This window comes from Haemaphysalis longicornis, unplaced genomic scaffold, assembly GCF_048455015.1.
Source record: "Haemaphysalis longicornis isolate Haplotype H1 unplaced genomic scaffold, Haemaphysalis longicornis Haplotype H1 scaffold_5, whole genome shotgun sequence".
NCBI lineage: Eukaryota > Metazoa > Arthropoda > Arachnida > Ixodida > Ixodidae > Haemaphysalis > Haemaphysalis longicornis.
Genome location: NW_027526385.1, coordinates 65,528,794 through 65,672,972, shown reverse-complemented (window position 1 = coordinate 65,672,972; position 144,179 = coordinate 65,528,794). Strand labels below are relative to the sequence as shown.

Here is a 144,179-nt window from a genome sequence, read left to right as displayed (position 1 = left end):
CGAAATGAGCGAGCACGGGCGGGTTTCGCAGGCGTTGTTTCAGCTCGCAGAATGCTTTTTCTTGTGCGTTTTCGCAGGGAAAAGGGGTGCTATCTTTTGTCAGGAGCGTGAGTGGCTCTGCGATGCGTGCGAAGCTTGCGACGAAGCGCCGGTAGTATGCGCACAGTCCGAGAAATCTTCGCACGCTCTTTTTGTCTTTCGGGGTTCGGAATTTCGCTATGGCTGATGTTTTCACCGGGTCAGGCAGGACTCCCACGGCGTTGACGACGTGTCCCAAAAACTTGAGTTCCTCGTAAGCGAAGCGGCACTTTTCGGGCTTCAGCGTTAACCCCGACGTACGGATGGCCTCGAGTACAGATTCCAACCTTGCAAGGTGTTCGTCAAAAGTCCGGGCGAATACCCCAACGTCGTCGAGGTATACGAGGCAGGTGTGCACTTCAGGCCAGCTAGCACAGTGTCCATGACTCTTTGAAACGTTGCTGGCGCCGTGCACAGCCCAAACGGCATCACCTTGAACTCGTATAGGTAGTCCGGAGTTATGAATGCGGTCTTCTCTCGGTCTCTCTCGTCCACCTCAATTTGCCAGTAGCCAGTCTTCAGATCCATCGATGAGAAGTACTTCGCATGGCAGAGGTGGTCGAGGGCGTCGTCGATTCGTGGCAGGGGGTATACGTCCTTTTTGGTGACTTTGTTCAGTCGCCGGTAGTCAACACAAAACCTTAATGTGCCGTCCTTTTTCTTCACCAGTACAGCCGGCGCAGCCCAGGGGCTTTTCGATGGCTGTATAATGTCGTCGCTGAGCATGTCGTCGACTTGAGTCCGGATGGCTTCCCGCTCGTGGGAAGAGACGCGGTACGGTGACTGTCGGGTAGGTCGGGCTCCATCTTCGGTTATTATTCGGTGCTTCGCTAGAGGTGTCTGACGTAGTTTTGAGTTCGACGAAAAACACTCCCTGTAGCGACGCAGCAAAGCCAATAATTTCTTTCGTTCTGCTTGCGGTAACGTCGGATTCACGTCGAAGGGATTCGGAAGCTTGAAGGTATCTTCGGGTGCGCGTTCAAATTCGGCAACCGCGATCACGTCACTTGCGTGTTGCGTTTCTTCGAGGAACGCAATTGAAGCGCCCTTGTTTAAATGCTGGTACTCCTCAGTGAAATTGGTGACCAAAACGTGGGATTTGCGCTGCTTAAACCGCGCAATGCCTCTTGCGACAGACACACCGCGGTCGAGAAGCAACCTTTGGTCACTCTCCACGATAGCGTCAACTTCAGGAGCAGCACCTTCACAGTAGACGGTGATCATCGAACTTGCGCGGGGTGGCAGGGTGACATGATCATCGGCGATCCTTACAGCTGCACGGTGTTCGGGGCTCGGTTCCGGCGTCATGGAGTGATCGGAGAAAAAAGTTATTGACTTGGTCTGCAGATCAATTATTGCGCCGTTGTCCGTCAAAAAGTCCATTCCGAGAATTACGTCGCGGGAGCAGCTAGGCAAGATGACGAACGCGGCAGGGTACGTCGTGCCGTCTATGGTGACGCGGGATGTGCACGTTCCACTTGGCGTCACGAGGTGTCCTCCCGCTGTGCGTATGTGCGGACCGTCCCATCTGGTCATACCTTTCTTCAGCTTAGACGCAAATGGTCCGCCCATTACTGAGTAGTCGGCTCCCGTGTCTTCGAGGGCGACTACGTCAAAGCCGTCGATGGACACCTTGACGTCGGATGCCGCCTTCCTCGAGTTCCGGGTTCGTCGGGGCGTCGCATCTCGGCTTGTGTGTGTTGACGGTCGGGCACTGTGCGTCGTCGTTGTCGTCGTCTTCTCAGCGGACGTCTCGGTCAGGTCGTGTACGCGTCACGCCGTGTAGCTGTCGTCGTGTTCGGGAGTCTCGTCAGGGTTAGGTCGGGTCGTCGGGATGTTGGCAAGTCGTGAATCACTGTCTTCCGTGAGTCGTTGCGTCGTTGGAGGGTTTTCATTTTTCCGCGATCGTGCAACTTTACCTCCAGAAGTTGCTGCTTTTAGTTTCCCCCGCGTGGGATGGGGGACCTTCCACGTGCGAAATTGGCACTGCTACGGCGGTTGGGTGACTGGTATGGGTAGGGCGACGGTGATCGGTTGAAGCGGGCTGGGCCTCGGTTAGTGTTGGACAGGTATTCGTCGATCTCAGTAGGGCGCTGGCCGGGTCGGGGGCGTGGGGCGTCGACGGAGAAACCACGCAGTCCGAGTCTCCTGTACGGGCAGCGACGGTAGGTGTGATCGGCCTCTCCGCAGTGGCAGCACAGCGGACGATTATCGGCGGTTCGCCATACGTCCGTTTTCCTCGGCGCCTGGTTTTCGCGTGCAGGGGTTTGGGCGGGCGACAGTGGACGGTGGTACGGCGGGACTTCTTGAAAACGGGTTGGAGCAGGGCGGGGTCGTCCAACAGCCGCGGAGTAGGTCATAGCTTGAGGCTCACGTGGTACTTCGGGAGGCGTAGAAGTCCCGAAATCGAGTTGAATTTCTTCGCGAATCACGTCGCTCATATAGGTGACTTGGGGTTGCGGCGTTGTTGGGAAGAGTTTCCGCAGTTCTTCTCTGACGATAGCGCGGATTGTATCACGTAGTGTGTCAGAGCTAGAGCCCCTGCATCGATCGTGTCCGCAACTAGCGCATTGATGGGACGGTCGTACTGCCTCGTGCGCATTTCCAACGTCTTCTGCATGGCGGCCACCTCGGATGCGAATTCGGCCACCGATTTGGGGGGGTTGCGGACAAGGCAAGCAAAAACTTCTTGCTATACTCCTCGCATCAGAAACCTCAGTTTCTTTTCTTCCGTCATATCCGGGTCCGCGCGACGAAATAGTCGCTTCATTTCCTCAACAAAGATTACGGCTCCTTCGTTCGGGTGTTGCGTTCGAGTTTCCAGTAAAAGCGCAGCTCGTTCTTTTCTCACCACGGTCGTGAAGGTCCCAAGGAACTCGCTTTTTAATTACGTCCAGTCGGTCAAGGCGCTCTCGTGGTACTCGAACCAAGTTCGAGCTGCATCCTCCAAGTAAAAGAAAACATGCCGAAAGGTTTCTTAATCGTCCCACCTGTTGAAGGTCCGCACGCGCTGCAGCTTCTCCAACCATTCCTCGGGGTCTTTAGCGGGGGCTCCCCGGAACGATGGCGGTTCCCGGGGCTGCTGCAGGACGATTGGCGACGTTGTTTCTTGCACCATGGCGTTGTTTGCAGCGTTTCTTCTCTTGGGCCCTTGTGGCATAAGACCGAACTCGGGTAGCAATCCTTGCAGTCGGCGGCTTTCTCTGGTTGGACTGGCAAGGCGGCTTCCAGATGTCGTAGGGAGCCTAAAGGGTGAGTACCCCGCATCTCCATCAGATGTCACGAAGAGAAGGACGACGCAGTTGTCTTGAAGGAGAAACAAGTTTATTGGAGCGAACTTGTGTTCCCCTAACAACTGAAAAGAATACAGAGGCGGCGAAGCAGCGGTCAACAAAGTGACTTGCGTCGGCGAGCGTCGCAGCATCGAATGCCGCGGCGTCTGCTGTGCAGGCTTTTATCTTTCGGCGCGAGAGTTTCTGGAACCGTCGATTCACATCCAGAACATTGTAGATCACAGAAGATTATTCTGGGCTAGCGGCGTTAGGGCGAAACACTCTGCTTATCTGAATGAGATAGCCCGTGCGGCATAAAAATAAAGAATGGAACACGCGCTTCGCATGGGACACAGATAACAGAGCCGGGCGCGGCCGGGCATTAAAAACGAACAATAAATAAACAAACCCGTACATAGTTCGCGGCAATATTTAATGGGATGCGATTGATTTCTTTTCCCGTGCACAAGCTTTGACGCAAGTGATGGCCCGCAGAAGCAGGTAACTGCACGAACACAGGCTTGTCTGGCCCGCATAGTACCAGCATTCATTTTGGAAAGTAAAGTAGCTGTCTTTATCTAATTACGACGTCGCTTCAATTTTCTATTAAGAATAACTTGGGAGGGGTTTTTGCCTTGAGTGTGGTGTGGCGATGTCTGACAATTTTATATATCTCCCTTTTAGTGTTCAGGCACGTATATTCAATTATGCCCTGCCAAAAGTGATTGTGAAGCAAGCTTCGTACTGTGCCATGGAATCAGAACGAAAGGCCAACAGCCGAGCGGAACGTTACGACATTCCCGCCCTGCGTTGGGAATACTCAACTTTTTCATCTATTCAAACAATTGTTCTATTAATGGACTGCAAATTTGTTTCCAACATTAGCTCGCGATCATGTGTGGTTTTGTGTATAGTTAGTTCTGGGGACAAATCGGGTCTAACCCTGGGCCTTAAAACTGCCGTTCGTGTGGATATATTGCCTAATGTATGTAAAGAAGGAAGGACCAGAATTAAAGAACCAGAATGAATTACCATAATTATCGGCTCCCGTGAAAACGTGTGCATCGTTTCGGGGAAAATAGGTCTCGTCGGTAGGAGGATTGGTCAGGGCCCCGAGGCTCCTAACGGCAGTTGCGCAGCTGGCGCCACTGTCTGCTATACTCCACTAGTGTATGCCAGAAGCTTATTTCTCCAAGTTCCTCGTTTTGGTGCCTGAGTGCACTGAAATGTATTTTTGCGTATTTGTTTATTCATATTGCGAGTTTCTGACGCCTTTTGAAGAGACAATCGAACATTTGCTTTGTTGTCCCCCGGTATTCATCGGAAAGACCTGTTCTGCCCGCCGAGCTCAGCCGATTGGACAATCAACCGTTCAAACTAGAGACTATTCTAGGACATCGACCCCAACAACCAACTTCGCAGAAGGCAAGAGAAGCCCTTCTGCGTTTCATGAAGGACACACGCTTGGATGAAAGGCTACAGTGCCCATAAGGGGACTAAAGTGTGTGCGTTGCCCAGCTCCTACCCCTCTTTTTCGCCTGCCCTTTTTTTCATCCTCTGAACACCCCTTTCCAAGTGTCGAGTAGCAATCCGGGCTCAAAGCCTGGACAACCTATTGGTCTTTCCGTTCGTTTTTCTCCTCGTCCTTTAGAAACATTCAAGCTGATCCTCCCGCAACTTACGTTTTTGGCAGACCGCCATGGTAACTCCTCTTTGCTAAATTATTTTCGATTTCTAAAGCTTAATTGTCATCATAATCATCATTATCAAAAGCCCAACACTTCCTGTACGCACCCAGCGCCATCTGTAATTTGCGCTTGTAACTCTGCTTCCATTCTTTTGAGCAGCTGCTAAAATGGATTGTAGGGCGCTATGTCGGGCGAGAGGAAGGAGCCTCAGGCAGGACGACCGTTCGTCGCAAGGCAAAACCAGATTCTATTTTTGTCAGCACCAGTGCGACCCCCGTGTCCTCGTGCGCTCGCGCGGCCACGCAGCCTGTGTCCATGTCCATCGGGCTGCTGCGCGAGGAGCGGCGCTCGATCCAGCGATGTCGCTGGAGCTGCCGCTACAGGGCTCCCCCCCAAGAGAGGAGCGGGAGTGACGAGCGAAAAATTCATGCATGTTTCCAGTGGACACGCCGAGGTCGTCTTGTTAAAGGGGGCAGAGCAGGTTCCAATGAAGTGACTTCGGGCGGCTCGAAGTACGCGGGCTTCAGGCGTTCGATTGCCACGGTGTCTGGAGAGCCGTTGATGTCCAGTACGAAAGTAGTCGAGTGACGTTGAACGACTGGATAGGGGCCGATGTAATGTGGGCGCAGTGGTCCTCGGACGGGTCCGTAGCGCACGAACACATGCGTGGCAGTTTTGAGGTCAGGGTGCGTGTAAGTCGTCGAGTTCTTTGCAAGGCGTGTGGGCTGAGGCCGAAGGTGTCGAAAAACCTCTCGTAGGTTATCAATGTATTCACTTGCAGGGACAGGTTGCGGAGACTCGTCGAACAAATCCGCTGGCAAACGCAGAGGTGTACCGTAGACGAGCTCAGCAGACGTGCACGAGAGGTCCACTGTGTACGCGCTGCGGATTCCGAGAAGCGTCAGTGGTAGCCGTTGGACCCACTCGGTGGGGCAGCCGTGTGCAGTGAGTGAAGCCTTGAGGTGTCGATGAAAGCGCTCCACAAGGCCGTTCGACTGCGGGTGGTACGCAGCTGTTCGCAGACGAGTCGTTCCGAGAAGACGCAGTAGTTCGGTGAACAGGGATGACTCGAACTGCCGGCCGCGATCGGTGACGACGGTGGAAGGGCATCCGTAGCGCGACACCCAGGTAGACACAAAGGTTGAAGCTACTGTGGAGGCCGTGATGTCGGGAAGAGGGCAGGCTTCGGGCCAACGTGTGAACCGGTCAACACAGGTTAGAATGTACCGGTAACCTTGGCAAGGGGGTAGGGGGCCAACGATGTCAATGTGAACGACAGAAAAACGTTCATCGGGCCTGAGGAATGGCTTGGCAGGGGGAACGGAATGGCGTTGGACTTTTGAACGCTGGCACGGCGTGCAGGCTCGTACCCAGTCTCGAATGTCAGCGTTCATACGGGGCCAAACGTAGCGGGACGCAATGAGCTTTTGAGATGCCCGAATGCCGGGGTGGGCCATGTTGTGTATGGCGTCGAACATGCGGCGACGATGTGAGGCAGGTAGGAAGGGTCGAGGAACACCTGTGGACGTGTCGCAGACGATTGTCACACCACGAAACGGTACATCTTCAAGGTTGAGGGCGGTAGGTGCTCCACGTAGACGAGAGAGCTCGTTGTCGTTGGCTTGCGTCGTAGCCAGTTCTTGTACGTCAAGCGGGTCGGTAACTGCTTCCAGCGTTCCTGGTGAAATAGCATTTACATCGTCCATGCGACTCAGTGTGTCTGCAGGGGAATTGGCCACACCACTGACGTGCTGGATGTCGGACGTGAACTCCGAGAGGTATGCTAGTTGACGCACCTCTCGTGGAGTGTAGAGGGTGTCAGGGCGGTTCAAGGCGAACGTGAGCGGCTTGTGATCAGTGAAGATCGTGAACGTGCGTCCTTCGAGGTGATGTTTGAAGTGACGAACAGCGAGGTACATGGCTAGCAGTTCGCGGCCGAAAACGCTATATCGTGTCTGAGCCGGAGTCATGCGCTTGGAGAAAAACGCTAGCGGTTCCCATGCACCTTTAACTTGCTGCTGAAGGACAGCTCCGACGGCAGAACTTGACGCGTCGGTCATGAGTGCCAACGGAAAGTTCGGATTTGGATGAGCCAGCAGTGCAGCGTCGGCGAGAGCGCGTTTGATGGCCGTAAATGCCCTTTCAGCAGCATCGTCCCAATCAAGTGAAGTGGATGACCGTTTGGTGGAAAGCAGCCTGTCGAGAGGTTCGAGCAGCGTGGCACAGTTCCTAATGAAGCGGCGGTAGAAATTTACCAGCCCTAGGAACTGGCGGAGCTTTGTCACTGACGCTGGCTTGGGAAAGTCGATGATTGCGTGAACCTTGGCGGGGAGTGGGCATATGCCAGTGGCGTCCAAACGATGACCAAGGAAATCGAGGGCAGTGGCACCAAACTCGCTCTTCGAGACGTTGATGACGATGCCGTGAACAGCGAGACGCTCGAAGAGAAGGCGAAGATGCTTCAGATGCTCTTCCAGGGATGTGCTGGCCACCAGAATGTCGTCAACGTAGGCGTAGACGAACGGTAGCCCTCGTGTGACGGCATCAATGAAACGCTGGAATGTTTGTGCAGCGTTGCGGAGTCCAAATGGCATGCGCAGAAATTCGAACAGGCCGAATGGGGTTGTGATGGCAGTTTTGGGGATGTCTTCTTCTGCCACGGGAATCTGGTGGTAAGCACGAACCAAGTCTATCTTAGAGAATATCGTGGCCCCATGGAGAGTGGCGGTGAAATCTTGGAGGTTGGGTAACGGATAGCGGTCAGGAACGGTCTTGGTGTTCAAGGACCGGTAATCTCCGCAGGGGCGCCAGTCACCAGTTTTCTTGGGCACCATGTGCAGTGGTGATGCATGGTTACTGGATGATGGACGGATGATGCCCAGTTCCATCATGTGCTCGAATTCCGCTCGGGCGACTTTGAACTTGTCAGGCGCAAGCCGCCGTGGTCGAAAGAAAACGGGAGGGCCAGTGGTGACGATGTGATGACGGACGTCATGACGAACAGGCTGAGTCCAGTCAGGTGGTGCTGTCACGGTTGGGAAGTCCCGCAGCAAGGTGGCGAACGGTTCATCGGCAACTGTAGCACAGGATGGTGCTAGATTAGCGGCTGCCTCCGCTGACACACCTTGCACTGAGAGGAGTGTGGTAGCATCAAGTAGACGCTGCCGCTTTAGGTCGACGAGAAGGCCATGTTTTGCGAGGAAGTCGGCACCGAGGATGGCGGTGCGAACGTCGGCGACGAGAAAAACCCACCGGAAAACTCGGCGGAGCCCCAGGTTTAGAGTGAGTGAGCGTTGCTTGTAGACGGGTATGCGCGTGCCGTTCACTGCTTGTAAATGCGAGGTGGCACGAGAAGCACGATCCGAGCGTGTAGCGGGCAAAACGCTAACCTGGGCACCGGTATCCACGAGAAACCTCTGTCCGGTGGTGCGGTCGGTGACGTGAAAGAGGCGACATTCCTGTGTTGGGCCGAGATCGCTTGTCGCCGTTAGCGGTCGGCCAGGCCGTTTCCCGTCCAGGTGCAGGGCAGACGGCAGTGGCGGGCATCAGCGCCGAAACGCCGGTGGTAGTAGCAAATGCCCGGGTTAGGCGATTCACTGCGTGGGCGCTCTGGGCGTCGTCGCTGCGACGACGAGCGACGGCGTTGACGGGAACGTTGCGGCGAGACATCGCGGCGTGTTGCGGCAACGATGATCTTCTCTAGACGATCGCAAAGGCTGTCGAGTCTAGATGAAGCGGCGGACTCACTGGACGCTGAAGCGGGGTTCCTGGGGCAGGGAGGAGACGGAGGCTTAGCCGATGCAACCGCGGCCACTTGAGAAAAGGGGGTGGCGACCTCCATGACTTTGTCTGCCAGCGCGGCGAGTGCCTGCAGGTCCATGGCTGCGGCAGTGGTGAGGACCATTTGGACGTTGGAAGGTAGGCGCTGAAGGAAGAGCTCACGCAGCAGTGTGTCATCCATGGCGTGAGAATGCGTGCCAAGGAGTTGCTTCATGTGCCGTAGCAGTTGGCTTGGCCTGCGGTCGCCGAGCTCCTCGGAGGAGAGAAGCTGCTGGATGCGCGTGCGTTCCGAAACAGCTGTGCGCTCCAGGAGTGCAGCCTTGAGCTGGTCGTAAGGCGCTGCGGGGCGGGTGTGGTTGAACGAAGTGAGGATGTCGGAGATCTCCTCTGCGGCTGTCGGCGGAAGGGCTCCGACGACGTGGAGAAATTTGGTTTCTTGAGAGGTGATCCGAGCTAGCTGGAATTGCGCCTCTGCTTGCAGAAACCAGGTCGTCGGGTGGCGCTCCCAGAATTGCGGAAGCCGAACGGTCAAGGCTGAGACTGCTTCGCCGGCTTCTCGCGAACGGGTTGAGTCCTGGTTGTCGAGGGACATGGCTCTACATTAACCTCGGTGGCGTGTTCGGTAGGGTCACCAATTGTAGGGCGCTATGTCGGGCGAGAGGAAGGAGCCTCAGGCAGGACGACCGTTCGTCGCAAGGCAAAACCAGATTCTATTTTTGTCAGCACCAGTGCGACCCCCGTGTCCTCGTGCGCTCGCGCGGCCACGCAGCCTGTGTCCATGTCCATCGGGCTGCTGCGCGAGGAGCGGCGCTCGATCCAGCGATGTCGCTGGAGCTGCCGCTACAGGATCATCTGTTTTGCCTAAGGAGATTGGGGTTACAATCACAGGTTTTTTGAGTGAATGGCCTGGATGCCGACTTCATAAATGCTGACTATCTCTAAATCGCATGCTGTTAACATAAAGGTCCTGTAGCTGAATTATGCGCATTTGTTTTTTAAAAAAGATGGTTTGGTGTCATGTAAATTGCCTGAGGAAAGGGGCATGGCGTATGAACACGTTTAATAACCATCGGAAATTGCACCGGCAGTATCTGGCTTCGAACGGAATATCTAGGAACGGAATATAGCAACCCATTACGTGCACAACAAGCCCTATTTGAGCTATAGTGCCTTCCACCTCAGGTGGTTCTATATATACGGTGCTGTACTCTTTTTTTAGAGAGCGCTTATTTTGCCACATGGTATATATGAGGGAGTATGAGGTCATGATGACAAAAGTCGCTTAGTTGAATATAAAAATGTCCACTTCACGGATGAAGTCTAGGAGTGAAGAATAATGGGGGCCATGTATCCATGCGGTGTATGCGGATCATGGAGGAAAAAAAAGCTTAGGAGAGGCCCCCAGCTATCCCGCGCATTGGCAAAAGTGTGGAGGAAGTCACGTGTTTTCGGCGGCCATTGGAAGTCGCGTTAGCAACGGCGTCCTAGCAACAGCCCGCCCGCCGTTCGCCAGTCATGGAGGAAAGGCAGCGCCTGCCTTGTCGTCCGATTGCGAAGATTGCTGCTTCGCTTTGTTGCGCTGTGGTCTTGCGGAACTCGAAAAGGATGCTGCGAGTTGCGACAGCTGCGCCGATGTGAATATGTTATTTAAGTTCTACTTGCAAGTGCACCTTGTACCGCGTCAAGCTATTGCTCCGGTCGCGATCACGACGCGCCTATTGAAGTGCAGATATCGTGAAAGCGCCGTCCCGTCGTACGCGCGGACACCCGTCTGGTAGATTTTCGGGAAGTGATACACGGTGTGCAGTACGTAGGCGACTTGCAACCGAACGATTCGCAACTCAATTTTTTGGTTATCGCCGCTGCAATATATAGTTTGCTAGGCCGGCAATGCGCGGCAGTGCTTTTGCAACTGTTCAAGGTAGATTCCCAGTTGATATAATTCCATCGTCCTATTACCTTAGTAGGTGTCCGTCTGTTGACTGGAAGAGTGCTGGATCTGGAATCTGGATCTTTTTGTGGTCTCGCTCTGGATTTCGCTTTTCAACGCTTCATACTGCGAGGTTAACGTTTTCAACTGATATCACCTTGAATTTATTGACACTGAGACAAGTTGAAACTTGGCGAAAAAAAGTTTATTGACGCCACCCACCCTCTCATTTTTTTTACTCAATAAAACGTTTTGCCTCCTCTTCCTGCTCCTCCTCCTCCTCCTTCGCAAAAAATTCTATCGAAGGCACGCGAACAACGGTAAAAACATTCCACAATTTTTTAGCGTGAAATCTGCATGAAGTACTGCTTACCTATATATATAGAACGGCCGTTTAATCTCTGGGATTGCAAGTGAAACTGCAACGCAAACTTGGGCACTTTCCAGTCCGGTAGCCGCACGGCATTCGCCCACTGTTTGCGGCGTTCTCCATCGCTTGGGAACCTATAAACGGCGGCGATTGCAAACAAAGGATGAATGCACACCAATGTACAGCAATACTTGTCAGCGGAATGATGCACTAACCGGTGGAAAGTGACGCCCAATTCCTTGGGTACCGACCGCGACTTGCAGCCTGGCACCGAGCATTGCGGCATTGTTAGAGCGAGCCGCTTCGCAAACCTGCTGCGGCCACACTGAAGACGTGTAACAGTGTAACCGCGCGTTTAGGTTCACGGTCACGCGCTGCAAAACGGCCTTCTACCTGCCTATCAGCTGATTTCCGCCGTCTCGGCGCTGGCAGATGCAGACGACAAGAGAGGCGATACAGGACGGAGGAGGCGGAGAAGGTGCACCGAGAGAGAGAGGCAAAAAGAGTCCGCCAATGGCATGGAGGGCCAATGGTCCGCCATTCGACTTACAGAAATGGCGTTTCCGGCTGCGCTGGGTGTGACGTCAGGGCCTCTCCTAAGCTTTTCTTTCCTCCATGATGCGGATGCATCGCCCCATGGAGGAAAAAAAAGCTTAGGAGAGGCCCTGACGTCACACCCAGCGCAGCCGGAAACGCCATTTCTGTAAGTCGAATGGCGGACTCTTTTTCCCTCTCTCTCGGTGCACCTTCTCCGCCTCCTCCGTCCTGTATCGCCTCTCTTGTCATCTGCATCTGCCAGCGCCGAGCCGGCGTAAATCAGCTGATAGGCAGGTAAGGCCGTTTTGCAGCGCGTGACCGTGAACCTAAACGCGCGGTTACACCGTAACACGTCTTCAGTGTGTCCACAGCAGTTTTGCGAAGCGGCTCGCTCTAACAATGCCGCAATGCTCGGTGCCAGGCTGCAAGTCGCGATCGGTACCCAAGGAATTGGGCGTCACTTTCCACCGGTTAGTGCATCATTCCGCTGACTAGTATTGCTGTACATTGGTGTGCTGTCATCCTTTGTTTGCAATCGCCGCCGTTTATAGGTTCCGAAGCGATGGAGAACGCCGCAAACAGTGGCCCGGCGAACGCCGTGCGGCTACCGGACTGGAAAGTGCCCAAGTTTGCGTTGTAGTTTCACTGGCAATACCAGAGATGACTAGTCAATTAAACGGCCGTTCTATATATATATATATAGGTAAGCAGCACTTCATGCATATTTCAAGCTAAAAAATTGTGGAATGTTTTTACCGTTGTTCGCGTGCCTTCGATAGAATTTTTTGCGAAGGAGGAGGAGGAGGAGGCAAAACGTTTTATTGAGCAAAAAAAAAGGAGAGGGTGGGTGCATCGTCAATAAACTTTTTTTCGCCAAGTTTCAACTTGTTTCAGTGTCAATAAATTCAAGGTGATATCAGTTGAAAACGTTCATACGCTAACCTCGCAGTATGAAGCGTTGAAAAGCGAAATCCAGAGCGAGACCACAAAAAGATCCAGATCCAGCACTCTTCCAGTCAACAGACGGACACCTACTAAGGTAATAGGATGATGGAATTATATCAACTGGGAATCTACCTTGTAACAGTTGCAAAGGCACTGCCGCGCATTGCCGGCCTAGCAAACTACATGCAGCGGCGATAACCAAAAAATTGAGTTGCGAATCGTTCGGTTGCAAGTCGCCTACGTACTGCACACCGTGTATCACTTCCCGAAAATCTACCTGACGGGTGTCCGCGCGTACGACGGGACGGCGCGTTCACGATATCTGCACTTCAAGAGGCGCGTCGTGATCGCGACCGGAGCAAAAGCTTGACGCGTTACGAGGTGCACTTGCAAGTAGAAATTAAATGACATATTCACATCGGCGCAGCTGTCGCAACTCGCAGCATCCTTTTCGAGTTCCGCGAGACCACAGCGCAGCAAAGCGAAGCAGCCATCTTCGCAATCGGACGACAAGGCTACCAGGCGCTGCCTTTCCTCCATGACTGGCGAACGGCGGGCGGGCTGTTGCTAGGACGCCGTTGCTAACGCAACTTCCAATGGCCGCCGAAAACACGTGACTTCCTCCACACTTTTGCCAATGCGCGGGGATAGCTGGGGGCCTCTCCTAAGCTTTTTTTTCCTCCATGCATCGCCCCAAGATGACGCATTTTCGTCGGAAGCAATGCGGGTCAGGACCACAGCAAGTGGTGGAGATCCTCTTTTGCATCGCTGAGGTGGCAAATTTGGTAGCCGGAGTTTGCAAAAGAATCTCAGAAGTGAGGCCATTGGCGTGTCATGGAGAGAGTTAAGGACACCCCCACCCGAATCCTCCTACGCGCAACATCCCCGGCACGGGTAAAACACGGGGTAAGGTTGGAGCACACGGTTGAATGACAGCACGTGTGTGGAACCGGAGGTGTTCTTTTCTCGTCCGCAGGAGAGTGGCGTTATCAAGCTCATTGGGAAAGTCGGAGATAAAACAGAGGCTGCTAGCCGGGCTGCTAGCCGGGCTGCTACGCCTTCCTCGAAGTGGGCTATCTGTAGATTACGCGGAACCCATTACGGTTGAGGAGCTTTAATCGCCCTGCGAAAGTCCATGGTTGCGTTTCGCCGAGCTGATCTCGAATTGGGAAATGAATGCGTTTGGGTCGAAACAAAGACAAACCGCGGAAAAAACCTGCTCATTGGCGTGTATTATATGCATCCAACTCTAGACTTCCCCGCATTCGCGTCCGTTTTTCAGTACCTCTCAGAAAGTATAGACCCTGGAAAGTACAACATTCTTTTATTCGGTGATTTCAACGTGCCCGGCCGGTGGTGGAATCCCGGGGAAAATGTTGGCAATTCTACCAAAGCCGCTCACTTGTTTAACTTTTTCTCATTCGATGGATTGGCATATGCTGCACTTCCTCCTAACCCCGCAGGAAATGTCCTTGACATCATCTTCTCCAACTTGACCTCCTTAGATCTTAAACACGCTCGAGAAGCCCTTGTTCCGGTCGACCCGTGGCATGAACCATTCACTGTCACGGCTTTACTACCGGTTGCCTATGAGCGGCGCATGGAGACCCCATTCTTTGATTTTCCCCGTGGCGATTACAATGCCCTCTACATAACGCTCCAGGAGACGAATTGGGAGCCAGTCTACACATCGCATAATGCAGACGCAGCGGTGCAGCTGCTCACAAAAATTGTCCAAAAAGCAATGGACGAGCACATACCAAAAAAGTCTAAGCGCCCTCATCAATTCCCTTTCTGGTTCAGCAAAGAACTCCGCAGCGCGCTGCGCAGTAAGCGTCGATTCCACAAACTAAGGAAAGCTAAAAACGACACGTCCGCCGACACTAACTTCAAAGAACAGCGCTCACTTGTGAAAGTGCTGCTCGCTCGCGACAAAAAACATTTTTCGGACTTCACAGAACCTTCGCTTACCCGATCCCCGAGCGACTTCTGGCGGATCTTTAGCACGCGCACAAGAAAGGCCCCTGAGCGGATTACTCTGCAGGATGGCGACACCATCGTTTCCGACCCAGCCAGCATTGTTGAAATATTCACAAAACACTTCTCGTCCGCGTACTCCTCGTCACGCTACAGCGGCTTCCCGCTTCGGCTCGCGCAGATAGGTGATGTCATACACACGCCCAACATAACCGTTGAGGATGTCACGGCTGCTATCCGCAGCCTACCTTCGAAGAAATCCTCAGGCCAGGATAACATATCATGCTTCATTGTAAAAGGCTGCTCTGCCATTTTCGCGCCGTTGCTCTGCCACATTTTTTGCCTCTCTCTTGAAGAGCGGCACTTTCCGACAAATTGGAAACCCGGCGTTGTTTTTCCTCTCCATAAGTCCGGAAATGCGTCGGTGCCTGGGAACTACCGACCAATATCTCTCCTTTGTTCTTTCTCAAACGTTTTCGAAAAAGTAGTACACCGTTATCTCTTGTCCAAAATCCGGCCCCTCATTCATAGTAATCAGCACGGTTTTATACCTGCCCGGTCCGTCGAATCAAACCTTGCCTGCTTTCTGAGTGACGCCAGCAAGTACATACTTTCACGTCAACAAATGGATGCCATCTACTTCGACTGCAGCAAGGCCTTCGACCGCGTAAACCATGATTTGCTCCTTCGCAAACTGTCTTCTTATGGCTTGGCTCCTGCTTTCTGCGAGTGGTTTGCAACCTACCTCAAACAGAGAACAAACTTTGTTCAGTACGCTGGTGCTAAGTCTCGCAGCTTCACTGTACCGTCCGGGGTTCCCCAGGGCTCTATTCTCGGTCCTTTATTGTTTAACTTATTTGTAAATGATGTGCAGTTAATTATAAAGCATTCATCTCTATTGCAGTTTGCAGACGACATGAAACTCTATCGCGCAGTGGGATCACAGGCGGACTGCGCCCAGCTTCAACGCGACGTACAAGCAATCTCCCTCTGGTGCAAAACTAACTACTTAGATTTGAATCCATTGAAGACCGTTACAATTACATACACTCGAAAAACCTCTCCTTTAACCTTCCCATACCACATCGACTCTCTGACGATAAGAAGAGTAAGCGAAACACGTGATTTGGGCGTTCATTCACACCGCATGTAAACTACCTCGCACGCTCATCTCTTCGGACTTTGGGCGCTATCTCTCGTGCAACAAGGGACTTCTCAGGAGGTTCGTGTTTCCTTGCTCTGTACAAAGCCTTTGTACTCCCAAAGCTGGAGTTTGCATCGGCAGTCTGGAACTGCATGAGTGCGTCGTCGTCTTTGCGCTTGGAAAGGGTTCAGAAAAGGTTCACGCGCATCTTCTCTCGCCGCTACACCCTACACGAGAAATACGCTTACAAGGATGTCATCAAGCGGCTGAAGCTCGAAGAACTGCAATCTAGACGCACAAACCGCGATTTAGTGTTTTTGTTCAAGTGTATCCACTCCAGATTCGACAGCCCGAAATTAGTGAGCTCTGTTCGGCTAAGGGCACCAATTCGAGCTCTCCGCCCCCACCTTTGCTTTGATGTGACCACCTCAGAGATGCTGTCTCCAGTGTGCCGTGTGCAACGTGTGTACAATGATGACTTTCGTGCATCTTTGGACGTCTTTTCCGGCAATGTTAACTCTTTTAAACGCGCCCTGAAAAATGCATGCATTTGAAGCCGCTGTTGCCCATTCAGTATGGTATAGAAGTTATCTCGTGTTCGTGTTTTCGTTCCCTTCCCATTTTCTACACTCGCACCGTTTGCCGTACACATACTCCCGTGCCCTATGTATGTGTGTCCGCGGGTGTGTGTGCATGCATGCACGTGCGCATTTGCCTGCACTTGTTCACCTTCACATGCACCCGCGTGGGCATGCGTGTATGTATGTTTTGTTTGCACTCACGAGCGTATGTGCCGTGCATACATATAAATTTTGCTTTATATGTACTTATTTTCAGTATCCATGTTCCCCAGTAAGTTACGACGGTGGATTGTACTGAACTTGCGTGTATGCCAATGTACTTTGTAGTATACCTTGTCACAAGCCCTGTCTCAGCGCGTGCTAATGTACCTGACTGTAATCTCAATTCCTTAAATGTATAAATTGAGTGTGTGTGTGTGTGTGTGTGTGTGTGTGTGTGTGTGTGTGTGTGTGTGTGTGTGTGTGTGTGTGTGTGTGTGTGTGTGTGTGCGTGCGTGCGTGCGCGCATGCGTGCGTGCTTACGTGTGTGTGAGTGCCTGTGCGTGCCTGCGAGCACGCGCGTGTGCGGTGGTACTATGTACTTTGTGATCCCTGCACTTCATAACCAGTCTCCATGTTTTACCGTTTGTTTATCTGTGTGTCGCCCTGTCCTTTTTGTGTGCACCACCCAAGAAGGCCTAGGGCTGTTGGTGGGCACCACCCAATAAACAATAAACAATAAACTCAAAACTCAATGCGAGTTTGGTGAGCAATTCGTGCAGCAAGTTGGTGAATACTCTGGGCCAGCTTAGGCCTACGACTATTTAACCGCAGTAAGCGTACTGCTTAAATGTCATCAGTGCGAATTACGATGCGCGCACCGGGCTGCAAAGTGATTCCGGTTACGGCCAGGAGAGCCACTCCAATGGCTACAAGTTCCGCGAAGAATTATGATGGAGGTTCCGGGACCTTACACCTGGACGTGTTGATGACGGCTGAATGGCTAGTGCGATGGATAGCAGTGACAATCACAGTATCTTGAATACTGGCGCCAGTAAATAATATGGTGGAGCCAGGTTCAAGCTGGCGGGCTATCTATGTCAGTGATTCGTTCGTGTAGGGATTATGCCGAATTGTTGGACTTTGGGTGACGAAGGTAAGTTGGCTTGTTGGTACTCAACTGTACGAACTGCCAAGGGGAAACTAGTGGCTGCGGTGGGGGTGGCAGCGTATACGACAATGCATAAGCTATAATGCTCTGGCAAAATGACACAATGCAGCCTTCAATTTTTGAGCTTCGCGACGTGCATGACTAAGTTCTTCCGACGTGTTCAATTGGGCGTTTTCTGGAGAGCAGCTATGGGGGTGATGTGTGGGAGCGCAGTAATTGTTCTCATAGCCACTCTTTTAAATGCTTCCAGTCGATTTCATTCCCTGCGTTGAAGTCAGATGCTGGAAGTGAGCAAAGTACACCAAGCACGTTTGTAAAACTGCTCTATTCGTCTCACCACGTGTGAGCTGACTCCACTATCTTAGGGGCGATACGGAGTACGAGTGCTAGCGTTTGGACAGCTTGGTGTTTAGCCTGAGCAAACTAAGCTGTCTTCGTTCCTAATTTGTGAATCATTAACCCAGGGACAATGATTATTGGGCCCTCTTGCAGTAGTTGACCTGCCAGTTGAAGGCGGATGGGAAAAGCAGCAAGCTTTCGGCGTCCCCAGCAGTTTGAAACGGGTGTGTATGTTGTCTTACTTGTTGAATGCTGAAGGCCGTTCGAAGAAGCAAAGGCTGCGGCGACACCTTGTGCTGATTTCCGAGAACTTGCTTGAGTTTCCAGGTCATATGGTGAGCGCTCCACACGGTGGTTTCATCGGCGTAAGTCAAAAATTTAACAACCCGTACATCTTGAAGGCGCCATGCCAGTAAAATCAAAACCAAACTGAACAAGGTCGAAGCCAATACCGATCCCTGGGGCAGACCACGTACAGGAACCAGGAATCCAACAGCTTCTCCGTGAAGGCGTATTGTAAATATGTTATCTTGAAGGAATAACTGAACGAACTGCCGCTCCCGCAAGGGAAGGTGGAGCATATCAGTTGATTCGAAAATAGCAACGTGACTGATGTTTTCATACGCTTTATTGATGTTCATTGTTCGGATGGTCCGTCCGCCATGACTGCGCAGTGGCGACTCCGGTTTGGTGATGCTGTTAAACAACTCAGCCGGTCCTCCGTGCCAAGCGATGGGAGAAAGGCGATTTGAGCACGGTAGTAATGCCCATGTTGTTCAAGCCCCCACAACGAGTGAGTGGCTATCATTTTCGCTACAAGCTTGCGAACCATCGCCGTAAGCGATATTGGCTTGAGGTATTTAGTACCATCGCTGCTTGCCAGGTTCTGGTATAGAAACCAAATGTGCTGATTTCCAGCTGTCAGGAACGATGCTACTAAGCCATGCCTCGCTGATTCAATCGAGGAACTGAGCGAGTACTTTATTGCTTAAATTCTTTAAGGCTTCGTAAGGAATATTGTCTGACCGGTCGCAATGTTCCGCTTAGCAGGGTCTATTGCTGCAAACATTTCTGTTATCGTAAAAGTCGTGCAAATACCTTCGACGTCAGAAGGCAATAGAAGCTTGTCTACATCTTGGGCAAGGCAGGAAATTTCGGACACGTGTCACACCAAGCACGTAAAAGAAACGCTCTGGCCGCTTCCTTGGCGAGATCTTCGGGACATAGCCTAGGGGCAAAGCAAGCATGGGCAGTCGGATCCGGGCTTTGCTGTCCACGTTCACTCCCCTGTAATGTTCACTCACTTCACTCACTTGGAAGGTCCCGTTCGTATCAGCGTGCCTTTGCTATTAGGAACTGCAAGCGCACGTGAGGAAGGAGGGGAAGGAGGATCATGAGGGGAAGAGGATCACGAGAGTCTGTCAGGTCTGCTTGCCTGCGAGCAGCGCCCACAGATAAAGAAGGCCGATATCCGGCACAGGCCATTCCACGTCCACCCATGAGGTAGTAGGGCCACAATTGAGCGCACTTCGTGTCCTGTCAACAAGGACTATTACCGCCTCTGCCGACCGACCAGCCAGCCTGGCCCCGAAGCTGTCGCAGCACAAGACACAGCCCTTCCGACGCAACGCAACCGGACGCCTGCGACGGGTGTAGTCCTATAATGATGGGGTGGTGGTTGCTGCCCCCGCAATCGGGTTCCAGATGCCATTGGGGCCAGGTCCTTGACCCCAACCACCTAGTAAGGTGTGGTGCATCAGGCACCCCGCGAGATTACTGCACCGTACGTGTCACTGCACTGGGCTCGTTGAGCATAAAAAAGGACGCGTACGAAAGTGTCCCCCCCCCATACCTACCACGGGGACTTGATACAAGGTAACCTGTATCAGAATGACCCACAATAAAGTCTGCACCAACCGAAATAGGGCACCTTGGTTATTGCTGACAAAAAGAGCCATTTTCTGGCCCCACGTGGCAAGAAACGACAACCACTGTGCCCTTGTAAATTGTACTGCGACTGCTTTTACCTGATACGAGTCGCACCATCCTTATCAGAAGAGTTGAATTTTCTGGTATTACGTCGTCACAAACACGGCCGCCTTTACTGGAGGCGCCGCCGGGTACACACGATGATCCACCACATATGAAGACACATAAGCACTGAAACCCCTAATACTAGTAGGCGGAGCGTTTATTTCTTAAAGAAGCAGAGCCCAGACCCGCAGCTTGTTGCTGAGGATAGGAGTCTTTAGCTCACAAATCTCCGATGACAGGCCCCATCAGTCACACAACGTATGCAGTAGGAGTAACCCGGGTGATTAGGAGTACACGCCCTCTGTGAGTACTGATGTCAGGTGGGATCGCTGGTTTAACATAAAACACAACAGCCATGAGGTCGAGTTGTCAGAAATCGCGAACGACTTCTTTTATCCAAAATACGGCTGTGGCTGGCGCATCATCCCTGAGAGTGTTGCGGACAGGTCTCCGTGTTGAAGTTCTTTCCGGCGTATAAGTAGGTCTCGGTGCCCCCGGAGTTTATGGACTGCTGCTAAGGGGTGAGAAAGTTGTTCATCATTAGCCGCCCTGTCGACATGATCGGGTTCTGACATAGGTGTATGACGCCGAGAAAATCGACAGGTGGCAGGAAGACTGGTAGCGGGCATGTGTCCGTTACCTGTTCTGGCGATGTAAACACGATTCTCTTGGTTAGGAGAAGTAGTTTCGCAGTGTGCGAGAGTTTCTCTAGAGCGATATGTGAAGACACTTTCGTTTCGTCTTTCTACTAGTTATTCAGCTCTACTTCTATTCACAATATTGTTTTGTCACACTTGTATGCGTTTCTCTTCCGGCTAGTGTAAGTTTTTTCTTAAGGTACCTTTCAATGCCCCAAGTGTCTTACCTTTACGTATACATCGGTTGTAAACATTTGTTTTCTTGTTTTCGTTAATTAAGGTGCACAATACGTTTCATTTTTTGAGCGTGCTTGCTGAACGTCCCCCTGCCTATTCGAGTTCTAGGATGTATTCCTTTTTCGTGGTTGGAATGAGTGCGCACAACTTTTCGAAGGCCATTAAATTCATCAAAATCTGAATTAATTGATGAACTGAGCTGAATCTGAGGCTTTATGTGTGTCTCTTCAACATGACATTCGCTTTATTCCTATTAATGTCTAACCCTGTTAGCGAGATTTCTGAGTAAAGCACTTGCATCTTTTTCAGCAGATTCTTGCACTTAGTAGATTCTTGCAGATTCTTGCACTTCACTACTTGCACTTCAGCAGATTCTTGCACTTAGAGTAAATCACTTGCACTTTCAGCAGATTCTCTAAACAAGACAACGTTTTCTGCAAATTTCAAGTGCCTCAAGTATTCTCTATTTATTCATATCGCGAACTTCGCCCATTGAAGTTTCCTGAATACGCTCTCGAGACAGACTGCAAACAATTTTGGACAAGTAGTGTCTGCTTGCGTCACTCCTTTCAGTGTAGGGAGCTCTTGTCTATTCTTGAAAAGGATTCTCCCATGCAGGCGTTCATTGCGTATGTCCTTCAAGATGCTTATGAAAGTCACATCCACGATCTGGTACTTCAATGCTTCCAGTACCCCACTGGTGCCTTCAGTATGGACAGCTTTTTCTTCAGTATGGACAGCTTTTTAAACCCATGAAACAAAATGTTCATGGGTTTAGTATATTCAGAGATTTTTCTATTAACGGATTGACGACATGAATGTCCTGAATAGTTCTCTAACGCCGGTAAACACCTTTAAAACTGCGTAGGCTTCACTTGAAGTGTTTTGGGATGCTGCCAAGGGGGACTCAACAGCCCCGAATGCGTTGTAACAATACAACAAGGAAATGGCACAGCAGTCATGAAGACGGCTAGTTTTTATTTCGTTGTTGTCTTGGATTAGACAAGCGTTATTTGCCTGCCCAACACTTCGTTTTTATATTTTGACCACCATCACTAAAGTCTTAATTGTAGGTCCAAGGTTGCTCGTTAGCATCACGGAAGGTTCATACGAATACTAGCTTCTGGCTACCTCATGTACTTCCTTACAAACCTTACTTTTGTGGGTAAATGTGCGAAATATGCCTTGTTTGTTTCTACATAAATAGCCGGAAATGGTTTGTGCCACGTCATTGTGACTACGTTAACAACATTGCACAGAGTACTTTGAGGCATCTTTTAGAACATGAATTGTTATCGTACCAATCGTACTTATAATTAACCAGCTCCTTTACCCGGAGTGGTTATCCCGTTATTAAGGGCTTGAAGGTCTGGGGCACTCGAGAACAAATTAAAACTAATGAATCATAGCCACGCTGGGAATGCGGTTCCCTGAATTTAAGAAAATAAAGTCTCTTGGTTACAGTTTTCTTATAGCGCATGTCTGAAGCCGTAGCAGATCGACATGAGGTCTCAAGAAAAATAACCGTAAGAATTCTCTCATGTCACTAGAAATGTAGTATTCCGTGGTACTTTTATTACAATTGTAAAATTAAAATTTGTTTTAAATACTTTGTCTACAAAATAAAATATTTATTTATAATACTACAACATTTGTATGACAAGCTGTAAAATATTTTGTTTACACAACTAAAATATTTATTTATAATTATAAAGCATTAGTATAACAAGAAAGATTTAAATTGATAAATATGAATTTTTATGTATCTATATGTTATTTTCGAAGAAGGCCGCTTTTAAATTTAATGATAGCAAAGCCCAACGAGCGGGCATCTATAAAACACACATATCTATATTTAACTCAACTTCCATGTTTGCAACCCTAATGCCGGCCTACGCGCGTGCCATGCAAAGCAAAAGGATACGAAACAATATTTAAGGCATTTCGCAACCCTAACATTTTTTTACACAATTCACGCAGATAACCATGAACAACAGTGATGACGTCTGGAAAAGTCCAAAACCTTCATCAAAATGAAGGCCTAGAATTCGCTTTAGCCTTGCAGTTTCTGGATTTCCAAGTATTAACATCTTGCGTGCTCTCTGTGCTTGAAATATTGATATAAGCAGAAGTGGATGCCAGCTATATTCGTAGCATTAAACATCTCGACATCTTCGCGTTCGGCCCAGGATCCTGAGTAGCAGGCGACGCTTACCTCTGATTACCACAAAATGTGTAATAAACCCCCTCCTGAGGTGCTATTACAGAAGGTCCAAGGTAGCCCGCTCCCCAGCTTCCAGCTGCTCTAGATAACAAAGTAGTGATAGTAGAGCACCCGCTAAAACTCAAGCGACACCGGCGCAATCACGCACAGCACGTTTGACATTACCAGAGTGCACAGTTGAGACCGCTCATGTTGAAAAAGTACGGCCTGTGCAAACATCCGCGTGACCACCTGTCTAGAATCGAGGATCAATATGCACTCCATTGCGTACAGTAGATAACCTTGCAATTTCTAAAAAAACTCCGGGCTGGATTCAGCTTTCTTTCACAGCTCCGCCCTCTAAAAGCGGCGCGAGGCGGCTCCGATTTCCTCGGTGTTCTGTTCTTCCACTGAATTGTGTTTGTTACGTGGTTTGAGGGTAGCTTCAGTGCAGGTGAGCGCAAGCCCAAACCATGTTTGTAAAGGAGTTCACTGTATTGAAAGGAACGCAACCTTCTCCCGACTCTGTCAAACATTGCCGGCTTTGTTTACGTGCGGATGGCGGGCGCGGTATCAGAAATCGCTTCAATTCAGCGTGTCCTGAGCATGTTTGAGCACTAACGTGTGTGTTTTAGACGTCGAAGTAGTGTCATCTGCCGTCAATTGTGTTTTACGGAGTATGAAGACGGCTGCCATGGGAAAATCTTGTCGTCTTGGCCACTCCTAGTGTTCGGACTAGAGCGAACACTTAGTTCGCGCGGAACCCCCCAGGACTGTATCTGACTGACGGTGGCCTCTGGTCTTCGTTCGTTCATTGTTTGCTGCTAAACTTTCTTACTGGAGCGTTAACTGCGAGAGACTTCATGGCTGCGACGCTACCCCACCAGCGGAGTCAACGCCATGATTGGGTGGGGCTTCGGGTGCTACGCCGCGCCCAAGAATAGGCTGGGTGTGTTTGCTTGACAGGAGAACTCTGAAGAAAACTCGGGATTGATATTGAACGGCCGAGTTGAACTCGTGACGTGCGTGGTGGTGGCTGCTGCGGCGTGGTTCATTGTTAACGGTCACCATAGCAGGCATATATGTATCGCGACAGGTCTTTTCCTTTAGCGGAAGAGGAATTTCGAGCGGAATTTCAATGCATAGTACTTTCGTCTCTCGAAAGTACTATGCATTGGCTCTGGAGTCATCTGGCGCCCGACCCCCTTTGCGACGACTTTGACGGGGCTTTCGCTCCATGACTGCCGAGGAGCAAGTGTTGTGTACGCTGCGGTTTTACGCGACCTGTAGCTTCCATGAAAGCGTTGGTAGCGACCGCCACCAGTCAGCAGTCTGCCGGTATGTGCGGAATAAGATTCCTGCAGGCATGTTTTTCGCTTTTTTTAGTTTGTTCGCCGGACATGGCTTCCGCAGGTTCTTCCATGCGTCCGTCTATCCGTCTTCCGCCGGAGCGTACGCTTCAGTTATCGTTTGCTCGCAAAAGTTTCGAATGTCGTGTTGCGTGACCGTGCGTTTCGTGTATCGTCAGCGTGGCAGACGGTTTTGCTGGAGGCGTCACGTGTCACACCATTCTTGCGAAAACGTTACTGGCAAGATAGTATATAATCAACGGAGCGTATCTATTATCGGAGGCAATATTTACGCATTTGAACATGTTTTGCACTGCAGCCGCGCAGAACCCCGATTATAGGGAGGCTGTAGTGTGCGCCAGTCGTCTTGCTGACGTAGTTCTCTAGACAATTAAACAGAATAAACTTGCGCAAACACGCTATAGCAGAAAGGAAGCCGGTGGAAGAAATGCCAAATTTCATGCCATGAAAGTGAGGAAAATGCGTAAGTGGAATGCATCAGTTTTTAATAATTATCGGAGGTACGATGTATCAGTTGTTAATTAGTATCGCCAAGGTTCTGCCTCCATATCACGCAAGCAAACTTAAGTGCGTTCCGAGAAAATTTGCATCAAAAAGCGGACAGAGGGTTCCGATAACACCGAGCAGCAATTACTTTGAATGTGGCGCGTTTATCTCACCGGCTTTCTTTTATTTTTTTTTTTGCCAGTCGGCATCAGTCACGTGATTGCATTGTCTGCCAAGGCAGAAATGCGCAGAAACTCCTTCTTGGACGGCAAATTTCAAACAAGAAGGTCGTATGAAGGCCTAAAATAAAAAATAGTGAACTTTATACTAAAATAGATTAATTATATTAAAGCGCGATAAAGTAAAGTAGTTTGATTTGCTTGCCCTCAGTAGCCACCGGTGCAGCAGTGGAGCGAGATATGCAGTGAAAAATGCGCCTCGCCTTAGTCGTGTCCCCTTGCAGCGCCCTGGCCTGGCCCGGTTACGTCACCCGAATAATCAGCAAGTGGCATGAAACACATTTTTCAAGCCCCTGAACTCCGCCTCGAAATATTATCATCACGTTACGTGGGCGTCGCTAGAGCTCGTGTCTTCCGAGATCCGCTAAATCTCGGGCCTTCTGGAATAACAGGCCTCAGCGTGTTTAGGAATTTGAAGCCTTGTGGTCTGGTAAATATTTGCTTACATGCAAATTACGGTGCGCGTAAGCATCACATCCAACGTTAACCGAGGGCAAAGAACAACAGTAGTCAGAGTGAGCCCGTTTTGAGGACGAGAATCCCACACGAGATTCTCGCGCGAGAATCCCTAAGCCTACACGAAAACGATCTTAGCAGCGCCATTCATGGTTACGCCCCCCACCAAGTAGGAGGCGGGATTTTGTTGCACCCTTTTCGGCACGGATAAAAAGCCGTTTCATTCCTATACTGTGATACTTTTGCTATGAAAGGCATGCTCAACAGGTTTATCGAGCTGCGATCGAGCAACATAGCCCTGGACATGCCCCAATGTTATTATGTTTAAAGGCTGAATGTAGCCTAGAAGGTTAATGCCTAATTTCGCTGGAAGAGATGGGTGTATTAGGCCCCACTCGTCACTTGAGCACTGCAATTGTCATAATGTGCTATCATGCGAGACGCAGACGCAGGAGGATATGCTCGCATGAATTCCATTGGCTTGTGAACTCCTACAATGATTTTAATTACTGGACGACACATTCTTGACTTACATTCTTACCTGACTTACATTCTTCTCTTCAGTATGTTTCACACAGACAACCGCTTGCCGCGCACACGTTCGATGTACACGATATACGTACATATCAGCAGGGAGAATTTTATCACCGACCAGTTTTCCAGAGGAGCATGAATGCGGAATTTCAATTATGGGCGCTTAACGTGTTCTAACTGTTATCCCAATCCGACTATTTAAACTATATCGTCAGCTGCCGGTTTCATCATCGTTCGTTATGTCTGTACTGGCATCAAACCGTATTAATTTGTTTTGCCGTTTAGCCGCCAAAACTCAGATTTCATTATGATGTGCATCATACTTGAGGGGTGCGGATTAATTTAAGCTATTTTTCGAGACATTTACCGTTCGCCGAAATCTGGACGCTCGGACGTTTGCATTTTTCCCCGGCATCAGATCTCTTTTATTTGTCTGGCCAGAGTAGTTTCCAGAAGTTCGTAAACAGTGATAAACTGCTCTACAAATAAACATTTCGTGAGAAAAAGCGTACGGGTGTGCCCGGGAGCAGTGCTGAGAAGAGTGACGAATAGAAGGGACCTAAAATGTGCATTGATTGTCGCAGTAGCAGACGACGAGGGAGCGCAACACAGCGCTCGATTGAAGTCGCCCGCTCGCTTTGCACTTACGCCATCTTGCGGGCAAGCTTTGAGTTTCTCCGTTTTTCGCTTAATCCTGCAGATGGCACCTCCTGGGGCGTCCAGCTGTAATGAAGCGAAGAGCTGTGGTGGTGTATAACGAATATGAAGTAGTGAGAGAAATGTGGAAAGGAGTAATAATTCCGGGTTTCACATTCGCGAATGCCGTACTCTGCTTAAAATCAGACGTTCTATCAGGCCTTGAAGTTTACCAGAGAACAGTACGCCGTTTGGCCTTAGGCGCGCATGGAAAAACAACTAACGAAGCAGTGCAAGGAGATATGGGCTGGGCGATATTTGAAGGCAGAGAAGCAAATATGTTTTGAAAAGAGGTTGAGAGCAATGAATCAACGTAAGCGGACAGCTAAGGTTTTCATGTGCCTATACTTGAAATGCGTGAACACGCAGTGGTTAAGGAAGACTAGAAGGCTAACGATGAAATACGGAAAGAACAGTGGAGAATCCAAGACAGCCAAGGTAACCAAAAAAGCGGCAAGGCAGATGGAAGCGAATACATGGAGAGAGAAAATCGAACCTAGAACGTCGTTAGAGATGTACATGGCTGAGAAACTGGACATCAAAAACTCCTACGATAAATCCCAGGGCAGTGGCTGGCTTTTTGAGGCTGGAGCAGGTTGCTTGTGAACTAAGAGCTTTGTGGGGAAGTACAGTAGACTCTCGATAAACGGAACTTCAAGGGACCGGAAAAATTAGTTCCGTTTAACAGGAGTTCCCTTTACTGAGAGAGATGTTCTAGGGTGCAAATTTCTGTGCGTACACACTTCTAATGGCATTTCATAGAACTCTAACCACTAGAAAGTGGCTGTAGCTGATAGTTTTCAGAAAGCAAGAAAACTACAAGAAGCGTAGGCACAGCATTCACAAAGTTGATTTGGCAACAATGAGTCGCTGCGCACTACAAAATGCGTCAATTATTTTTGTTTGAGTCCTTGCAACTGCATCTTCACGGAGGCTAGAGGCCTCAACTTCGCGAGCGCTTACGAGCAACAGAATTTAGAAGACGGCAACGTGGTAATGAAGGACGAATAGCACAACGATGGCACGAACGAGGCGACAGCAGGTGAGCCCTGTAGCCTCGGCGTCTAGAATCGAGACCGAACGACTGGAACAAGAACTGCGATGTTGCATTCGTTGCGCTAACACTGCTAACCACTTACGAGACGAGGCTTACAAGGCCAACAAAAAAAAAGACAAGAACGAAACAGCCGGAGCCGTAAAAAGCTGATTCTCATGCCAGTGGATTTCACAAGAAGTTCCATTTCTGGTTCCGTTTAAACGGTGATGCGGAAATTTTATTTCCGATTACCGAGAGTTTTTTTACGTTATCTGAATACAAAACCAACCAAATTCCAGGCAACTGTACCGTTTAAGCGGCAATTCCAGTTAAGCGATTTCCGTTTATCGAGATTCTACTGTATTCACAAAAGGATGGGGTATGCGTGGTCTTCGAAAAAAAAAAAACAGAAACAATGCGGCACAAAGTGTTAGAATACGAGGGTATCCATCCAAATTTACATGGGGGAAATATTCTGCTTCTAGAAGCCCTAGGATTTAAGCGCAGCAGAGGGGTAGTTAACTTCAAGGCTGTCGATGCGCCAAAAAGAAGATTATAATGCTGGTGGACGAAAAGCAGAGAGGGGAATCCGTTTCTTTCGTCCACGTCTTATTTCGCGCTGTTGCCCAGAATGACGCCATACCAACTTGCCCAGCTCACTACTCTGTTACAGAGAGGGGAATATTGCCTAAAACAGTTGCGACCTATAACAGGAAAAAAAGTATTTTGTGCCGAATACGTTTTAACGCGATAGCGTTATTAGGCGTATTTTTTTATTTCCCCGTGGTTCCTATCCGTGCGCTATCAGCCGTGCTCATCAGGCATCGACGGAAATGCGTCACCGGTGCAACCCGGAAGCTACGACTGAGGAGGCAAGATTAGACGCCTCCGCTTTACCTGTAATGTCCCGCAGCGGAAACTGAGCTGTGGAAAGGAGGACAATTATACTGCGGCGAAGACGAAAGGAATCACTCGAGATTTCAGCAGGTGCCGCGCCTGCGCAGTGATGTTCGTTTTATGCCCAGTCGGTGGTAATATGCTCAGCAGACACGGTCGCCAGATCTGCCCGCAACTTACGCTATCACACCGAAGCGTGTTTCTACCAGGAGATCAAAAAATACAAATTTTTGGTAATTCGTGCGCCGAAGCAACACGCTGGCTACAAGGCGCGCCGCAGCGGAAATCTACGGAATAATTTATACCGTCTTAGGATCCTCAACATGCGCCGAAATCTCGACAACGGCATTCTCGATTGATTGATTGATTGATTGATTGATTGATTGATTGATTAATTGATTGATTGATTGATTGATTGATTGATTGATTGATTGATTGATTGATTGATTGATTGATTGATTGATTGATTGATTGATTGATTGATTGATTGATTGATTGTAGGGTTTAACGCGCCAACGCAACGCAGGCGATGAGGCGCGCCGTAGTGGAGGACTCCGGATTAATTTTGACCACCCGGGGATCTTTAACGTGCGCCGAAATCTCGTGCACACGCATGTTTTTGCTTTTCGCCTCCATCAGAAAAGCGGCCGCCACGGCCGGGAATCCAACCCGTGACCTCGTGCTCAGCAGCGCAACGCCTGCCACTGAGCCACCGCGGCGGGTGACAAAGGCATTCTCGCTTTCGGCTTCCATCAGGAAAACGGCTACCGCGGCCGGGAATCGAACCCGCGTCCGTCTTCGGGCACAGCAGCGCAGCGCCTTACCAACTGAGCGACCGCGGCGTGTTTTCCACTGAAACTGATGCCGGCACCAACATTGGGTTGCCGAACTGAAACAGAGTGAAAATGATGAACGCCAGTCTCTGAGAAACCAAGGATGGCATAGATTTTAAGCAGGAAAGAGCTAAAATAAAGCCCACAATATAGTGACTAATCGCATAAGTTTTCAAAATATTTTTCCCTATTCACACGATTTTGTCTTTGCTGCATGCTCGGTTCGGCAAACGACACATGGCGCCATGAGGCCAATTTAAAAATCACTGTAAAAATGGGTACGGGTGGTCTGCCACAGAACAGCCATGGAAGAATATTCGGCGTGGCTCCAGAGACACGCGTCACACACAGTCAGTGCGTGATGCATTCACTAAATCATCATCACACTCACGAAAAGAAAAGAAAATCTTTAACCAATTTACCACAATATAAAACGCGCAACCAAGAGAAGAGAACGAAAAAGTCAAAGAAGAAACGATAAGACTCGTGCAGACGCAGGTCATGAGCCGAATATTGGAATCCCTACAGTTCCACAAATTTACCCGAAAGAAACACCTTCATCAGAACAGCATAAAGATCAAAATTTTGCCCTCGAGATCAACTAACAACGGGTGGACCACCACGATAACAGAATGTACATGCTTACACGGGTCTAGAAGAAAAGTGAGGTCATTAGCTCGATGGAGGAAAGAAGTAACAATATTCCGAGCAAAGAATTGGCTCGGGAAGCGCAGGACAGGAGCGGGTGAAGGCCAACGGGAGAGGACTTCCCGTTGCAGTCGTCCTAAATAGAATTTGTGAAAACGACGAAGCATGTGTCTTCAACTGGTGTCTTCCTAACGTATTTCAAGAAATTGGAGAAACCACTCGTCTCGCACAAAGAGACCGGCTGGAAAAACAAAATCGGGAGGGGCCAAAATATGGATACAGCCTTACACGACAAGAGGTGATATGGTAGTATCAAATACATTCGGGGAAAGTTTCAGAATCATGAGATATACGCCGACTCTGGGATGTAGTAAAGCACGAGGCCGCAAACTGTCGTAGTTGACTACTCTCACAATCTTTTTCACTACATGTCCTTCCTACATACGAAAACAAAGAAACAGAATTTGGAGACATGCTCTCGGCAATCCGACTAGCGGAAGCATCGAAAAGAAGCGTAAACATCATTATATACTCTGAAATGTCATTATAGTGTTTTCTGCAGGCAGAGTACCTAAGTGCTTCGATGAGATATTCCCATCAACCATGCAAAAAGTTACCAACGTCACCTGGACACCCGGACACAGTGGTCGCGAAGAGAACGACGCATTGACGAAGAGGCGCATGAACTCGCGTACCGCGCTCCTTGCGACCACGATTATCACATCGCCATCGAAAAACGTTACGAACGAATCTTAATCATATGCATAGGAATCCGATCTTTCCCCTTGCTATAACGAGGTGTCAATGTTGAATAATCAGAAACTCTGAGGACGAAAAACCAACACAAGTATATGTGTCTTGAGGTGTTGAGGGGGAGCATCAGACAATTACTTAACACTCTGCTATAAGCGAGGAAACATAACCCTATTACACGCAACATAGCCACATGCAAGGGTATGGTCATGGGAGATCAACTTGAACATTGCATATTCCACTTCTTCGAAACATGAGAGGCAGCTCTTACCAGCCAGGCACCTCAAGGTCAGCGTGACATGATTGGCAGGACACGGGAAGATGCTGCTGCATCAGGCACCCTAGACTTCATATCCCACCATTGGACTGCCTGCAATCTCTTTATTACGTTTTCACTACACCCAACTATTTCTTCCTGAACAAAGATCTCCATTCTCTCTCTCTCTCTCTCTCTCTCTCTCTCTCTCTCTCTCTCTCTCTCTCTCTCTCTCTCTCTCTCTCTCTCTCTCTCTCTCTCCGCAACACGCACAATAGTTCAGCTCGGCTTAGACATTACAGAATTACCATTTTCAAACGGTGACGCCTCCCCGCTCAAACTGCCCAACACCTCGCCTCCGCAATCTTTCACGCTCACATTTTAAGCCACAGAAGCGCAGACGGCCTTTGTATTTCTTTGACCACGGCGATTTAAAAACCCTGGTTGCTAGTCTTTCTCTTTCCGATCGTGAAGCATAAGTCAGAAATGCAAGAGTGCGTACGTAAACGATCCCTGGAATTTGAAGCATCGCTACCACGCCTTAAATCTCACGATATAAACGTAGATGTCTGCAACTTTTTTTCTACACAGGCTGTCTGCCGCTTCGAGGACCTTTCTATTTGTCAAAGGGGTACACACCAAAATTTTATGTTCCCTTTTTGTTTATTTTATCCATGCATAACGGCCTGTCGAACCCAAAACAGGACTTTGAATTCTTGAGCGCGCGATAATTAATTACATTTAAAGGCCTGAAAACCGTCCGTTTTGGTTTCCCGCGCTTCCAGCCTGTAGGGCGCGTGTGGCAGAGCCGCGGAATGGCCTCACCGTTTTGTGCGGACGTCAAAACACCGCAAAGGCCAGAGGAGCTGTTGTTTCGACCGCACCGCCGCCGGAGCTGAGCGGATGAGCTGCCTGAAGGCGTTAGGCTTAGCATTGCGGCGGATATTTGATGACCGCTTTCAATGAAAGACCTGATGGCGGCTTCTTATGGGCTTTATTATCGGCTCTTTTCCCGCGTGTGGAACTTTACTTTTGGTAAGAGTGACTTTCTGGACAGCGGTTATGCCTGTAGCTCTGGCCAGGGTGCATCACTTCGTGAAAGCGCCAGCGCCCAATCAAAGATCGCCGGGCCGCGCGCGTGAAGTAACGTCACGAGTTTCTGACGAGCAATGGAGGCAGACGGCTGCGTCCCTTTTTTTCCTTCACCGAGTGTGTCACGCTGATGTCCATTTGCTGAGCACCGGTCCGCGTGCTGTTCCGTTGGCGCAATAAATCAAATCATATTGAAGCATTTTACACGCGTCGCAGGCGGCTTATATTTCAGCCAGGGTATTCTGTTGAGTAAAGGAAGCGAACTCTGTAATATTTACACCAGAAAGTGGGGTCAGTACTTCTTTAACCTGCGCAGTAGTAGAAACCAGCAAGCAGCGTCTGCTTGCCACAGCAAACTCCTTCTCAAAAAGCTCTCTTCGGCTCCGTCTGCCTTCCCAAAGCATTGAAAATATTGCCCAGAGCAGCCAGTATGATTGTCCGGCAAAGCCATTGCCAACTGTAGCGATTACCTATGCACTGGAAAAATATTCGCCGCTTAAAATATTTCGGATTCATCAAAGGCTAGGTTTCAGCGCTGCCGGCAGTACCACATATATACAGTGTCCGAAAGATCATGCTTCAAGATATTAAAAAGAAGCAAGGACATTAGTCGGGAAAAACCAAATGCATGATTTTTCCAGTACAGTGGATTAGTCGCCAGTAATTGCGTAGCCTATTAAATTCATTTAGTGATTGTAATTATTTTAATTGATTGTCTAACTAGAGAAGTATTGTCGCATTCAACATAGTTTCAACCATGCACTTGTCAGTACCCACAACGTGTCTCTAACTGCGGTATCTCTAACTGCGGTAAAGAGCCTCAATTCACACCGTGGCAGCGCGCGCAGGTTATCACATCATTCTTCAGTGGCTGGTTGGTCACTCGGGCATACAAGGGAATATTAGGTCCGAGGTAGCCGCCAGCGCAGGCCATTTGTTGAGTAACACGACCCAGCTTCCTTTCTCCCGAGAGGACAGCAACTCCCTTATTCTCGCAATTGGATGGACTGCACAACTGACGGAGTGCCAGGGCCCTCACTGCAAGTATCCACCACTGCAGCCTATTCATCCGCACTGTTACTTCCGCTTTCCATGCGGTTTGAAGCGGTGTGAAATAGTGTTGCACTGACAGCGCCAAAATGTAGCGTTTACTCAGAGTTTTATGTTTAAGATAGGTTCGGACCATTCCCCCCGGTGCCGTACTTGCGCTGTGCGTGAGACTGTAAATCTCTTATTGTGCGTCTGGCCTCGATTCGCTGATGCGCGAAAAACTGCAGCGAGCTCCCTGTCTCGTGTACGCCATTCAGCCAGGCTCGAACTTTGCCATTTCTTGAGTCCTGGGCCAATAGTGCTGACAGAACCTTGGGTACAAAAGTTCTGCTCCGGTTTCTACGAGACTCAGTACTGGACCAATCTCTATAGATCATAGACAGCGCAAGTGTTTCATGAAATGTACTATTTCGCGCTGTGGTGTTCATCTATTTATTTTTCTAGGGTTGGTGTTCTTACTTTTTTTTGCACCGTTTACTTTGCGTTTTGATTCAGAGTTTCGTTGTCGATTTCTTTTCAAGTGTATTTTTTATGTTTCGACTCCGCTAGCAGCATTCCTTGTTTCTCGTTTTTAACGTTTCTTGTTTGTCTTTTTCCCGCTGTACCCGTAATGTCTTACATTGACCACTCATCATTGTATAGTCACTCCCCATTTGGCGTAGCGAGCCTTGTCACAAGCAGGGCTGACCTCACCAGTTCTCTCTCTCTCTCTCTCTACAATCGTATAGCCTTGAGTAGGCTAAAAAAACAGCAAATTCTCAGATACCGTTGTCCAAAATGAATCGCTTGGTTTTTCAAACCTACCGACTGTTTAATACGAGCTTGACCCTATGGTCACGTATATCTCCACGACGCGTTTCAGTTTCTGCAGATTTCCAAACCCGCGCCCACATTACGGCACGACGCTTTCTGATAAGATATAGCACCCGTTACAGACACCAGGTGGCAGCAGTTGTCAATGATTTTTTGGGGAGCTGCTAAAAAGGCGCCAAACAGTGATGCTGTATCTTGGCGCGTCGACATGCATCGCTCTCGCGGGTGAGCGGATATCTTCGTAATATTCTTTGCAATAGCGTGATATGCCTGCCCTTGCAGTGCACTTGAACTATGCAATCTCCGGTGACAATTTGAGAGAAATTAATAAGTGCGTTGTTGGTGAAAAAATTAGCAGTGGCTTGGCTAGGCTATGCCAGGATATACCTAGCGTGAGCTAAGGTTCCGCTGGTTATTCTTAGTTTTCCTTATTGTCTAGGATTATCTGATTATCATGCTTACTGCTTCTAAACAATTTCCAATCCAATCCAATTTACTCCACTTCAATCCAATCCAATCCAGTCGCGGTGGTGGCAGCTCCGGCGCGCCAGCTGTGCACCGTGAGACGTCACTGCTCCTCGCGCATGCGCAGCACGATTCTCCAGGAGCCACGTGAAACTTCTCAACCTCGGCCAGTGTAGCTCACGCTACAAAAGCGTGTCACTTTGTGTGTTGCCATATGATCATGCTGGGCCCTGAGTCTACGTATTTTGTCTGATTTCGTTACTTCAATTTACGCTCCTTGCAGGGTAATTCCGCGGCACTTTTGCGTCAATCTTTTTCTTCCTAGTTTGACTTGAGAAAAAATAGCCAGAATACTCGAAGAGGATGATGAAGATGTGTCAGCTATTTACATTGAGCCACCGGAGGCTAACATCTACTCTCGCGAAGATTCCGCAGATGAGGATTCTGGCGGTTTCATAGACAGCTTCAGAAGTAGGCAGCTTAGAGCAGTTGCTGAAGCAGTTCTTGCCGATGGCCGTCGTATTGGTGGATGCGATTCTGATGAAGATGAAGCAAAGTGTGAAAAGCAAAGCGATGAACCGCCGAATGGCTCCTCATGCGTAGAAGAGAAAAGCGCTCACGCGAATTCGCCTTCAAGTACCAAGGGGAAGAATAGTAACCTTGTGAAAAGTTCCGCAATATTTCCACACGCAAAATTCAGCGTTTATTAGGACCTTTCGCCTGTGGAATTGTTTGAGCTCTTTTTTGACGAAAGTGTCATAGATCTCTTGTTAGAACCAACAAGAAGCTATGCATTACTTCTGAATATTCCTGACCATGAAGTCACAAAGGAGGAGGCGAAGGGTTCTTTTTTGGTGCCCTGGTTCTCTCCGGTTACAACCCCTTGCCAGGACAGAAGTGCTACTAGAGCAGTGGAACGCACATGTGTTACAAAAGGGTATACAGCGCAATGCGAAGAAACCGTTTAGTACAAATTATGAGGTTTCTTCTCTGTACTGACAATACGAGCCTTACTATAGGCGACAAACTGACAAAGTTGCGCCCCTGATGAAACTGCTGTAGGCAAAGTTCTGCAGCACTTTCACCCTGTGCGCCAATTGAGTTATGACAAAAGCGTGGTAGAATATTATGGGTGTCATGGCTGCAACCAATTCATATGCGGCAAACCAACTCGCTTCGGGTACAAGGTGTGATGCTTGAATTCGAAAAATGGCGACCGTGCAAACTTTGAAGTCTACTGGTGAAAACAGAAAGACACTGGAACAAGCATGCAGAATGAAAGGAACTTCGGGAAAGTAGCCGCACCACTCCTTGAAATGGTGGATGAACTTCCGATCGAACTTCGTCATCTGCCATATCACTTTTATTTCGACAATCTCTTCACCAACGTGCACCTACTGAGACACGTACCAGAAAGAAAAGAACCATGAAGCCACGGGCAGAGTGAGGAAAAACCATGTGCCGAAGGAATGCCCCATAGCTCGGCCTGATATCATCAAAAGCAAGATCCGTGGGTATGAAGAGCACGCGCTTTCGGGTGACGGGATAGTCATTGTGGGCTGGATGGACAACTCTACTGTAACAATCGCAAACACCGTGCATGGCGTAGCGCCTATGTCCTTTGCAGAGAGGTATTCGCGTGCACAGAAAAAAAGGGCCAAAATGGCTCGCCCTAATGCCGTTACCCAATATAACTGCTGTATGGGAGGCACTGATCAGATGGATGCAAACGTAGGCCCCTACCGAATTGCAATTCGCGTCAAGAAACGGTGGTGGCGAATATTCACTGTGCTCTGCGACGTAGCCATAAGCAACGGTTGGGCGCTTATCCGCGGCACCGGATCCGAAATCACTCAACTTAAATTCCGGAGGCAAATCGCTCAAAGCTGCCTCACAAGTTGTGATAACAAGCCAAAGGACCAGGTCGTCGAAGAGCGTCGATGCTTGGTGACAGTACGCTTCCTGGCCCACGGTATTACCAAACAGCCCACTTCATTGGAACTGTGCCTAACGGCAAAAGGCGTAGGTGCGCTGGGGACAACTGCATCAGTTCGGTGCGCACACAGTGCAAAATGTGACATCGGCATGTGCATTCCGTGCTTCATACCGTATCACACTGAACAGGTGCGCGACAAATTTCTAATAATGTTGTTTTGCGACGTGTCAAGGCCTGAAATAAAAATTGCCGCTTTATGATTTTTGTTGTAACCTAGGAGACCAGCGTCATGAGCCATATTTTTAAAACAAAGAGGCCGTTCGAAATGATAGTTTCAGAGTGATTAATTTAAACACGTATATGATAAAAATGACCTGATGTTTGACAAATTTCATCAAAAATGAAACAGGTCCCTAATGGGTTAACACAATCGAAAGTTTCAACTTTCGATTGTGTTTCGAAGCAGTATGTGGCTTGTGCACAATTAGTTGTCCATCGTCTGCCGATTGCTTGCGGCAAGGTCTACAGGTCCATTCGACGATGTGAGCACAACAGCTCCTTCATTGGAAGGCTTTACACGCACATTACAGGGAATGGTATGGTGTGGGAAAAAGATGGGTGTTGCCCTCTCTTTGAAAAAAACAACAGCCGTGTACCGACGTATGGAAAAAACACAAAGAGAGATAATTGAAACGTGCCATATCACCCGCGAGAGGTCAATGCGCGTTAGTCAACCATACCAGAGTCTGCACAGTGCTGAACTGGTATCGCTCGAACCACACGTGTAGTGACCATGCTGGAAATTTTGCTTTCGTCGGGTTTGTGTGCGCGGTCATAACGATGAGGGGGCTGTTTTCACACTATAACTGTCTGTTCTTCCTAATAAAATGACAGTTGCTACAAGCTCATCGTTACGTGTGTCTTTTTCACGTGTGTGTGCGTTGTCGTCTTCTTCGTGCTTCTCCCCACGACTTCCGACTGTGTTAGAAGTTATCATTATCAGAAAAGCGAAGAACCTCACTGTCAAATAAGCTGCTATTTCGACTATTTTCGAAAGCACCAAGTGGGCTATACGTAAGATAGATAGATAGATAGATAGATAGATAGATAGATAGATAGATAGATGGATAGATAGATAGATAGATAGATAGATAGATAGATAGATAGATAGATAGATAGATAGATAGATAGATAGATAGATAGATAGATAGATAGATAGATAGATAGATTGATTGATTGATTGATTGATTGATTGATTGTTTGTTTGTTTGATTGATTGATTGATTGTTTGATTGATTGATTGATTGATTGATTGATTGATTGATTGTTTGATTGATTGATTGATTGATTGATTGATTGATTGATTGATTGATTGATTGATTGATCGATTGATCGATTGATTGATCGATTTATCGATTGATTGATCGATTTATCGATTGATTGATTGATTGATTGATTGATTGATTGATTGATTGATTGATTGATTGATTGATTCATTGATTGATTCATTGATTCATTGATTGATTCATTGATTGATTCATTGATTAATTGATTGATTCATTGATTGCAGGGTTTAACGCGCCGACGCAACGCTGGCGATGAGGCACGCCGTAGTGGAGGGCTCCAGACTAATTTTGACCACCTGGGGATCTTTATCGTGCACCGAAATCTCGTACACACGGGCGTTTTTGCTTTTCGCCTCCATCAGAAAAGCGGCCGCCGCGGCCGGGAATCGAACCCGCGTCCTCGTGCTGAGCACCACAACACCTAAGCCACTGAGCCACCGCGGCGCGTCTATGCGTAATACCGTTGAACTGTACTACTATGTAACGTTTAAAAATAGCTGTACCTGCAATGCTGGGCTTGCAAGGATGGCGGATTGGGCTCATTCGTAGAAACGGAGCTTCCGCGCGGTGTTTTGTTTCTGAGGTGGATCAAAGGATTCGAGTGGGCAAGTTCAAATAAACGAATATTCTTGCTTGGGGAGCCAAAAAAGGAAGAAAGAACAAAAATAAAAGACGATTATTTATGAACATAGCAAGAACACGCAGTAGTACCAATATTTTAGTGTCTTTTGATGTATTAACCTCTAGTAGGTCGGTGACGCGTCTTGCTGAGAGCGTTCATTCACCTGAAGCACAAAAGGGTCACGCGAAAAATCACATACGAGGATACAAGAAACATACAGTACCCTTCCCAGCTCATTCGTCCGTGTCTCTGTGCTGACCACCTCATCGTTTTTTTTTTTTTTTGCTGTAATGTGTACTGTCTCATTAGTCCATCTGTCTGATAAAGGCGTTCAGAGGCCTTCTGTAAACATAAAAAAAGTTCTTGGCGCTGTACACGACTAATGGTGCGCGCGATGCACTTGCAATGCCGTCCTGTATACCTGCCTAATAGAATAGCGTAACGACGATAGCAACAACGCCGATGTCGTTTGCAATAGGCGTCTCTCGCGAATATGCATATTGTTTACGCTCACGATCTGGTTTTTATATGCTGTTATTATTTCTAACCCGTGCCGCGTGCCAAGGTCGAGTTTCCCAACGCACTGAGCATTCCTGCGCGCAGCTGTGCGTCGACCGGGCCGTCACCGATTGCACGTTCCGGATGCGCTCCCGCCAAGTTTACCACCGCGGGGCTTTTCCTCCTGGCATAGCAGTCGAGCAGTCGTTCTTGAGACACCCGTCTGCGTCAGAAAGGACTCGCCGCGGCGCAGTGCATTGCAGCAATGCTGGCCTTGGGTCAATGGGCGTGGATAGCGGCTTTAGCTGCCTGCGTCTGCCACATACTGTGGCGGTGGCTTCTCAGGTAAGCCGTCTAACCTTTTAGAACACGCGCGATACAAATACAACTTAGCCGCACACCCCGAGTGAGAATATTTTTAAATTGTTTAAACGCAGAATATCGCTGCGCAAAAAAAAACTTGCGCGCTCCCTTTGCCGCGCGCTGCTGAGCGCAAAGGGAGCGGTGCACTAAAGCCTGCGCTGTGAATGGCGTCGCCACGCTATAATAAAACATCATTACCTCTACCCAACAACTGTGTGTCATAAGTATGTGAGGGAAAGTTCGGGCCATTGACCATGTAATTGAACGTAAGAAAATCCACAACATATCTAAACCTTAGTATAGTGGTAGAACCTTTTGTGGTAGAAACTCGGAAGCAATATGAAGGTACCACACATTGCAGTGTTATTGCGTATCCATCTTTTGGTATTGTGCAGTCAGCGCAAGAAATGCTTCACGGCTTTCGAAGGCACTGGGATTCCAGTGCCGCCACTCCAGAGCCTCATCAGTGGCCACGCCGATGCCTTCTTGAAAAAGGTGCCTACAATTTCCTTCAAATTGTTAGAACCGTTACTCGGGCTTTCTCGCGAAAAACAGCGCTAAGTAAGGCCCAAGTAAAGAATACGCAAACACAGACGCAACTGGGGCGGTTGTGGTCGGCAGGATACGCAAACACAGACGCAACTGGAGCGGTTGTCGTTGGCAGGATATCCACAGTTCTTGATTTTAAGGATAGGTAAGGCAGTACTAAAAAAACCCGTTCAACTCGTGACAGGACAGAAGATATGCGAAAGAAGCCCCCGAGCGTGATTCACTACAGACACAGTGTTTCCCACTAGATCAAAAAGGTGGCTGAAAAGGCAAGTGTGAGGACTGTGCTCTCGGCTACCGCTACCGCTACCGCTACCGGTAGTAACCTTGCCACACATGTTGCTTCATGCGCGAACGAGCCCTCATGCGAACCCTTGTTTGAGCATTGTCACGTCCTTAAGCGCTATGGTGACCAGAGATCACGCGAGATCTTTGAAGCTTTTTCTATGCATGAGCGAGCGGGCGCATGCGTCAGCAAACCGTCTGTCGACTTGTTGCCCAATGAGATAGCATTTCTTCAATCTTAACTGTATCGTGTTTTAGTATTCTTCCTAGATTTTCTTACATTGCCTGCGCGCAATAAAATTCATTCAGTTGTCAGTCAGCGCCCATGTTTGTCTCTTTCTCATCTTCCGTGCCGTTTCTTTGCGCAGATTTTTGCCCCAAAGAAGCTTCGGAGATTGTGTTTTAGCGTTATTAGACCTAGGCACTCAAATGTGCGATGCACTGCACTGCAAGCCAGAAACAAAATGGCCCTCAGGCGCTTCCGGCTGCACGAGGTGGCGGTACTCTTAAGCGTAGCCTATTTAGTGGCACTAGGTAGTCCTCTACAAAAAGAAACTTGCATATATGAACACGTGATTAGCGCGAAAAAGGCTCAGTGGGTGCGCTTGCACTTCGGAGAGTTGTTTGTATTTTTAACATGCCATGTTCCCTGACGCCTTTTGACGTCATTCTATTTTTGTCCTTTATATTTCCTGAGGCAATAAATAGCGTTTCATGTTGTTTTTGTGCATGTTCCCTGACGCCTTTTGACGTCATTCAATTTTTTCTTTATATTTCCTGGGGCAATTAATAGCGTTTCATTGATAGTCAGCGATGGTGTTTGTGTATTCTTTGCTTGGTCCTTGTTTAGCGCTGTTTTTTGGACGATGCAGAACCAACTTGCTCAAGTTAATACTTTATTTGGATCCAATGCCTATGTTAGCTCACGTCCCTAGTTTTGTTGAACAATATTTGTGCCTCTGTAATTAGTGTTCCATTCCCCGAAAGTCATAGGGGCAAATAGTCCCTGAGAACCACTACTCTTATCGGGCTGATCACGTAAAGGGACACTGAAGTGATTTGTAAACATTGCGGGATTACTAGCGCGATTTGTAGACCGGAGTATGCATGCTTCGACCATGCTCGGTGCGTTTACGCGAAATTATTTAGCAGAAAAATCAATTCGAAAATGCTGTCCTCCTCTCTTCATCCTCGCCCATTTTCTGTGGAGTTTTCGTGTGACGCCAGGAAAAAACGACTTGGCCCTGTCTGTACTACCGCACGGCTCGGCGACCTTCCGGCAGAGTCGGTCGGGCCGCCCAGCGTTTAGTCCGTCGGCCACCGACGGGCCGTAGCCTCGGCTACTGATTGCTACGATTCCAAGCCATCCTGTTATCTGGGGCATTTTACAGCCGACAACATGGCAGAAACACAGTATGGCGTATATTAAGATATCGGGAATGCCTATCCAACGATAACGTAGGATGTCAAGCATGTTGTTTCCCCGAACCGAAACCGAAACTTGTTTGAATGCTAATCTTTGACATCGTCCAATCACGTGGCACATTTACCTGACATCACTGCTGTTGGTTCGTGCAGCCGCCGCAAACCGCGCATGGTAGTTTTTCTTCTTTCAGGCTTTATAAAATAAATACCGCCTTTTCGCCCGGATAGACGATGAAACGTGTGTTCATTTGATCCCGTCTGCGCAGTGCAAGCAATAACGGGAGCTTGACAACTTCACTTCAGTGTCCCTTTAAGACCGTTTGAAGTGGTAGGTAAGCGTGATTGAACATCTACAATACGACTCGAATCGCCCATGGTTCCACGTCCTCAAACGGTTGACCACGAGCGAACATTTCGCAGAAACCTTGTTAATACATTGTGTGGCTAGTGTGTTTGGCATACAGGTTTTCCTACTGAATGAACTCCCCCAATGAAAGGAAATACGTTTACTGCGGCAATCGAAGAACGTGTATCGCTCGCGTATTTTTGTGTGAAGTTGCAAGCGCACATGTGTAAGGCATCGGGGACTTCATTTTTTCCAGTCAGAAATTTGCATCATCTCGCAAATGCAAATTAAATGTAATTCTCCTCAGGAGGGTATCCGGTTAATCACGTCTGAACCGTCAGCGAGACACCTATCAGCACGGCCTCCTGCACACGTGTTTCCGATTGGCCGAAATTCCAATTCGCCAAGGTGACTCAGCGTTGAGGACGTTGGTGGAGATATGTTGACACGATTCCTTTTTTGTGCGTACGAAGACGTTCACATGCCATAATGTGGCAGATTTATTTTTTGCTTAGTTGGTGCCTTTGAACAAGTTAGTTTGTTTTCCCAGAACGAGTTATTTTATGTTTAACATTCTCTTCATTAATCCTTCTCATCTTAAAACCGTAATTTACGCAGTGGGAGAACAATTTGTGGGCCAGTATGCCCCGGCTCATTTTTTCACACGATTGGCAGGTATCGGCGTTTCTCCAGGCCCAAAAACTGCTTTGAAGGCCGTAAATTTCCGTTTGAGAAACAATTGGAGTCGCTCTTCGTCTGTTCCGCGTCTGTATACATCAGTCTCAACTTCAGGTTTCCACTCGCCATGTAACGGCTAGACACGGCATATTAACATACATGTGTGGTTGTATTACCCACTGTTGCCGTGCTTGCCGCTGCCGTTTCTGATTGCAAGAATTTAACTAGGAATTTTAAATCCCCAAGCTTCAAACTAAATTTGCGCTCTTACTAGCACTCAAACTAATCCCCAAACTGAAACTAAGCCTAAAACTGATTCTATTTACAGTTATAAACTTTGCCGATGTTAAAAACAAGCAGTAGCAAATAACGGTTCACTAATTAATCTAGCCAGTATAGAAAAGCTCTCTCCGATATATTCTACTCGCAATCCTGAAACCTGGAAAGCAAAAAAAAAAATTACGAACAAATTACGGAGAACAAATGTTGCGACACACATTGCCGTCTTTACTCAATAATTATCAAGACATTTCACCATTTCTTTTAACCATCTACGCAGCATCTTTACACTCAACTAATGATGTTGTTATAAGGATAGATATCTTCCTCTTTCTCGCTATTGTATTCGTAAGCTTACTACTTTTCTAAACCCTGCTTAGTATGTATTTTGAGTGCTGTTTATAGTCACTGCATATAGTGCATGTACGTTGCGTTTTTTGTTTGAGTTGATTTTTGTTAGTACTGGCCAATGCCGCTTGCCGCCTGTCTGCACGGAGGGGCTGTGGCTAGTCAAGCTGTTCTTACAGCTTTTTCCCCGGCTCCCTTTGCGCGAAAGTGATTTGTTTGTTGTTTTTTCGCGCAAGAATAAAATCAATAAATTGAAAGCTTGGGGACGAAAAAGCTTCCTTTGCTCAGCCGTCGGCACGAAATACAGAACTGCAGGTATAGGTCGTGCTTACAGATACTCCTGAGCAGCGGATGGCTAGTCTCGTACCGCGTTCGGACGAGTAACTTGAGAATTGGTATAGGTGGCGGTGAGCATTGTAACGGCCGGGAACATTTCGCCGTTGCGGACTACCGCAGTAGGAACGATAAAGAGACGCCGACCAGTCCAAACAAAACATACGGATGTTTCGGCTTCCAGCACGGAAGCCTTGTTCACAATAAATGCATCCCCAGAAGTGGGTCGTTTAAGTGGGCTTGAATAATCGCTGCAAAGAGCGTGCCTAGATCGGGTTTAGATTTCCGTCGTTACGATTGACTGTGTTAGATGTGGTCTGAATGATTAGTGATTCCAGATGTAGCCGTGATGCTGTCACTTTTTCTGTTGCGACGATTCTTGCATTGTCCCAATCAATCTTGTGGTCATTCGCGACGGCGTGTTCGGCCTAAGCATTGTTGCGGACGCTCTTATTCTTTACGTCACGTGCGTGCTGCTGCAGGCGATTCTTATAATTTCCTGACTCCCGATATACACGCCGCTGCAGTCTGCACAAGGTATCTCGTATACCACACCGGGGAAGCGCTCCTTGGGCAAGCGGTCCTTGACTCTCGCGAGCTCATGGCGCATCTTTTTGGCTGGAGCGTGGGCCACCTGCACGTCATATTCCCGTAGGACACGTGCCAAACATTCTTGTTCCTGGAAGGTAGGGCACAGGAGCTCGCTTCATCGGGGCAGGAGGCACGTCCAGTTGTCCCCGTCGGGTCAGTTGGCGTTCCGTTGCGTTTTTAAAGTGCCTAGGGTAACCGCAGCTAGCCAGGTCGTCCCGTACCTTTGCCGTGTCCACCGCCGCATCCTCGGGCTTCCAGCACAATCTTTTCGCACGCTGCGGTAGCGTGCTAACAACAGCCCTCTTGTGGGAAGCGGGGTTCGCGGAGTTGAAGTTCAGGTAGCTGCCTGTGTGCGTTTCCTTGCGGTACACGCTGAAACGTAGCCTCTGGCCCTGCCGAGACACGAGGACGTCCAGGAAGGGAAGTTTGCCATCGGCCTCCTCTTCTGACGTGAACTGAATGGCACGTTCCATACTGCTGAGGTGGGCCAGCAAGCTGTTCGCCGCGTCTTTCTGAACGACGCAGAAACAATCGTCGACATAACGCAAGAACACTTTTGGTTGAGGGGCAAAGGAGGCTAGCGCGCGTGCTTCCAGCGCTTCCATGGTAAGGTTCGCCGCCGTGACCGAAATAGCGGCACCCATTGGAGTCCCCTGCCTTTGCTTGTGAAAATGGCCCGTAAAGACGAAGTACGTATTGTTCAGGCAAAAATCTAGAAGCCTGCGTAGTTCTGGCACATCCATCGGTGATCTCTCGGGCAACGTCTCATCAGCCTCGAGAGCAGCGGTGCATACGTTGACAGCCAGGTCAATCGGAATGCTCCTGAAAAGGGACTTCACGTCGAAGGACACCATCAAGTCGTCTTTCTCGATCACGGTGTTGCGAGTCTTCTCGACAAAATCGAAAGAATTACGAACGTGAGTGGTTCCTTTACCGACGAGCGGAGCCAAAACTTGGTGCAGGAACTTCGACAGGCTGTGCAGGGGAGAACGAGTATAACAACAATGGGGCGCATTGGGACGTCCAGCTTATGGATTTTTTGGCAGTCCATAAAGTGCAGGTGCAGATTCATTGTGGCTCAGCAGCTTGTAGTAGAGTGCTTTGTGGTTCCGGGAAACGGTTAGGAATACGTCGGCCAGCAGCTTTTGGAGTTCTCTTTCCACCTTTAGCGTCGTATCCTTCTTGAGGCAGATATACGTGTCACTGTCATCAAACAGAAAACGCATCTTCTCGGAGTCGGCCCTATCAAGAAGAACGGTAGCATTGCTTTTGTCGGCTGGCAGGATCGCGATGTCATCGTTTTCACGAAGACTCTTGATTGCATCACGTTCCACGCGTGTCAACGCTGAGCGGGCAGGTCGACGCTGAGCAGCGTTAAGGACGCCAAACACTCGGGTGCGGGTTTCTTCGCGACGAGTGTTTTCGACATGCCTGATAGCGTTCTCCACCGCGCATACTAGTTTCTTCTTCTCCGGTGCAGGTCCTATATTGAAATTCAATCCTAGGCCGAGAACACTTTCCTCGTCGGGGCTTGGCCTGTGAGACGAAAAGTTATGCACAATCGCTTTAGAAGGCGTCTTCGTTTTGAACGACTGCTCGGCGAGAAGGCTGGCCAGCTTATCGTAGTGGACGAGCTCGCATCTCAGACGCTGATGCTCCGTCTTCTGATTAGTGTGCAGTTGGATGCTGGGGAACTCGATGGGGCACTGGTGTTCCAGGCGGCGACGAGCCATGAAGGCATCGTTCTCCTGTGCGCGAACTTTAGATGCAGAGCATCTGATTCACTCGCCTTGTCCCTCCGGCGTCGTCGTTGGAGTTGTCAGCCCCTCTCCCATTCTCCTCGCCGCGCCAGCTGCGCTCTACGCCGCTCACCCCCTCTCCTTTCCGATGGCGAACACACTCTCGCGAGGGGCATTGGATTAGATTCGATTGGCTTGGCTTGGCTTGGCTTGGCTTGGATTGGGTTTGGATTGGATTAAAGTGGATTGTGGTGGATTGTGTTGCGTCATAGCCGCGGCAGACGCGCTGGGGCCGGCGCATGTGCAGTACTCTCTCTTCCGCGGTTTCCTCTCCTTCGGGCGCGCTGCGCATATAACCGGTGTGCCGTTCTCCGGCGAAGCAACATCCACGCTTGGCTCAAACACCTAGAGTCCACGCCGCTTTACAAGTACGCCAACGTCGTCATCGACCGGGACCGGCTTACGCAGTCCCCTCAACGTTATGCGCGCTATAAAACGCGGTCCCTTCGCCGCTCCGCCTATGCGTCGCATCTACACAGGGGTTCCCGCGAGGGGAGGTGGGAGTTTTTTCGTTCTAAAAGGTCGGCGTCTCTTTTCATTCCTAATGTACCCTCCCGGCCAGGCGGGATTCCGTCATGCTCTCGATTTCAGACTACCGCAGGCACCCGCCGCGGTGGCTCAGTGGCTAAGGCGGTGCGCTGCTGAGCACAAGGTCGCGGGTTCGATTCCCGGCCGCGGCGGCCGCTTTTCTGATGGAGGCGAAAAGCAAAAACGCCCGTGTGTACGAGATTTCGGCGCACGATAAAGATCCCCAGGTGGTCAAAATTAATCCGGAGCCCTCCACTACAGCGCGCCTCATCGCCTGCGTTGCGTCGGCGCGTTAAACCCTACTATCAATCAGACTACCGCAGGCACGCTAGCTGCGATTTGCATGATTCCGAAAGAAAATTAATTCTTGTAATTACGCTCAGCATGAGCTCCTTCATATTTATTTGGAAGAAAAATCAAAAACCTTGATCTCCTTCCTGTATCCTCCTTTCCGTTTTTCTGTAAGGTTTCATATGTCGCTTACTCATGCGGATTGCTTGACTGAGTGGCAGATGCGGACCACAGCACCCACAAAATCTGTCGACCGGCCACGGGCGTGTCGTCACAGTGAAAACTGAGCCCCGACAAGATTTGTGCACAAAAGAATTGTGGCCTTATTTTGTTAGTTTGTAGCCTTTATAAATGTTAGTAAAGTCGATTATGTCCGAATAACTCCCTACTACTGCATAGAAATAAGTATATTGCTTACACCGCTTCGCTGACTTCGTCTAACTGATATTGTAAACTGAATATCATCATTGCGACTAGTACTCTTGTACAACATTTAAAACCTGTTAAAACAGCAGAAAACATCAGCTAGGTTAGCCTACATAACAAGCAATCAAATTAAACCACAGCTTTTACCATGAAGCGTAAAACCAGGGTACCAAAAGCATTTTCCGCAGGGAGAGCTACCAGACCAGTCTTCAGCCCCACCACAAATCCGTGATTGCTTTTACTGCTTGAAGGAACTCAGTCATCGGTGATCAGATATTTGTGCAGGATAGGGTAACCCTTACTGGGCAAACGTTCTTCAAGAAATGCTAAACTTATCAGCTGGGAGTGCTGCAATCCAACAAGTAAACAGGAATATCTGATATCGTGCGGTGTATATACTTGTTGTTTGTGAGCGTCGTTGAATTTTCCTGCAGCCTGGTCGGATGGAGCAAGTTAACTTTCAAAGGTGGATCGGTCGGCCGATAGTCGATGATCGAAGAACCGATGAAACGGCGACTCGCAGGCTCGTTGGCCGACGGCACATAGCCAACGATAGCCTACTCCAAGTAAACACACTTTATTTACATTACATATTTACAACGTTCAAGGCTCATGATCGTATAAAAGAGCTCGGGCAACGCCCGCGTCGAGTGGGGCTCGCCACGCCCTCTCTCCTCTTTCCTCCTGTGCTCTCTGCCTCCAAAACATCAAACTCCTCCGTTTTACCACTAAAATCCTGCCCACAAACGGGACATCACCACTTGAGAGTGAGGATGGCTCATTGATTAGCCCAGAATAGGCCACTGATTGGCCACCGTGACAAAGCTGGGTGGGTTCAAAATAGTCACGTGACCCACCTCTCTCGTTCTCATACAGAAACCCAAAGGTATTCCGAAAAACACAAATATAACAGAAATGAAAACCAACCAACTAAAAGCAGACCTAACGACGGGAATCGGCTCTCAGGCGGCACGTCTTTAAGTATTGCCATACCGTGCACGTCTGTGTTTGTGCTCCGAGCCGCCAAAATTCATTTCCTTTGTTAATACGTGGACCACCTAAGAAAGCCTGGCCGTCTACCCAACGACGCATCCCATCCGCCAAGTCGCCAGGCTCAAACGCGTGACGAACTGAAACTTCGCCCAGTAACTTTGAGAAGTGAAGTTGTCACAGACAGAACATCCGGTGACCTCTTCCTATGTTTGACCCAAGATTTGACCCCTTGACCGACCTTCAGCTCCTGTCCCGTTCGGGGATTCTCGTGGCGGTAATCGCGGTCGTTAAAATCTCAACGGTCCCCCTCCTCCAGCTTCCAAAACGAACTGGAGGGAAACATCCTTGAAAGGCTGACAACGCTTTCAACTAATATGTGGTGACCGACCCGTCTGTATGCGTCGTCTCCGGGCCCGCTCGTCGGGTGGACAGAAACGCGCGGCGAATAACAAAGACGTCTCCGCTGTTTTTCCTTACGCCCCTCGCGCCCAGGTTAGCTCCGCCGGCGTGAAAACAAACATCATTCAGGTAAACAAGCAGAAATGTCCTTGATCTAACGCGGAGAAATCTCCGCGGAGAGAAACGCGGAGAAATGTCCTTGATCTAACCCCAGTGAAGGATATCTAGCTGCCGGGCAGTTTTAATTATTAAGTGAGGGACCCACACTTAACACCTCCCCACCAAGATTGTTGTCCGTATACTAGCTGTACGTACAACGTCAACTCTGGCTGTTGGTTACAAAAACCCAACGTAGAACAACCTAGATAATCCCTCGTAGCAATCGCTACATAATGCACAGCATGCAACACTCCCAGACGCAGTGTAGCCTCAACGCTACGCAGGAACAAAACGTAAAATCCTAATTGTCCCAAAAGATACTTGCAACAAAGAAAGGCAAATACAACAACACTACTCATTAACCTCACGAAAGGCGGTGTGCCTTCCGCGAACTCTAACACTAAATGAAAACTGAAACACAGAATGTAAACTTCAAACTGTCCCAAAGGACCATATTACGAAGAAAGGAAACATCAACGAACTCTCCACTAGCCTCCCAAAATGGCGAAATCGTTCTACAACTTGACACACAAGAGCGATCTCGCTTTATGCTCAGCACACGTGAAAAACACTTCCCGTGACACTCAAAAGCTACCAGCCCCACGAATGTAATAAACACTGAAAATCACAACTCAAGTAACATTACAAACCGCAATACCGCTACAAACGCATGCAGGATCGTTCTTTCACCTAACAAGAGCAAAATACACTTAAACACACAAAAAAGTCCGCTGCGCACTCATGATTCCCGCTCGCAACCTCAACAATGAGGTGCACCACGCCTTTGCATTTGACGACCCGTGCGCTACCTTTGCTTCCTCTGAGAAAGTATGGCACTCTAGAGCTTCACTCGAATTCTGCCCCAGCTCATTTAGGAGAAGCTCCTCGTGGTTAGCCGCTTAATCTATGTCGGCGCATTGGGGGGTGCTACTCACAACACTTGCTTGCGCTCCCTCTGCAACAGACAGCTGTACAGCCGGTAAAAGGCTTGTCTACAACACAGCTTTCGTACTGTCAGCCCTATCCTGCCCCGCCGGAGCGGGATTTGAATAAAACTACTGCGGAATTCTGAAGTCTTAGCCCTTAGCTTTTGCCTCAGACATGTTTGGAACGAGTATGTTTCCGCAGCTTTCGAATGTAGCTCGTTGAAGTCGAAATCACTGTTATAGACAGGCGTTTTACCGACTGTACATTACCCGCCTCCACAGGAGGATGTGCAGAATCTAGGGCAGCTGTCCCGTGAGATTTCTTGATCTCATCCGTCTCAGCGGGTACACAAGGGGCTGCTGAATAACTGGACTGTCTTCAACCTCCTCAACCACCTTCTCACGCTCCTTATCTCGAGGCGCTGTAAGCGCCCATGACGGAACGAACACAGTGAAGATTCCGACAGACCCTTCCGATAGAACAGGCATTCTCTCCGAGTGGATTTTCTGTACGAAGCTTAGCTTTCTCATACGCGATCTCGGCTATTCCTAGAGCTTTCCTCAGCCATCCATTCGGACGGGCTACCCGCGCCCCGGCTACCCGCTAGCCTTGCTTTTTAACTAAAGCGTGCTGAGCATTTTTGAGAGCTAACTCTGCTCTCAGCTACTAAATCTCTAGCACAGCGGCACTAACCTTCGGGTCGGTTCCCCGACATATCGCTAGCACAGTGGCCATGGTGAACCCGAAGAAAAATAAGGGCCCACCTGTCGTCCTCTATCCGGGTCCGGCGGTAGCGGTGTTGCCGATGCGGCCGCTCGTGGGCACGCTGCGCCGCTCTCCCCGCTGGATTCGGGTGCTTTCTCAGCGAATGCAGCTCTCTGCCAATCTTGAGGACGTCGCTGGTGTGGAGTGTATGCTCCCTCGGGCCTCCCACCAAGGTGTCGCCCCAGCCTCCGAACTCCGGCTCGGACTCTCGAACGCCGCGCTGACGCCGGGTGCTGCCGTAGAGGTTGCAGCTCTCTCCCTTTGTCGAAGTCATCCTCGACGCTGCAGCCTGGAGCTTCTGCTCCCCCGGGGTCTCTCAGCAAGATGTCACCCCGAACTCTGGCCTCTTGTTGCCGCTGCAACCTGGAGCGTCTGCTCCCTGGGGCCTCTCGCCAAGATGTCGCCCCAGCTTCCGAACTTGAGCTCTAACTCTCGAACGCCTGCCGCCGATGACGCCGGGTGCTGCCGTAGAAGATGCAGCTCTCTCCCGTTGTCGAGGTCGTCCTTACCGCTGCAGCCTGGAGCTTCTGCTCCCCGTGGTCTCTTAGCAAGATGTCACCCCGGTCTCTGGCTTGGTGTCACGGCTGCAGCCTGGAGCATCTGCTCCCTGGGGCCATTCACTAAGATGTCGCCCCAGCCTTGGAGTAGCCTCCCCGCCGTCCGCCGAAAGCCATGTCGAGCGATCCTTGTCACGGAGCCAGTTAACTTTCAAAGGTGGATTGCTCGGCCGATAGTCAATGGTCGAAAATCCGATGAAACGACGACTCGCTTGCTTGTTGGCCGACGGCACATAGCCAACGACGATCTACTACAAGTAAACTCAAAATGTACCATATGTACACTTTATTTACATTACATATTTACAACGTTCAAGGCTCATGATGGTATAAAACATGCCGGGCAAGGTCCGCGTCAAGCGGGGCTCGCCGAGCTCCTCTCTCCTCTGTCCTCCTGTTCTCACTTCCTCCAAAACATCAAACTCATCGGTTTTGCCACTAAAACCCCGCCCAAAAACGGGATGTCACAAGTTGAGAGTGAGAATGGCTCGTTGATTAGCCCACACTAGGCCACTGATTGGCCACCGTGACAAACAAAACTAGGCGGGTTCAAAATAGTCATGTGACCCACCTTTCTCACACTTATACAGAAACCCAAAGGTATTCCGCAAAACACAAATACAACAGAAATGAAAACTAACCAAATAAAGCAGACGTAACGACGGGAATCGGCCCTCAAGCGGCACGTCGTAAATTATTGTCATACCCTGCACGCCTATGTTTGTGCTCCGCGCCGCCAGAATTCCTTTCCTTTGTAGACACGTGGACCGCCTAACAAAGCCTGGCCGTCTACCCAACGACGCATCCCATTCGCCAAGTCACCAGGCTCAGACGCGTGACGAACTGAAACTTCGCCCAGTAACTTTGAGAAGTGAAGTTGTCACAGACAGAACATCCGGTGACCTCTTCCTATGTTCGACCCAAGAATTGACCCCTTGACCGACCTTCAGCTCCTGTCCGGTTCGTGGATTCTCGTGGCGGTAATCGCGCTCGTTAAAATGTCAACGGTCGCCCTCCCAAACGAACTGGAGGAAATCCTCCTTTAAAGGCTGACGTCTCTTTCAAATATTTGGGTGTGATGAACGCGTCTGTAGGTGTCGTATCCGGGCCCGCTCGTCGGGTGGACAGAAAAGAGGGGCGAATAACAAAGAATCATCCGCGCTTTCTCCTTACGCCCCTCACGCCCACAATAGCTCGGCCGGCGTGAAAACAAATACCATACCAGTAAACAAGCTAACCCCAGTGGAAGATATGTAGTTTCCGGGCAGTTTTAATTAATAAGTGAGGGACCCAAACTTAACAGAGCACAACGCCAGTAGCATTGACGGTAAAGGTTTGAATCCCTGGTTGAAGGTTTTCTTTCGTATTGGCAGACTCTGTATGTTTTATCAACGGGCATTTTGCAACCTGGTATGAAATAAAGTTCTATTTAGGCAAAAGGAATGGACTTGGGCTTGCCATGTAGTGATATGAACCGAAAACCGGTGGACCATGAGAGTTACGTAATGGATGTGATGAGACGGGACCAGAAGAATACTAAGGCCATTAACTCGATGGAGAGAAGAAATAAGAAAATTCGCAGGGAGTGAATGGACTCCGGCAGCGATAACAGGAACGGGTGGAGGTCAATGGGAGAGCTCTTCGTCCTACAGGGCAATTATAAATACGCTGTTGTTGTGGCGGTGGTGGTGGTGGCTGTTGTTGTTGTTGTTGAAGATGATGATGATGACGACGATGAGGATGATAGGGACTACGGAGAGGAGTGTCACGTCAATTCATCAAGTGGACGGGACACAAAAAAAAAACGTTTAATTGACGAGGACGATATTTCAGAGCCCACGTGAAGTACCAGTAAACGGCCAAAAAAATGTTCTCACCGTTTGAGTTTGCGTAAAAGTTTAAGTATTGTGTCACATCACGTTACGGGCGATGTCTTCCTATTTGATGTATGGGCCAAGGCGATCGTCGTGTCTCGTACTGCTTGCTCGAAGTGGGCCCAGCCGTCGCCGCCAACAGCCAAGGGAGCGTAGCCAGAGGTACGATGCGTCGCAGCGTAGCCCGAGCGTCAAAGCCCGGTAGCTTAGGTGGTAACCTGGAGCCACCGACGGACATTGCCTCGGGGTCTCCCTCCAGGATCGTCGCCTGGAACTCCAGTCAGTAGGCCTGAGGCGTCTTCAGGCCCCGATCACGCTGGGGGCAGTTCTAGGAGCGTGGCCTGGCCTTCTCACCTTCTTCATTCTCCCAACGCTTGCCTGCTTCCTCATCCTCTTCTCATCTTTCTGCTCATGTCACTGTTGGCTCACCTCGTAGCTTCTTGTTTGGAACATACTCCAGTGGGGGTTAGGGCGCACACACCTTCGGGGGTTTCGGTACACACCCATTTGGGGGTTGCTCATGACAAGGAGACAGGTGAGTTCCGAATATTCGGGTGAAACGGCTCCTACTTGGGCCCCGTCGATGGCGCGAACGGTGCTCAGTACTGCGTCTCCCCTGGGCTTGGCACCGGTCACTAATTGGACCGATACTTTCTCTCTAGAGGCGGAGATTTGCAGTTTATCCGGCCCATTGCTGCAGTCAACCACATGACGATAGAGGGTCATGGTGGTTCCTGAAGCATGGATAATGCGCGATCGCAGATAGCTTCGGGTACCATGGATGTGTTGTGCGGAACCGAAACCGGAACTGGTTTGAACGACTATCCCACAAAAAAACGCAATAACTGCATTCCGACAGATATAGTTGTTGACGGTAGCACTTGTTTTTACTACACAAACATAACATTGGCACAAACGCAAGAGCGTATGCATGCGCTTTAAATTAAAATCTTGGACATCATCCAATCACATCGTGAGACGAGTAGGCGTCATTGTGCAACACTACTGTAGTTGTTGCGGCTGCCGTAGGTGTCGCACGATGTTATTTCTTCTTTCAGGTTTTATTAATTGAATACTGCTTTGACCGAATAAACACTGGAAAGTAGGTTTATGTAAGCTCGTCCATGCAGCGCAAACTCCAACTGAACTTTGGGAAATATACTTCAGTGTCCCTTTAGGAAATCGTCGTTCTAAGAAGTTTCTTGGGAAAGCCGAATGAGACAATAGGTCGCAGCGGAGTGCTCGCATGCATATCAGCTGTTCCTGCTAGTAGGACAGAGATGATGTTCAGGAACGTGCGAGCGCTGGCGGAGGCTTTATCGCGTCTTTCGTACCGATCACCCTGAGAGATGGTTCCTGTATTTACAGCAGAGCTGTTTAGGCCGGCAGAAGTCCGTTAAGCGTAGATAGAAACTCCGAGCGCACGAAAGCGCGTGCCTCGCGGAGACCGCCCGGCGTCGTGCAGGCTTGCGCGTGGGGTTACGCCACACAAGGAGATCCCGCCTTCGTCGTCGTCGTCGTCGTCGTGTGGTGACCGGCTGGCCACGGGTCCGGCCCGCCGAACACGATGGCGATGAATCTGTCAAGCCATCCTTTCACAATCCACACGTGGAGATGGCCATCGGACCAGCGGACGAAGTGGAAATGCGGGGTCGCAGTACAAGAAGTTTTGACCTACGGGGCTGTGCCGTCGGAACACGACGGCGAGTGCGATGCCGGTGATTGCTTCTGAATAAAACACTGATCATACTTTAATTGTCTTGGCTTTACAGTGTCGTCCAAAACGGCTTTGCACTGCTGGGGTCCGACTGCATGCTCCCTCTCGCCTGGGATCTGCTGTCAGTGTGGGGAAAACCTAGTTCTCCAACCTTGCACCATGAGCGGATGCTGCACCGAGTTTTTTCATTAGCGCGAAATGCACGTGCGCCGCTAAATGGGACGTTGTTGGTCAGACATCCTGCATGAATTAAATTCCCGATTTGTTTCCCGGTAACTACGAGTTACGACTACAACGTAATACAAATAAAATTGTCTGTAAGACGGCGCCAGGCCTGAGTGCGTGATCAGGGCAATCAGACGCGTCTTAATGAATTGCTGGAATCGTTTAGCATGCACCGGGGCCTCGGAAAAATGGCCATATGCAAATTTCACTTTGATTTAAAAAAAAGTCGAATCGGAGTACCGACCATCCGGATGTCAAAGTCCAATGACTTTGACATCCGGTGTACTATCTGAGACGGGAGCTAGAGATAAAGAAATACAGTGACTGAAAAAAAAATTACCTCTTTTGGTTTGGACAGGAGGAGTCCCCGTTCCGTTCATGCTCTACATTTCTTGCTGTCGGTGTGCTGTCTCAGTCGTCATTCATTCCGCCACCAAAAATGGTGTTTGTAGGCAGTTTTTTCCAAAGCTTCTAGGGCAAACATAGGATTTTTCTGATTGAAAAGGGGCTTTTTTATTTTTGAGAAGCACTGTCTTCAGTGCTTTTCAACCTCTGCCGCGTAAACAACCGTCTCTGAACACTGCGAAATTATTGAGATAGAACAGCAGTCCCGAAATTCAGTATCCACTGACATTGTTTACAAAGTGGTCTCCACTGTAACAATACGTAATGATATAATGACCTAACGAGTATTTTGTCTTTTTCCAGACACAATTTGAATGGGTAGATCAATGCTTCAAAGCTTATGGAGACGTTTTCGGGTAAGTGATTGGCGCACAGTTATTTATTAGAAAAGGAGTAATGTTAAACGTTAATGTTAATGTTAAAAAAAAAGAATCAAAGATTTTCCAAAATTCGGAATTTATTACTTACGCACGTTTGCTAGGTCAACTGAAGAACGTCTCAGGACTACTTCATGGTATGATGCATTAAAGGTTTTTTAAATAAAAAGGGGTGACGTTGTTATCAAATTTGTGACGAAATTGGCTGCACAGCCACGCTGAAACAATGCAAAATGTTTTACGATATCTGCTAATGCATGTTGATAGAATTTCAGATTATGTACATTCCCATTTGGCGGACGCTCTGAGAAAGCATGTGTGAAAAATACTCATAAACTGGTCGGTCGTCAACAGGGCAAGTGTCTCGTCCCGTTCACGAACGCGCAAGGAAGCCACCAGCGAGTGATGTTCCAAGAAACCGGATGCTGTATGCCCGCGATGTATCTCGGTGGAAAGTGGAATGGGTTGGCTTTCTTGTTTCCATTTCAAAACCGACTCATCCTATTGTCGCGTTAGGGTGACAGACTAACTCGACACTCCATGAATTAATACAAGTACAAAGACACCCTGTCCGGAATAAAACTTTGCGACAAAATATTCCTAGTCTTCTACACTTCCGATTGAGCTGAGAGGGAAAATGCCTCCGAGAACTAACAACTTGACACCGCTGGGATAGCTTATACCGAGTCACGTAACATCATCGTGCGCGAAATCATGCCTCATATCACTTGCACTCATTAAAAATGTAAGATACACCGCATGAAAAGAGCTGGACTTCAACAAAATGACGGTAATAAAACCGACCAAACTGAGGTAGCTAGAGCATTGAACGTGCATCTTTTCTCGGTGCGGATAGGAAACTGTAAAGAAATGCCGTCTCCTCCAACCACAAAAGTTGCAGCCCCTGACAGCAGGGCGAGTCTCGAAGTTTATTCTCGGATTTTTTCAAGTCCAATCAAACAGGAGCTGCTAGCCGCTTCCTGTTGCTAACGCCGCTAGCAACATGACGCGGCTTGTCCGCTGGGTTGAGGGCGTGGCCGCTTTAGTCTAAACGGCACGCTTTTGTTGATGCCTGGTTGACAATTAAAGTACCCCGTAAACCTGGAACGTTTCCCGAAAATAAGCTGCTCAAGCAAACGACTCACTTCATGAAGAATCTCGTTTATTCAAATTCCAGAACTGAAGCTTGCCACCTCCAAAAAATATCTATACCACCTTGGGTCGCGTCTTCAGTCGGTGGAAAGCTGCACTCAGTTGTGCGGCAGCGACTAACATTCCTAAGCGTGTTTTCGCCTTCCTGTCCATTATAAGAATGAAGAAGACGGGCATTTTTTTAGCAAGGGTGCTATGCACTGAGATTTGTACGACAGCTTTATTGATGACATGGCCTGATTTCAGTTTAGCAAGTTTGAGCAGAATTAAGAGTTGGGTGAAAAAATCACGTACCGAATATTATTTTGTGTAAAATGACTGTTCAGGCTGATATAATCAGTAAACAAAAAGCAATGATGACCTTCTTAATTATAGGTTATCTGTATTGGTTCAGTTTGGCCCCGAACAAAAATACGGTTTGTTTCTTGTTCTCTAATTTGAAGCCGGTGGCTGGGTATTTTTCAGCCAGCTTCACAGTCACCCAATGTAGCGTAGTTTCAAAGGGAAACACTGCACGGCATGACGTAATGCTGGAAGTTATCGAGCCAGAAATGCTTCGCCGATGTTTAACACCGTCAAAAACACGTACCGTGTCGATCTATACGGGAAATATTTTATATTCAAAATGAAGCCAACTGCACTGAATTTTGCACAACCTACCTCAGAAGCCTAGAGAACAAAGAAGGCAAAACAAAAGGCAGTGGCGTCTTTCATCCTTTACGGGTATGGTTTCTCGCCATTCACAGGCAATTTTTTAGAAAGCTCCCAGTTTCAGAAAGATTTGAACATGTTGAGCATTCTGCAACACTAACTTTTTCACATTTGTAAGTATGCATACTTTGCTTTATTACTGGCCATTGAATTGGAGTCCTACAAAATGTCTGTATTGCTTGGCATGGTCGAAGTAAGACGATGTTCTGAACCATCAAGTCCATATGGGAGGTATGTGCGGACTAATGTGTGAGAGCTTCAATTTGCCTAGAAATCTCTTAAGTTGGGAGCACCAAACACTAGCCGAATTGGAGGTTGTTTTGCGAAGGTTGGCAGAAAGTTCTGCTTTTCAGTGTTACAAATAGCATTTAGGCCTTCCCCTGGGAAGGTCAGGGAAAAAAGCAGTTGGCATTGTAGGGGATCAGGCGCGATGAACGGGAATGTAGAAAACGAAATAGGGTTCAACACTTTGTTTCCGAAGTGCTTATTAACAAAGTTTCTATGCAGCCGAGCATGTAGCACCTCACGAGATAAACCGCCCAGATGTTGTAGCCGAAAAGAAACAATAATAGCAGAGTCCTTCAATGCTTTTCACTTTGATAATAGTAACTCTTTAGATCCGGCGTTAACAAGGCAGTCAAAGCCCATAGCCAGTCAACCGCAGCCTTTTAGAGCAAATCATTGCGCCGTGACATACGCTCCTGATATTATTGCGAAGCAGTATACCTCTACGAGCCAAGGAAATTTTCGTGTCCGCGTCCGCAGAAAACGCTAGGCTAAATGAAGAAATTAGTGGTGCCACCATGGATCGAACCTGAACCCGCATAGAGAAACGGAGCAAGAGCTCATCGTCCAACCGACAAAGCTACTCCCACACGAGGAGATGCAGAGACAGACGCTGTACTCAACGAGCACAGCGGTGGGTCTACCACCTGCGCTCATTGAAACCCCTCGTGTGAAGTGCAAACCACATAATGTATGATAACGGCGGTCACGTAGTTTGGATTAGCGGCGAACGGAGCAGCATCTGGGTAGCCGTAGCCGTGCATGCCGGCCTCCACGTCCTCACCCCCGCTAAACCCATGTAACGTCTGCCAGAGTCTCTGAGAGAGGGAGAGAGAGAGAGAATAAACTTTAATTAATCCAGAAAATGCTTAAGAGAGGCGCCCTCATTCCAGGATGCCTTGAGCTCGGGCCGCGTCGACAGCCCTTTCGATCAGGCGCAGCTGATCTTCGAGGCCGGAGCTGGCCAAGGCTCTCTCCCAAAGCTCTGTGGAAAGGTGGATGGTAGGGGGGTCTAGGGTGGACTAGTCGCAGCCGCCCACTATGTGTCTGAGAGTCCCAGGCTTCAACCTACGTAGAGCCATGGGTGTGTATTCAAGTGATGTTGCGTAGATAATCATTGTGGGTGTCGTTTACAGCTTCGCAGTCAAACCACCTTCACAGCGTGGATTGAAGCCAATTTTTTTCGTACACTTGCAGATACAGAAGACGCTTTCAATCAAAGTTTAGCCTCTTGCTCATGATCTCGGAAATGTTTTTTTACGAGCACAATGTCGGTGAGATTTTTAGGGCAAATTATGTTAACTATGCGGATTATGGTTTACAGTGTCCAGCATATTACCTCCCAAGGTTTGGAGTAATTCAATCTTTCGGCATTGGCTTGCAAAAATATAATTTCTCCACACCTGAGCATGCTGTTTTACAAGGCCTACAAAATGCGAAAGAAAAGCCACTTGTTCATTTCAGTCACCGTTGAAGTGGCAAATAGTGTGGGAGATTCTCCTGACGTTAGCGCTATTTGAAATCTCTTCTTGCAGGTTCTTCCTAGGGGACGCCCCATTTGTGGTAATCAAAGATGCTGATATGATAAATGAGATTCTCCTTCAAGAGTTCAAAACGTTTACTGCGCGTGGGGTGAGCACACTGCTTATACGTTCTTTATTCCATCCAGTTTCCTTGCGGTTGGTTGCCAGAGGTACCATCTTCAGCGTCTTCATTATCCCTGTGGTTTTCAGCTCGTTAATTTATACTGACGACAGATTCAACGTGGACATTTGGCTTGTTTGGTTCTTGCTAAAACGTCGAGGTTCGCTCACTATAAAATTAGGGTAGGATGGATATTCGCTGTAAGAATATTGAGAGACGATGGAAAGCGTGACCGGTTTATTCGGACACTCGGACGAGAAACCCCATTAAGTGCTGATGATGATTATGTACAGGTGATGATGATGCCGGGGCCATGAGAGCTAGCACTGATGATAATGTACCGATTACGAGGAACTTTCCGTAACGTGTTGAAGAGCACAGAGTCGTGGTCAGAGTGTCTCACAATATTGATAAGTGCCTTATGCTCGACTAAATCTAGGTCAGAGAATTTATTATTCTACTCTTCTTTTGACGAATCGGTCACTTCAACGGTTCAAGTACATTTCTTGCCCTAAGACCTGTGCAGGGTTTTTTAAAGAGATTGAACAACTTTAAGGCAATCAGCACCACAAGCAAGGCTTAGTAAACCCCAGTGCACCCAAGATTATACTAACCCAAACACGAAAAATAGGGAACCTCACAACAAAAAAAGCGCTAACCAGATTTACAAAAATTTCCGAAGGCGGAGCATATATTGGCTCTATGACATAGCTTTTAGTTGCATAGAAAACTTTTAATGTACCTCGTGCTGAAAAAATAAGTGTTCGGGGTGTGCGCAACAGCAGGTAACTTTCGCAGCACTACCAAATTCTACAAACATCTAGAAACGTGCCCAAAGAAAGCAATTTTTGTTTTCAACAGGCGGTTTACGGGACTTTCTGTGCGGTAACGGCAAACGGTATTTCTAATAAAACTTTTGGAATTTACAAACATTTTTAGCGGTAAAGAATAATAGAGTTGCTTTTTAAGACTTCTGTGTAAGATAAGGAGCTGTGACTATGCCACTCGCTGCCATCGGACATTTGGAACAGTTGCCGGGACGAACCCTGCGAGAGTGGCGGTCGAATAGAAAGCCATCTGGAAAAGGCACCAACAAACCCCCTGACAAAAGTTTCGTGTGTCATCATCATAAAAGACGAGCGCTCGCACGTCATGTGTTTTTCTCACCTAAACTTTATTTCTTAAATGTAATGCCTGCGATCCCTTTACGAAAACCATTGCAAACATTTTTAATGTACCTATATTTTGTCCTAATATTCCAGAAGGTTTCCGGCAAAACAGTATATTCGTAAAGTCGGTTATATCAAGTACAAATAAAGACCACCTTTCTGACCGCTTCCGCCGCCTTGTCACAGACCCTGATGTGTGCGTCGAGCTATATAGCATAATTGAAAGTTGGCGAGTTGGTGATACATCTTGGGAAAACGCGCGCCGTCCTGTGTTCTTTTCTACGTGTAGTCGTTTTTCGCGCTTTTTCCCAAGAGCTAGTTAGAAACCTCACTTTTCCGGATGTTAAAAATATGTGAAAATTTCAGTCAATGTTCTTGCGAACCTGTCGGGCTTGTGTAAAATATGCTACTCACATAAAACAGCAAGCGCTATGTGGTGGCGTGCCGTTTGAGTAAACTCCGCATTTGATTCGTATTTTTCTACCAACTGTGTCTCTTTCCAGAACTTATTGCACATATACGAGTTTCACCCGCTGTTCACCGGCAACCTGGTGTTCACAAAAGGTCAAGAATGGAAGGACACAAGAAATGCCATGGCTCAGTTTTTTACTCCCGCCAAGCTGAACTCGGTATGTCTTTCGATTTAGCGAGCACCGAGATTATATATTCGTCTGTGTTTACGCTTGCTGTTAGAAAATATTTTCATATTGAAACCACGTTGGCTTCATAGCATGCGCTTCATAGCACCAGCATGACGTCTCCTCTAGAACGCCCGCCGGCTCAGCCAAAGCCAAGAGGCGCTCCAGGATTAGTACAGTGTGTTTACTCAGTGAGCATGAGGAGGGTTTTACCCAGGTCTCGTAGGGCGACAGAAGAAGCGGCCCGAAGGGACGTTCCTTGTGCACAGCATTTGCTACACTTTGTAGAGCATCGGCAACATTTAAAGGAGGCTTACCTGTAAACAATCCTATGGGACGAACCACTTCATGACCCATGGACTCAAAAACCATGGTGCACCAAAACGAAAAGCTTCGCAAATACATATCAATGTTCACAACGGCCTACTTTGGTTATTTCAGATATAATTTTTTTATTTCAGTGAAATAAAAAAATTATCACTCTTCCTTCCTAGACAGCTAGCTCCATCTAGTGAAAAAACAAAATGGGTGTTGGTGTCCTTTTTATCTCAGTAAGGAAGTGATGTGTGCTTAAAAGAAGCAAACTAAACACTTAGGAACATTTCTATAAATTTGTCAAACTTGCGTATCGGTACACGATGCTTTTTTAGCCGTGGGTCACGAACTATATAGTAAGTCCCCTAGGAATGTGATCAGGTGAGTCGTATGCCCCTGAATCGGGCGACTCTAGTGATTGCGGTAGCGGTGTTGAGGATGAGGATGACGCTGAACGGCCAGCTTGTGATCGCCTTCGTCGTGTGTCAAACCAACGCCACCGCTCGGGCACGTCCGCGTTGTTCCCCACATTTCCCGCACCGTCGACAACTATTAACGGTACAGTTATCCTTTCTCTGGCGCTGCGGAGGTTCGAATGAGGGGTAGGTGAACAGTGCGCGCGGCCTTGTCAGCCTTTGCTTGGTTTTCCGTCTATTGGTAACCAAAAATGTGATGAAAAATGGCTTCCGTCGGTTTTTCCGATGAGTGCAGATGGGGATACGGTGTGGGCCGAGTTTTGAAGGACAGAAACTTAACTGTCAAGTAGGTGTACACATCAAAAGTCATAGTTGTTGTCATGCGTTAATTGCGACAACTTATGATTCTAGCTCCAGAGAGCTACGAAATGTCATGGGCCATTTACCTCCTTTAAATCAAGTATCTCATGATGCCGGAGGCGGTGATGCCTGCGAGATAATCCTCACAAACTAACCTACAATTAAACCCACTGTGCAGCCCAGAGCGCCCCCGTCCCGTAGAGACCTAAACTGATGAAGAAGTAATGGGGATTCCCGGGTTGTTGCACTACTGGACTGTTTCACGTTGGCAACATGGCATTTTTTTTGCGCTATATATACTACTTAAAAACAGAAAACCAAGACCTAGAAACGTTTTTCCTTCTTAATGGTAAAGCGCAACAGCAAGCAGGTTCCCATGGACATTTTTTTTGTCCACCATTTTTCAACAAATCCGTGAGACAGTCATCAATGTTTGAGCATTTATTATTATTCTGCCAGCGGCTTTTCTGGAGACAAAAAATTATTGACTATAAAGGCCATCGCCGCGTCACATACGAAGCAATTAAATACAATATTTTTTAGTTGTGGCCGCCCATGCCTTATTTAGGGACACTAGTGGCAGGTAGTCGCATTCTGCCTTACCCTGGTGTCGCCTAGTCAGGGTGCCAGCTTATTATTTTACACACTTCTGACAGCGCCAAGTCATTTGCATATTATTGAAATTGATATAGTAACCTCAAAGCTAAGTAATTAAGTGCAGAATGAAGGGCAGGAGATAAGGGAAATACCGATAAGTTTGACGTTCCGTCCCAACCAGCCATTTATGCTGAGGGCTTGTGCGTAATGAGGATCAAGTAAAGTCAAACTAAAAACATTGATGGCCTCATGTTTCTTTTTTTGAATGAGCACTTAGTGTATGGATCGTGCAACCACTGCGCTTCTAAAGGGCACTGCGATAAACTAATTCACTTCTGTGGAAGTTGGGTAATGAGGTTATTATTTGAGCAACTGAATATAATTCCACAGTATGTATAGGTAAAAAAAAACATATGGATCCTAATTACATGCATTCGATACTGGTCGAAATCGATTCTGCTTCAAAATGTTTAGAGCCGAGCTGATAAATAAGAAGGTTATCAATCACAGCGAACTGTTTTTGCTTTTCGGGGGAAGAAACTCATAAAGGGCTTACGCCTGCTTCCAGGAACTAGGCCCTGGGAGGGTATTTTAGAGGTATAACTTATTCCACATCCACTATAGTATGGAGCGATTGAGCGCGTACCACCGTCACAGAAAATTATGCAGCTATGACCAAACAGTACCGAGGCAAAGCAGCCTTATGCAGCTCCTCGCGGAACTTTATCTAACCCAACAGGTCCTTGAGTTAGGCCTTATAACGCATTTTTAAAACAGCAAGTGTAAAAAACGACAAAGAGTACTGGTTTGAGGGAATTAGATCTGGGGCTTCATACAGCGCTGCTGTTTTCGCTAATGGGAACGTTTTCATTTATTGATTGATTTCTGCTTGCTTTTAGAATTGAATGAGGCGAACCTCACGGTGGATGCATTGTTCAGGCAGCTTTATTAAAGGCATAAGAACTGCCTCTGAAGGTGGGGCGTAAAAATTCTCCAAGCTAACATTTTGTGATCGGCCTTGTTCCGCCAGGCGATGCCCGGCTTGATAGACGCACAGAAGCAGTTTCTGGAAATCCTGGGCGGCATTGCTGATGCGGGCACCGAGGTTGACATTGGGAGTCACTTGGAGCGGCTTACCTTCGATGTCGTTTCCAAGGCTGCGTTTGGCATCGACACACACGTACAAAAGAGCACGGACAACCCGCTCTTCCAGACAGCCATTCAGTGCTTCCCCAACATCATGAAGGGGTTTTTCTACAACTTCGGGCGTAAGTTGTGCGCGTTGTTTTATTGCAATAAACAGAAACATGGATTTAACTACAGCCTTTTGGAACAGTCAGGGAGATTTATAGATAGCTGCAGAAAATTTTATTTAGGGTCAGCTTGTGTGCACAATGTGAGCTTCTAGCCCTTGTACCCAGGATTGAAATACAGGTTTTGGGGTCACCTGTTTAGGGCATGGAAGGCCAGTGCAAAATCATACGCTCAAAAACGGCCACATATGGGTGATGAGGGGAATACAAAACCTGCTGGAAAACTAAAGTGGTCTTGTCGTGTGACGGCGCCTGTCTTAGGCTGGCCAACACTTCCGTACAAACCAAACCATGGGAAGGTTGGTGGCTATTTCCTCAATGCACAAACAAGATTCATGAATGCATTGGGGGCGGAGATATATTCCTTTCATTAGCAGCTGCATAAAACTCTACATAGCAAGCTACAGAATAATCTTTGTCCCATCCATGTCTGCGGCTATCTGGACTTCCGCAACGTCGCGATGAGTGCTGCGCAATGTAATAGACCATCACAGTGCGGGCACATGAAAGACGTGCAATTTCGTGGGATACATGCACGAGCAAAGAATGTGCGCAAATATCTTTACAGAGAAACTCTACAGGAGATGGTGGCGCTTCTGAAAAGGTATAACGATGAATCCGTTAGTGCAGCGCATTAGAACTTGCTAAGGGAGCGGGAGATTTGCACTGGGAATAGTTCGGAGTTTTATGACCTTTAACGCAGCGTTCATAGCTAAATGATATATGCTTTAAACTTTTTCGTGTCAGAAAGTTGGTATCGTACACAACAGGCACCTACTCTCTCGGATACCAGTAACGTTTCAAAGCCTTTTCTTGTGGGTCAAAGGAACCTTATCATTTTTCCTCTTGGAGATTGTGTTCACTTCCCTACACCTAACTGGCCTTCGCCCTCTCTTCCCGATAAATGAGCTGCTACTACGTCCGTCTTGACTAGATCCTAGCGAAACGGAGGCGTAGGATTCCGCCGACATTATTGGTTTCCCACCAAGAACTTATACAACGCTGTTTTTGAAATCATCACACTTACAATTGTATTTTTCTGATAATAAAATGCAGCTCTTTCCATTAGCGCTACCCCGGAAAAGTGAGTTTTCAGGGTTAAGGGCAAGGGCACAGGATTTTGGACCGACACAACCATGTTACAATATGTAGTTTTTTTTTACTGTTAGCATGTAGTAGAGAACAATGCCTGCAGTGTTTTTAAAAACAAAGCACTCTGTCATAATTTCAGGTTTACACTGGAAACAAATGAAAATATAAACTGCATATTCAGATTTATTGATTTTGAATACAAACCTCGAAAGAGAAGTAAGGCACTCACCACTATACATATAATAAATCAAACTTAGGGCACGTTTGAACCATCATAGATCACAAGTTCTAACTAAAATCTTCCGCAAACTTCACGACTGCAGGACAATAATATGCATTCAAAAAGAAACTTTTTTTGTTGCAGAAGAAAAAGTAGTCAAAACGTTTTCCTTCTTTCAGAAAATCTATATAACTGGTCCTGGATTCTGAGAGCATCTGTAAATATGATCGACCCGTTCTTCGAAAATCCCCTGGCATTGATGGTGAACAAGGCAAAAGATGTCATCGAGTTTCGTCGTCTAAACCCGCAGGTAATATCTCTTGGCCTAAGACGCATAATACACTCAAAATTCCGGATGCCCTCATACGTGTTTAGGGGTAATAAACTTATACACTTGTGCTATACTCTTTGAAATTTGGGTGTGAACAAAGATGGCCAAAGAAGTCATTTTCAGTTACGGCTAACATTTTTAGGACCCCTTTCCATAAACTATTAGTTTTTGGAAAATCTGTACTACCTATGCGTACAGAGCTGTCACACAGAGCACAGAGCTGCCACAGCAAATTTTCACTGAAGTAACAACTGACAGTAGCCCGGTAAATGCGTGTTGCTGTGAAAATGAAAAAAAAAACGTGGCAAAAATTTGCACGACCGGTTGTACTTATAATTCTATTGATGCATCCATGAAGTGTCGGTAGAGCAGAAACGGGCTGTACGAAATCTTCAAACATTATTCGGAAGCTTGTCTCCATCATGGTGTTTTGTCGCAATGCAAGGAATTTAAATTCATTCAAGGAATTAAAATTCATCCAAAATTCAAAAGAAATGTCGTAGTTATCATTTAGTGTTAGGCAGCATGCCTAACACTAATTTTACAGTGATCTTTCGTGTTTTTTTTTCTTTCATTTCGAAAAAAAAAAGCTGTTTTATTGCTCTATTGGTGTATCATGCCTTTTTTTATGTATCATGCCCATGTATGCCAATTTTATATATCATGTCATCAAGAATTTTATGTATCATGCCAATGAAGGGGGCCTGTGGCCTTGTCAAGTTGTCTTCTTTCAGCTTTTTCCACAGGTCTCCTACATCATGCAACTGATGTGAAATAAAGTCCTATTCTATTCTACTCTATTCCAAAGATGGGTACTTGACGGAGCTGGTCTAGGCTGTGAGAAAAAAATGTAATTTAGTAAATTTGGTGCCATAATTTTTCCATAAGCGGCGTTTAAGGAAATTTAGAGAAGATTATGCGTTTCAATTCATCGAACGGAGTTGCTTTTTCTAACAAGCGAAGACTAACCATTGCAAATGGGAACGAAGTCAAGATGGCGTACCTGCCACCTTGTGGCGGCCGTAAGGGTGGTCCTCGCAATCAACCACATCCGATTACAAGGACTCGCTCACACTTCATACCTGTGGAAACTGCAGGCTATGTGATGCGTTTCTGAGAGCATACAGTTGTTTGTGAGGCAGTAAGTTCCGGTCCCGTGAACATCGTATAGTCTTGGTCGATGGCCCTCTTCAAGCTATAAAAAACCCTGCCTATGTCAACGAGTAGTTGCATTGTAAAAGCAGGTTCCGTGTCAAATAAAATAAAACTGTTTAGGTAAAACATTAGTTAGATATAAAACTGTGTAGTTAAAAGAAGTAGCTTTTGAAAACCCAATGTTGTAGATTATGGTCACAAAAGTGATTGTTTTTACAGGAACGCATAAAAAAAATATTGCAAAATTACCAGACTTTCTAATAAAATAAGACGCGAAGAAAGGGGCTAACACTAAACAATATTGTTCAATGAGTAACTTTGTTCACACTGAACTGGTTTGATGGAGAGAACTAGGAGCCAACAACTATTGCACGGCCATGTTTGTTGGTGGTGCATTTTGCCAGCGGCATTGACTCGCACGTAGCCATGGACGACGTAGGTTTTCTTCAAGGAAGAAGCGTTTGTTGGAGCCAACTTGGGCTCAGCCAACACTGAAATAAAATACAAGTGGCGTAGAAGCACTCACCGAAGGGATGCGCAGAGTGGCATCGGTGAATCGAATGCCGCCGTGTGTGCCTTGTGGGTAATTATTCTTCGGCGTTAATTTTTCGAGAACCAACGAATAACATCTATAACGCTGGTGATCGCAGAAGAACATTCCACAATTTATACACTCTTCCTATCAAAGCAGATAGCCTGCCCGGCATTCGAAAGAAAGAGACCGAAATGCACGCTCCATTTTCAACTTAGATAAGACACTTCGGCGCGACCAAACGCTGGCAACAAAAGATATGGATCACAAACCACAAGGTCCAGTTCGGAGCAATATAGTGCGTACTAGACGAGTAAGGGGCTCACCCGCCGCGGTGGCTCAGTGGCTAAGGCGTTGCGCTGCTGAGCACGAGGTCGCGGGTTCGATTCCCGGCCGCGGTGGCCGCTTTTCTGATGGAGGCGAAAAGCAAAAACGCCAGTGCGTACGAGATTTCGGCGCACGTTAAAGATCCCCAGGTGGTCAAAATTAATCCGGAGCCCTCCACTACGGCGCGCCTCATCGCCTGCGTTGCGTCGGCGCGTTAAACCCTACAATCAATCAATCAATCAATCGAGTAAGGGGCTCGAGAGTAGACATGGCTTCTTGTGTTTTCTCTAATATCCAGATAATCTGAAGTTGTTTAAACATTAGCATTTATGTTACTGCGGCAAAGCAGTTATTTTCACAAAAAAAGTTGAATTTGGCCATGGTGTTTAACTGAAATAGAGAAAATTACAATCCTTCTACACACTCAAGAGGGAAGTCGACCCAAACTGACACCATGGTGGAGTTTGCTATGTTGGTGTTTAGTTATATTGCCAATATGCTATGTTGAACCATACAAACAATTACTCCAACTCTACGTCAAAGACAAAGGACGCACATGATTGGTATTCACCGAGGCATTGACAATGACGTCTCTAGTGTTTCAACACAGCATATCCGCGTTATAACTAAACACGAACACAGTAAATCCCAATAGAGTGTCAGCTTCGGTAGACTTCCCTCTTCATAGCGTGGAAGGACTGATTTTATTATTTATTATCGTGAACCATGAAGCTGTTCTCCCTCGTGGATTACCGCGCTTCACTTTGAAACAAACGTTTCTGGAAGGCCAGCTTACAAAGACCAAGCTTACACCGAACACCATAAGGACAGCTTCACCTCTAAACCGACATGCATTGGTGGGGAGATATTTTTCAGGCAAAGTATTAGCCCTCTGGTATCAACGTATGAAGGCTGTAGAACCTTTTTATTTTGATTTTTTTTTACACATTAAAAATGGGCGGTTTACACTTGGACCGTAGCCCTAGATAGCTTTGCTCTAAACCTAGCTTGTTAGCTTGTATATTCCTCACTGTGTGGGCCCTTCTGCTTCAGACTATGGCTCCTTCACGAGAAAATATGTACAAATTGTCTAGAATGTTTTTAGATTGCTCTTTGTTTTTGGAATTGATATTTGTGCTCTTGCTTTTCCAAGTAAATTTGGTTTTTACGCCGCTTCAGGTGGACCTGCCTGATATGGCACAAATTCTCTTGGGCCACGCCCTTAAGGATAGGGACACTGTGGAAGGAAGGCGGCACGGAGAAACCAGGAACCGAGGTATTACGTTATTTTCTCTAGCAGTTAGGAATAACAAGGTGTGTTTGCGCTAAGACGCTGACAGTTCAAGCCTTGCATGGTTTATCAACCTTTGTGACTTGCCCTCTAATCATTTTGCAGAAAATAGTGAGATTGGATTTTTTTTATATTAGGAAATTACAGTGCTGAACCAAAATAAACGTAGAGGGTGTTCATCTGAGCATCAGGGTAAACGTTAATTTAGGAAAATCCGCAAAACAGTTGAGATCAACTCCGTTTGGACCACAATGAGTTGACCGTGGGTGCGGCAATATTTCAAGTAGGATATATTGATGTGACATACGTGAACAAAGCGTTATATTTATTTATTATTATCAAACAGACTGCAAAGGTGCCACACAAGGACAAAAATCCGAGCAAGGTCCGTGTCTTGTGAAATTCCAAGTTGCAAGTGAAACAATTACCTATTCTGTTTTACATTTTCAGCCAGTAAGACAGTTACTCGGCGACTTAAGATATAAATTTCGAGCAATAACGAACAAGGACAACTGTATAAATGTACTCACGTAGCCACAGGGATACTAGATGACTGCATATAGTGTTTAGAAGCATGAACCTGCACTACAGCATCCCAAATAAAAACGTTCTCTCTCGCTAGAAGCATTTTTTAAAACTTTACCAAACACAAGTTTTCAAACGCAGTCCACATAATACAGCTTTTTCAGGTCAGAAGCTCTCATTCTTGTTTTGATGGTTAGTGGAAGGAACGAAACTCCAGGAAAATTTGAACATTTTACTGGCATCATCCAAACAGAATACTATGCTCATAATAGCAGCCATGTAAATCTGGCTGTACGGCTACAATGGCAAGTCAGAATAGGAAACCACTCATTAAATCGACAGGTTTTTTAGTAGGACCGATGACGTCCTGTGAGAAGACTAATGAACTTTCCCGTGGACCTGTGGTCGACCGAAAAGCTCTGATAAGATCGATAAGATCTTTGGACACATGGTGCTTGGGTAAACCGTTCTTCCATTGTGTCAAAACAGTTACCTGGAAATTTCGAAAAAGAAATGATTTTACATAAAACAATGCACGCATGAATCATGAAGAAGGAGTACAATCGTATAGCTTTATCTCATAAACCCCGTGTCGGTATACATTTAGATCGTTCGTATATGCGCTTACTTTGTGCGCGAAAAATCTTCGTATGGGCTTGCTCTTCGTTTGTGATTTGGATGTTACAAGTTTGACGATTGATTGGGTGCACTTTCAGCGAAGGTTAGACACACTTTTGACGCAGTTTTAATGTTAGGAAGCTTTCGCGCTTGCCTTCTTACCTTTCTTTAGGAAAGGATGGTAAATTTGTATGTTTTTACGGACATCCAAACGCATTTTCGTGAACTCAAAACGTAGTACTTTGAGACTTTACTACGGAATGGCGTCCCATAGGTTGGTGAATTTATTACAAACTTCGATTAAAAATTATTACCTCTGTATGGGGTTTCGTTGAAAACCGTATAACAGAATGTAGCACAATTCAAAGACTTTCTGGCTACCGAATACTCGAAACTCCGCTACCCAGTGTGTACTTTTCATAAGCAAATTCTTGAAGTTGATGATGGAGTCAGTTTGATTGGCGCTAACCCCATGGATCATTTTTGCCTAAAGGTGGCGTTGCGACAAACGACGACCTACTTTTTGACGTGGAGGGAATCGCTCACCCTTTCGGTTGTTCGTGAATAAACAGTATAGCGACGAGAATATATGACCTAAAATCCAGTATACTCTAGGCACTATATCAGCAGAAAACATCGCTCCCCATCAGAAGTCACCTGAGCGACTTTCCCATAGCAGAACCGTTTAATTAAGGAGCTCGGCTTCCAGCTTGCTAGGAGAAAGAGAGGTAGGGGTACGCCGCAGTATAGTGCATCCTAGAGAAATGCGACCCGCTCCTTCCGGCAATACCTCTGCATTTTTTGGGATAAATGCACACATACAGAAATCTTGCCGCCGTGCTTACTTTGACAATCCTATCGGTTCAGAAACGGCGCACCACTGGTGTGCAGCAACATTGACATCTCGTTCTTACGTGGCTCCCGCTGCCGCTCTCAATGAGCCACGAGGACCTGCGACTGCGGAACACCTTCTGATCGCTTCAAAAAAAAAATGCCGCTTATCTACTTTTTTCGTTGTAGATGTCGACAAAAGACGATAGTCGACTGGTGGCCCTGCCAAGTAAAGGCCTCCCTTCTCCTTCCCGCTCACCTCTCATGCAGTTCCTCTCCCTCCTCGTTCCTCCCACGATAACACGCTAGAAGGTTGCTGAAGTGAATTTAAATTTACCGGGTTCCACTGCTCCAGATCGGGTGCCTCGGTGCCAGCGCTGCCGTACGGCGAGACGCGGGTACATCGAGTCACCTTACTTAACGTTTATAGAACCACGTTTTCCTATTTAGGGAGCGTATCAAGCGGAACGTGGAACCGTTTTTAGTAGAACCTTTCGTTGCTGTTGGCGTTTGATTTCTTAAATGTCGCCAGCGCTGCCATACGGCGGAGACGGACGCGCGTACATCGAGTCACCCTACTACAACGCTAACAGAACCACGTTGCCCCACTCCAAGAGCGTTTCAAGTGGAACGTGGAACCTTTCTAGTGGAACCTTTCGTTCCTGTTGGCGTTTGATTTCTCAAATGCCAGCATGAGCTGTAGTAGTGCGGGCAACATCAGGCGGTGGTGTTCTGCAGTCGATGAAGTATTTCATTTGCTATCGCAAAAACCCAGCATCCCTGAATTTTTGAAATAAAGAAACACTGCAAATGTCACTTAGGTATTGATGTTGTGTGAAATATTTGCTTGATGCCCTGTTCTTGTTCAACAGTGTTGACAAGTAAGAATTTTGACACGAAACTTGGAACGTTTAGATTTGGTTGTGGGTATTTTATTAGATGCGACGCATCTCTTGCTCTGAGGCATGACCCTCCTGCGTCGTCGCGCCGTCCGTCCACAGCCCTCCTCCGTTCTTCTCTCCCACAGCTGTGTGCAACCCTCTCACTCCGGCTCATTAGCATACCACAGCTGGCGCGCTTGTTTGGGCGCGCTTCACTGCGTTAACAACTGCTCCGGCGCGCGCGTTGTGCGCAAGTGCGCGCATGCACGACTATCCTCCGCTGTCTCCTCTCCTTCAGGCGCTGTGAATATAGAGCGGGTAGCGCGCTGCGGCGGTTCAGTCAGAGCTCGCTCTCGTTCGACTCCGCGTGACTTTGCTTGACGACTCCGTGTTTGACTTGATTCTTCCGATGAAGACGTATTAAAGCGACGGTCCCTTCAGCGAGTGGGCTGACACAATCCAATACCAGCGTCAGCGGTAACGCTCAAGGCAGGGTTACGACCAATTGAACCCCCCGATGCGTCGCATCACATCAGGGTCCCCTCGCGGGAAGGTGGGCGTAATTTTGCCCAGCGTCTGTTTCACTGAGGCCGGGTGGCTAAATCGAGTCACAGAGAGACAGACCAGAGTATTTCTGCCTTTAAGTAGCCCAAGAAAGACTGTCATCTTTGAAATTGCTTTGTGCGAATAACGCTGCTTGCGGCTGCGTCCTGGTGCATTTATAATAAACTTTGGAATATATCGGAAAGCTTCCACGAGAGAGCGAAATCACGATGGCACTTACCAGGACAGCACTGAAACCCTCCAAGGGGGAAATGAGAAAGAACAACAGTCTTATTTTCTACGATCGTTGTTGCATAACACGAAGCTTTAGGGAACAGTCACATATAACAATTGTTGTATGATAATAAACGCGTTCTGGTGAAAAAGACACGCAAGAATAACCCAAAGTGGATCAAACTAGGCGATTTACAGCAATGCAGTTTAGGGCGACAGATATGTGCATTTTAACAACAAAGCTGTTTAGCAAGTTGTTGATTCCGGCGCTTCACAAAACTCAGTATAACAGTATAAAGAAAAGGAATCACCGGCGCCGCAGGATCCGAACCTGTCTCTGGGGGATCGACAGAGGTGAAGCCAGTCGTCTTACCCACTCGTCTACGACCAGGAATTAGTTTTTTTTATTAACAAAAACAGCTTTATTGGCAGAATAAATATTCAGATTACAGAGAAGGGGCACATATACAGACTGCCGACATATGCAAGACTACATATAGGCATGATCAGGTGAGGTAAACAACAGGGTACGCTTGGAATAATTAAGCACTCACACGGCCAACTGTCTCATGCAAAGCGTCTGGGTTGACGAATGTACGCGTATTGCCCTATACCCCCTCGTGGTCACTGCCTTCATAGGCGCCTAAAGCGTTCTGACCTCTCGGGTCAGAACGCTTCACCCCATTACCCCCCCCCCCCCCCCCTCGTCCATTCACGACCGGGAATGAGTACCCGAGAGTCAGACGGCTTATTCACTCGGCTGTAACTGTGGGGAGAACATGCGATAGGGTACACATTGCCCCTGCGGGTGCCTAATTTAAGTCGGCGCGTTCCGTTCGTTCGTTCGGCCTCTTCGATTTGCTGGTTTTTCGCTGTTATTGAAACAAAGATGGAGTAAAGGTGTTGCAGCAGCGAAGAAGAAGCAAATCGGCTGCAATCGGGAACTTAATGGTCGTGAAGGCTGCATACAGCTTCGCTGCCTTCAAGCATTGCGTGTTAGTGTGAGCGTTTTTATTTGTTTTGAATTCAACAAAAAGCCTGGTGACGAAGCCATATTTACCCCAAATGCTCAGAAAGACACGACGATGATTCTTGTTTGATCAAAAACATTCACACAAGTCATTATATTGCAATTGGCCTCTCAGACGACCCTTTAATTATTTCGAGTTTCATTTACGGCTCACGTAATTTGCTTTCTTTTACCATCCCAGAGTGGAATGACTTCTAATTTTGTTCGTAATTAAATTCACCCCTAAATTACACACTTGTGCGCAGACGTTAACATTGTTGCACCTGGCCCGATTCCTCGTTTTAACGTAGAGCTGCAAGAACACCTTGCGCCTTTAACGTTCTGAAGAACAATTTTCGCCGCAGTGCAGACTTCAGTAGTTGCTTGCTAGGGATATTTCTGTTTCAAAATTATTTATGCTTTTTTAGTTCAAAGCTCATTATCTTTTCATTCAACAGCGGTGGACGTTTTGATCAAAGCTGTGAATTCTCGCCTTTTATATAGGACCGTTACCACCCAAGACGTTGAATTACTTGGCTACAAACGTCATGGATGTCCTTTTAGCGGGGTAAGAAAGTTTGATTTGAAAAAGTATGAAAGCCATGTTGACAAAATATTCTTTGCTTTTACAGGTTTGATACCACACGCGTGGCATTTACTTACTTGTTTTTCGCCATTGGTAAACACCCAGAAATTCAAGAAAAGATGAGGACTGAAGCCTTGAGAGCATTCGAGAAAGAAGTGAGCCTCGTATTTATTCGTTGCACACTAGGACAGTAATAAGATCTCAGTAATTGTTTCAAAAGCGGAGTTGTCGGTCGAGCATTTTCGCTCGTCGTCTGTGGGTCATGCGTCAGGCCGGGGTAGGAGCAGGTTGTTGTTGTTATTCTTGATGATGATGATGATGATTGCTAATGGTATCCCCTTTCTAACTAGATAATGACGTGTCATTTTACCAAAGAAACTAATAGATCCAACTATGTTTTATATCAGTCGTTTATTTCTAGCACTGTTCTTAGGGCAGGCTAAAAATACATTTTTTTCTGTTACAGGTGGTAGCGGTCCTAAGCGATATTCCCCTCTCTAATTTCGTCCACAAACATTCTGCCCAGACCCGCATGCGCCCTCTATCGGTAGGTCTGAAAACCGCCTCGTCGGCGGTTCTAAGGCCCACCGATAGAGGGCGCAGCGGCCTCCTGAAGCGGGTTCCTCTTCCTTCTGCTAGGGGCTCAAGAAGGGAAGGAGCCTCCTGCCGCTTACGTTTAATCGCCGATTTCTTTTGCGCGAACGGCAGAATTTGCATAGCGGTGGCGCTACCGTTCTCAGAAGAGCGACCATTGAAGTTCGAGCCGAGCCAAGGGAACCACGGCTATGCCGTTTCAGCGGATTTCCCACTGGGTTGAATTGGGTTTATTTTTATCGCCGCCGGGACTTTGGCAGTTATAATTTCCCGCTGACGCGTCTTAGGTACATTATAAAGTTAGGGCCGTACACGTCAATACGTAACCACTGAGCAGAGAAACAAGGTTTCGATAATAGCTTTAATGGTCTTTCAAAGTGAAAATTCATGGAACAAAAGCTTAAAGGTTTCTTCTCTTCATATCTCCACCTACCAGACAGAGTCAGTTCACCTAGTAAGTAATAATCCACCCTGACTTCGAAATGCGCCCAGGAATTTTAGCTCGCATTCTGAAGGGTGACTTGGAGAACAGTGATGCAGTCTTTTGGGTCACCCGACGTTTTCCCCCAACGCATTTAATAAAAAAGATTTGCACCAGGCCTACTTTCAGATTGCTGTTATGCAAAAACTGTGCGTATCTACAGTCAAAAACGTTTGGGGAGCTTAGGCACAAATTCCTCTTATGGCGCGCCGCGAAGCGCACCAAGAACTCTTCCTAAGCTCGTAGTCACCGTCCGTTATATGGCTCGTGGAAATACTGATGATGATGATGGTTTGATGTTTATGGCGCAAGGCCAACTGGGGCAAAGAGCGCCAAAACAATAGTCGTATATGAGAGGTGATACCTTAAACACTAAGTAAAATCAACAAAAACAAAAGTAAAATCACAAAACGACAATGAGCATGGCTGGTGTATATGGCCAGATTTCATGATGCGTGATAGGAAATGAGGTTTAAAAACTTGACTTCTGACAAATACTCAAACACACGTTTCACTGAAACAATGGCATCGTCACCTAGAAAAAACAATGGATGTAGGGGAATATGTTGTCTGTAGAGTTCTCTGAAGTGTTTGTGTCGTGTTGTGTGAAGTGCCTTGCATGTTATTAGTATGTGCACTACGGATAGGGCCTCTCCGCACCTGCTGCACTGGGGTCTAGGAGATCCCGTCAGCAGATACGAGTGAGTTGCACGCGTGTGCCCTATCCGTAGCCTACCCAAGGCGACTTCCGAGTGTCTGTTGTGTGAGTCAGATATGTACCGTCCCAAGTGTGGCTTTATTACATGTAGTTTGTTGTCTGTCTGTTCGTCCCAGTGTGTTTGCCATGTTCTTCGCAGGTGTTGTCTTATGTGTGGCTTGAGGTCTGTGTAGGGTACTGTTGCTATGTCCGGTGTATTTGTATGTGCAGCAGCAGCGGCCATCTGATCAGCGGTCTCATTTCCCGCAATCCCAGAGTGGCCTGGAACCCAACACATGATCACCTCGAGATTTAATGCATACGCGGACATAATGGTTTTATAGACTACATTAAGAACATGGTTTTTAGAAGACTTGTTGGATGACAATGCATGTACAACACTCAGTGAATCTGTGAAAATGATAGACTTGGGTATTTCATGTTGCACTATGTGATTTAAAACAAGCAAAACGCCATGGGCTTCTGCCGTAAAAATGCTGGTCTTCGAGTTCAAGGTCTTAGAGACTCTAAAATCGGGTCCGTGCGCCGCACAGGACACAGTAAGGGCAGTTTTTGATGCGTCACTGTAAAACTCTGCACATTCATACTTGAACTGCAGGGACAAGAAGTGCTGCAAAATAGCAGTTTGTGGTACCCTGGTTTTATCAATTTTCACGAAGGACAAGTCACAACACACAGGTTGAAGCTCCCAGGGTGGTAAGACGTCAGTAAAAGAAGATGTGTGAATGTCTAAAAAGGAGATGTCGAAATTTGAAGCTTCCTGTCTCACTCTAAGTGAGAACGGCAAAGGAACAGACGGGCGATTTACAAACAGTGGCGATGTGGATGTATCATTAAAAACACGTTTAAAAGGATGGTCCTTCAAAGACGAAATTTTAAAAGCGTAGAGAAAGTCCACATACGTCCGTTGGTACTCAAGGCACCACTTATTACATTCAACATATAGACTCTGGGCCGGGCTAGTGCGGAACGCACCCGACGCAAGGCGCAGACCCAAGTGCAGTACTGGATCAAGACTTTTTAGCGTTGTTTTCGATGCCGACCCATACACGACACTGCCGTAGTCTAATCGAGACGCGACTAACGCGGTGAAGACCCGGAGAAGCAGTTCTTTGTCTGCACCATAGGATTGGTGGGAGAGGACCTTGAGAATGTTTAGTGTTTTGAGGCATTTATGTTTAAGTGTTTTGACGTGAGGTATGAACGTGAGCTTGTTATCAAATATGACACCTAAAAACTTGTGCTCCCGTTTAACAGGAATAGGTGCACGGTTAAGCGTAATCTCAGGGTCGGCGTTAATCCCGCGCTTGCGTGAAAATACAACACAAGTACTCTTGGCCGGGTTCAGTTTAAACCCGTTAAGGTCCGCCCAGCCAGCTAGTTTCTTAACACCGAGTTGTACTTGACGTTCGCATATTGACAGGTTACAGGATTTAAAAGATATTTGCACATCGTCTACATAGATGGAACAGGAAATGGTCGGCGGCAATGACTTTCGGAGGGAGTTCATCTTAACTATAAACAAGGTGCAGCTTAGAACTCCACCTTGCGGCACACCATTTTCCTGCAAATATACAGTGGAGAGTGCACCACCAACCCTCACTCGAAAGGTTCGTTCGGCCAAATAACTACAAAGAGTGTTCATCATGTTGCCAGAGACACCAAATGACTTAAGGTCCCTGAGGATGCCGTAGCGCCAGGCTGTATCATAAGCTTTTTCAATATCGAAAAATACAGTAAGGCAGAACTGGTTATGGACAAATGCATCTTTTATGTAGGATTCCAGTGCAAGAAGTTGATCATTGGTAGATCGCCCCACCCTGAAGCCTGCCTGGCAGCCCTCGAGAAGACCATTGTACTCCAGAAAGTACACTAGCCTACGGTTTATCATCTTCTCGAGGAGCTTACACAGGCAGCTTGTGAGGGCGATGGGACGATAACTTGCGGGAGAGGAAGGGTCCTTCCCCTCCTTCAGAAAGGCCACAACTATAGCCTCCTTCCAAGACCTTGGAAGCTGCCCCGAAAGCCATATTCTGTTGTAGAGGTGTAGGAGTGTCTCAAGAGTGTCTGTGTGTAGGTGTTGTATCATGGTGTATGTAATGCTGTCTGCCCCTGGAGCTGAGGGCTTACAGGTGGAAAGAGCAACCTTCAGCTCATGAAGTGTGAATTCAGAGTTGTAAGCAGAATTCGACTTGTTCTTGTCTCGTAAGGGCTTCTTTTCTGCATTAGTTTTGTGTTGCATGAAAGTATTAGTGTAGTGTGCTGAGCTGGACACGTGTTGGAAGTGTTGGGCGAGTGTGTTAGCCTGGTCTTCCAGTGTGTCCCCTGTTGTACTAACCAGGGGCAGGCTGTGTGTCTGTTGTCCTTTTAGTTTTCGTATTCGTGTCCAGACTTTGTGAGTGTCGGTGTATGAGTTTATGGAAGTGAGGAAGGCGCGCCAACTCTCCCTTTTTGCCTCACGACGCACTCGCTTCCCCAAAGCCTTTGCCCGTTTAAACGAAATGAGGTTATCTGACGTGGGGTACCGGCGAAGGACACCCCACGCCTTGTTCTGGGCCTCTCGCGCCCGCCTGCAGTCCTCGTTCCACCAGGGCCTCCTTGGGTTGCGGGACGCACTGGAGGCCTGGGGCATGGACTTTTCGGCGGCGTCGACTATGTGCGCCGTGACGAGTTGGGCTGCTTCCTCCACGTGTAGGTGTTTTATGGTTGTGTGGTGTAGTTTAGATGTTTCTGTGAATGTACTCCAGTTTGCTTTTGATTCATTAAACCTTTTATGGGCAGATGGACTGCATGGGCCTTTACCTCTGTATGTTAGGGATGTGGGGAAGTGGTCACTACCATATGGGTCCGTGCCCACGCCCCACTCAAGACATGGAAAGAGAATTGCAGAACCAATAGCCAAGTCGAGTTGTGAGTACGTATTATGTCCTAAGTTATGGTAGGTAGGCTGTTTTTTGTTGAAAAGGCATGCTCCTGAAGATGTAAGAAATTTCTCTATCAGGCGACCTCGGGCATTCGTTCTGGAGGAGCCCCAAAGAGAGTTGTGCGCATTAAGGTCGCCTGTTAGTATGTATGGTTCGGGCAGCTGGTCGACCAGCGCCTCGAAATCAGAGCTCGAAAGTGCATGATCAGGAGGAATGTAAATGGAGCACACCGTTACCAACCTATTAAATATTATTGTTCGAATTGCTACAGCCTCGAGGACAGTGTTCAGAGTGACAGGGTGGCAGGCTAAGGATTTCCGGGCGACAATTGCCACACCTCCTGAAGAGTGTGTGCAGCCAACCCTGTCCTTTCTGAATACCATGTATCTATTTAAGAAATTTGTCTGTTTGGAATTGAGGTGAGTCTCTTGGAGACACATGAGACTTGGCTGATTGGCATGCAGGATATCATACACATCATCAAGATTTTTAAGGAGGCCTCTGCAGTTCCATTGAATGATGTTTTCTGTTCCCATTATTTAGGTTTAAGAATGAATGGAGTGTGTGTATGTGTTCATGTGTCGTCTTTCGGGGCTGTTACTCTGGGGTTAGGCTTTTTAGGCCTGTCTGTAGGCTTGGAAGTCGGTGGCCGCTCCTTGCGCTGCGTTGCAGGCAGGAACGGCCCGACATCCATCTCGTCGTCGGATGTCCGAGGGGTGCCCGACGGACCGGGCCCCCCGGACTTGGCCCCCCCTCGGGAGCCCTTCGTTTGAGCCGCCACCGCCGAGGGCGTCCGGGGCACCAGAGGTGGCACGGGCGGTGCGGTGACGGTGGGAGCCGGTGCGGGGCCCGTGGTATCCATCACCTCGGTACCCTCCAACGGACTGGAGGACGGGGAGACAGAGGCGGGAGCGGCACCGGTCCCGACAGAAGTGGTTTGCACCACAACCGCTGCTGCCTCAGCAAGCGGCGTGGTGCCGGGTTGGGCTGCGTGAGGCAACCCAGCGGGGGGCGGGGGCGGGACCAGGTCAGACTCGCTGAACTGGGTCCCTGTGGAAACCAGACGCCGCTCCGCCCCCCGGCGAGCCGCGTCTGCGTACCTCCCCAGAGGAAAAGAGGCGAACCTCTTTTGCGCCTCTGGGAAGGTGATGTTCTCCGTGACCTTGATGTTAATTATCTTTTTTTCCATTTGGAATTTTTCACACTTGCGGGAGTACGCTGCATGCGGACCGCCGCAGTTCACACAAGTGAGGGTTTCGGATGGACAGTTGTCAGTCGGATGATCGTGCGCCGCGCATTTCGCACACGTCGTTCGGCCACGGCAAGAGGTTGTACCGTGCCCGAACCGCTGGCACTTAAAACAGCGCCGCGGATTCGGGATGTACGGACGGATGGAGCAACGGATGAAACCTGCATTGATGTGTTGTGGAAGAACTGCGCGGTCGAATGTCAAGATAATGTGCTTGGTGGGAATCTCCTTGTCGTCTCTGCGGATAGTGATGCGTCATTTGTTTCGATGAGGAGTTCACCAGACCTTTGTTTTTTGCACTTATATGATTTTCCTACTATGGCTTCAAGATACTTGGCGATCAAGAAGACTGACTGAGATGCTAGAGGGTGGGTTGGATTGAGCGATTCCATCACAAGAAATCGAGAGAAATTATCCGGTTCAGGAAATGTTAAAGATGGCAATTGGGGAAAAGATACTTCGGTGCGGCCCCTTTTCAGGGACCGATCACGTTTGGGGGGGAGTTTTGAAAATGCCATAGAGCATAGTATAAAAGCAGGGAGACTGGGGTACTTTCTTCTTTGACCTTACCCTGGTAGCCAAAGAGGTCCCGGAGCTCCCTGCCTGGTAGACAGACAGGGAGCCCATCCGCCGGAGCTTGACCTGGGCTCCGACGGCCACCGTTAGAGGTTTCTACCCTTCACCTTAAAAACACATCACCACGGTTGGATCCAGCTTATGTTTGGGGGCTCGGGGTCCGCGGTATCGCCAGTACCGTCACCAAGATTGCTCAAGGTGCCCCGTGCGGGGTCGTGGAAATACTAATGCCAGGTCTAATCGTATTACTACCTGAGTTTTTTTCAAGCGTGCGTTTGTAATTCGCCTACTTTAAAAGAAGACAAGACAAATGCAATTCGTCTTCAGCCAGAGCTGATCACACAGGTGTGGGCACTGTGTACGGCTGTTTGATCATTCAGTTGTAGTGATTTGCCCACGGTAAATTTCACAAAGAAATGTTCCGTCTATTACTGATATGTGGCAGAATTTTAGAGCCGGATATCTATATGTCAGAACGTGGAATCTTAGTGTGCAACTACAAGATTCCGTCACGTCATTCCTCTAACAGTGCAAGCTTTCGCGGAAGCGTACAATTGAATTTATAATAAACGGCTTATTACTGTACAATTGGTACGCCGTGCCTCTGTCATTTTCTGTACAATACGAAAGCATTCGACGGGAAAAGGCATACGCACGGCGTACAAAATAGTAATTTACTCAAAGGATAAAATAACAGTCAATGAAAGCTCACAATGGCGACACATTTCGCAGGGAAGATCCCGTAATTAAATTATTACTTGAGCGAAAATATAAATAATTTAAATTTTTAGCTTGGTGGAAGTTCTATCAGAGTCCCCCGGATTGCAAGACGAGCACAAAGCCCCTGGATTACCCCACCTCGATTGTCCTAGTTGACTAAAGGTTAAGATGGTGAATGGGATAGGTGGCCTTCCTCCTAGGAACGTGTGTTACATGCATTTACTCACAACTACAGAAAAAAAATGGGCATGGTAATTACACAAGTAGCAATTCGGGAAGTAGCAAAGTAATTCGATCTAATAATGTGCAGGCAGAATAAAAAGAGTCATTGGCAAACTTTTTACACGTGGTTACGATGGGTAAACACCTATCGATGAGTTAACAGCTAGTAACAAACACCTGTTTACGATAGCGAAGAGAATTTGTGCATACAAAAAGAAACAAAAAATGCAGAGGTTCCACATTTTTCAGTTTGTGAAACGCAGAATGTATAGAAAAATTACTAAAATCTTTATTAAAAGCGTGCAATCTTAATTAAGGGAAGGAACAACCCGTGCCAGAGAAGGCTTGCCTGTTTCTTTTCCTTTGGGCCGTCGGTCGTACGATCGTATGAGAAGTGTATACGCAACTGCTTAGAGCGTTTCCGACTTGCGGTCTGTTTTCTTCGAAGGCCGGGAGGATGGCCGGTTGTGTGAAACGTTTTGGAGTGGTTTGGTAAAAAGTAATGAGGGAGCACCCCTTGAATTTTGGTTAGTACAAGAATGATTCCTCTAAAAGGGTCCATTTCATAAACTGAGCTGGTTAAAATTGGTTTCCTAGCGTAGTACAGTGATGTTTGCCTTCATTTGAGACTTTTCTACGTTATTGAGCTACACAGCAGGATTTTTAGTAAGTACATGGCATGCTACTTTCTGTATTTCTACGTCAGACAATATCAATCTTTGATCTTTTCTTTGGTTGATGGTAGGGAGAACGCCTTTCAGTGCAGACTCTACTGGGACTCCCATACACAAACCAGGTGATCTCCGAGGTCCTGCGAATGTATCCGCCGGCAGGCTGGTAAGCTGCTAGTCACAAACATTGTTCTTGTTTGGTGACCTTGAATTACTAGTGCCCCCTTTCACTCATTGTACTATTTAGGAAATGTTCTTCTGGCAAGGGACAGAAAAAGCGCATCACGGATATGCATTGCATTTTAGTTCACCGTTGTTTTTTGCTAATTAAGTTTTACTGCTAAGCAGTATATGTCTAACCCCCCCCCCCCCCCCCCCCCCCAGTTTTCCTTCCGGTATCATCGATTTACTCGGCGCCGCTCCGGGGCTCCTCCTCACCACCGCTGACACCTCTTTCACAACTATTTTTCCCCTCGCCTCCACCGATGCCCCTTTGGAAAATTGCGCAGTCGGCAGCTAATGGAGGTATGCGGTTATCAGATGATTGCGAGAAATAAACTGAAGCACGGATGGGCGTAAAAAATGCACTGACGATTACTACAATCCCTAATATGAAATTTGTGTGCAGCACGAGCTGCAGTCCTCTCGATCACAGCGCATTTCTGCTGCGTCTCAGGAAGTGTTCCCGTGATCAGCGAACGTACGGCGGCGTGCGCTGCTCTGCTGCTACCTCGCAATGCGCCGCCGCCGCCGGCCAGCATGTTGCAAATCGTATTTGAACCTCCCGCGAAAATGTCACGTGATTAGGATAAGCCCCGCACAAGGGAGCTGCGATCATCTTGTTGCATATCGTGTTTGAACCTCCCGAGCAAACACCGCGTGGTTTGGATTAGCGAAGAATGGAACAGCGTCTGGGGAAAGTGTCAGAGTGAGGGCGCTCCTTGGTGGGGACGCATGAAACGTGTGAGGCAAAGGCAGTGAGAGAGATGACGCCGTAGCCGCATGTGTCATACTCCACTTCACCCCTTGCTAGACGCTCCCCTCCGTTTTCTTTCTTTCGTCGCTGCCGCGTTCGCTCACTCGGTTACGCGGCCATAAACAGACGCCGCTCCCGCGAAGCCCAGTTCACGGCTGCCAAGGGGCTGCCCCCTAAAACGACCGAAACCAGCCGTCGCGGCGTCTGTCACTTCTAAGCACGCGCACATGACCGGTTGCCGGTTTATGCGTGCGGTGGTTTGTAGTGAAGAATATAGGATTGGAGGCGTGAACGCGCAGCTATAGGTATCATGCCCGTACTGATGGATGGAATATATGTTGTGTTGGTACGAGATTAAAACGCGGACGTTAAGCGGCCCAGTGGGACCTGTGCGGAGTCCTGAATGGTAGAGCGGATTGGTTTGTGTGTTAGGCTATGTTTAGATTATCGACGCAAAACCCGTATCGTGATCCATGGACATAAACAATCCCATGTCACGCAGCTCGGTTGGCTGAGACGTGAAATAACGTCATTCTTTAAAGTCATTACGACAGTTCAGGCAAGTCTGACGTCGGCCTTACACAAACAGTAAGATGCTTACGACGCGGGAGGGACACAGCCAGTTCCATGTTTATCTGCAAGAAGAAAGCTTGGATCCGTCAGAGGTTCATTCAGCTAATTGGCTAGGAAATATCCTCCATCGCAAATTACGATAAACGCGTTCTGTTTCGTGCACTCCGTGGACTGCGTCTAGCTTTGCAGGTCATCCTTCTTCACGGAGTGGAAGGGCACTAATTTTTTTGGTATCTTGTATAGTGAAGAGATAACACTATTAAAGAGAAGATGTACGTTTTAAGAACCCAAACTTTTGTATTTTATTCACTGCAGCTTTACCACACGGAAAGCTGAGGAAGACTACCAGTGCGGCCAGTACCTCATCAAAAAGGGCATGTCGGTAATGGTTCCCACCTACAATCTGCACCACGATCCCCAATACTGGTCTGATCCTTGGAAGTTCGACCCTGAAAGGCAAGCATTTGCGTTCCGGTTTTTAGACGCGAAGCATCTTACGACCTCGCTTTGTCCGTGGCTTGTCCCTTGGCGTCCGCGTACACAGTGTTGCACATGCGTGAGGAGCATTGGATCAGATTGGATTTGGATTGGGTTTGGATTTTGATTCGATTGGATTTGGATTGGATTGGATTATACTGAACTGTATCGGATTTGATTGGAATTGTATATACTGTGCAGGCGCGTTGTCACTGATTTACATGCGCGAGTGGGCAATGCCACGGGTGATTTACGCTAAGAAGGATCCCCAGTGCTTCGCCCACTCGTCATGATTCACTTCGTGGAGATGCGTGAATTTTTTTCTCAATCGTATTTTTGGAGCATAGAATACTGCTTTACTGCTTGCTTGATTGATTGATTATGAAATATGAGGTATAACGCGCCGACGCTACACAGGCGATGAGGCGCGCTGTAGTGGCAGGCTGCGGAATAATTTCGACCAGCTGGGTATTTTTAAGTGCGCCGAAATCTCGTACACACGGGCGTTTTCGCTTTTCGTCTGCACCAGAAAAGCGGCTCCCACGGCAGAGATCCTGGTGCTCAGCAGAACAATGAAGAATACTACTTAGTCTGTAAAGAGTTTTTGTGCTGTGGAATTCGTGTTTCTTTTTTGTTCATGGTCATGTAAAGGTGTGAACACGCTGGCAAGCATGTGTGGCTTCTCGTTTGTTCCCACTTCAGTGTATTTCCGGTGCTGGAATGATCTGATACGATATGTAAGTGTAGGTAAAACGTTCAAGGATTTTGGAAGAACTGCTTCTATAAAAACGGTGCAAAACAGTTCCTGCATTTGCAAGTATGAACTGCATAAGCCAACAGTGTTACTCTACTCCTGCGCGGTTTAACACAATTGTACAGAGAAGTCGTAGTTTTTACATCCAAGCTGTGTGTGGTGAACCCCTCGGTTGTTCTTTTTGTTATTTGTTCTTGTGTTTTGTACTCTGAACTAATGACGTGCAGTCAGCCAAGCAGAAACTCTGCAAGGACCTTTTTCGCACTTAGACTTCATTCTCATTTAGACTTCACTTATTCTCATTTAGACTTCACTTTTGCATTTGATGCTGGTTCATTCAACCCGTTAAGTTTACGTCCACATTTGGCGGTCATAACTTTCCCTGTTCGTGCCACTAAACAATTTTTCGACCTCTTGCAAGAAGTGCGGCTACTTACACTCTGCCGCCAATTGCTGCTTACTCCCTGCTTCGTCTCCTCTTTTTTGTAAATCAGGTGATGTTGTGCTCACACATAACATACGGCGCCAGAAAAAGCAAGATATTAGAAAACCGCAGTGACGCGATGGGTACAGATGGTTGACGTGAAATGCTGTAACGTGCAGCCAGCATCTGCCACTGCCTCGGTGGCGCTGCTCCGCGCTCCCCGCCACCGACCATGCTCGCCGTTGTCACTTGAGCTGCTATTCCTTCCCGCAGTAGCTCGAATTTCAAACTCTTCCACAACCTGTTTATTTCGCGCTACGCCTGAAGTGACGCTGAAGGAGTTTTCACGTCCAAGGGACCTCTGGAATTTCACATGAAACATCGCCTTCAAAGTAGTGATTAACTTGAATTATTGTTTGCTATTACAGTGTTTAGCTCCGTAGAAGTTGTTGGTTGACTATGCTGTTCAGTAACTGCTTCGTGTACTTCCTGCAGCCGTTATTGCCTTTTCAGGTCACTTTAATTGGTAGCGAATTAAGACAACAAAATAAATCTAACTATGAGAAATGGTGCTCGTTGAAAGCAGCATTTTCATTTGAGATATGCTATTTTTTGGTTATGTTATGCGATGCGCTGCGATTACGTAAGCTTTTTTTGTGTGTGTAGGGTGCGCACCCAGCGCGCAACAATGCTGACGAGAGAGAACGTGGTTGTAAAAAGTAATAAAAGATTCCCGCCGCACGAACAGAGCTCTCTAATTATAGTATCTATTGCTCATTTTACTCTGTGTTGACCTCAGGTTCAGCGCCGAGAACAAGCACCTCATTCATCCAGCCGTCTACCAACCTTTCGGCCTTGGTGTTCGGATGTGCGTGGGTCAGCGCCTAGCACTCGTCGAAATGGCTTCGGTCACTGCGCAGGTGCTTCGTCATTTCCGCATCACTTTGAGCCCCTCTCAGAAGGTGAGTTTTTCCCCTGATTGCAGAGATATCCCACCCGCCATGGTGGCTCAGTTGCTAAGGCGTTGCGCTGCTGAGCACAGGGCCGCGGGTTCGATTCCCGGCCGTGGTGGCCGCTTTTCTGATGGAGGCGAAAAGCAAAAACGCCCGTGTGTGCGAGATTCCAGCGCACGTTAAAGATCCCCAGGTGGTCAAAATTAATCCGTGTTAAACCGTACGGTCAATCAGTGCAGAGATATCCCGACTGTGTCATGTATCTGTGAATTTCAATGTCGCATGTTTTCACCTTGTATCTGTGAATTTTTAACATTTTAACTTTATTATATTGGGTTATCAGATATTGAGGAAACTTGGGGTGACGCTGTGACCGTTGTCGGGCCCATTAGATTATTTCGGGCGATGTTAATGCGCGTGATTCTCTCTGGGTGCAGAAGAAAATGGATATACCCGGTATACACCTAGTTGAAGCAAGCAACTAAGACTTTCGCATTGAAAAGGACAGGTTCTCTTCGTTCTTCTTTCTCGCGTTTTTACGAGTGAGAAAGATTTAACAGTGCACGCACGTGATACGTACTTCACCTGCAACGCCGTAATAGATAGAAGAGATAGCGACCATTCCGTTATAACAAGGCTCAAAGCACTGCCTCAAAGCATTGAAGCATGCTGCACTATCCGGCTCCCGAATTCAGAATCTGTTCGCGTGAGGGTGTTTTTCAGAGCTTTGTCAACACGGCGTAATGAGAAAATCAAATGTCTGCTCAACCGGAAGACGCTGCATGTTTTTTAGTTGCGGTTTTAATGCGAAGCTTGATTTGCCGCTCTCGAGGCGTTCCAAGGCGCTGCTGCTCGCTGCTATTCCCTTGGCCGAACGCGCCGCTCTGGCAGCGACAAGGCGCATTCTTGGTTTCTCGCAAAGCCAGCAGACGGTGCGCAGGTCTCTACGAAATATACATATGTACATCGCCAGCGAAATTGCTCGAAAGTGTCTTCCTAGCGTTCAAGGCGTACATGCAGACCCGAGAGAATGAGCAGGAAGGACAGGAAATGGAGGCGAAAAGCAAAAACGCCCGTGCGCCGAGCTTTCGGCACACGTTAAAGATCCCCAGGTGGTCAAAATTAATCTGGAGCCGTCCACTACGGCGCGCCTCATCGCCTGCGTTGCGTCGGAGCGTTAAACCCTGCAATCAATCAATCAATCAATCAATCAATCAATCAATCAATCAATCAATCAATCAATCAATCAATCAATCAATCAATCAATCAATCAATCAATCAATCAATCAATCAATCAATCAATCAATCAATCAATCAATCAATCAATCAATCAATCAATCAATCAATCAATCACGAAGGACGGGAATCTCTTCGCTAACAACGATACATGGCGTGGACTGGGAAGCTGGGTGTACTGACTCGAATACGAGAGTCAAGGCAACAAGGAGTGGCCCAGTGGAAGACGCCCGTAGAAGTCTGTGGTAGTGATAACGAAATTAACTGAACACTTCCTATTTTTCCAGGCCGACTTGGAGCTGAAGACCTGTGCGTTTCTTGTTCTGCCAAAGGACCCCGTCCGGATTAAACTCCACCGGCTACAAAACACCAAATAAAGTTTTGCCGTCTAATTGCAGGCCTTGTGTATTCGTTTGAGGTAAAATACTTGTAATGGTCACTCATCGAACGAAAAAAAAATGGAGCAGCTTTCACTAGTGGTGCAAGGCTGGCGAAGCAGCAGATATGGCTGACGCTCTCTCTTCGTCCGAGACGTGGCTGTTTAAAGCCAACGCTGCGAAATAATAGTATGCGCCCTGAATGCGGTTATATCTTAATCGGATAGACGTCGGTTTAATAATGCGATGCACGAAGGGTTGATTCCCGCCATGGGAAGCGTTGTTTTCTTCCAATTTGAGGTTGTATGTTCCCGTTGGGCAACTTACGGCCGGGTTAAACAGCCGCGCTTTTGAAATACATAGCAGGTAACAAGCGGGGTTGCATAAGGGTTATGGGTAAATAAATCTCGTGCTGTTTCTGGAAGCCTATATTCTAGTTGCCTACTTTGCAGACTGATATGCTGAATAGGGTTCCTTGCGAACTAAATACGGGCAGCCACTGGTGCCCTGGTTTTTATGACGTCGATATACGGTATATAAAGACATCGGGCTCACGCCGGATCCTCTGAAAGTAGAAAATAAATCAGATAATAAACAGGGACGTAATTCAGAACGCTAGTATGCAGCTAAACGATTTGAAGTATCTTGATTTTGGGATTTGGGAGCCCTCCTTCACCATTGGCAAGAAATGTTGAACCAATGGCGTCTCTCTCTGTGACACAAAGAACACACCCTCATCCAGCATGCTAAGCTGTGTTTTTTTATTGCTTGCTTGCTTAGTTTCTAGTTTGAGTCTTGTTGTAACTAGCGTCGCGATGCCATCGTCATAGAGCACTCGACGTTGGATTTGATATGGGATGCTGGTACGCTGAGCACAGAGCCGTGCGCTTTTCATAGAACCAGAATTCTTACAATGATGTTTATATCATATGCAACAAAATACCCACCATACCTGGAACATTTGCTGAAGCTAGATTGCATGACCAAACGACTCGCTTATGCAGACTGCGAAAGTCAGGCATGCCCAGGAAACTTTGCCATCTCGGGTCCATTTGTAATTCCGCTATAAGCAGGGCTGTAGTTACGAGGAGCAGTTAACCATTGGAATCGCTTACTGTAACTCCTCGTCTCAGCAAGGATGCTCAGATACCCTACTTTTTTTTTCAGAAAGTGTTGCGTTGAATGTATGTAATGGGAGAGTTTTGCTGCTGATACACTTTAACAAGTTCGCACATAATTTGAAGTTGTTTGCAGCATGTAGTCCCAAGTTTTTATTTGTTATAAGCCACTTGGAAGTTCCCCCTACCAATAAGCAAAGTGAAAAAAAAAAATGACCCTCGTGGTCCTCTATCACCGACATAGATTCAGTTTGAATTCAATAAAAATCACTGCGCAATTTGATTGGTCAATTATTACAAGAAACTATAATGTGAAGCCAGATTCGGTGAGACACATGTAAACTGATTGCAAACAGGAGCACTGCAAGACAGATCTTTATTTTGAATTGTATCGTGCCAGAATCCGGGGTCGATAGTTGCTTAACGAGTCTCATATCTTGAGGGGCATTTTATTTGTACGTACAAAATGAAGACTAGTTCACTACAATGTGAGTAAAACGCTCTGAGGATCAAGAGATTACAAGGGGCAGAAGACAGGGCGCCGTCTATGATGCTTCGCGAGCGTGTTTTGCTGGCGATAAATCTGGTGAATCTCAGGCGACATTCCCAGAGAAGTTTATGTACAAGTTCTTTTGCACAAATTTAACATGTTAGCCTTTCTGAGAAACGGACCTGTCAACGTTTTTACTTTCGGAAATAATTAAAAAAAAATTTAATTCCAGTATTCAAGATGGTTGCGTTGTCTGGTAATTTCCGAGTGATTTGTGTTCCAAAGCAAGATAGCCGTATTAGATGCCTGTGTGGTGTAAGGAGTGGCAACGTCGGCTGACAGGGAAACGGTTAGGTGGCGAAGGAAAGGGGAAATGGGCGTTCCCAGGAACCCGGATGCGTATGTGCAGTTGTTGTGAGGGTGGAGTGAATGGGGAGTGCCAATGGAGTGATGTGAAGCGAAATTCAGTCTCTTACAGGAACTCTTACTGTGAGGAGAAGTGTGGTCTTTCCAAACAGTTAACTGAAGTGAACGGCTGTCTCGTGGGGACCTACAAACTCTGCAATGGGTAACAAATCGTCCCCTAAGGAAGGGTACACAACGGAGGAACTACACTGCTATTTCGAGCTCTGGTAGTGGCCATCGCTTGTATCGTGTATTGTCGTTGTTCGAGGTCATGTGGGCCTTTGATTGGGTCTGTTCTGTATCTTTTGGCTGGCTGGATTTAGGTCTCGCTATTTTGGGCCTGGCTTTGGAATTTTTATATCTGGCAACGGGACTGTATTGTATGCGCCCTGAGTCATCATCTTGTTTGAATACGTGGGTGTCGTATACAAGAATTGTTTTATGTTTCATGTGCCCGGTTCTTCCTATGATGGTCGAGGCTGTATCAAGGCAGGGATTATGAATTATTGGGGTTTTTTCCTCCCGAGGATTCGGTTCTTTACCGCCAGAGGGGTTAAGCCGAATTTATAAGAGGTGACGTCATTTTGAATAAAGTATCTTTGCTCCTACCCCTTCAAGTTGAGCGCACGTCGCTCTGCATCGCCCTTCGGTGCCGTCGGCGACGCGACACAACAGGGATTTTAACTAGTGGCAGCTGGGGTTACCAACTGAGGCCACAAACACATCTTGTCAGACGCCTGGGTATGTATCGGCTGGCAGTAAGATATTCTTCGCACAGCTTAGCGTGATTCTTTGAATCGCCAACGGCAGGCAGTACAAGGCCTACCGAGCCCTGGATTACGTAACCCTGAAATCTGTGCAACATTTTATTAATGCTATTACACTTTATCGGGCATGGCAAAGCCATAAGAATTCTCAATCTTTTAACTGATAATTCTCAGTGAATGTGAGCAATGTATTGGGTCAAGCACAAACATTTTATCCACCTTCATTGCTAGGTATTTAATGTTGTCCTAAGTCAAACACGCCTGCAACGTGCGACCAACAATAGTTAATTTATTATCAGACACAAGCTTTATAATTATTTGTGAGCGTGTATGTTCAGTTCAGTTCAGTTTCAGTTTTATTCATTTCGTATTTACAGAAATATTCAATACAGTGTTTGAACTTATAGTTGGTTGGCTAGTAGCGAAGCCAAGGCAAAATACGCTATATGTGTAGTGACAGCAACGAATACCTGTTGAAAAATAGAACGTAAGTGAAGATATCATAACGTATAATAACCCAACATAACATATCATGTGACAAACGAAATCACACCATAACATAATTCTGCCGCGAACCATGTATGGGCTTGCTTATTTATTGTTTGTTTTTACTGCCGGGCCACGCCCGGCTGTGTTATCTGCGTTCCAAGCAAAGCGCGTCTTCCGTTCTTTATTTTTATGCCGCACGGGCTATTACATTCAGATAAGCAAACTGTTTCGCCCTAACGTCGCTAACCCAGAATAATCGCCTGTGATCTACAATGTTCTGGATGTGAATCGACGGTTCTAGAAACACTCGCGCCGAAAGATAAAAAAAATTCCCCGCATTTCCCCGAGGGGAAGAATGTGAAAGTGCGAATGCACGAGTTGAATTTGCGCGGTTCGGTAATGTTCGCGAAAGAGAGATCACACACACACACAACTACAAAGAAAGAAAGATGCATTTATTCACAGACACCTATTTGTGTTGTCGTTGTACTTGATTGCTACAGCGGATCTCAGCTTTGAAATTTCGTGTCAGTACTCCTTTAAGCGGGTGCATTAGCCCTTCTCACGCCCGATTCTTGGCCAATCCCCCACGTGGGTATGTGCCATGTCAGCGGCCAGGCAGCGTGCGCCCATCTCCCCCCGTTGCCAAGGAAGACGAGGAGATTCCTGGCCAATCCCCCACGTGGGTATGTGCCATGTCAGCGGCCAGGCAGCGCGCGCCCATCTCCCCCCGTTGCTAAGGGAGACCAGGAGCGCGCGCACCCGCAGCTGTTGTTATGCGGACTACGGCGGCGGACGATTCAGGCTCGCTTAAGAAGTGCATTCGCACTTAAAAGCCTGCAGAGCAGACGCCTCGGCATTCGATTCTGCGACGCTCGCCGACGCAAGTCACTTTGTTGACCGCTGCTTCGCCGCCTCTGTATTCTTTTTAGTTGTTAGGGGAGCACACGTTCGCTCCAATAAACTTGTTTCTCCTTCAAGACAACTGCGTCGTCCTTGGCTTCGTGACATCTGGTGGAGGTGCGGGGTACTCACCCTTTATGCTCTCTACGACATCTGGAAGCCGCCAAGCCAGCCCAACCAGAGAAAGCCGCCGACTGCAAGGATTGCTACCCTAGGTCGGTCTCATTCTAGAAGGGCCCAAGATAAGGAACGCTGCAACCAACACGATGGTGCAAGAAACAACGTCGCCAATCGTCCTGCAGCAGCCCCGGGAACCGCCATCGTGCCGGGGAGCCCCCGCTGAAGACCCCGAAGAATGGTTGGAGAAGCTGGAGCGCGTCCGCATCTTCAACAGGTGGGACGAGGAAGAAACTTTCCGGCATGTCTTCCTTTACTTAGAAGATGCTGCTCGAACTTGGTTCGAGAACCATGAGAGTTCTTTGACCGACTGGACTCAATTCAAAAGGGAGTTCTTTAACACCTTCACTACCGTTGTGAGAAAAGAGCGAGCTGCGCTTTTGCTTGAAACTCGAACGCAGTACCCCAACGAAGGTGTCGTGATCTTCGTTGAGGAGATGAAGCGACTTTTTCGCCATGCGGACCCCGAAATGACCGAAGAAAAGAAGCTCAGGTTTCTAATGCGAGGAGTGAAGCAAGAGCTTTTTGCTTGTCTAGTCCGTAACCCGCCGAAGACGGTGGCTGAATTCGCGTCTGAGGCGGCCGCGATGGAGAAGACGCTAGAAATTCGAACGAGGCAGTACGACCGCCCTGTCAACGCGCTGTTCTCGGAGAACATCGTTGCTGCAACTGGAAGCTCCGATACATTGCGCGAGACCATTCGAGCAGTGGTTAAGGAGGAGCTTCAGAAGCTTTTTCCAACAACGCCGCAACCTCAAGTGGCTTCTCTGACTGACGTCATCCGTGAAGAGGTTCAACAGGTGCTGGGAACTTCTATGCCTTCAGAAGCACCCCGTCAGCCCCAAGCGATGACCTACTCCGCAGCTTTTCGTCAACCCCGCCTTGCTCCTACCCGTCGTCAAGAGGCCCAGCCATACCGCCGTCCAATGCCGCCCGCCCGACGCCTTGTAGACCAATACCAGACGCCAAGGAAGACCGACGTGTGTGCGAACGCCCGATAATCGCCCGCTGTGCTACCACTGCGAAGAGGCCGACCACATCTACCGTCGCTGCACTTACAAGAGGCTCGGTCTGCGAGGATTCTCCGTCGACGCACCACGCCCCCGACCCGGCCAGCGCCCTACTGAGATCGACGAATACCTGTCCAACACGAACCGAGGACCTGCCCGCTTCAACCGTTCGCCGTCGCCCTACCGGTACCAGTCGCCAAACCGCCATAACACCGCTGACTTCTCACGTGGAAGGTCCCCCAGCCCACGCGGGGGAAACTAAAAGCAGCAAATTCTGGAGGTGAAGTTGCAGAACGGCGAAAAAACGAAAACCCTCCAACGACGCATGGCCGCACCGAACACCGTACCTGCAGCCCAACGACTCGATTTAGCCCGGACGTGACTCCCGAACCCGACGACGACACGACGCGACGCGTACCTGAAACGACAGAGCCTGTCGCTTAGAACATGACGAGAATGACGACGCTTGGTGCCCGACCGTAAACACGCACAAGCCGAGATACAACGCCCCGACGCACCAGAAACTCGAGGAAAGCGGCGTCCGACGTCCAGTTGTCCATCGACGGCTTTGGCGTAGTCGCCCTCATCGACACGGGAGCCGACTACTCGGTAATGAGCGGCTCATTCGCGTCGAATCTGAAGAAAGGTACGACAACATGGGACGGTCCGCATATACGCACAGCAGGAGGCCATCTCGTAACGCCAAGTGGAACGTGCACATCACGCGTCACCACACGCGGCACCACGTACCCTGCTGAGTTCGTTATTTTGCCTAACTGCTCCCGCGACGTAATTCTCGGAATGGACTTTTTGACGGACAACGGCGCAATAATTGATCTGCAGACCAAGTCGACAACTTTTTCCTCCGATCACTCCACGACGCCGCAGCCGAACCCCGATCACCGTGCTGTTGTCAGGATCGCCGACGATCACATCACCCTGCCGCCCCTCGCAAGCTTGATGATCGCCGTCTGCTGTGAGGATGCTGCTTCTGACATCGACGCTATCGTAGAGAGTGATCGAAGGTTGCTTCTCGACCGCGGTGTCTCCATCGCAAGAGGCATTGCGCACTTTAAGCAGCGCCAATCTCACGTTTTGGTCTCTAATTTCACCGAAGAGTACCAACATTTAAACAAGGGAGCTGCAATTGCGTTCCTCGAAGAAACGCAAGAAGTAAGTGACGTGATCGCGGTCGCCGACTTTGAACGCACACCCGATGACACCTTCAAGCATCCGCAGCCCTTCGACGTGAATCCGGCGCTACCGCAAGAACAACGGAACAAATTATTGGCTTTGCTGCGTCGCTACAGCGAGTGTTTTTCGTCGAGTTCAAAATTACGTCAGACACCCCTAGCGAAGCACCGTATAATAACTGAAGATAGAGCCCGACCTACCCGACAGTCGCCATACCGCGTCTCCTCCCACTAACGGGAAGCCATCCAGACTCAAGTCGACGACATGCTAAGCGACGACATTATACAGCCATCGAAAAGCCCCTGGGCTGCGCCGGTCGTACTCGTAAAGAAAAAAGACGGCACATTAAGGTTCTGCGTTGACTACCGGCGACTAAACAAAATCACCAAAAAGGACGTGTATCCCCTGCCATGAATCGACCACGCCCTTGACCACCTCTGCCATGCCAAGTACTTGTCATCGATGGATTTGAAGACCGGCTACTGGCAAATTGAAGTGGACGAGACAGACCGAGAGAAGACTGCGTTTATAACCCCGGACGGCCTATACGAGTTCAAGGTGATGCCTTTTGGGCTGTGCATGGCGCCAGCAACGTTTCAAAAGTCATGGGCACTGTGCTACCTGGCCTTAAGTGGCACACTTGCCTCGTATACCTCGACGACGTTGTGGAATTTCGACTAACACCTTGCAAGGTTGGAGTCTGTACTCGAGGCCATTCGTACATCGGGGTTAACGCTGAAGCCTGAAAAGTGTCGTTTCGCGTATGAGGAGCTGAAGTTCTTGGGCCACGTCGTCAACGCCGCGGGAGTCCTACCTGACCCGGCAAAAACTTCGGACATTGCGAACTTTCCAAGGCCGAAAGACAAGAAGGGCGTGCGAAGATTTCTCGGACTGTTCGCATACTACCGGCGCTTCGTCGCAAACTTCGGCCGCACTGCAGAGCCACTCACAGGGTTGACGAAAGATAGCACGCCTTTTAGCTGGGAAAACGACCAAGAAAAGGCATTCCGTGAGCTGCAAAAACGCTGCAAAGCCCTCCCATGCTCGCTCATTTCGACGAAAACGCCGAAAAAGAAATGCACACCGATGCCAGCGATATAGGCTTGGGTGCCGTTCTCGTTCAAAAGCAAAGCGGTAGCGAAAAAGTAATCGCCTTTGCCAGCCGGGGTCTGTCGAAGGAGGAGAAAAATTACTCAGCCTCTGAAAAAGAGTGTCTCGCAATTATATGGGCCCTTTCAAAATTTCGCCAATACGTATATGGTAGACCATTCAAGGTTGTCACAGACCACCATGCGCTGTGTTGGCTCGCCAATTTGAAGGACCCCTCTGGCCGTCTTGGGCGGTGGAGCTTGCGCCTGCAAGAGTTCGACGTTACAATCGTCTACAAATCCGGCAGGAAACACTCCGACGCCGACTGCCTGTCTTGCGCCCCCGTCGACCCGCCACCACTAGACTCCGACGAAGACAGCGCGTTCTTCGGAGTCGTTACGGAGAGCGACATAGCCGCCCAGCAGCGTGCCGACCCCGACTTGCGCGTCATGATCGACTACCTCGAAGGACGAAATGTCGCCGTGCCTAGGGCGTTCAAGCGGAACTTGCCAGCATTCAGCCTCAAAAACTCCGTCCTCGTGAAGAAGAATTTCAGCCCCGGAACGAGAACGCATTACCTACTTGTCATCTCTGCAGAGCTCCGTGACGAAATTTCGGAAGCGTGCCACGACGACCCGTCTTCCGGACATCTCGGGACAGCTCGCACTATTGCAAAAATCAAGGCGAAGTACTTCTGGCCCCGCCTTACATCCGACGTCACCCGCTACGTTCGGAGTTGCCGTGACTGCCAGCGACGAGAAACGCCGCCGACAAGACCCGCCGGCTTTCTGCAACCGATCGCCGTCCCGTCGAGGCACTTTCAACAGATTGGAATGGACCTTCTAGGCCCGTTCCCTACGTCACAATCACAGTACAAGTGGATTGTCGTGGCGACAGACTACATGACGCGCTACGCAGAGACCACCGCTCTTCCGAGGGGCACTGCACAGGAAGTCGCAAAGTTCTTCATAAGCCAAGTTGTGCTGCGACATGGAGCCCCGGAAGTTCTAATCACGTACCGCGGAACGGCCTTTACTGCGGAGCTGATGCAAGTAATATTACTCTACAGCAACACGGATTACAGAAGAACGACGGCGTACTACCCCCAAGCGAACGGACTAACAGAACGTCTGAACAAGACAATCGCAGATATGCTGTCAATGTACGTTGATGTTCAACATAAGACTTTGGACAAAGTGCTCCCGTATGTCACGTTTGCGTACAACACGGCTATCCAGGAGACGACGCAGCTGACGCCGCTCGAGCTTGTCTACCGAAGACGGCCAACTATGATGCTCGACGCCATGCTTCCGCACGTAGAAGACGACGACCTCAACACCGACATCCAAGGATACCTTCAGCGTGCGGACGTGGCCCGCCAGCTGGCTTGAGTTCGTACAACGCGCCAGCAGCTCGTGGATGCCGGGCGCTACAACCTCCGACGCCGAGACGCCGAGTACCACCCAGGGGACCGTGTTTGGTTTGGACTCCCATCCGACGACGCGGACTCAGTGAGAAGCTTCTGCGACGATATTTCGGACCCTACCAAATTCTACGACGTGTCGGCCAACTTACCTACGAGGTGATGCCCGATGGTGATTCTGGAACATCACGACGACGCACGCGGCCCGAAGTCGTCCACGTGGTTCGCTTGAAGCCTTACTATGCAAGATGACGGACTTTTTTTGTTGTTGTTGTTGTTGTTTGTTCGGACTGTCTTTTATTTTAGCATCGGGTTGATGCACTCTTAGAGGGGGGGTAATGCCGCGAACCATGTATGGGCTTGCTTATTTATTGTTTGTTTGTACTGCCGGGCCACGCCCGGAAGTGTTATCTGCGTTCCAAGCAAAGCGCGTCTTCCGTTCTTTATTTTTATGCCGCACGGGCTATCACATTCAGATAAGCAAACTGTTTCGCCCTAACGTCGCTATCTCAGAATAATCGTCTGTGATCTACAATGTTCTGGATGTGAATCGACGGTTCCAGAAACACCTGCGCCGAAAGATAAAAAGCCTGCAGAGCAGACGCCTCGGCATTCGATTCTGCGACGCTCGCCGACCCAAGTCACTTTGTTAACCGCTGCTTCGCCGCCTCTGTATTCTTTTGAGTTGTTAGGGGAGCACAAGTTCGCTCCAATAAACTTGTTTCTCCTTCAAGACAACTGCGTCGTCCTTGGCTTCGTGACAATGCAGTCATAACAATCATTACGTTCCAAAAAAAAAAAACGCAATGGCCACAATGTATGGAAACTTAGCAAATAGTGTTTTAAATACACACAAAAGTTCCTTTTATTCATCATGTTACCAGGTATGCAATTCCACAAATGGGCTCCATTAAACGGAATTAATTTTTGTCCGTAGGTATTACGGCAAACTGGCAAATTAAATTGGCTATTAGTTGCAGCTCTGGTGTTTCCTCTAGTGCTAACAAATATACTCAATGGCAACGGATAACTGTTATGTACTATGGTATGAATTGTTTGCGTAATTTATTGCTTGTGGACCAAGGCGGTGGGTAGTAACAGAAAGTTGGCGTTCGATACCATTGGTCATCTCTATTACCTGCGATTCATTGCGCTTCCGACATTGTACCTTAAATGAAACTTTCTACGCTTAAAGAGACTCTTAATCCTAAAGGAGAGACCTGAATTGTGCATCCATTGTCGCAGTAGCCGACGACACGGGAGCGCAAGAGAGCACCCAATTGGAAGAGCTCGCTAGGGTGCCTGGATGCGAGCGCCCGCCGGCGCGCGTGCATCCAGGCACCCTAGAGCTCGCTCGCATTGCACGCCATCTTGTGGCAGGCTTTGAGTTCCCTCGTTTTTAACCTACTCCTCCAGATGGAGCCGCCAGGAGCGGCAGCCACGAAATGGCGGGATACGACAAAATCAAAACTAATGCGGTGCGGCGAGGTAAACAAAAAAGTGTTGCAAAGAATGCAGCCGAATTCTCGACACTGCTTGTCTAGCAGTAGCCGCGTACCCTAGCCGCGTGGTGACGAGTTGTCCACCGGGCGGTGCGGTCTCCGCTCTTTTCTTCTAATTATGGGAGTTGGAACTTCTTCCTTTTCTGCTTGGTAGCAGACGACGCTCATCACTAGAGACCGGAACATTAGGCATAATGCCTATTTTTTCCTTGAGTCCGTATCAAGCCTCTTTAACAATTAGCATGAACTAAGGGAAGGGGAGCGCTTTAGGCAATTGTTTATTGTGCCTATAATGCCTACTGTGATTCTATGGGCTTTTTAGCGCCTGTTTTGACTATATGAGCCTATATGTGTTTTTTAGCCCCTAAAAATGCCTTTTTGTGTTATATGTGCTTTTTTTGGTTTTTCGAGTCGCTGTTCTGCACGGACTGTTCTCGCTTCAGGAACCCGCAACGAAGTGTTTGTCGCACCCCGTTCGCAAAAAAAAAAAAAAAAAAGAAAATGCGCCAGCCGTGCCAAACAAACACAGAAACGCAAACCGTGCACAAGCCACCGCCACCTAGACCTCCTCACATAGGCCGAGCTGCCAGACGCCGGTACGCAGCGATCCGCAGCCAACCTTACCCCGACGTCACCCTTGTCAACACGAGCTGTTTTGTTGCATGCCCAAACAGCGACAACTGTACTCATCCCATTGTCTAGGACGGACTCAGCTAGGGTCCTCCGCATTCTTGCCCGGGAAACAGCTATCTCCCAATGGTCTCCAGAAGATTCCACATGCGCACGCATTGGTGCCTTTGACCCGCACCTGCAACGTCCCCTTCCACTAGGCCTCCCACGGTCTGACGCAACTCTTCTTTGCCGTCTCTGGCTGGGGGTGGCATTCACAAATGCTTACTCGTACTTAATAGGAATGGCAGCAAGGGCGGAGTGCGAAACGTGCGGCACATCGGAGACGATACACCACGTTTTATGCGAGTGCCCACGCTACTCGGCTGAAAGAAAAAAGCTGTCGTCAGCGCTGAGGAACCTGGACTCTCAGCGGCCATTTTCGGAGGGAAAGATTCTGTGCCACTGGCCTTCTCAGTCATCCGCTCAGAAGGCGACTAAGGAACTATTACGTTTTCTACGGGCGACGAACTTGAACACTAGGCTATAGACTGAGAGCTTCCAGTGTCAATCACTGTCAGTGCCTCAGTGCTGGGCATACGTGTCTGGTCCAACTTTTCCTCTTTTTTTTTCCTCTCTCTTTTTTGCCCATTTCCCCTTTCCCACGTGCAGGATAGCAAACTAGGCTCTAGCCAGGTTAACTTTCCTGCCTTTCTTCTATATTCTTCCTTCCTTCCTTTTGACGCGCTGGGTCCATGGACGAACGGCGACAACTTTTGCCCATGTGCCCCCTCCGTTGCTAACGCAATAAAAACCACGGCACCGATGCATCTATGGGATTCAACGGTGCTGTGAAGAGCTGAGCTGGTCAGGTTGGACTTGGAGCTGAGCCCCTGTGCTTTTCTCGTTTTACCAAAGAACCCAGTCTGCATCAAACTACACCATATTGAAGCCCAAGAATAAAATTCTCTTGTCACATTCTATGCGTGTGTAATGATTTGAATCGTAGTATGCATGATGGTCGTGCCATGATCGCTGACAGAAGGATAACTGTAGGGCAATTTTAGGGCATAACAAAATTACGCCGCTTGTGTTAGCTGCGTTCTCTCGAGTGGCTGAATTCCTATTGCTGTGATGTATTGTGTGCAACCGAGTTTCGTGAAAAAATCTTAGTAGCCGAAGACAATACGAAGAGACTTACAAGTAGGTGTAGCTACAAAAAGAAGAACATTTCTTTTTACGCACCCACCTGTTTAGTCATGTGTATACTCTGTATCCTCGCAAGGATATTTCACAAAGGAGTATTGCTATCCCCAAAAGAAAGGCTAAATTTCGCAAAAAGAAAGGACAACCTGTGCAAAAAATAGAACCAGTAAAATGAGCCAATGGCTCAACCATTTGGCCAACACTGACCCCTTCAGCATTTCAGCCGGCAAAGCATTGTTGTCGAGTGCATAGCCTCGAGTCACCATCGTAGATCCGGCTTGCAGAACCCTCGATAATCGCCTATTGGGAAGTAACGCATACGGGGTCACGAATGGCGCAGTGCGCGACAAATTGTAATAGCAAGTATGTACAAATGCCTAGATATCCTGGTATACGCCCGCAGCATACACGAATTGTTTGTCATGGCACAATAGGTGTCGTTGCGCTGTAGACATCGCGTATATGGCGAGCAACACGTTGTGGAAGGTACACAAATGAACATATTGGTGCAAATGCACGTGCAGAATTTAAACTACGTGAATGACAGTATTTTCTCCTGCGGTAAAGAGTTAGGGGTGTTTGTAACGCCAGCAGATAAAGAATATGGTTGATCCCTCTTTAATAGGAACCGGTAAAACATGAAAGTGAAATGCGCCTCCACAGGAGCAGTTTAATGCTTATTGTGGGTCGATGTGAACTTGCACATCGTTATTTATATTTCGTCGGTATGGCACCGTTATAGGCATCAACGTTAGACACTGGATTGCACGCGCCGGAACATCCCGTAAATATGACTGAAACCACAGGACGCGCCACGAGCGTGAAACTCGCAAGCAGGCGCCTATCTTACTCCGTGGTCATTGCCTTACCGGCTTCCCCGCAGGTTATGCTGCGCGACCCCCGTGCACGTAGGCGCAGGCATCGAGGCGCCAACTGCCGACGCTCAGCGTCATGATGCACTGCTTCGCTTCGTTTCTCCTAGACGGGAGCACCATTTGAAGGGAAGGATATAAGGCGCGTTTGTCGTCTCGTTTACGCGTCTGTTCATAGCGCTGTTGGGAGCACGTTTCGTACCTCAAGTTGCGGCGAAAGAGTTCGTGGTTCAAATCCCGGCGCCGCCGTGTCAAAGTTTTTCTGGCGATGTCATTTCTGTGACGGATCTGACGTCAGCCAGATCTTGGTGAACCGCGACAAAAAACACTTTCGTGTTAAAAAAAGAGTTATGAGGCGCATCGAAGGCCGAGAATTATGATCGAGGTTCCCTCTATGCCTTTCGGTGAGGTTATGGGGCTCTTGTGGTATTTGGTATTGTATACTGTTGGGAAGCCAGGGGCTGACTCCACTGTTAGGAATTTCACCGCTGTCTCCACTGTTGCGAACCATGGTAGCGTGGTCGATGTGGGCCGAGGTTGGTGTAGTGCCGGGGCAGTCATGATGGGCAAGTTGACGAAGAAGAAGACTTTATATACAATTATTTACATCTTGGTATCAGAGCGGGGCAGTGCGCTTCTGCGCGCGCGAGATTAAATAGGCACCTTCTCCGGCTGACTTCAGGACGCACGAATCACAGAATTCATGGCACTGAAAGCAGCGCCCCCCTCCCCCCCCCCCCCTTCCCCCCACACACACACACACGAGAGACCCGCTCCCCTCTTGGGCAGGTGAGCGCTAGGTTGCTCCCGCCGTGGCAATCCGCCGTGGGTCAGAGCCCCCCTTTGTCCTGGCGATGTTGCACTACCACGAAGACGCCTTGCATTCCTCTGTGCTAATATTTTTCGAATGGCTTATTGAAGACAACACGCCACAAAAGGCCAAGACAATGAGGCTTGCTGTGCAGGGCGCCCAGCATTGCTTTTGTTAGCACCGCCGGTGGCCGGTTGGCGCTTGAGAAGCCACGAGCTTGCTGAAAGGCGCATAGTTCAAGTAGCAGCATAGTTCGCTTCTGTGAATACGCTGGTTCGTGGAAACTCGATGACTGAGGGTCAAAGGCAGGTTTTCGATGAATCAATGTCGCAACAATACTTAGAAAATCAGAATGAGCAACGCCGCACAGGAAATACCGCAATCTACAAAACGCTTGTCAAAGATTGTGGTAAATACGAAGAATGTTAGTTCTCGGCGCCCTGTTTCTGTTGCACGAGCAAAAGGTGGGGCATGTCGGCAAAGATTATCGGCGTCGATCCGTCCCCAGAAGGAAAGAACACAACGAAAGAGTGCGCAGCTGTCGTGGCGCTGCCTTCGCTCCTCTTCCGGTGTTACTAGGGGAGAGGGCAAGTTGAAGCCCGGCTTGGCGCACGCCGTCTCGACGGGTCCCGTGTCTCCTGTCGCCATTTCACGCGTCTTAAAATAAAAAAAATTACCCTCCCTTCCTAAATAAATTTGAGAGGAGTTCCAAACGTCGAAGTGCGTCTAACCTTCGCTTTAAGCGCGTCCATACGATCATCGAGCCTTTCAAGACCCAAATCTAAAACGAAGAGCGAACTTATAAGACGATTTTTCGCGCACTAAGTAAACGTATCTACGAATGGTCTAAATGTGCACCGACACGTGGTTTATGAAGCTAAGGTATACTATTGTACTGCTTCTTCATAATCGATGCGTGTATTATCTTACGTAGAAGCGTACCTTTTTAGCAAATTTCCAGTTACCGTATTGACACAATGGAAGCCCGGTTTCTTGCATGCATCGCGTGTCCAGAGATCTCATCACAGCTTTTCATTCGACAGACCGTTCCATGGGGAATGCGTTAGTTTTTTATAGGACGACATCGGTCCTACTCAGAGAGCTTTCGCTTTGACAACCAACAAGTTCAAGGCAGCAAAGAAGGAAGGAATGGGGATGGCAGTGACGTATCACAGCTCCGTGTTCCGGACTTTCAAATCCAAAGCAAGGAGCGAGCCTCGGGGAGAGCTGAAAGTTTCGTAGGGAGAGGGACGAGACGTTCAAGCATTCTTAAAGATCCCCCAATGAAACGTGAAATAGGTCTTTGTGAAACTGAACGAATAGTTTTCCTACATCTAGTGGACACACGGTAATGACGTACGTAGGTAGGAGTGTCACAAATAATCACCATCGCAAGTTTCAACAAGGAACCATTGTTTCCCGTGTACCCCGCGCGAACAGGGCAGTGCATTGCAATTGCGCAGATATGCGTAACTGAGGAAGTTAAGAAATTTATGATTATAACCTTGTAAACTAATCTTTATGCAGATAAAAAGGGACACTAACAACAAATGTATAACCGTACAAAACCGAACGTCGAACAATATGGCTATTGACCCCCACATATGGCGGCCTTACCTCATTGAAGAAAAAACACACTGGAAAACGGAAAATGAAGTAACACAGTTGCGATGATTTACCTTAACCTGGGCGTTATGTGTTTAACTAAATAACCAAGCGTAAAAAATTGAAAGTGAATTCCCGAAACTAGAAAGGTCTGTATACGTACAGTCGCGCTCACTATGACCTACACCGCTCATTAGTATTCACAGCTTTATACAACCTTTGTCTGGCACCCGGGGTTAAAGACCAAGTGCGCATTAGGAGAGCAACGTCCTAATGAATCAAGCCTTATCCTAACGTATATGCCTAAAGTCATTGTTTTGACGATATAATCGTCTGAATACTAATGAGCGGTGTAGGTCATAGTGAGCCCGACTGTACCTATCGTCCTCAAGTTAATAACTTGAAATGATAATACTAAAACGAAGAAAAAGCTGCTTAAAGTTTCGCTGATGGGCAAAACTACATATTTTTACCTAAAGAAAAAAAAGTGCTAAAGGAAGAATAAAGAGTAAACAGTTAAGATCCGCAGGTATGCGTTTAAAAATAGTTGGTGTGTCGTCATTCTCTCAAGCGAAGTTGAGGTTGGGCTTGATGCATACGCCTTTCTCCGGGTTTAAGAAAAGACGCTGTCTTGGGTGCCGTATTCCGTTATGGCCACTAAACTAACGTGAGATTCGTTAAACAGAGAAGTGGCCTAAATATGCTTCGCATTAGTGGCCAAGTCTCAACTGGTGCAGCCTTCTTGCACTTTCAATTATCATCTGCCTGTATGGCCCTCCCGGAAGGCGGCGACAGTGATTTTAAAGGCTAGACGTCTAAGGAAAGAATACTTTATTACCGTGAGGCGTGATGAGGCTTCTTACCAATACGAGCTTAACGTTTACTCAGAGAAACGGCCAAACGGCGCCTCGCAAAACGCCTACCGATTAAAGGTTATTTCTTATTCATACTTGGTCATGTTCCGGCAGAGCCCTTGGTGTATTGGCCGCAATAAATCTACCGAGGCAACCCTGACGCTCTCGGCAAAGAAGAATGATAACGCTTGAGTGACGCGAAATCCCGGGTCTTCATCTGAAACAACGGATCCTATCGAGCTTGCTTCACAACCCATCAGTAACCGTATTACCGGCTATTTAAACGATTAGAGGAGCATAAAATAGATTATTGTTTACCCGAAACTGATCGCGTGTTAATTCAGAGTTGCTTTGAAACTCACCGCGGAATCTGCCGTTTCCGAAAGGTAATCACACAGAGGCAGTTCAGAACGAGAGCTACACAGTGCCTGGAACATCGACCTCTACGTTATCATACTACCGAATAAGGTAACGCTGCCTCCATTCCGCTCTGTTAAATCACGTCTTGTTTTAAAGGCGCCAAGGAATGACTTTGATAATAGAATAGCTTATCTCGTCTAGAGTTGCCATGTTCCTTATAGACAAGTAAACGGGCACTAGCGCATAGTCTTGCACCATATACCTGTTGCCGAACCCTTGAGAATGGATTATCGTTTCTTTTATGAGCACGGACATTTCCGGGTATTAGGGAAGTGAGAAATCTTCAAATTCACAGAAAATTCGGGTCGCGGTAAACCGTGTAAGAAATGAGACTGCACACCCGTGCTTTTAAACCTCAATGCTACTTTGTTTCCACAAGAAATTAGCAATAAAATTTGCAGGTGATAAACATGATTGATAAGGTGAGGTCCGCGCCACTAGTTTGATTTTGGTTGTTCGACAGATTCGTGTGGGTGAATTTTTCACTGACCCACTTTCCCCTTCTCTCATTTAAAGGGGTCCTGAAATACCTTCCGCCGATGCATTGATGTACATGCACCGAAATAAAGCAATGTATTTGCAATCTCCTCCCGCAAGAATTTTGTTAAAGCGATGAGTATTAGCTGAGAAATCGTAAATCAAAAACCGCGCATTATCGTCGCTCCGAGTTTCCTCCTCCTTTCGACTTACTCTCCGCTGTTGACGGCGCGTGAGCCTTGCCTCCCATGATGCTGCGCTCCGCAGCGGTGACGTACTTCAGCTATTGCGCTGCTCAGACTGTCGTCTGCTACGGGCAAGCTTTGTTGATACCATGAATCCCGCACGCACTCCGCTCAAGGCTGGAAAAGCGAACGAAAAATCTGGCCGCATGTATGCGGCGGCCTGGCCTTGCCCCTTCGCGGTGTACGTTGCTGGCGGCACATGACTTTTTATCGGCGGCGAACTCGTAGCCGCACGGGGAGGGTCGTGGGCTCGTTCCCTTGATGCACCGCGCACTGTTTATCCAAAAAGCGCCGTATCAGATGTGGCCCCGCTGGTGCTGGGTCTTATTTTGCGGCGGTGGTAATTCCTGGCGGCGGCATGTGAAAAAGACATTTTGAACCGATACAGAACCCGTGCACAAAACGCTTCAATCATGTGACCAGTTCAGCTTGGGGCGACACGTGGTGGAGAGCGGCAACGTTGGCAAAACATTTTCCGCCGCGGCTCTGAGCTTTCTAGCGGTGGAGCGAGCGCCATTTCTTTGACAATCTCAAACATCGGTTGCCTTGGCAACAAGGCACAAACCGCTCCAGAAGTCCGTTACGGTTCCGTGATCCCGGTTCAGCTTGGGGCCCCACCTCGCGACATGTGGGCACTGCAGGCGTACCACCCACTCCTATTGGGAAGTGCGAGATGCGTTTGGCATTACAGGAGGCGATGGTGTGTGTGTTGTGGACGCCTTTGTTTCGCGATGAAATGCGACGTTGTGCTTCTGCGGTTGGATAGTTCTTCCCATGGTCTGGATAATCTTTCTCGAGCGACGCACGACTCAACCTCGCATGGGGTATTTGCAGCGTGCGTGGCTAAAAGCCATCGGCTTGTGCGCCAGAGTTAAGTGACTTGCTGTTCGTCCCCGCAAACCGCGCGCGAGGTGAGTACCGAATTTACGACGGGCAGGAGGCAACCCATCCTCTGTCAATCGTGGTTCAGACTTTCAACGCATGTTGTGACGTTGTATTCGTTAGAAACGCATCTCTGGATTGTTTTGAAGATGAATAAAATGTATGCGTCAAACCCGGGCATTCGGCTCAGGGCGTTCTCTGCGATTGCACGAAAGAAGTGCCACGGGGCTTGAACGCTTTCTTTATGGAACGTACTCAGGTAAGAGAATATCCATGTCGTGTTATGGCCATGTTGCATTCAATACAAACGGTTAAGCGTTTGTTTCACACTTGTTTCGTTTGTCGTAAAATGCCCAAGCACTCCGGCACTCCGCTGGCAGATCAGCCGGCGAGCCCACGCTGAGCAGACGACTCATCTCTGCCGGAAGTGCGTGAAAAAGCCGCCCAATAGCAGGATGTCTAGCTCATGACGAACATCTGGGAATTGATGATGTAGACATGTGAAGATGGCGGCGTCCAAAAACACGAAGGAAAGGGTGAGAAAAAAACGACAAACTTTGCAACAAAAGTGTGAGCTTTCCGCTGCGCGTAAAAGAGTAATACTTGGCACAGAGGACGTTGACGACCCAATCTAACGGTTGCGCTAGTTCATTTAGTGTGCTCAAAATGCCTTTCAGGGCCCCTTTAAGCAGTTCCTGGGCCACATGCTCCGTTTTTAAGGATTCCCGAGGCCTTTTCCTTAAAATGGTGTTGCTGGCAGAGGGTTTGCAACGTGCGATCTTGGCTGCCGACCATAGGGTACCAAGGTCCAGGCTGTTGAGAGAAAAAAAGATGTGAACTAATTTTCCCCTCTACTCCTTAGGTGGTGCCACGCGTACTACCCTGAACCAACGCTGTAAATATAATAATCTATACAACAAGGTTTATTGCCGTATTTCCATAACCCGTCGGATCGGGTGGTGTATGTCCGTCGGCCTGTGAATTGTCTTGTCTTGTGTCTGCCGAAAATTGCCGAAGTGTTTAGGCTAAGACGTTGATTAGCATTAGAGTGTAAATGTAGGCCACATTAAAGACAAAAAAAAGACAAGTCGAACGAAAGTACCGAAGCCAAACAAGAGTCCTTGAATATGATTGTTGATAGCCAAGTCTGGCTTTACGGGTACTAATAGGCACTCCTGGATACCGTAGTCTGTCGCATTAAAATATATACTGTAAAAACAGATGTGATGTAATAAAATGGCAGGATGTAGCTAATTTAGCGTCCTTATGCAGTGGGATACATAAAAATTGAAAAACACGCCATTCGTGTTGACGTGTTCCTTTAGTGCCACCAAGCAAACGTGACGGGTGGGTGGTAAATGGTTACGCAATTACAAACTCGTCTTGAATAATCAATGCGCGTAACGCACCCCCAGGAGAAGGTTAAGCACGCATAGACAACGCCCTTGCGTAAAGTTTTTCGACATAAACGTGCTCGAGTACACTTTCTGCATTCCCGGAAAGTTTGCCTGCCCCATGTTTTCGGTGCGGTGCAGGCGAGCAAAGTAGTCGTCCGTGAGAAACCCGCCAGTCGTTGCGAGAACCTGGTGCGGACAACAGCATGACCGCAACGTCGGTGTTGAGCCACTGGGCGTGGATAGCGGCGTTGAGCGTCTGCGTGGTTACCCTGCTGTGGCGGTGGCTGATCAGGTAAGTCGTTTCGCATTATGTACCATGCGAGCTACAAATATACCTAAAGAGACCCTCCAAGACATTTTTGCAACTTTGTTCTAAATCCTAATTGTTTCAGAACGTAGCCAGGAAACCCATCCTGTACTTAGATTAGCAGGTCACAAACTACCTCAGCTAATAATTGCGGCTCTATGCCAATTAGTGAACTTGTAATCCTGCTTAAAAGATATTTAGGGGCGAAGCACCTTAAGGCCGAGTCTTGTCCGCCGTCGGGCGTCCTTGCTCACGGCACAGCACCGTGTAAATCGAAACATGTGTGAACAAAATGTTCCCGAAAGGTTAACAAGGACAAAATAAAAGGTTCACAAAGGTTAGAGAGAGAGAGGGGGAGGAAGAGAGAAGCACAGCACCGTGTAAATAGAAACATCTGTCAACAACAGGTTCACAAATGGTTAAAAAGAACGAAATGAAAGGTTCACAAAGGTTAGAGAGAGGCGGAGAGAGAGAGAGAGAGTGCTCCTGGAGAGCCGTGCTGCGCATGCGCGAGGAGCGTTGGATTGGACGGGACTGAATTGAAAAGGATTGGATTGGATTGGATTAAATTGAGTTTTATTGGATTGGATTAAATTGGAAATCGTTTTAGCAGCCATAGGCACTCTCACGGGTGATTTACAGTAAGAACGATCCTCACTGCTTCGCCCACTCGCCAGGATTCACTTCGTGGAGATGCGTGAATTTTTTTTATCTCTGTCTTTCTCTCCCGGTCTTGGTGGCGTTCCTCGAGCGCCCAAATTACGTCGTTAGAACGGTGTAGCGGCTCTTGGCTGGCATCCTTTTGTTTGAAGCAATAATCGCATTCGATAGCTGTTTTAGAAAAATCGGCACAAAAGCAAAGCAGAAACGAAAGCCGGATCTGCTGCGAATGGCAAATCACTCAGTGTCACTCAGAGATAAAAAAAATTCACGCCTCTCCACGAAGTGAATCTTGACGAGTGGGCAAAGCAGTGAGGATCGTTCTTACCGTAAATCACCTGTGAAAGTGCTTATGGCTGCTAAAAGGATTTCCAATCCAATCCAATCCAATACAACTATAGCTTCCAGAATGCTTCAGAACGCGAAGAAAAGGGTGAGAGTGTTTATAGGAAGTGTTGCAGAGACCCTTAAAGCACTGAATTATAATCAAGCATCAAGCCAATTTTTTTATTGTAAGTGGGATATGTTTGCTCAGAGAACGTTGAGGGGTATTTATATGCCATTAGAAGAGAAGTATCTAATCGTTCACCATCAAGGCAATCACACTTCGTTTCCAGAAAGAAGGGGAGAGATAATGAAGGAGCCAAATATTTTAAGTTTTCAAGCCTGCTTTGGCTATCAACACGAATACTAACGCACACCGTTTTGATAACTGTAGCATGACATGAAAACAAAATTGGCAACAGAAAACTGGTTTAGGCCACATATTAAGGTATTTTTGGAAATACTAATACACTGGAATGCCGAGGTAACCGATTAGAGCTCATATTCTAGTTTTCCCACAGCTAAGGCTATGCTGACAGTTCTAACAATGCACTGCGCTCATCCAAAGTTATTAGTTAAAAATTCTCACTGAGTGAAATAAATTTCGCCGTTAAAGTTGATTTTAAATGTAATTAACTCCCTTAAATTGTAGTGAAAACCCAAAACACACCCGTGTAAAGGGCGTAGTGAAAGATAAAACAGCTTGTAAAACAGCTTGTTCTTGCTGGGGTGTTCGGGTGTTAGTTATGACAGCCTGTAAAAGGAAGTTCTAGATTGTAAGGATAAGAGAGACAACGAAAATGCCCCTTAATTGTGTAAACCATTTTACAGTGTAGACCCTGCAAGGCATTACCTGTTGGTAGATGCTACGAAGAGCGCGTAAGAAGTGCACAGCGTCAGCGATGCGGAAATCAATCTTTCCGCTCTACCATCAAGGTCCCCTGCGAGAGGGGGAGGTCGGTGGGAGATACTTAATTACAAAGGGACCTGCAATAAAGGTCCTGTAAATATTTCCGGAAGACTCCTACGAAATGAAGGGACAGGTGAGTCTGCCATTTTTGCCCTAACGCTTTTTTCTGTTCTCGGCAGACAACGGAAGAAATGCTTCAGGGCTTTTGAAGGCACCGGGATCCCAGTGCCACCACTACAGAGCCTCGTCAACGGCCACGCAGATGCCATCTTGAAACAGGTGGATATTTTTCTAACAGCGGGGCAGTTGTGTTCGAAGCTTGACGTAAGTCTGTTGAAGGTCGTGCGTCACGCAGTTTTAGCAGAAGTTTCCCACATTACGCAGGTTCCCACACATTACGCGGGTTCCCACATTACGCGGGTTCCCCACATATCGCAGGTTTCCATATTACTCGGAGTTTCATTTACGTCTCTGGATTATTTAGGTCGCAGTGAAGTTGTGAAAGCTACAATCGTCGCGTCTGCTGTCATTACGTGGGTTACGGTGAGGAGGAGAACATGGAGCGCCGTATTTACCAGCTAGGATATAACTCTAATGCTTCGCAGTTGCATTGCGTAATCAAAAACCCGTAATATTATTTTCTACCGAATTATGAGAAAAATATAACACGTGTACATTCTCAAGCCAGGCTTGGGAAATTTTGGTGAAGAAGTGGTTAGGAGTGTCGTAATGTATCCTACTACTAATGCCGCACTTTGGAACACAGCAGGTTTGTCATAAGAACAATACCATGAGTCCAGTTAAGACGAACTCGGTTAAGAGGAATTCTCCATTATGCCAAACAACGCGGGAACGTTTGTTTAGTTTTCCATAGATCCAATGCAAAAAAATCGGATTAAAACGAATTGCCGTGCACGTACTCTTCGGTTAAAAGAAACAGCTTTTGGGGTGACCAGCAGTGCTGGCGATCCTGGGTAGCGAACGGGGCAGTCTTGGCGGTTCCGCGTAGAAAAGGAGGGAGAAAGAAAAAAGACGTGTATAAGGCTACCACTTCTCCCCTCTTCAACCAGGGGAGCCAGCGTCAAAGCAAGGAAAAAAAGGGCGAGCGCCAGTTTGGTAATCGCTCTGCTCTGTAGGAATGAAGCGCATAGGTAGGAGGATAAAAAAGTAAAAAAAAATGACCACGGAGACTTCCTGTTCGCGAACGTAGCAGCTTTCCAGACCAATGCCATTCCTGACCGGGAGCATGTGAGTTCACGCCGGTTCACGTGGCGAGTCCCACCGCGTCACCGCCGAAAATGCAAGGATAGTTCCCTCTCTGTCTCTGTTGCGTAGTCGCTTGAGGTAGCGTATGCACGCTCTCAGTGGACGCTTGGACCTGATAAAACCAGGCAAGAGCACTTGCAGAGAGTTTTATATCAAGTTGCACACTCAAAAAAATAAGTTTTGTCTTTTTTCTCCATTGTAAGTCTACATCGTACACCGTCTCGAAGCAAGATATTTGCATGCCCCTTTGCGTGCTGGCGATTTTTTTTTTCGGGACGGCATTTATAAGACGAACAACCTAGCGTGGTCTTCTCGAGCCGTCATAGCGGGAGTTCACTGTATTTATGAAATAAAATTTCGTTTTCTATTGTTGTGCCCTGGCCGTTTTTTTTCAGACCCAGTTTGAAAGTTTCGACCGGTGGCTTAAAGAATATGGGGACGTTTTCGGGTAAGTCACTGACGTGCGGTTATCTTAACAGACAATACGCAGTCACGAGATGGTCAAGTGTGTAGCAAAGTTGGAATTTATTGCTTTTACACGGCTTTGTATCATCAAAACTTGGCATATTATATTTTTCTAACTTATAAAAAGCCAAAGCGCAGTGACGGGAATGGGGCAAATATAGTTACAAGATTGGACGTAAAACATCGGAAAAATTTTTGAAGCTGTCAGTGAGTGTCGTAGACTTTTTGATGGGTGTAATCAGACGCAGCGAATGCTTGAAGGAACCAGGTTGTAAAGAAATTCGCCTCACTTGGTTCACCGTCACTACCCCATATGGCTTCGTTTTCCGCATAGCCTTTGACACCGTTTAGCAGCCAATGTATGTGGATGACATGTGTAAGTAGGATATCTCGATTTGATTGAGAGAACGTGTACGTAGGCTTGTATTCGTTACAAAGCCGACGTATGTTCAACATGTTTAAGCCGCAGAAATACTCGCAACGCGAATGTAAAACACAAATACAAATGACATGCTTACCTATCTGAACACTGGAACAAGCCTTTCCAATTGCATACAGTACTCACTGAGCTGTAACGGAAGGCTGTCTGCGAGAAAAAGTGAGGAATGGTGACTGGCGCCAGTGCTTATACATCGTCATAGAAAAGCAATACAAGTAGTATCGCTTTACGCTCCGATATTAAACTGCAACTATTCAAGCAGAAACAGCAGTCAAATGTCAGAAGTGGTCTTTGGGATGACGCTCGAAAAACAGACGCCCTTCCAGTAGCGTTGGACAGTGGGTACCTCTTATCGTATGGCGATGAGACCTGGAACAAATGGCGTTTCTGCTCAATCACAGACCGTATAACCATTACGAGGAAGCACCTTGGCGAAGAGCCTCGTAAGAATTGGCCAAGCCTAGAGGCTAGATCAAGCGATTTATTCTTATTTGTTTACACAAAACTTGCAGAGCCTGAGGCATACCAGTGCGCGTGTTTGTGTGTGTGTGTGTGGGGGGGGGGGTAGTAAAAGCAAAAAAAGTTTCAAAGGGAAAGGGAATGTCAGTTCTGCAGCCATTGAAATTGAAAAGTGTGTAAATCACACAAATATACCGGAGATGTGATTGTTGTAAGAACATTTTGGGGAAACATTTTGTGACCCTTGTACTTCCGCATAAATCTTAGCTACATCCAGGCATTCATCAGATTGGGTAATAAAAATCCAATAAACGCAGCTTGATAATCTGTTTGATCTGGGGTGGTAGATAGGGTGGATATAACAGGGAGCGAATGCACTTAGCCAGAAGCCACTTAGTATTATTTTTAAGCGTTTCACCATGAGAAACGAGTTTAGCTGAAATACAATCACACAGCTGCTTTTACATTAAAAATCAATTATCTGATCCTCTGGACTCTTAGTCAACTCCTGGTTATCCGACCCGCATGCAGGCGGGCTGCTGCGTCAATTTAAAGCCGCGTATAAAGCGGCGGTTCAGGTGGCCTCGAGCGATAGCGGCCCACCAAACATGCGGCCACCGAACACGCGGCCCGGTCTTTACGCGGCCCTCTTGAGGGCCACCTAAATTGAGGGCCACCTAAACACCGGGGCCGTGTGTTCGGCGGGCATCTGGCCGTAATTTTTCTACGCGGACCGTATGCTAATCTATTCCCGCTTACGAAGCGGCCCCCAAATCATACGGCCCCTCAAATTAGCGGCCTTGTTGCTTTTCACAAAAAAAAAAACGAAAAAAAACCACTCGGCCAAACTTGATTTTATACTTTTTTTTCGCTTGCATTGCCAGGCCAACGCCAGCACCCCGTGACGAATGCTCTAACACATGTTACATCATACAAGACACACAAGGTGAACATAAGCACATACACGCAACCCTACGGAGAATCGAACCTGGGTCTACTACAACACATCAACAGGCGGGTATCATAACCACTGCGCCACAACCCTTTTTTTTTCTTTATTGCCCATCTCAGACAGCAACACAAGGTACCAGGTACAATGACAAAGAAAAAAAATCACAGTAATGCCACCATGCCCCCCAGGGCCGGTGTTATGATTTAAAATTCTCTAAGCGTAGTCAGGGGTTTAATTTTAGACAACCACTCTGGTGGAGAGTTCTTCGCTCTCTGAACTTCAACAAACTGTGACACACTTTCCCTAAAATACTGTCTCGTTGGTCGCGCGTCGACATCGCAATGCAGCCAAGCCATGCGAGTACGCCAAATGCTGTGTAGACCTAACAACATGACACTGTCAAATGGTACACCGTCCTCTCTATCAATGCACAAAAAACAAATACCGTGTGGGCTAAGTGGAAAATCTTTCTGGAGTGACCGTTGGAGGACATCCCAAAGGAACACTGCGGCCCAACAATGAAGAAAAACATGCTCCACAGTTTCGGGTTGTTTGCAAATGGGGCAGTCGGTTCCCCATGGAACCGAGAGCCCCCTTTCATTCATCCAAGTAGCGACTGAAAGTGTACCCGTGTGCAATTTAAAAAAGAAAGTCTTTGCCCCAGGTGACACTTCCATTCCCTTGACTCTTTTTAACACATCTTGTTCTGGACCATTGCTGTACAGAGCTCTATACAGTGGCACTGGGAAGACTACGTCACATACATCCTTATATAATTTTTTCCTAGTTACACTGGCCAGATATTGCATCCAAAAACGCGTTGATAAAAATCGGAATGACAAAACAATTTCTTTAAATATCTATGGACACCACCTGGCATGCAACTTCAAGAAACCACAAATTCTGGCAAAGCACGCATTAACCGAACTTGCATTACAGTGCGTAGAAAAGGGTCCTGTACATTGCGTAGAAACAAAAATCGATTTACGAGTTGCGTACAAACAGATGAGTCATTCCTAATCCGCCGTCACGGATTCGCCGAAACAAATTCGTCCTACTGCTCCTTTCCCACGTGGAACCCCACACAAAAACAGCAAATACGCGATGCAGCTTCTGGACATTCAAACGCGAACAATGCAGCACTTGCCTAACGAACCAAAGCTTTGCCACGAGGAAAAGATTACAAGTCGTGGCTCTCGCGAACACTGACAGCCCAGTTGCTTTCATTTTTTCCGCTTTCTCTTTCAGTGATTGCACCTGCCCCCGCCAGTAGGGCTCACTGTCACGATAGTATTGCAGAGGGGCTCCCAAGTACTTTACTGGGGTGGTTACCCAAGCTACATTAGCAAAGATCGCTGGCGTTGGCTTCCATTCACCGCGCCAAAACCCCAGGCATTTTCCCCAATTTACCAGACTCCCCGTGACCTCCCCAAAATGCTTCACTGTTTCCACGGCGAACATCACGCTTTCTTTGTTCGAGCAAAGAACGGCAATATCGTCAGCATAGGCGAGAAGTTTGACCTCCGTCTCCTGTAATTTAAATCCGCTTATTTTTCCATTATGAATGATGCTCAGGCACAGCTCTTCTATGTATACACAAAACAATAAAGGGCTTAGGGGGCAGCCCTGGCGCAACGAATGTTGCACCTCGATGACCGCTCCCAATTCCTTATTCGCTATCAACCGTGTAGTGCAGTTCCGGTACGCCATCGCCACTCCCCGTACAATGACAGAACCAAGGTTGATGTGCTCGAAAACATAAAACAGGATCTTGTGGGAGAAGCAGTCAAAGGCTTTCTCCAGGTCGAGCTGGAGAATCGCCACGCCCGAGCCCATTGCATCGCAACATTCCAGTACGCACCTCGCCTTGTGGATATTCGTAAATATGTTACGACCCCTGATGCCACACGTCTGATGTGGACCTACAATTTTCTGGATTACCATTTGTAACCTTTTCCCCAGAACCTTCATAAAAATGTTGTAATCAGCGTTTGTCAGCGAGATTAGTCGGTATGCTTTAACATCCCGTAATTTTTGCCTGTCGTCTGTTTACGGAATTAGCATTGTATGGGAGGTAGAAAAAGATGGAGGAAGCGCTTCAATTTCGTAGCCTTGATTGTATATGTCGGCAAGAACGGGAGATATAAAAGATTTCAGATGTTTATAGAACGCCGCACTAAGCCCGTCAGGACCCGGTGACTTGCCCGGATTCAGGTTTCGATGGCACACTTAACTTCCTCGACCGAGAATGGTTGTTCGAGCCATTCCTTTGTTTCGTCATCCAAGCGTGGCAACGCACCGATAAAATCTCGCTTGTATTTTTCTAAGTCGGTTTCTCTGAAAGCGAACACTGCCTTATAGTAATCGAAAAATGCGCGCCCCACTTCCTCTTTTTCCGAAGTTACATAACCGTTGGTTTCTATTTTTTAATCATATTCCGCGGGGTTGCGTCTTTTATATTCCTAACGCCCGTTTTGTGGGTGCCTCCCCGAACGTCCAATGTTCCGCCCTCGCGCGTACTAGCGCTCCGCGATAGCGGTCTTGGTCAATGACTTCGAGTTTGTGCTTAATCTGCCCTAGGTCGCCTTTGAACATTCCTGGATTTTTGTTCTCTAACGCAATCAACTTTTGTAGGTTCGCTCGCAAAAGGTTTTCTTTTCTATTTTCCTCATATTTTATACAGCTAGACCTCTCTATGGCTTTTATTTTAACGTCTTGCTTATACATCTCCCACTTCTCCGCGATTCACTGGCTGCTGGGGAGTGCAAAAATGGGCTTATAAGTATTCGGCATGCTTTTGCGCGTCAAGCAGGAGTCTTAAATAACACATTCGGTGACGAGTGACTTTCTTTAGACCACCGTTTTGGAATCGCTCTACCAAAGAGGCATAATACTACGGTTTGCGGGAATTTAAGTACATTGGTACGAGCGGAAAACTTTTGTCATGCTGTGTGCCCGTTTAACAGTATGATTCGCCCTGCGGGGATTTATTTCATCGATGCAAACGGAATTGATAACAGTTCTTCTGCATTGTTACCAAAAGTATTCTTGGACATTGGCGGCAAGTGTCCCCTATGATAATGCTTGCAAACAACTAGCACGTAAGGTGCACTGTCGTGCTCAAAATAAGAGCTGTCTCGTCACGAGTGGCAAGTATATCAAGCATGAAATGGTGCACTGAATTTTTTCTGCTAGTCGTAGCTATTCTGATGGTGCGGTTACATGCCTTCACCTTAATTTTTGTCATATGGGGGCCTATAGTAAATTACGCATCTGGTAATGTAATGAACCAATATTAAATAACTCACTCTATATAGCATAGTGTCGTGACACCTGCAGAATTGCTGCGCTGATGGTGCTCCAACACCCAGGAAAGAGCCGCCGGACGGCCCTCTAGATACTGCGTTTTTTTTATGGATCACGAGCACGCGTACTAGGGCAAGCGTAGCAGGGGTGGCAGAAAGTTAGATGGGCAGATGAGATCAAGAAGTTTGCAGGGATAAATTGATCACAGTAGAGCCCAGGACCGGGGTAATTGGAGAATAATGGGAGAGACCTTTACCCTGCAGTGGGCGTAGATAGGCTGGTGATGATGATGATGATGATGATGATGATGTTGTTCACAATGACCTCATAATTTTGGCACCATTTGACATCTATCCCTGCAGGTTCTTTCTGGGCGATGTCCCTTTCGTGGTTGTGAACGAGCCGAATGTACTACACGAGATCTTTGCTCGAGAGTTCAACAAATTTACGGCACGGGGGGTGAGTACGCTTTCCGTATCTCTGTTTTTTTACCCTGTCTCTGAGAGCTAGTTTACAACAGGTCTGTCTTCAGCTAAATGATTTCAGGCGTGGTTTACGGGTATGGTCATTTGGAAGATATGTGAGGCAGGGAAATCCTTAAACGCCTTTTCGTCGATAGGTGGTGACAATGTTACGCCAATATTGTGGGTAATTTTATGGGTAAAGATTATGTCGGTTGTTCTGATGATCTCGATTTGATTGTACACGGTTTACAGGTTCACTGAAGACATTACTAGATAAATAATATTGAATACTTTGTTGAAACGTAATAGTTACGTTTTAGAACTATCGACAGTTCTTCCTAAAGCATGTTATTTCAGCTTCTGGCAGCCTCCACCTGAATAAAGATTCCAACAACAGGTTGAACAAGCTCAATTTTATGCTTCACTGGTCGTTTAATCCCACCATTGATTAAGTAGCATCTCGATCAAAAGTTCTCGTTAAAATTTCAGAGTTCCCTCGTGGTGAAATTAAGAAAAGGTAAAATAGCAGCATCAATTCAATGTACACCATAGAGCTATGATAGCTACGTTGAAGCAATGTAAGGAAGAACCCTTATTCAGCAATTTTTTAGTTGACTACATCAAAAAAGTATTTGAATCTTGTACATCTTATTAAAGCTTGTGCAAGATTTTCCAGAAGTTTATCGCGAATTCCTAAGCAAGAACCAAGGAAGACAAGAATATGCCAAACCTAAAGTGCCCTCGTCCTTCTATTGATACTAATACACTTAATTGGTGTCTGAAAAGATCGAATATTTTGCGATATTTGCGGAAAAGTGAAGCCCATATTGTGTTTACCGCATATATATTTATTGCGCCGTCAAGAATTGTAACCTAACCTAACGCAAATTCGTTAACGTGATGTGACCAAAACGAGTTTTATTTCGATGTACCCGTAAGTACTTGTACTGTTTAGGCGTGGCTAAAGGATGTTTTGTTAGGTACAAAAAGCAGAATCTTCTAGGTGACATTTCTGAATTGCGATAGGGTAGACATAATTGAACTCTTCATACTTTCAAATCCTTTGTAGAGGTAAGTAGCAAACAATTTGTTTTAAAGCAGCGGCTCTATGGTGTCAGGTATTACTGTTGTTCCCAAAGACGGTAGCTGTTCTGAGTTTTAAAATGTGCGTAAAGAAACTCTACAGAACATGGCATGTTGAGCGAAAGACCACCCCGGGAAGCCTGCTGAAAGCCACCTGAAGAGCCAGCTCAGAATTCATTTCCGTCGTCGCAGTCGTGAATGCTGAATGCTTGGTTGGCATTGATTTCTCTGAGCAACAAATGGTCTCCTAAGTGCAAACATAGTTTGAATAAAGAGAAGATTAGTGGCATTTCTTCTATGAGTCACTTATGTTTTCACTAAAGTGTTTGGAGGATTTCACAGGAGGACCAATCTTAGCATGGGTTACTGTTTTCCCAGATACCAGTCTAGAGCAGGTATGCTTGGCTACACTTGCCACTTTTCCGGACGCAGTGCTGTCACAGGAGGTTCTTTTGAAGCCGTACTGTTCCCGAGAGTTACCACTGAAATAGGGGAACCAAAAAATACGCAGACCTGTCGGACATCGGCCGGATATGATCTCGTGCCCAGATGAGTCGGCTACGCAGATCTACCTGTTGCCTTGGCAGTTTAGTAAGCCCTTCGCATAATGCGCATTCTCTGCTGACTCTGTGTGTCTTTCCAGAACTTACTGCACATCCATCAGTTGCATCCGCTGTTCGCGGGAAACATGGTGTTCACGAAAGGAGAACTCTGGAAGTCCACTAGAACCGCCATGGCACAGTTTTTCACGCCAGCCAAGTTGAAGTCGGTATGTTCTCGAAATGCAATGAGCAATGTGTAGATAATAAAGCCAAACGTCCTGTAGCTAGTTGTTGGGAAATGTGTTTTTTAATGGAACCCGGGTTCGCTTAATCAGGTGAGCGGAGCAGAAGTAGAAGGATACGCCTTTCCCTATCAGAAGAGAGACACTCTGCGTCGATGCTCGGCAGTAGCTAGAAACGAATACGGGATTATCTCCTGTTAGACCGGTGAAACTGGGCCTACAAATGTTGTGTGCGTTACTGTTACTGGTGCTGACTTTCTGCTGGAGTAAGTCCATGTTTATTGAGCTTTCGACATAAAGAAATCGCCAAGGTGGTGAGGCAAAAGGCCACTGTTATAGTCACTTGACTAGGCCCCTATTCAGTAAACATACGACTGTGCTTGGGAAGCTTCGCTTAGGGGAAATACTTTGGGGCTGCAAATTATTCCCAATTGCCTACTGTAAGGCCAATATCCACTCGGACATTTACTACAGTACGGAGGGCGCATTCCTGACGAAAAAGCGTCAAAACAACCTACAGGCTTTACTAAGGGACTCTTACCAAACACATATAATTCTAGTATAAGTCTTCCGACCCCTTAAAAAAATAACCAACAGTAAAAAAATCAACTACCAAACACCACTATATAGGATTCGATTTGGTGTCTTGTTGAATTGAAATGTGTTTACTGACTGCTATCTTGAGTGAAGCCAGGTCTTAAGAATGATATGATAAAGAATATTGTGAATGAGTTTCTCTGACCGCACAGCGAAATTCACAAATGCAAGTATTTTTGCAGCCTAAATGGTTTCTGCCCTGCCATCTCGCGCCAGGTCCTGCCCTGTATGATAGACGAAGAGGAGCAGTTTTTAGAGATCCTCGGTTCCGTCGCTGATGCGGGCGCGGAGGTTGACATTGGCCATCGTTGCGAACGGTTAACCTTCGACGTCATCTCCAAGGCAGCGTTCGGCATTGACACACACGTACAAAAGAGCACCGACAACCCGCTCTACCAGACAGCCGTTGAATGCTTACCGAACATCATGAAAGGCTTTTTCTACAACCTCGGTCGTAAGTATGGCGACTATCTGTATACTTGCAAAATGTTTGTGTTAACAAGACAGCTGGTGAACATTCAGCAAAGTGCATTTGAAGCTGGAAAAGAATTTGTTGGATTGGTATTTGTGTAACACGTGAACCACCATTCATAAATCAGCGGATATCAATAGGAACTGTAAAGTGAACTCATAAGAAGACGCAATGTCTGTGCGAAGCCACGTGTTCAAGATGTGCCACCAAGGGTGACGAGGCAGATGCTGGATTCTCCCTAAGCAAGGTGACTGTGGTGCCTTTTGACGGCGCCTGCCTCTCGCTCGGCTACGCCCATACGAGCCCAACCATGGCCAAAGTGGTGATGGTTCACCCCTATCATAGAAACGATGTGATAGCGCAGATAAGTGCGCCCATAAACCTCTCTAATTGACAGCTACGTGTGGAATCCAAACTCCAAACTTCAGTATAGGTTGTATTCACGGGCGAGGCACGTATGCAGAAAACCATTCGAGTGCGCCGTCACATGGTTATGTCGGGATCCGCGGGATGGCGGTACTTGTTTGTGCTAAGCACATGATGTATGTTGGACGTCCTAAACTCTACTGAACCGAGCGCAAAGTAATGCCTCGACTTCACTGTGAGCGATTAATAACATCTCTGTTGACACCACCGTTGAGAATCACGTTGAAAATGCAAACGACGGACGTCGGTATTTTTCTATTTACGGCGTGCAAGCGCAGTGGCACAAGCCCCGCCATGTCCTTGATCGTTTTCAGTGTTGCCAAGCGAAGAAATATACAGCTAAAGTTTTCAGTGATATACAATCTATAGCTGGTAGTAAAAATGTTGGCTTTTATTTAGGGTATGTTACAATAGATCTATCCCCATTAAATACGTCAGTTCTGCGCAATGCAGAAATCATCACTTGGTGAATTGATTGTTTTAAAAATGATAAGAAATACAGAAGCCCACAAATGTGCGTTAGCGCACAGCAACAGAACCTCCACGTGAGCAAGCTGAGCATCCAAATGGATACAAAAAGAAATTCATTAGAGGAGGTCTGTAGCACCAAGTTCCCGGTGAGGCCCCTTCAGAAAGGTCATGCCTGGCAATTCCATTCTTTTGGCATGCCTCAGAACTGAGTACTGCGTGACGCTATTGTTCGACATGTGTAACAGGAATAGTACGGAGTAGAATCATCTTAAACGAAACACTTAGGACCTCGCCCTGTATGCCCTCTGCGTCGGAAAGTTGAGTATTTGGGCTGGGCGCCAGAGGACGACTGTTAACATTCCCCTTGGGTGATTTCGTCTGCTATCACTCTTGGACCCCTCCCAACCAAGAATAGCTGGAGACTTCTGTGGGCAGTTTCGGTTGCAGCACACAAACAGCTGGTACACACCCGTGGTGCTTATGTCCACATACGCAGCGTATGCATTGGCGAACTCATTTACACTTGCAGGCTTCATTACTAAGGTTAAAACTCTGCAGTAGGCTAGTCAGCGTTAATATCAGAGTTAGTTCTTCAGTGCTTTGGGATAGGCATTCCGGATTAGACAGCCACATTACAATGAGGCGTTCTTGGTGTTACTGACGTGTTGTACGATAACATTTATGGAGTGTTTCATGAAGCGGAGGATCTAATCTGTATCCTTAAGTTGTCGCAACAAACATTAGGAATAAAGTAAGCATAATTATCAGCTACGGTTCGGTTGGGCAGGGAATATTGACCTAGTACAAAATAGTAGGCACTTATTGATTTACAAATCTTTGTTTTCAGTACCTTCAACTGACATATCGACTTTCAGGGTCCCTAGGTGTAACTGAACTCTATAGCCAAGCTTCCACCACTCCTGCAGAGATAGAACACGCGCCCAAAGCGAGTTCATTCTATTACAGCGGAATTTATGTTTTCTTTCTTTCAGAAAATCTGTATAACTGGTCCTGGTTTCTAAGAGCTGTGATAAAAATTATCGACCTCTTCTTCGAGAATCCTCTGGCCATAATGACGAACAAGGCAAAGGATGTCATCGAATTCCGTCGTCGAAATCCCCACGTAATTACCTGGATTGTCACTTAACGCTATGTCTATAGTATTACAGGTCAGGTGGCGAGTCACGATCACACTAAAATGATTTTATGCAATGTCTAAATTTCGTTACGCGTCTTTTTCGCAAAGCATATTTGTAACTTAGAAATTTTGCTCTAACCATGCGGAAACAATAGCACGAACCTGTGACGCAGCGTATTAGCAGTAGTGAAACAACTAAGATAGCTATAAACGAAATACATAAACAATAGTGCTCATGAAAGGGTACGATTAGTGTATTCGATTATTACTGATTGAAGTCTGCACTGTTAAAAAGCATAAAATATTACAAAAATTAGGGAAGCCAATCGTAACTGAAAATTATTCATTTATTTCCTGCAGTGTCGATATTGCGAAAACAAAAACGAAATGGCCAATATTATTCGCAAACATAAATTGATCAAGGCGTTTTTTATGACAGGGTAAAATATTAACATATGAAAAAATAGAGGCAGCGTGGTGCAATTCGTCTGGGCTATTAGAAAAGAATTTTATAAAACGAAGTGTTGATTTTGCAACTGAAAAGCAATAAATATTGAAGATTATCCGTGGCACGCCAACCACTTTGGTTGGCCAGACGTTGCAACCTATAAGAAATGGTTTAGAGGACTGTTGATTCACTTACACCTTTTTTGGGGGATACTCTCCAGCAAAGGAATTAGTTGCAATCGCGGGAACTTCGTATGCTCTTGTTTGTCAGCCCTTTCTCCATTCGGTTAAAGACAAGCTATACAATCGCAACGCGGCTGGTAGGGCGAAAATACCTTTCTTTAAATGAATGCCAGTTATATCTGATGAAAAATGTCATTTTTCATGAGAGAAAGTACGTTTCGAATCCTTACATAAAAAATTATTTTTCATGAAATTAAACATTGCTCGATATCAGTCGAGTCTATACCAGCCCTGAGAGACCTTGTTTATTTAAAAATTGTCAATCATAGTAGGTATTGGAACGCATTCAAACCACCGCAGCGAAATAGTAGGGCTAGCAATAAAGGCAGAACTATAACCGCGTTAACAGTCAGTTAGCACACAAGTGGCGCTGTGAAACAGAGCTGCACATGACGCTACAATGGCACAGTAATATGCCAGGGTGGTTTCTGTGGCCAGCGGCTGCCGATCGCAGAAACCATTCTCTGTGACGTCATTAGAACTCGGCGAGACTCCAGCAGCCGAGTCTATTTTTTCGTGTATTTTTTTACCATCTGGTTTAACTGTTTGAGGCGTGATTTTGAAGCGCTATCATTGTTATTTATGCAAAGCAGTCTTTTGCAGCTGGTCTTGGAGAAAATATGCTTTTGTTGGCAAAGGAAATAGTACAAATCATCTGCTTGCTTCAAAAACGTTTGCTGTTGCCCTGGTTCGCTAGGCATCTTCGTGACTATCTTTTCAGAAGCCTTGTTTATTAATTGCTCTTCAGGTGGACTTGCCTGATATGGCTCAAATTCTTCTGAACAAGGCCCTTAAAGATAGAGATACTGCCGAAGGAACGGGAGAAGGCGAGGAGGGAAACAGAGGTAAGGCGTCATTTTCTTCATCTGTGATGGATAGGCACGTATTTAACGCTCTACACTATCTGTCAAGCTCGGGAACCTGCACTATGACAGGTTCATAAAAAGTAGCGGTCGAACGTCCTATATCACGAAGAAATAGCCTTAAATCTTCGTAAACATGAAGAGCTATTCAACGGAAAATCTGTTTTACGTGAACAAACTGTTTGGGAATAAATTTTCTACACCTAATCAGATCCGCCCTCAGTGGTGTTAAAAGTAGTTCTTTGTTAGATAGGATAACGTTACAGTCTGTCCATCTACCTGACTACTTACGTGGACGAATGGTCATATTTAAAACCAACAACCAGAACAAAACCTTGCCACTCGCTGATTCAGGTATGAGAGGCCCCGATATGTCAGTTCGGAAGTTCAAAATTTGAAACGAAACGCGTAAAGCTTGAGTAAGGAGTTTTAGCCATAACCGATGTTTTAAAATTGAGCTTTGGATTGCGTCTGGGATGCAAATACGCCATGCAGAATTACCAACTATCTCTGACGATGATTATTATTGGGGGTGAAGTGTGGCAAAATTAAAATGTTTCCATGCGAAGCTTGGCGACAGCTGCGTTACAAAGCTTGATGGGCAGCAGAGGGACGAGGTGACACAGGCGTGCGACATCAGGACAAAAATAGGCCCTACGTCACACTTTCAAGTGTACATCGACAGCCGATACCCACAGGCTGGCCTAGGATGAGAATGGCGTTGCTCTGAGTGTCGTAAGTGTGTTAACTACAAGTCGTTAGGCCTAACTTTGCATTTTGAGGTTTAGGACGTCAGGCCGGCACCCTTTCTGACCGGCACCATCTCCAAAAATTGTCCACTGAACGCGAAGCAGCAAATATCAATTCGCTCCGTACGCCACAAACCCAAACGTTCGGCCTACGGAGAGCACACCCGAGAGTCGTGGGTTTTCTAGAAAACTGCCACCGCCGTCGAGGCCTTAAAGAGCACGATACCCAACAGATAGTGCAAGCTTTGCTTATTAGCCGCATTACCTACGGAACCCCATACCTCGCTCTCAAAACAACCGAAACGGTTCGACTCAACATTATGATTCGGCAAGCGTACAAAACTGCGCTTGGCCTCCCCACTGCCACTGCGACCCAAAAACCACTCGCTTTGGGAGTCCACAACACGTGGGAAGAGCTGCAAGAAGCCCATCATTCAGGTCAATTACGGCACCTGCAATTGACTCCCACAGGTCGACGAGACCTTAAAGCATTAGGACACCGCCCGATACCTCCGAGGGAACAACAAAAACGCATCCCTCTAGCCCTGCGATATTGCATCCGAGTTGCCCCAATCCCTCGAAATATGCGCACCAACTACCACATTGGCCGCCGGGCTTCTCGGGCTCGAGACCTTGCTGCGCGATACGGGAACGACCTCAGCGCCCTGTACACCGATGCTACCCCCTACCCTGCGCGCGCCGGCCACGTAGCCTGTGTAGTGACACATACTCGCCAATGCATCAATGCCGCTACTACTCGAGCAACCTCAATCGATGTCGCTGAAGAAATAGCCCTTGCCCTGGCCGTCACTTCCCGCTCTCAACCAGTTACTATCCTCACCGATTCACAGACAGCCTGCCGAAACTACGAGATTGGCCGCATTTCATTATCAGCCCTACTCATCCTCCAAAACTGCTCGACAATCCCCGATATCTGCTTCGCCTGGGCTCCTGGATACGCCGCCATCTCATGCCGCGGCTTACGATTTGATACACCGAGCCATTGCCGATGGTGGCTAATGTCTACCCCCTCAAGATAAACCCCAACCACTGAGCGGCTACACAGAGATTCTCTCACATTACAAGCGAATTCGCCGCAGCCTCCCACCACCACACTGGCGCCTCTCCAGGGAAGAAGCTACAACTTGGCGGCGTCTCCAGACAAACACCTACCCACATCCCACCCGCCTCCACCTCATCTTCCCCACCCAACAACCTTCCCTCTGCGCTTACTGTCCCCAGCCTGGCACCCTCTACCACATCATATGGGAGTGCCAACGAACTCCAGACTTGCCCCCCCTTTCCAACTCAACCTTCGAGCAGTGGAGGGCTTCCCTGGCCAGCCCGAACCCGGATATCCAGCTTAAGTTGGTGACCCGATCACGGACGGCCAGCCGAAGTCAAGGCATCCCGGACTAGGGACGCCTTCCACGGAGCGAGGCCCGCACATCAGCCTCTGCTGGAGAAATAAAAATATTTTTCTCTCTCTTTAGAAAACTAGTGCGTACAAAACAACAAGAAAAAATGTCATTTTATTATTTAACATTGGAATACATTTTAATGAAGCTTAGTTTATGACGAAGCGACTTTAGGTTGAAATGTTTAAGCTCTCATGTTTCAAGAAACCTGTAATATTTTAGAATTTTATACAAATTTTGTAGAAATATTCAATTACACACCACCTCTGAGGGATTTACCTACAGAGCGTATATAAAGTTTCAAGTAAAATGCCAAAAGGTTTTGTTATATTACCTGGTGTAAAAAACACAAATTAAATGTTTTCTTTACATAAGCGTGTCATGGAGGGTGACTAAAGGGTCACTTTTATTTGTGACTGCGTCATTGTGTTTCTTAAACCTTATGGCGTATGAGTAAAGTGACAGTACTCATAAGGACAGACCTGAAGAATTTCGAGATGGGCAATGTTTCGAAGCACATCAGTATTTTTTTGTAATCATTGTACGAACTCACGAATAATACGAAGTGGTAGCATTGAGGACACGGTATTGCGAAAACAACATGGTCTTATGAGAAAGCGCTGCCAGCAGGCCCAAAACGTATCGAAGCACAATCATTGTTGAGCATTGCAATTCGAAACACCTCAAGCTAATACGCAGCACTACATCTTGACAGTTGGCACAAATATAGTACTTCAACTTGGCACTCTGCGGAGCATTTTGTGACGGAGGATGTTGGGGTGAGAAAATTCAGAAGTTTTGTCGGGAGCTGACATACTTGGATTCGTCTCAAATAACGAAAGTTGTTGCTGATTAATTTTTTTAACATAAATATTTCTGTTTTATTTATTCATTTCAAATGTAATATTTTTAATTGAGGTCTCGTCCTGTGACTTAAATTGTTGCATGTAGGGCCACTACCAACCAAAACTTTGAACGAGCTGGCTACGAACGTCATGAACGTCTTTTTAGCAGGGTAAGCAGCTTTAATTATTAAAAATAAAGAACTCAAGCTACAGTGTACTAGAAGATAAGGTGTGTCGTGCGGGGGAAAAACTAATGGAGAGCGCGGGTTCCTTTCGCCATTAAAAAATTGTATGGAGCGCAGGCGTTCCTCGGAAAACTCCTGTTGTAGCCAGCGCCACCTATAGGTTTTTAAATCAAACTGCACAGTTATCTGACAGGTTTTATAAAACTTTATATCATGAAATGAAGAAATGAGCCTATCTAGGGCATTAAAGATAATTTAGAAAACAAAACTTTTGAAACAAACTGGTAAGCAACCCCCATTAGGGGTGCTGCTTACAACAGGAGTTCCTCCGCAGAACTTTTTAATCGCAAAAGGAACCCCCCTAATTGGCCCCTAACTACACACCCCGATCTTATGGTCCACTGTACTCAAGCCTGACGACACCATTGTGATTAACTCTTATTTTACAGGTATGATACCACCCGCCTGGCTCTTACTTATTGGTTCTTCGTCATGGGTAAAAACCCTGAAATTCAAGAAAAAATGAGGGATGAAGTCTTGGAAGCTTTTGAGAAAGAAGTAAGCCTGTTATTCATTCATTGTTGACGAAATAATTAGGAAGAGCATAGATTTTTTTGCCCACAGGACACCGGCACAAATGAACGACTTCAACGTTTGCAGTGCATAGCAATGCAAATGCAATAAATTTCATTATCTAAACTCGCATTCAAGAATTAGGTCCTGGAATTTAAAGTACGTTTCTTATGCACGGGCTCTAAAATAAATAAACATCGGTTTCTTTTTTTCAATCACTCTGCAACCAAGCTGACTTCCCGATGATTTTCGTTATTATTTTACTCCAACTATCTTTGAAAAAATGCCCGGGAATGTTCGCTCGTTTCCTTTAGTGATCGAGGCAGGGAAATAAGCCTCGGAGATATCGGTTAACCGATTTCCTAACACTCCTACACGGGGTAAAAGTACACACATGTCCTCTTAAAAACTTTTTTTTTGGAAACACATGAGGTCAGAAGATCCCATGTCGCTTAGGAAGTGACAACAAAGGAAGAATGAAGGTCAGAAAACTTAAGCTACGTGCACACAAGCTGCGCCGTGCCTTGATACGTGCCAATTTCTTATCCTTCTTCAACCCCTGCATGCTGCTGTTCCAAACTGGTTATCGTTTTGCTTTACGTAGGAGCTAAAATGTCTGAAATCCCCTACGAATTTATCACTGTGTGGAAGGTATGTCTGTGCGTAGAGGCCCCACCCTAAGATGGTTATCTAAGCGGCAGCATTTGTTATAAGTAAGTATGATGTGTGCTTCATACTTCTGCTTGAGCCAATCTCTATTTACAATTTTTCGTCCATCTGCTTATAGGGAAAACACCTTTCAGTGCAGACCCTAATGGGACTGCCTTGCACGAACCAGGTGATCAACGAGGTTCTGCGAATGTATCCACCGGTATGCGGGTAAGCGCTCTGTCCCAAACACAATTTGCCATTTGGATGAACTTACTCAACCATTGTCAAATCGCATGATTAGAGCTTTGATTGAAATACTTCTCTGGTAGTTGTAAAAGACAAAAAAAAGCTATGTGCATCCTCATTTTTGTATTCATGCGTGATTTCTTTGCTGATCCGTTTGTCGAGCATTTAATGAATTTATGTTCAAGTAACCTAATTCAAAACACGCATCAATCTTCAGAACCTAATCCCGTGTTTGTGTGTCTTGCAGCTTTACAACGCGAAAAGCTAAGGAGGACTTCCAGTGCGGCAACTACCTTATCAAAGAAGGGATGTCAGTGATAGTGCCAACCTACAATCTACACCACGACCCACATTACTGGACAGACCCCGAGAAGTTTGACCCTGAAAGGCAAGGATTTTATGTTAGGTTTTTATGCGAACTACAACAGAGACGTACAATAACTTTCGATGCACCCCAAGTTCACGAATACCTGTTACACAGCTTCGCAAGTTGGAAGTCGAGAAGAATACGATAACCACCATTACAACCAAGCAGGGTTAAATTGAAATCGAGGAAAGGTTCAAATTTATTAAAAAATTCCATGGTGCATTTCCCGCACTGTACGTTGTTGGGTAGTTATTCCATAGAGCAGGTTTGTGCACTTCTGGCCATCTGTGTTCTTGGTGTAGGGTTATGGAAATAAGCCATCTGCAGCCTCAGCATTGTTTTCATCAACGTTAGCATCAACAGTGTAGATCTGTATTGTCCGAGTACGATCTTAATTGAAACTTCTGCTCTTGTTAAGTGGGTAAATAAACTACATTGAGCTGTTGAATGATCCTTATTGTTGTACGACCGGCCGCTGCGGAGCTGCTACCGCACGCATTGAGAAAGAAGAAGAAAACGGTGAGTGGTAAAACAACCGTGTCCAATGTAGCTGAGTCACCCGTCTGTTCGCCTCGGCGTACACCAGTCAAAGTCGTTTTAAACATGGTGTCAGAAGTTGTGCGTGATCATCGGTAAGCCAAGTTACATGAAGGAATTCGCCTGAAATGGCATCAAACCTGGACAACCCAGCAAACAGAAGGGCCGGCACTCAGACCGCCACGCCACCCACTTCAGCAGCGCTGATGGCTTTGTTCATGATACAACCTTCGGAGGCGTTTTGAATCTCGTCACACAACGAGTGGCCGAAATGGAGGAAGCGCTTCGAACGTTTCGTACCTCTTGTGGACTCAGTGCACAGAATGAAGAACACCAGGTCGACGCCCTGCTGTACATCATGGGTGACCAGGCTGAGGACATCTTTGGCCACTTCAACCTCACACGGGAGAACTCCAAAACGTTCACCGTTTTGATGGAACGATTTTACAGATTGTTCATTCCGCGTCGCAACGTCATCCTTGAAAGAGCGCGCTCCAAAACTCGGGTAGAACAGGAGGCAGAGTCTGTAGAAGAATTCTCAAAAGCCCTTCACGCTCTTTCCAAACACTGCGAGTACGGCAGCCTGTAAGAAGAGTTTAGATGTGGTCGGTTAGTCGTCGGCATCAGAGACAGACAGCTGTCCCCGAAGTTGCAACGTGCGCCAGATCTGGCATTACAGAAAGCCCTAGACGCAACGCGTCAAGGCGAAACGGTGCGACAGCAAGAGGCAGAGCTGAATCATGCCCAACCAAGCGTCAACAAGGTAGGCTTTGCCCCCCAGGAGAAGTCGAGAGTCTCTCGCAAGCCCTTCTCTTGCTCAAGTAGTAAGAATGCAAGATAATCCTCTCCGGTTGTTAAGAAGCATGTGAACAAGTTTTGCCGTTGGTGCTGGTGAGAAAATCACCAACGATCTGTTTGCCCAGCACGGAATTAGAAATGCATGTCGTTCCTGAAAAAGGGCTACTACACAACTGTTTGTCTTTCCAAACGCGTAGACGCAGTTCAAGCTCCCGATGTTGGAACCGAAAGTGGATTGCTGGGTACGGTGAGCTCTTCGTCGACAAAAAATTGGGAAGCAAAATAATAGTGCAGGGTCGTCCCCTGAAATTCAAGATTTACACGGGCGCTGACGAGATGGTGATACCGCCTGAAACGTTTAGACAATTCAAGAGAAGGCTGGTTCTGTCTAAATCACGCCGACAGCTCCACGGGCCTGATGGGAGAACATTGACAATACAAGGAGTCGCTCGATTGCAGCTATCGCATCAGGGTCGCCAGACAACTCAAGATATGTAAGTTATTGACGAAGTGCGTTGTCCACTACTTGGAAAGCCTGCTATTGAAGAACTGCAGATAATTACCTGCGTCAACAACGTTCAGCGTGCCATCAAGCCTAAACAGGGTTTTCCTCCCCTTTTTGGCTGTCTCGGAGCAATCCAGGGAGAACACCTCATTTGTCTTCAAGACGGAGCCGAGCCATTTGTGTTGAGCTCGCCCCGACGAGTTCCGATTCCGTTGTATGAGAAGACCAAACAAGAACTCCAACAGATGGAGAAAATATGAGTCATTGCTTGAGTCGAAGCGCCAACCGAATGGTGCGCGCGAATGGTGGTCGTGCCCAAACCATCAGGAGACGTGAAAATTTGCGTTGACTTCACAGAGTCAATCGTTTTGTTCTCCGAGATTGGCATCCGGTTCCAACTTGCGAACACACACTTGGACTTCTCTCTGGGGGGAAGTGTTTTGAAAGCTGGACGCCAACTCAGGATTTTGGCAGATTCAGCTCGCGGAAGAGAGCAAGGCGTTTACGAGGTTCATAACGCCATTTTGAAGGTTCAAGCTTAACCGACACCCATTTGGTATCGCCTCAGTGCCAGACCTGTTCCAGAGGCAGATGGCAACCATCCTGCAAGGTATGAGACGTGTCGTATGTCACATGGACGAAGTCCTTGTATAGGGAGCCACACAAGAGGAGCACTACGAGTCTCTTCGTCAAGTACTGCGGATGCTCGCAGAAGCTCGTGCCGCACTCAACGAGAGCAAATGCACGTTCTGTGCTACAGAACTGACATACCTGGAACACAAGATTGGGCTGGAAGGCACCAGGCCTGATCAGTCCACGATCATAGCAGTTACGGAAATGACACCACCCACTAACAGAACCGAGTTAAAATGATACTTGGCATGGCGACATATCTTGCTCGGGCCGTTCCAAATCTCGCAGACATCCTGCAGCCCCTTACGCTGCTGCTGTTGAAACGAGGAGTTTGTTTGGGGTCGCCGCAACAAGTAACGTACGGCACGTGGAAGAAGCGTCTGTTTAGTAGACCAGTTCTTGCCATCTACGACCCCGCAAGGGACAATAATCATGGCAGATGCTTCTTATTTTGGACTTGGCGCCATTCTTAGTCAGCGGCAAAAAATAGGGAACAATGCAGTAATCGCTTACGTATCTCGATTTTTGGCAGACACTGAAAAGCGGTACGCACAGATCTAGAAAGAGGCACGTGCACTTGTGTGGGGATGCGAGAAATTCTTTGACTACCTCGTTGGCAAGCAAAGCTGACCAACTGTGCTGTCAACTGCGGAAATTATTCAGCAAGGAATGGCCTTCCCAGCAAGCCCTACACCAAGAGGTGAAGCCATTCTATCAATTTAGCTATCAACTAAATGAGGAAAATGACCACGTCTTGTGCGGAACAGGAGTAGTAGTCTCAGACGCCTGCAAGCTTCAAATTTTGCGACTGCTACACCAAGGACACCTATCAAAAACCCTTGCAAAGGCCAACGATGCGGTTTGGTGGCCGGGCATATCAAAGTACATCGAACAAACTGTCCGTAGTTGCCCGAAAAGCGTGGAGACATCTATAAAGCGGATAATGCCGCTTCAACCTACACCTTTCCCGGAAAGGCCCTCGTAGCGGGTGGTTATGGACCTGTTCTTCCAAAGCAACAAATGGTGGTTGATCATCTTCGACTACTACTCTAGGTGCCCCTAAATCGCGCTGCTGAGGAAGCTTACTGCAGCTGAGGTGATCAACCATTGCAAGTCAGTCTTTGAACTCCATGGGATTCCTGAGGTAGTTCTTTCAGACAACGGCCCGCAGTTTTCCCGCGTAAGAGGATCCGAGTTTGCAGATTTTGCACAAGACTATGGTTTTCAAACATAACCTCTAGTCCCCACTGCCCACAAAGCAATGGAATGCTGAAGCTGGCGTAAAGATAATCAAGACAGCTATGTCCAAGATGAAGGACCCGTATATTACCGCACTGGCCCACAGGACCACACTATTAAAGAATGGATACAACCCTGCCCAGCTCCTCATGCGTCGCCGCTTGAGCACCAAGCTATCTCTCGCAATCATAGCATTACTTCCAGCAACGCCCGACACCCTCCCTGTCCGGAGTTCGAAACAGCAAGCCGGGAGAACCAACGCGAATATTACAACAAACGCCATGGTGTCCGGGATATAGTTGATTTTCTGAACGGCGAAGAAGTTTGGGTGGGCTACATGCAGAAGAAAGGGGATATAGTGGACACCACCTCTGATCCAAAGTCTTACATCGTGGGCACTGGGGTAGCGTTGTGCGTCGCTACCGCACTCACTGGGTAACCTTGCCACGAATGCAAGAGTTTACGCCACCTGCGGAGCAAGCACAAGGAGAAGCCAGTGCAGTGACACAGTGCCAACACACACCGCATGGCCACACCCGAAGGAGTCGTTGCAGCATCCTACCGAAAACCTACATAGCCTCTTTTCTTTCGGAAGGGAAACCTACAGAGAATTTTTTCTTTCGAAATGAGATGTTGTAGGGCCGGCTGCCGCATCACGGCTACCTCGCGCCTTGAGAAAGAAGAAAACGCTGAGTGGTAAAAAAACCGTGTTCGCTGTAGATGGAGTCACCCGTCGGCTCGCCTCAGCGTACACCAGTCAGGGTCGTATTAAGCATTTATGGCCTTTTTTCGTAATCCAGCGAAGTGTAGTTGCCAAACCTAACAAACAACACACAAGAAGCAAACAATTAATAAAATGAGGAATCAAGTAGAATGCCTGTAGGAGCATGTCTAGGATGCCTGGAGCTTGTGGTTTGTGACCTATTCCTTATAAACTCCCCCTGCTTTCCCAACTCTATTCCTTGTTGGGTATTCAAGTCGGGTCATCTGGGGCACAGTGTAGTTGCAATTCTGAAGAAAAATGCTTACAAGAAGAGTGATTCTCACTTTTGGATGTAATACGTCATTTCGTTGAGTAGGTCTGGGTAGGTAGTGAGGAGGCCTTTACCAAATCCAAGACAGGGATAATAAATGTATCAAAATTTAAGCGAGGGCGGTTTCTAACACGTTTGCATTTTCCTTTTAGCTGAATTTTGTTTCTTCACACCATGCAGGCTGAGTCGAGGTTGTGCTCCCAGAAAAATGGCATCTAGGCTGCCCTTTACATATATCTATGCAGGCGTGTGAGCGACGAATTCCATGCTTTTTTCTTTCACACGTGCTGTTCTGTTCACTGGGTGAGCATGTTCACTTATTACTTCATTTGTTTGTTCTTAAGTGCTGCACTAATCATAAAATGTTTGTTCGCTCCCCGTAAACAAAAAGTCGTGCCTGAACCGGGAGGCAAAATTTTATTGCCTGCGAACTCGGGTATGCCCCTGCTTTAGGTCCCCAATGGCACGACGCGCCATGTGGATGTAAACGGGGGTATACATTGTGTCGAACGCGGGTATGTATCATAGCATACACCCCTCAAGGTGATGTCCAATGATTATCTCTTCTAAAAAATGAAAGAAGCCCACACTTATAACAACATTGATGGAGTGAAGGTCATTTCAGCAGCGAAGAAGAAGCAGATCGCTTGCAATCATGTACTTAAATGGTCGGGATGGTGGGGAATGTTCCGTAGACCTTCGCTACCAAGTCTTGCGCGTTAGTGTGAGCTTTCTCCATTTTGTTTGGTGGCGGCGACAAGCAAAAATGCCCGTGCATTCGATATTTTGGTGCATGTAAATATTCCCAGGTCGTCAAGACTAATCCGGAGCCTTGCGCTACGATTCGCCTCATAACCTGTGTACTTTCGGCGCGTTAAACACCACAATCAATCAATCAATCAATCAATCAATCAATCAATCAATCAATCAATCAATCAATCAATCAATCAATCAATCAATCAATCAATCAATCAATCAATCAATCAATCCATAAATAAATAAATAAATAAATAAATAAATAAATAAATAAATAAATAAATAAATAAATAAATCAGTCAATCAATCAATCTAAAAATGAATCAATCAATAACATGAAATCAGCTGCTGTCTGATAGCGACTCTCGCCAATTTCACGTTGTCTGTGTTGACTCCAGGTTCAGCCCGAAGAATAAGCACCTCATTTACCCGGTCGCCTACCAACCTTTCGGCCTAGGTGTTCGTGTGTGTGTTGGGCAGCGCTTCGCACTCATCGAATTGGCGTCAACCACAGCGCAGGTGCTTCGTCATTTTCGCATCACTTTGGGCCCCAGTCAAAAGGCGAGTTTTCCACCCAATCAAACAGGTTTCCAGATATTTGGATATTTGCACGTTGCATCTGCGAGTTTCAGCTATTTCTAATAATTCACATTTCAAAGTGTCGCCCCCACCTTCTTACGGACTGAAAACAGGAACTTGTCACATCCTTCTTTAAACGTGGTGTATATACGGCATTATGAGAGTAAAATGTTTTTACCCTTGCTGACACACCGCGGGAATAAAAATAATTTGTCGCCATCCAACCCTGCGAACGAGGATGTCCACCAATGCGGTTGTAAACCACTACAAATGGTGATGGAAGCGGGTATCAAATGTTTCTCGTCGTCTCGGTGGGCTTGTCGCTCGCACTCGACTAGTGTCACTAGATAAGGGTACAGAGTATCGCCACTCTTTTTGTTCCGTGCCGCCGCCATGACCATTGGTCAGTTGGCATTACGTGACATTTGTTTAAAATGCGATGGTTCATGGGCGCCACCATTTTTTAAATGCAGAGCATTTCAGTAACTCACGATGTCACCCGCGTTGACGTCCGTAGTCGTAGTCGCACCCCTCCCCCTACACTATATAAAAAAAATACTATCCGGCGCCTGGTTTCGATCCCGCAACCCTGTGGGCGGAACGCAATTTACATGGTGCTCTACCCACTGCGCCACAAAGCTGACACAGAATGGGAGGCTACGAACGCGCCTTATATCCTTGACTCATTCAAACTACGTCAAGAAGCTGCTGATACAACGCATTCGCTACCACCAACTCCCCAAACCAAACACTAAACGTTAACGCAATACACCCACCCCCTATGCGACGCATTTACTCGAGCCCCCCTCGCGGGGAGATGGGCCCAATTTTTTTTGTTCGCTTTAGTCTGTCAACTCTAGTTACCTTAGCTTGTCCTCCCGGCTCTCCATAACAATTAGCTAATTAACTCCTGAAGTATTAGCCAATAACTTTAGTGGTCAGTTTTAATTAGTCGTTGACAAACTGTATCGAAATAAACTACACCTGCTTCCAGCAAAGCGTCTTTATCATGTTTGAATTTTGCTGCTTTCCAATGGTCATCAAGTTTGACTTATGGCAAGCCTTGCTCACTGCGCCAATTTCTAATACTACTGGCTTGGATGGAATTTGATTACGTGGTCTTGTGTGCAATTTTAGTTATAGTAAATTAGTGCTACTTTATATCGTTAATGATACCTTCAGAACATCTAGGATACCGGGATGTGTCAAGAGCATAGTAATACTGCCCCTATTAAAAACGAATTTAAAAAATGATGTTAATTACAGTCCTATAGCTATTCTGAGTTTTTTCGCTTGCGTACTTGAGAAGCAACTTAACAGCAACGTTAATTCACTTTGTCAAAATGTGACCTTCTCAGCTCTCATCAGTTTCAGTTTCTCAGCGTGTTATGTAGTGTTCACCTGCTAGAAGATTTCAATAACCATTTATACAGTGAAATGGATAAAAAAAATGGCAGCATCTCCACTCCGTGGATGATGGCGAGGGTGCGGAGTACGGGGTCTCGAAATGGCATCCAAGTTGCGCCCCGAGTAACATCCGATTTCCGCCCCGACCGTCATTCGATTTGAGCCGTGAATTTCACCTTGATTATTCCCTAAATGAAACTGGAACTCACGGCTCGAATCGAATTTCCGTTGTTTTTCGCTTGATGGTGGTGTGCGCACGGATGGACGCGGACGGACAGTGGGAGGTACTCCGCACCGTTGCAGGCGCTTCACTAAGCCGTTTGACTCTCCGGTACTTAATACAGTTAGTGAGTCAGTACACCTACGGTTGTAGCCAAATGGGTAAGACGACTGACACCAACTCTGTCTGGTCTACCAGGCCCAGGCTCGAATCCTGCCGGTGCCGTGTGATTTTTTGCGATTGTGAATGCTATCCGCATGGACGCGGACGGACATCGTGTGGTCCTAAGGTGCTCCGCACCTAAAACAACCTCGTGCTTACGGTATGTATAAAATTGCAAGAAGCATTGGACACAATATACCACTATATATTACTTAACTAATGATACGATTTGATTTTACCTGTTCTTATCTTGCCTTTTTCATAGACTTCTTTTATTGACATTATCAACGCGTCCGAGTAGGTGGTTGTTACTGTAAGCCGGTACTAATGAAAACCGGGTACCCCAAGGGTTGAACCTTGGGCTGATAATATTTTATATTTATGCTAACGATCTGGCCAGTCTTTCCGTTCAATCCGGTGTTCTTATGTATGCCAATGAAACAGGCGTATTTCTTCCTTGTGCTGTTATAATGGCAGTTTGCGTGTCGTTCAGAGATAGTTGTACCATTTTAGACTTGGTCACCGATAATAATATCTATATCAATAAATCGAAGACAAGTCTGATTTATTTCCATATTCCTTGTAGGTCTTTTCAAGCAGCTTACCCTTTATATATTCATGGCAGTAAATGCAATAACTGTTCTTGTTTTTTGCTATACCTTAAACTTAATGTAAAATACCTAGTACTATATTTTGAAGATATTCCTAATTCGAGCCTTCACACTGAATACACTAGCAACCGTCTTAGCGCAGTGAGCGCATCCTCCTATGAGCTGTGCTGTATTTGTCACACTTCGGTAAAAAACTGGTGACACAAATTTCGGAAAGTTCATTATAAAGTACGAAATTGCAATATACGGTCTTACATCATGTTATAAGCTCAATATTTCTAACAATATGCTTCATAAAATTGCCTACAACATCGTTTAGAGTACAAAGCACAATGCTGAACGAATGGATGATGCTCGGAAACGATTTGATGTTTTACCTGTTTGAAAGCAATTGATGTCTGATGCTTTGTGTAAGCACTTCTATCAGAATCAATTTAAAGTTGTGAATATTAAAGCTAGGGCTCCAGAAAATATTGAAAAGTTTGTACTGCCACTTGTATACACTTACTACGGCAAAACGGCTAGTGCTTTTGAAGTCCTGAATTTCTTTAGCAGAATTGAAACGAAGCCAGTAGTCACTAATACGAAGCCCGCAAAAGCATTTTCATGTCATTTAAGATATTGAGTGACTGTGTTGCGCTGGTTTGAATGTAGCTAAAACCAGTAAAACAATTTTTTGTGGGTGACTGTTAAAGGCCTTTGCCGTTTATGTAGGTAAAAAGCCCCTTGGCATTATTACAGTGTTTATTTTTACTTCTCTCTCTCCCTCTTTTTCTGGACATGGCAGATGCTCAGATATTGTCTTCGCGATGTTCGTCGCTATGTTCTTTCGATTCCCGGGTATCCCAATTCCCAACCTGCTAGCTGGATAATAATCTGTAAAATTTAAGCGTTAATCATCATCATCATCATCATTATTATTATTAGTATTATTATTATTAATATTATTATTATTAAGTATTATTGGTAATCTGTATTAATTCTGTCATACGGAGCCTACGTAAATTCCGCGCTTTAATTAAAACAGCAATGCACAAACTCTGTAAAACAGTTCCATTCTGATAAATCATTTGATTCTTTAATCTTTGGACAAATTATCAGCATTAGTTACGCGCGGGGGGGGTTAATACTTCGTTAAAAGTTCGTATTCCCAAAAATTCCGTATTTACGGAACGTTTTGATGGGGATCCGTTGTGGTGAGTAAAATTTTTCATCTATAGATAGATTGATTGATTGATTGATTGATTGATTGATTGATTGATTGATTAATTGATTGATTGATTGATTGATTGATTGATTGATTGATTGATTGATTGATTGATTGATTGATTGATTGATTGATTGATTGATTGAGTGAGTGAGTGAGTGAGTGAGTGAGTGAGTGAGTGAGTGATGATTTTGATACTTTTTGGATGGTATTGATGGTAGCAGGATGTTGCTTTGCGAGTGTGTACATTCCACGAAGACTGTGATGGTCAGTATCAATGAATTTATTACGGTGGTGCGCCACTTCAGGCGTACATGCTCGCAAAACCTTGGGGCTTCACAAGCGGCCTCAAAATTGCCGCCAAGGAACGCTGCTATAATTGGCAACCTTACATTCACTTCAATCAATCAATCAATCAATCAATCAATCAATCAATCAATCAATCAATCAATCAATCAATCAATTATTTAATGAATCAATCAACCTTTTATTTAGCCTTCTTTTCATAAAAGAGTGCTGGGACAAGAACAAAAAGCCGCAGTGCAGCAGCTTGACGAGTTCCTTGCCCCATTGTCATGGCAACGGATACAGCGAATGGACTCTTTATACATACAAAAAATACAGTAAAATTACAAGAAACGTGTAGCAGATACTACCGCACAAATAATATCTCATTTGCACTATAGCTAACACAGTAGTGGAACAAAACAAAATAGTCTTATAAGCATCATATCATTGCAATATGCATGTAGCTTGTTGAATTGATGCTGTGTTTTGCACACTAAGGGCGGAATGGAAAGCACATACATTCTGTATAATGTACAGCAATATTTCACGAAATTCAACCAGAAAAAATTGGGCTATAGAAACTATACAATGTTACATAGGCCGCAGCCCGAGTCACAGGTATATATACATGAAACGCAGAAATGCAATTTAATGACAAACACACAAAATATTACTTTTTGCTAGTTTGAAGCAAGGCATCAATTTTTAATCATATGCGACCTCAATCGTTTCCTTGAGATACAACCTAAATCGAGGCCATTTGTGTGTAATTTGTTTAATAAAGACGGTGCACGATACTGCAATCTTGAAAATCCGTAGTTCGTAAGCAAGAAAGGTTGTGACCATATGTTTCTCTCCCTAAGGCTATACGGTACTAGAGTTGGCCTATTAAGGTTACATAGGCCTTCGAAGGCTTCATTGTTATATTGGAAAAATTGTTTGCATTTGAGCATGAGGTTAGTTTGATATAAATGCTTAATGTGGTACTACATTAGTGCTGAAGAACATTTTCCATGTATGTGCTTCATATGGTACGTTAGCAATATTTGGAATTCCTCTTTTCTGCAGTACACCTAACTTTTGTATGTTTGTTCGTGATGTTGTTCCCCATAAAAGGGGACAATAACTCAAGCGGGAGGAAAATATTGCTTGATAAATTAAAGCTTAATCTTGGACGGTAACAACTGTCGTAATTTGCCCAATGCACCACACGACCTGGCCAGAAAGCTAGCCGTGCGCTCAATTGGTCATCCCAAGTTAAAATGCTTATTAAAAATTACCCCTAAAGTTATAACTTATGTCGACAACTCTATGTTCTCGGTCTTGGATCCAAGACAAATTGCAATACGTGTGTTAATACATTTTTTGCGGTGGCGTAAACAGAAGAGCTTCTGTTTTTACTGCATTTATTTCCAAGGAATTGATTTTACTCCATTTTAATAGCTTACTGAAGGCATCATTTACTAGGTTTTCGAGATAATTAACATCGCTAGATAAGCAGAAGATACTTGTATCTTCTGCTTAAACTATGAAATGAGCATGCTCAGTAATATTGGCAATATCATTTATGTAAACATTAAACAAAATTAGATCAAGAATGCTTCGCTGCGGAACACCTTGGGTTATTCTTTGAATCGTCAATTGTTCAGGTTTAATTGAGATGCATTGCTTTCTACGCATTAGATACGACCGTAGCATGTCGTATGATACGCCGCAAAATCCAAAAAGTTGCAGTTTAGCAAATAGAGTTAAATGGTTTATCCTGTCAAATGCTTTCGGGAAATCCACAAAGATACCTAATGTTAGTTTTTCTTATCGTCCAAGCCGTTCAAAATTAATTCTTTTTATGCCAGCAAAGCTAACTCTGTCGACATTCCTTGCTTGAATCCAAATTGTGGCGCCGTTATAAGGCAGTGCTTTTCACAGAATGAGGTAATGCATTTACAAAGAGTTTTTTTCTAATTCTTTGGATATAGCCGGTAACACAGAAATTGGCCGGTAATTTCAGAGCTCGTTTTTGTTTCCGGACTTAACTAAAACTACTACTTCTGCACGCTGCATTTTTTCAGGAAATGCACCTGTGGATAAACTAAGAATAAAAATGTGGGCAAGAACCAGTAACAAAGATCAATCACGAACTTAATTGGCCTTATTTGGATCCCGTTTATGTCGCGTGCCCTAGTGTTTTCCATTGACATAAACGTAGCATAAACTTCTCCGGGAGTGGTTGAGTGAAAAAAGGCCGTGTGCGCGTTGGGTGTGTTTAAAAAACGAAATTGCTCAAGAAGTGTTCGCACAGGCATGATGCCATCTTGGAGATCTTGATGAAGAACGACTACGAAATGTTTAGTTTTAGGTGCGCTTTATTGTAATATGACACTTAAGGGCATGGTGAAAAAGACCCCCGATCTTGTGTCGAGTACTCCAGCCGATGTAAGTACTGACTTCTAAAAGGGTCGCGCTTCCAGTAATCTGTAGGCTCATTGCAAACTTTTCAAAGCACATGGTTGTTAGTTGCCAAATCAGAGAAATGTGGACTGCAATATTTTGTGTACCAACACCAAACGTAACATCTTAGTTATGTAGTCACCAGGGGTGGTTCTCTGGTGACCAAATGAATAAACCTTGGCGTTGTTTTCTATAAAACACTTTTCGCGCAAACTAGTTGGCGTTGTCAATAATCAACTGAGTCAATTATAAGTTAATGAATTGTACAATATCATCCTATTTTACAGAGTGACTTGGGATTGCGTAGCCATGCGTTTCTTCTTGTGCCCAAGAACCCCGTCCGAATCAAACTACACCGGCTTCAAGACGTCAAATAAATTTTCTTTTTGCATATAGTATGTCTTTAAGGAGATTATGGGCTTCCAGGAGAATATGTATGATTCTCACCCCATCATCATTCAAAGGTAAGAGGGTTGACCGCCGGCCTTTCTAAATACATACCAAACTATGCTTGAGGCTTCAGCGATGTTCTCTACGGTGATTGAAAGACATCTGCCGAAAATATTTTTTGTACAACCAATATCTGCATTGAAATAGACGCTAATGAGCATGATGACAAATATGATGAGATTGGAGGAGTAGCAATATAATTACCTCCAAATAAAATGGAAGTCCATAGCAGCTGGTGCTCACTGTTTACGTGAAAAAATATTGCCTATAGGCAGGATGTCAACAAAAAACAACCTGACCCCAAAGTATCAATATCACAGAGACAAACGCTGAAAATAAAGAAACTACAGAATTGAAGTTAGCCGGAGGTCCAGCCACTTGTCAAGGGCTGAACACTTCCTGGTGCGCCGAAGGTTGAATTTTCAGTGCTTACCCTGGAGTCATCTTTGAAGATCCACCGTGTAAGATCTTTTGAGCCCCCCCCCCCCCCCACGGTCCAAAACATTAGTTTAAAAATGGCCTAGTAACCGAGCGATAGTAGTAGTACTTGCGTCGAGATACCAGGTGTCCTGGTACACGCAAGAACACAGACGACTTTTTTATCTCAGTAGGATGGGTTACCTACCGTTCCTCGCATGACGTCCCGTATGGGGTCAAATAAAAGTGGCATAAAAGTTGGTCTAGATGCAGTTATGCACTTTGAGTGATTTAATGAAATCTTATAACATTGTTGATTGATTGTGAGGTTTAATGCGCCGACAATAAACAGGAGATGAGGTGCACCGTAGTTGAGGGCTCAAGATTAATTTCGAACACCTGGGCATCTTAAGCGTGCGCCAAAATCTCGAACACACGGGTGTTTTCAATTTACGGCTCCATCTGAAAAGCGGCCACCACGGCCGAGAATCGATCCCTCATTCTTAGGCGCAGCAACAACCTTAAAACGTCTTGCTGGGCGTATTGGTTATGGTCTACGAACATACAAAGTTGCACAAGTAAACGAAACAGAAAAAACAGGGCACCGACAGGGGCCTGACCGCATATTTTTCTTGAAAGAACTGTTTTTTAACAGCAAAGCGTTTTAAGTTTGAGGTTGGACTATTGGCGTCAGCCAAAAAAATACGAAAGAAAAGTTCCTATCCTGACAATGCGGATATCCAGCAAACCTCTTTTAAACCACTTTAGAGGAGGGTATAAAATGGTTCTCGTCGTTTCGCAGGGTTTGTCGCTTGCGTGGAATAGTGTGCCCATACAAAAATGCCTTATGGGCGTCTATTGAAAAATGTATGGGGAGCTATGGCCGCCTATGGGTCTCTATGGTCACCCATAAAAAGGCATAAATTAGGCTATAGCCAGCTATTGAAGTTTTTATAGATCCTGCACTAAAGACTGTAAACCATACAATTCTCTTTAGACGATTATAGAACATCCTAATGTGTTTAGTCTATAGAGTCACAGCTATTCAGGTAACTGTAGCCAGCTAAAGAAATATGTATGGCTTAAGTTCTATAGACCAGCCGTGGCAAAGCTCTTTTGGCTGGCTATAGACCATTTTTTAGCTTGAAGTCTACAGACTCAAAACCATTCAGCTGTCTTTTGCCAGCTATTGAAAAGAGTTCGTCCTAAAGCTATAGAGAGAAAGCCATAAAAGCTCATTCGGCTGGCTATAGGCCGTTGTTTCGCTCTAAGTCTACAGACTTCAAACCATTCAGCTGTCTTTTGCCAGCTATTGAAAAGAGTTCGTCCTAAAGCTATAGAGAGAAAGCCATAAAAGCTCATTTGGCTGGCTATGGGCCGTTGTTTAGCTCTAAGTCTACAAACTTGGAACCATACGGATGTCTTCTGCCAGCTATTGGAGAGAAATTTATTTAAAGCTAAAGTGAGGCAGCCATAAAAGCTTCTGCTGCTGGGTACAGTACAATATATAACTGTAAACCTTTAGATGTGTGATAATTAAGCAACATTTTGCCGGCATTAAGAAA

The 144,179-nt window shown here is 47.1% G+C and overlaps 3 protein-coding genes across 4 annotated transcripts; 2 read left to right on the top strand and 1 right to left on the bottom strand.

Moving 5' to 3' along the window:
- Positions 1-8,357: 8,357 nt before the first annotated feature.
- Positions 8,358-14,861, bottom strand: LOC144139721 (uncharacterized). The gene is made up of 3 exons (XM_077672004.1): positions 14,826-14,861; positions 11,576-11,663; positions 8,358-9,361 (listed from the first exon to the last, which is right to left on the bottom strand). Exons 1-3 carry the CDS (start codon positions 14,859-14,861, stop codon positions 8,526-8,528), a joined length of 960 nt encoding a protein of 319 aa, XP_077528130.1. The 3' UTR covers positions 8,358-8,525.
- A 24,173-nt stretch (positions 14,862-39,034) lies between these two features.
- LOC144138348 (thromboxane-A synthase-like) lies at positions 39,035-88,283 on the top strand. 2 transcript variants are annotated; one of them, XM_077670586.1, is made up of 14 exons: positions 39,035-39,274; positions 39,688-39,787; positions 55,495-55,547; positions 59,252-59,348; positions 61,033-61,158; positions 63,886-64,123; positions 65,660-65,790; positions 69,005-69,101; positions 74,262-74,325; positions 74,390-74,498; positions 82,573-82,664; positions 84,363-84,503; positions 86,502-86,664; positions 88,179-88,283. In XM_077670586.1, exons 1-14 carry the CDS (start codon positions 39,195-39,197, stop codon positions 88,266-88,268), a joined length of 1,581 nt encoding a protein of 526 aa, XP_077526712.1. In that variant the 5' UTR covers positions 39,035-39,194; the 3' UTR covers positions 88,269-88,283. The 2 variants fall into 2 exon arrangements, with proteins under 2 accessions (XP_077526712.1, XP_077526711.1); XM_077670585.1 differs by lacking the exon at positions 39,688-39,787 and having other exon boundaries at positions 39,131-39,274.
- A 20,024-nt stretch (positions 88,284-108,307) lies between these two features.
- On the top strand, positions 108,308-142,124 carry LOC144138347 (putative cytochrome P450 6a13). Its single transcript, XM_077670584.1, has 14 exons — positions 108,308-108,505; positions 110,594-110,693; positions 112,076-112,128; positions 117,664-117,760; positions 119,492-119,617; positions 120,446-120,683; positions 122,591-122,721; positions 124,175-124,271; positions 127,408-127,471; positions 127,936-128,044; positions 128,847-128,938; positions 129,204-129,344; positions 135,224-135,386; positions 142,035-142,124. Exons 1-14 carry the CDS (start codon positions 108,417-108,419, stop codon positions 142,122-142,124), a joined length of 1,590 nt encoding a protein of 529 aa, XP_077526710.1. The 5' UTR covers positions 108,308-108,416.
- The last annotated feature ends 2,055 nt before the right edge of the window (positions 142,125-144,179 follow it).

Coding starts and splice junctions, on each gene's coding strand:
- LOC144139721 (XM_077672004.1), bottom strand. CDS start 14,861: ATGATATGTTATCCTGGCCTGAGGATTTCTTCGAAG. Junction 11,664..14,825: donor GCCTGAGGATTTCTTCGAAG/GTAGGCTGCGGA, acceptor CATTTCTGTAAG/TCGAATGGCGGACCATTGGC. Junction 9,362..11,575: donor TTCTCCGCCTCCTCCGTCCT/GTATCGCCTCTC, acceptor AAGCCGGCGAAG/CAGTCTCAGCCTTGACCGTT.
- LOC144138347 (XM_077670584.1), top strand. CDS start 108,417: ATGACCGCAACGTCGGTGTTGAGCCACTGGGCGTGGATAGCGGCGTTG. Junction 127,472..127,935: donor ATGAACGTCTTTTTAGCAGG/GTAAGCAGCTTT, acceptor CTTATTTTACAG/GTATGATACCACCCGCCTGG. Junction 135,387..142,034: donor CTTTGGGCCCCAGTCAAAAG/GCGAGTTTTCCA, acceptor CCTATTTTACAG/AGTGACTTGGGATTGCGTAG.
- LOC144138348 (XM_077670586.1), top strand. CDS start 39,195: ATGCTGGCCTTGGGTCAATGGGCGTGGATAGCGGCTTTAGCTGCCTGC. Junction 39,788..55,494: donor CCGATGCCTTCTTGAAAAAG/GTGCCTACAATT, acceptor GTCTTTTTCCAG/ACACAATTTGAATGGGTAGA. Junction 74,499..82,572: donor TGAGAGCATTCGAGAAAGAA/GTGAGCCTCGTA, acceptor GGTTGATGGTAG/GGAGAACGCCTTTCAGTGCA.